Genomic DNA, 114,103 nt, shown 5'->3' with positions numbered 1-114,103 from the left:
CAGGTGCAACAAAACTAGGCCTGTCTGGTTGATTGAGATGTCAAGAAAGCAGAGCAACGCCTTATCATGGACAGACCTCTTCCTATTTTAGCAACCATTGAGTCTATATGTTTTGACCATGACAGCTTGCTATCTAGGGTTACACCCAGCAGTTCAGTCTCCTCAACTTGCTCAACAGCCATATTATTAAATAATACATTTAGATGAGTTTAGGTTTGAGCAAGTGATTTGTCCCAAAAATGATGCTTTTAGTTTGAGATATTTAGCACCAGACTATTGCTAGTTACACATTTTAAAACTAATGGAGCTCTATGTTAAGGGTGTCAGTTATTTATTTTACTGACGTAGCTGGCGTGTATACTCGAGTTGTCAGCGTACATAGACACACAGGCTTTATTCAAGGTCAGTGGAAGGTTATTACTAAAAACAGAAAACAATGGCCCTAGCCGGCTGCCGTCCGGTACACCACACTCAAATGAATTTGGATTAGAGAGGCTTCCATTAAAGAAAACTCAGAGGATGTAAAGCCATAACACCTACGCTTTTTCAGCAGTAGGTTATGATCAATGATATCAAAAGCCGCACTGTAGTATAACAAAACAGCTCCCACAATCTTCTTATCAATTTCTTTCAGCAAATCATTAGTCATTTGTGTCAGTGCCAAGCATGTTGAGTGCCCTTCCCTATAAGCATGCTGAAAGTCTGTTAATTCCTTTTCTGTAAAATAGCATTGTATTTGGTCAAACACCATTCTTTCAAAAGTTTGCTAAGCACCGGTAACAGGCTGATTGGTCGGCTGTTTGAACCATTGAAAGGGTGCTTTGCTATTCTTGGGAAGCGGAATGATCTTTGCCCGCCTCCAGGCCTGAGGGCACACACCGTCTTCTAGACTTCAATTGAAAATGTGGAAAATAGGCTTCGCAAATATTCTGCTACCAACTTCAGTAATTTACCATCCAGGTTGTCGGCACAAGGTGGTTTGTCCTTATTGATAGCAATAATGTTTTCACCTCTTCCACACTAACTTTGCGGAACTTAAAACTACAGTGCTGGTCTTTCATTATTTGGTCCGTTATAAATGAATATGAAGGCTCAGCATTTGTTTGCATGTCATGCCTAAGTTTGCTAATCTTGTCAACAAATAAGTTATTAAAAGTGGTTGGCAAAGGGTTTTGTTATGAACAAGCCATCTGCCTCAATGAAGGATGGAGCTAGCTTTAGTTAGCTTTTTTGCCTAGAATTTCATTTAAGGTACTCTAGAGCTTTTTACTATCATTCTTTATATCATTAATCTTTGTTCCATAGTATAGTTTCTTCTTATTTTTGTTTAGTTACGTGATTTCTCAATTTACTGTATGGTTGCCAGTCTGCTGTGTTGTCAGACTTATTTGCTATTCCCTCTGCCTCATCCCTCTCAGTCACAGTTTTTCAATTCATAATCTATCCATGGGGATTTGGCAGTTCTAACAGTCAGTTTCTTGATGGGTGCATGCCCATCAGTAACTGGAAGAAGCAATTTCAGAAGCAATGGTTCCGAGAAGGCATTCCATATCATATGTACAGTGGGCTATTAGGCTACTTAGCTTGGCTGAAGTAGGTACTCTGGTCTGAGTACAACCCATCACTGTCTGGAAGGAGAAACCTGACTCCAACTCCAAAGGGCTTCCAGTAGCCTACAGCCTGAGAGGTATGGTTACACCAGCCAGGTCGCAAACCTCCTTACAAAGTGGACAGTTTGGTTTCAATGAGGATAGTACACAAACTAATACATGACATCACCATTGCCCCATTTTCCCAAAGTAGGACAAAACAAGTACATGAGCCATAATCTTTTGCATAATGAATGACTCATTCACAGGAAAGCAGCAGAGGCCCACCCACGGACAGATTGAGACAGCGGGAGCTTGAGCGCTCCTCAGCAGTGGCCCAGTGAACAGCCATAGTGATAGGCCTACCTACACCGCCTGGCTCCGGACTTCATCTCCCATAAGCCTTTGTGGCAGCCTGTTGGGCACAAACTCCTGTCCGGAGGTGGGTAACCCTTCCACCCTCCATGACCACCACCCTACCTCAGCCAGCCAGGCAGCTCAAGTGACTGGGCCGTTGGGTTGTTGGTCGTCCCTGGCAGTGGACACACAGGAATGTTAAGAGTCTGCAAAGGCTGTTTAATCCCAGGCATTTCCCACCAAAGCACAGAGAGAGCTAACTCTCCCTGGACCATTGTTCAGGCTGGAGAAAGGAGTGGATAGGGTGTTTGCGCTGGAGCTTTGAAACTGTTCCAAACACATTTGGGTCCCTGGGCTCTCTCTGCACTGAGGCCTGTGGAGAAGATGGGTTCTTGATTGATTTGATGTGGGTGGTGGCGGCATAGTGTAGTGCACACACACTTTACTAGATTTAGGCACACTGCAGTGGAGAAGTGATCAGTGAATCTGTTGGAGGTGTGTCTGCATCAAACTGAATTAAGCATTATCCCTGCAGCATGATCACAGAGCAGTCAAGGACAGGAGAGAATGAATGAGAACTATAAAAATAACTGGAAAAAAATAGGAATAATAAAGTAGGAGTGGTAACACATTGCTCAATGCAGTTGTGACCCATTTTTTGGGACGATTATGTGAAGCGCTTTTCTTGGCTCAGTGCATGCACTCTACTAACCCCCCAAAAAGACGATATTTTTTACAAAATCTTGTATCGGCGTCATTCTTCAATTGGCCCCTCAGATTCACACGACCGCCTCGTCACAAAGACCCAATGTTCCATAGGCAGAAAATAGCTTGGTGACGAACGATGGCGTCGTACGGCCTATCATTGTCCAACACATAGAAACATCAGGAGCTATTTATAACGTCTCTTCTCCACTGAGCTGAAGGTAATGCCTGTCTAAAGGAATATCTCTCTGCCTGTTGCCATGGAGCCCAGTGCCGATGACATCACGGGGTGAGGACGAAGATGAAAGTGAGTCACGGGGAACAAGATCAGGTGACGTGTTGTGGGGTTGGGGGCAGGGCTGGGGGGCGAAAAAGAGAGAAGCAGGGAGCGTAACCACAGGCTGTATAGTAACACAGATACAGTAGTAGATTGATATCACACACACACACACACACGTTTGTTTAACGATCCTTGTGGGGACCAAACAATTGATTCCCATTCAAAATCCTATTTGTGGGGTGGGGGGGAGAAATTTGTTCAGTTTTAAAGCTAATTCCCTGCAATTCTACACATTATGCATGCCATGACTAATGCCATGTTAATGATATCTGAGTGAGAGTGACTAACAAAATCAATGGGGGCCCCTGGAGGTCAGGGCCCCTGGGCCATGATTACTACAAAAATAGATAGCTGGCTAAACCAACTTCCCAATAAACCATTTTTTTCTGACATGGCTAATTGACAGACTGTCATGCTAACTTTGCCACCACTGCAAAAAAAATATAATCATTTGGGAAACACTGCGTGCGTCTCTCACACACACACCACAATGTTACGTAAAGAGAGAACATCCACACACATTATCAACAGGTCTGACTGGTAATAACAGGAGAACTGATAAGACCAGGGTTGATCAACTGTGGACAGTTTCCAGGCTTTGACTTTGGAAAGTGACATTGAAGCTGTGACATGAGAAGGAGAAATTGATCAGTGGTGTATCATATAGTATCTCAAATGGTTTTGAATTGCTAATAACCACATTGATGCTGTGCATTGACTATAGTCTCCAATCAGCTGTGCTCTATATGGGCATGCAGAAGTGTGTGTTGGTGCTCCCCGGGGTTGTAATACAAACACTGTGTAGACTGGGCGGCAGGTAGCTTAGTGGTTAAGAGCGTTGTGCCAGTAACCGAAAGGTCGCTGGTTCTAATCCCCGAGCCGACTAGGTGAAAAATCTGTCGATGTGCCCTTGAGCAAGGCACTTAACCCTAATTGCTCCTGTAAGTCGTTCTGGATAAGAGCGTCTGCTAAATGACTAAAATGTAAAATGTAGACTGAAAGCAAACATTGCAGATTGTGTGTGTGTGTACAGCACTCCATGGTGACTTGGAGGTGGCAGCCAGACAGAGAAAGTTTGGCTAGTTTAACTATGTGGCCGGTCCAACACAGCCACCACCGGGACCACACCACACTGACAAGCCTGTCTTCTCTCTCCTGCGGCCAGCTGCTTCATACAGAGATACCAGACACAGTAAACAAAGAGTGAATGCTGTACAGTTACAGGCAGCACAGGAATAATGTGTCCATTGTTCTCTGTCACACCACCACCTCGCTCTGTTCTTCAGCGTTACCCATTCATTAACAGTGTCACTATTGTTTTACAGTGTTTCACACTGCAGCAGCCAGCCGACCCTGAGTTTTTCGTCACTGCTCATCTTTTTGGGGTGCTAAAAATATACCTCCCCCCAACCGTGGTGCCCATGGGAGCCAAATCCCTGAGCCCTGCTTCACAGAAATAAATGTTCCTCCCTCCTGTCATATTGTAATGACAGTTAAACTATGCAAATGTGGCTTTCACACACAGACACGCTGGCACAGGGATGTGCACGCATCTGTAGATGCAAATCACCATGCATATCATGTGCACACATTATGCAAAGTATGGTGCCCGACCCAGCCCTTAGAGTCCTTAAAGAATGGAGATCCCCGGGTGGAAGACAATCTGTCCAGGGATGGATAGATGGAGGAAGTAGTGAACGCTCCACAGCCGTTAAGGGGTATCTGTGCCAGTCCAATGCCTCCTCCGCTCCCCTGAGGTGGCCCAGATCTGACTTGGGATAGGGGAACTCACAAGAGCGTGTCACAGAAGTGGACACTAGTAGTCTCTGCCTATGGAAAGTGCTAACTCATTTACATTGAAAACAGTGTTTCTGGGATAACATCTATGACCAATACAAATATGTATCAGCTAATCTTAACAAGCTCACACGAAATGGAAACTGAATAGGTGTGTCTCACACACGTCAATTCAACGTCTATTCCACGTTGGTTCAATGTAATTTCATTGAAATGACGTTGGAAACAACGTTGATTCAACCAGTGTTTGCCCAGTGGGAGGTTACTGAGGAGATTCACCATAGAGAACCTCATCTCTCATGACAGGCTGTTCTGGGTTGTAAGGTTGTAAAATAACCTATAAACTACATGAAAGGTTATAAATAACCTGTAAACCACATGAAAGCGTTTTGTTTCCCGTGAAAACCCAAACCAACAATAGCCCTGCAGGGTAATCTGGCTAATGAGATTAGAGAAACAAGATAATGGGGTAGTGATTTTTAATGTCATTATGACCAAACATGTCACCATGTCCACTGACCAGACACTCTGCCTCTCCTCAAGTCACCCACAACCCAATGACAACAGGCTGTCAATCATTCAACACCCAACAACAACAACAGTAGCACCACACTCCAAACAGCTGTATATTCAAACAGACAGGGAAATGCCACTGGAGGAGAATAATCTAGAGACAAAGAGAATTGTCTCCAGTTTGCCAGTTTCATTGATCACACACACACAATGATGTGATGTGTTTTGTATGTGTTTGTGCCAAACACTCAAGAAACACTTTAATTTCTAAAATGTTACGCTATGTTAAAGTAAAAAAGTTAAGGAACACAGACACTGGGAATTAGCATGGTGGGAATCCAAAGTAAATCCCTACGTTATACTGTTTCACAGTGAAGTGTGTCACACTGTGTGAAGTAAAACAAAAGCGAAACCGAAGGATTCATTTTGGGGTTTTCCCCAGCTAACTGGGCATGGCAGCCAGTCAGCATGTGACATCAGTGTGACATCGCCATGGCATAAATAAACAGGATGGTAAGACATAAAAATGAAGATGACATAAGGATGACTACATGACATAAGGATAACTACATGACATAAGGATGAATACATGACACAAGGATGAATACATGACACAAGGATGAATACATGACATAAGGATGAATACATGAGGATGAATAGAGGAAATGCTCAAACTCACCTGCTGTAAGTTAACTCCCTCCCCCTTTTCACCAACTGTAACTCAGGAGAGGAGTGAAGAAGCCACAGCTTCACTGAATGGTTTGTAAAGGGTTTTTATTAGCAAAATATGGGAATGAGTCTACAAAGGCTCCCCATCTGTTGGAGAACACACACAGACAGCTGTGGCAGTTTCTTGAAGGTTACAGACCATAACCATGTGTTTGCTCCCCATCCATTTTGACTTCGCTTTACAATTGTGATTCTGCAGTGATCGCAGAGACCAAGTCCCCGAATCCTCCTTAAATAAATCTTAAAATATACAGTAAAATATGACTCCAGTTTAGCTATTCTTTCATTCTGCAGCATAGTGTAAGCTCCTTGACCTAGCTAGTGTTCTCATTGGATACACATTGGATATGGTGTACTGTTAAAAACCGCATCCCTTTCCAGGTACAGGTACACATTAGTATGGGACAGCCTGTGGGCGGAGCTGTGTTGGTCACCATCGCCCCTTTGGACCATGGGGAATCCCGCCACTAAATTGGCCGGGAATGTGCACATAAGAAAAAAAGGAAACATTTCACCTTTTATGTTGGAACGATTTCAGCAGGCAAAAAAAAAAAGAAATTTGTCAAGAGACCGCAGAGAAAAAGGCATGCAAAGGCACAAGTACCAACAAACTGAGCTCAAATCAAATCCTTTTCCCCAAAACAATTGGGGAGGGAGAAAAGGAATATTTCCACCAAAAGGCAAGTTTCCTTTTCCAGAGAGGGCTTAAAAAAGAACAAACAAAATAAAACAAGCTTCTTCCAAAGAAGAATGTGTGAAAATTGTTTTACAAATGATACAAACATCCTACAGAAATGTTTAAACACTAATTCAAAATGTTCCAAGACAAAAACATAAATACATTCGTTAAAAGTGGCACATAGTACAGCAATGGTCCATAATTGATTCTCCCCATTCTTGTGATCTTCTCCCCGAAAATGCACATTATGCTGGCTTTTCGCTGCCTAGAGAGAGAGAGAGGGAGAGGGAGAGGGAGAGAGGGAGAGGGAGGAGAGAGAGAGAGAGAGAGAGAGAGAGAGACATACAGAAAGAGACACCATTAGATCTTATTGTCTGCTTGGCGGTACAAAGGCCGTTCCATGAAAATATCCTGAAAATATTGTTTGACCATGACATTATCATCTCCCAAACATCTTAACGGAGCAGAAAATCGAATTAGGCTCCCGAATAAAGAGGGCCTTGATTTCAGCTGATTAGATTACACAATTTGATTATGAAAGGATTAAACTGCATCTCCAAGGCAGCCTTGGAAGCAGCGCAACTTGGAACAATTCAAACACGTCAACTGATTTTAAAACGTTTGAAGTTGGATGCCAATAGTCAGGAGGTAGAGATACACGTGACAAACGACAACAAGAGCTTTTGTGGATAACTCTCAACATCTGGGAAAGCTAGCATACTAGTCTAGCACACTGGTAATGTGGACAATACGGCTGCCTGTGTTGCACAAGGAGAAGCGATGAGAAGGGAGAGAGAGGGAAAGATCGACAGAGGAAGGGAACGAAAAAAAAAGGTGGGCTCACCAGAAAACTTCCATCGATCAAATCTAGGTCTTAGAAGAGTCCACAGTCCTTCAGGTTGTTCTTGATGATGACGTCGGTGACGGCGTCGAAGACAAACTGCACGTTCTTGGTGTCGGTGGCGCAGGTGAAGTGGGTGTAGATCTCCTTGGTGTCCTTCCTCTTGTTCAGGTCCTCAAACTGACACTGGATGTAGGCTGCAGCCTCCTCGTACGTGTTGGAGCCTGGCCGCAAGACAAGAAAAACACCACATTTCTCATGATTTTCCTCATAAGGGGGGAATCTCAACATCTACTTCAGTCATTCTCACAAAGTCATGAATATATGTCAATAGGAGGCTAAGTGAGAATTCAACTGAAGTGCAAGTTAGAATTTGTCTCATAGTTAAGACCATACATATACAACAAACATATCTGCCATCCATACAAAATAAAACAGTGAACCAACCATGAGACAAACATCAATTTGTTATTCTCCCCAGTTTAGACAACAGAATTCCACAGGAAGTGACCTCATGGGAATTGTGTTGAAATGGGATATCCCCCCTGTGGTATTATGGAGGAATAGGTGACAGAGAAACACTGTATCCTGCCTCTTGGCTTTCCGCTATTTGTTTTGTTCTCATTGGTCTCTTTAAAAGGTAAAAGTGACTAATGTCTGTTGAACGTTTCCTGTCACAACACCGATGCTGTGAAACATACCATCTCCATATGTTCAGTAACTACAGTATATTTCCAGAGCTATAGGTTTATTTGAGATCCTCTTTCCACTCATGTAGACATTCAATTATATTTGTTCAGGTGTGCAAATGACAAAGAAATCACAGAAAATATACAAACAACTCCATTCATACATCACACAGTTCTTCCCAATCATTCTATAGACAGTCTACCATGGCTGGCTGGCTGTTACTGTACCTGCGTATTCTGGGTAACAGATAGTGAGAGGACTCTTCTTGATCTTCTCCTCAAACAGGTCCTTCTTGTTGAGGAAGAGGATGATCGAGGTGTCTGTGAACCACTTGTTGTTACAGATGGAGTCAAACAGCTTCATGCTCTCATGCATCCGGTTCTGGGGAGAGAAGACTGCAACATTGAACAATGGTTTTTCTGGGGCTTCGAGCTACAGGCCTTCATCTGCACTGATCTGGAAAAACGGCACAGGTGAAAGCAAACACCTGCTAGGACGTCCACCATTTTTGCTTTATCCTATGTTTTCAGATCAATGCAGATAAAGGAAAGGAGTTGAGGAGAGAAAGCCTCTTTAGACTATCGAGATATACCCAGAAACAGTTTCACAGACCCAGAGGTAATCTTAGTCCAGGACTAAAATGCATGTTCAATGTAAATATTCTATTGAGAACACATTTTTTTGTTCAGGACTGGTTTCATACAAATATACATGTACTCTTATTTAATGTCCATGGTTGGACAGGAACTCACCATCTCCTCATCCTCAGCCAGCACCAGGTCATAGTCGCTGAGCGCCACACAGAAGATGATGGCAGTGACGCCCTCGAAGCAGTGGATCCACTTCTTCCTCTCTGACCTCTGACCTCCAACATCAAACATCCTGAGGAATAAGTGGCGGATAATGCACCAGACAATGTAAACGGAGCATGTTTCCAGGCACGTAGCACACAACACAAACAACTTTACTGGACATTGGCCACTAGGGAAAATGTACATCTGTGGCCTGAGGCTTTGGGTTTAAGTGTTAGTTGGTTAAACAGGCCACCAGGTGGAAATGAGAGAGAATACATGAACTTTTCTTTTTGTGGAGGCTTTTCTGTGTTGTGGAGAGATGGTATACAATAGAAATGCTCAACACAGAATAAAAATATTTAGAAGGGAGGGTATGAACTTTGTTACTTTCAACGTTTTTGTATTTTAAAATAACATATTCTTTTTTATATCCTTACAAATGTGGACTTTGAGCTGTATATCCCATTAAGTCAAGCCAAGGTCACCTGCTTTGTGAGCCAGTTTCCACCCATAGGCACACAGAGGGCTGTGGGGCTCCAATGTACTCAGATATGGTTTGCTTTGGAACGGCTCCACATAGTTCTCTCTGCTGAGTTGCACTGAGTGGCTTGGCTGAACAAACTGATGAGAACGAGCATTTTTAAAGGGCTTGATACCCGATTGGACGTGGCGTGGGGGACAGCTGTGAGAAAACAGCCAAATGTGCAGTGTTGGGGAAACTACTCTGAAAATATAGTTTACCAAGCTTCCAATTACTTCACACTGGAAGAAGTTAAGCTACACTAATGCTACCCTTAAGGAAAATATAGTTTACTTAAAGTTACTTTGAAAAAGTAGTTCACTACATCCAAACTACAAATCTGAAATGTAATAGACTACAAATTGCAAGAACATATCACTTTGGGGTCATATGCTACCAGAATGTGTAATTTAGTCCCCAACACTGCAAATATGGGTATTGACCAGTGAGCCAACCGTTTTCCTTTCCTCTCTGGCATCAGCCAATTGAAGAATAGAACAGATATGATTCACTGCTGATGTCGTATGGTCAGCTCTGTCATCCAGTCACAATGAAACCACTGGACTAAGGACATTTCTATGGGTTTGAGAGATTCAATACGCACAGTAGGGAAGTAGATTGAGTCATCCTATTTAATGTATGGTATTTGACTACACTTAAAAAGGGATTTGGAGGAAGTGCTCACTTAAAGTGGAGGTCCTTGAAGGTGAAGTGTGTCTCCACAATGCCTGTGGTTTTGACTCTGGTCCTCAGGACATCCTGCTGGGTCGGGATATAGGTAGCTTGGGATATCCTGTCCAAATCGTTTAAGTAACTGGAGAATGGGGAGAGAGAGAGTTCAGATGGGAGTCAATGCATCCAATACACATATTTCAATGGAACAATAGGACAATAGCTATTCAAATAATAAACAGATCTTGTTTGGCCATGAACCATGTCTGCTTCTACTTCTTGAACTGAGAACAACAAGTGACATTATTTCCACTCTCTCCCAACTATCAGTGCTCCTGTTGTTGCCTCAGAATGCCCAGACAGTCCAGGTGGTGTAGATAAAAAGGAGACAGGCCATAAATGAGCGTGGTGAAAAGCCATCATCCGCTCCACCTGGGCTATATCCATTACTCTATCCCAGCCTGCCCAGTCTCTTCCAGCTAAGTAAGGTCCCACTAAGCCAGTCTGTCCACAAATTGTCCACATAGGGCTCAGTTCTGGACTTGTTTGGAGTCTCAGGACCCAGACAGACAGAGACACCCGGGACATGGGTCCGGAGTGGGGGGGACGCACACACACACTGCCTGCCCCCCCCCCCTGTATTTATCTTCCAAAAGATTACGGCACCAGAAATTACACACGACTCAGCAGCACTGGTGTTTCAACCCAAACAAACAGCAGAAATCGGGGTCAGCAGCCTAGCTGTTGAGGCCCGTCGGGAAGCTACGTGACCATGTGACGCTGGTCTGTGTGTGTGTGTGAGGTAGCCTTGGCCAAAAGGATTCTGGGTTTTTATTTGGAAATGGACAGCAGTTGTGGCACCAGAGGCCAGAGAGCCAATCAGTGACGTCTGTTCTGTTGCAAAACAAGGTGGAGGGGTTTCTCATGACACACCGCAGGGGTTGCCCCTCTGGTGACTTCACTGGCTAATGGAAAGGCTCTTGCACAATGCATACGAAAAAAGAACAACCACTTCAGGAAAAACAACTGAACCGAGGGGGTTTAGAGCTCAAACACTGCCCACTGACTGAACGGGATTTGGATATGCTTTCTAGCGCTACTGTCAGTGTTTTTTTTCTACCAGGGTTTGGTAAACACAACAACCCTGGGCAATCTGCTGTTAGACAGCTACATGCACTAAATGGTTAAGGTCAAAGACTCGGCAGACACTGCAGCCTGTGTGTTACAGTCTTGCTACAGGGGTGACACTCCCACACAAAACAAATATTGACAGTCTCACTCAAGGTTCAAACACCAAGTATTGTAAAAGTCAGTGGACTGGACTGTAGGGAGTAGAGACATGTCTGCCAGAGAGTGGGTGGGTGCCTCTGTAATAAATGGACTACTCAAGGCCTTTGGTTATTTCGGATATAGGAATGATAATTTATTTACTTCAGGCAGAAGAGAATTAGGGAGGAAGAGGAACCGCAGGAGCTGGTTGTATGTGTTTCAGACCAAGTTGAGCAGACTGTGTGAGCAGGACAAGGTGGTGTGTGTGTGTGTGTGACTCACTATGCTGCCGAGTCGTTGAGCTGGTACTCTCGTGAGCGGCTGAAGCAGGCCTGTACCCCTCCGTCCTTCCACAGGCGTTTGATGACCCCGGCCAGTTCTGCCGTCATGAAGCCTTCCTCTGTCGACCCTGCCAGCACAAACAGCTGTCTCGCATCATCCTGGGAGAGAGCAGTCTGTCAGTACAACCATCCCTATCAACACTCTGATCACAATCATCACTGCCAGCACTACCATCACTACTATCATTGAAATCATCACCATTACCATCAAATCATCAATATCAGTTATACTGTCAAAATCATCCCTACCATCATTAGCATTAATAATACTGCCATTTCATCAATAGTATTGAACATGATCGGGTGAGTTAGGTGATAATAGTTTTAGTCAGATGGCTTTGATAAATGCAATCCATCATCATCATCAACTCTAGCCCACTCACGGCTCTGGCTGCATCTCCAAAGTCGATCTTGAGTCGTCCCATGGCTCTGATGATGGCGATGATGGACTGGATGGTGTTGCTGTAGACCACAGCCCTGTACTGTTTACACTCCTCCTCCGAGTAGCCTGCCTCGTGGATGATCCTGACACACAGGAAGAAGGACAACTACACAGTCAGTCACCATGAGGAACATGGAGCAACACAACACAGTCAGTCACCATGAGTAACATGGAGCAACACAACACAGTCAGTCACCATGAGGAACATGGATCAACACCACAGACAGTCACCATGAGGACATGGAGCAACACAACACAGTCAGTCACCATGAGGAACATGGAGCAACACAACAGTCAGTCACCATGAGGAACATGGAGCAACACAACACAGTCAGTCACCATGAGGACATGGAGCAACACCACAGACAGTCACCATGAGGAACATGGAGCAACACCACAGACAGTCACCATGAGGACATGGAGCAACACAACACAGTCAGTCACCATGAGGAACATGGAGCAACACAACACAGACAGTCACCATGAGGAACATGGAGCAACACCACAGACAGTCACCATGAGGAACATGGAGCAACACAACAACACTTTCTGTTTTTTAGAACATAATATATAGACAGAAAAATACCAGACCAATAACCCCCAACCCCATGGCAACCCTTCCCTCATAAAATGACAGGGGGAAAAATGAACATTGATAACAACAACACTACCCAGGTAACAATGTTTACACCATCTGAATTGAATGGGGCACTAGGACAATAACAATGACTAATTTCTGAGAACTGTCCCCACAGAAGGGCAAAAACAATGCTTTGCTTTGATTGTGTGGCATTTGGAAGAATGGAAGGAACAGACACTCACTTCATCTGCTTGACTATTGTGCTCTTCCCCGACTCACCAGCACCTGAAAGAGAGAAACACATTTATCAAACCAGTCAAAGCCTATATTTAGCTAATTGCAATTATGTGATAAGAGCGATGTGTTCCGAATCTGCATTGGAATTTCAAGCCAACACTGACCATAATGTATATTTCCTGGTATGGGATTACACTGACAAACATACTGAGAAAGAAAAGGCAATTGTAAAGATCTACTCATTACAGGCCATTATCCAACCCCTTTTGAAATGGACCATAGTGGAGAACACTGATCATTTCCCTTCCTGTGTTTCTGTATTGACGTCTTTGAGCCACAGCATCGCTCTGCAGCCATTCGGTCGATACAGACCCTCCCCACGACTCCCTTTATCGGCACATTTCAACGGCAGCACTTACACAGCATTATGGAACCATCTACTGCAGCGGAACCAACGACCCCATCCCAGGCAGCATCGCAAGACTCACTGAATGAAGAGCACCATAGCAAAGCACCGTAGACATTCAGAGAGTGCAGAGTGATGTGTGTGAGTGTGTTGGGATGGGAGTAGAGTGAAGGGACAGAGGTGAATACATTGTGGCCCTCAGTATTATAGCAAAGGCCAAATCACAGGCAGTACAGTCCTCATCATCTTCATTAACAGCAATGAAGCATGCAGCTGCAGTAGTCCCCAGCAACCACTAACACACTATCAACACAACGCTGCTATCAACCAGTCAATATCTGGTCATTGGGTCTTTGTACATTAATGAGTTAGTTTGTCAGCTCTGATATACCACCAGAAAAACAACGATCACCAGTTCTAACCAGGGTTTGCCATAAAGGGCCTCTGAGCACATATTGTGTTACTTCAAGGTGGTACAAGCCCTCTATATTGAATTACACATTACTGACCGATAGGCTGTGTAAAACTCTCACACGAGGACAAGAGCCGGGAGGGTGGACACTACGCTAGCAGCCAATGAGTGTGAGGCGGAGAGGTGATTGACATGGCAATACTCCTATGAGAGAGGCAGGGAACACAGAACAAGCATTGCTTGGGCCTAGCTGCTGCTAGGGGCTCCGTGCTTCCATCACACACACACACACGTCACACTTCCATGGCAACCGGGCCCATTACCAAAGACATCTCAGCGCTCGCCACATGGTCACCTGAGGAGGGTTGGTGGCAATTGTGTAGTGATGGCTCATCTCCATAGCCAGGGCATGTATTATTGATATGCAAATGTCCCCATAATGCACGCAATGTCCCCACAACGCACGCAATGTCCCCACAAGGCACGCAATGTCCCCACAACGCACGCAATGTCCCCACAACGCACGCAATGTCCCCATAATGCACAACATTTCCTCATAATGCACGCAATTTCCCCATAATGCATAAGTAGAGGATGTGTCATGGTGATTGACTAAGACAGGCCCCTCCTCCTTGAAGTAAAACCCACCGGTGGACGTTTCCACTCAGGGACAGTCTGAGTTGTCCCTGTAAACAAACTCATGTTCTTTTCACTTGTTTCGTGGGCTTGCTAAGACCCTTCCCATAGAGGTTGCTCAGCTCGGACACCATAAACACAGTCAAAAAAAGGGAAACTGTAGCCATGTCACAGTCTATACTTTAGTCATTAGTATTACTTTGTAATTCTATAGAAGTTCAGTCGTTTTTGTTAATGTACAAGTGGAATGAGAAAGTCCCAATTTATGTTGTGTAATTACAAACGTCATTGCTATGCAATAAAATACAATTTCCAAAATATTATATAACATTTTAATACAATGTTGTTGTTACTAGTGTGATTAAAGTCTGCACTTAAACCCATCTGAGTTGGCAGGAGGAAGCTAGTCCAATCTTCCCATCTCACAAGACCCAGCTAGCATTGCATTACAGCAAGACAATGAGCACATGCACGCCACACACTACGTTAGGGCTTCTCGCTGTGGCAAGTGAAACTTAGGGGCCTGGAACTTTCCCTAAAGCAGAAGAGAACCTGAAACCAACATGTAGAAGCGAATTCCTGTGGACAAGCCTTTCTCCAGAGCCTTAGAGCATGCTGATACAGTGTGTGTGTGTGTTTTAACAGTGTGCAAGCCAGGCAGGTACCTCCTACTGTTCAACCTAATTGGAATGGCTTTCACCGGAGGACAAATTGTTTTAATTACATGTCACCGCTGTGGCCACGGCCCCAGAGAGGAGAGGACTAACACGTCTCATTGCTCTGGAGCCAAACAGTCACACGCGCCACTATGAACCCCAGAGGGACTGCGAGACAGCAGACACACGTGCACTGTAACACACACACAAAAACACATGTGAGTGCACACACAAACCCATACACAGACACTGCATTGGCAGCAGGTAAAGTCACCTCCCTCCTTCTGCTAAGGGCCTCAGTGCCAAGGCAGCGACATTACACAGCACTCCACTCCCTACCACACACTGGCTGCCTGCCTCTCAATCTAGAAGAAATATACCCTCCTTACAGACAGACCGTTGTGTGTTCACTGAGCCCTCCATCTAGATATGTTTTACTGTCTGACTGACACACTTGATTTCTCAATATGGAACACAAAACCCTGCATAGGGTCAACAAAATGTATGCTAGCAAGTCATAGTAAGATATTATTGGATGATATCGCCAAGGTACTGTTCCCTTACTACATTTCTTTAAGTCAGTCCAGACTGGAGAGTGTTTGCCTAACTGACCTTACTCTGTCCTTCAACTCTAGTGATGTGTGGTCCTCTGTAGCTCAACTGGTAGAGCACGGCGCTTGTAACGCCAAGGTAGTGGGTTCGATCCCCGGGACCACCCATACACAAAAATGTATGCACGCATGACTGTAAGTCGCTTTGGATAAAAGCGTCTGCTAAATGGCATATTATTATTATTATTATTATTATTATTATTATTATTATTATTATTATTATTATTATTATTATTATTATGTCATAGGGGTGTGGCCCCACCCCAGTAACTTTATAAAGTCTAACCTCTGCTCTGATAGAATGGCCCTGATTTGACACACATGGGCCAATAGAGAAAGCAAAACCAGAAAAGTGGACCTCATGGCCTGGGCTAGACAGAGTCACATTACCCACCCACAATTTGATACACCCATCAAAGAGCCAGACCAAAACCACAGTGAGGCAGCTGCTTTCTGGTTTCGGGCGGTTGGGAAACGACTGTATTTTAAGAAAAATGGTAGAGGCCTGCAAACATAATGGACGTTTATAGAACAGTACTTCTAAAGCCCACCAACCATCCAACCCATCTCTCCCAGAACTTCCCCCAAGGTGGTTTTCCACAGAGAGTAAAATAGGACATGGATGGAATGCATGTCGACAATGAGGGAACGCTTTACAAAGTGCTGTGGTAGGATTGGCTACAATCAAGTCTTCATTCCAAATTACAGCTCTGTTACATTTTAATCTTAATGATGATTTAGTTGGAGCTTTTATATAATACCAGGGTGGGGAGAATAGCTTTTGGAGTTCCTCCCTCTCTCAGAGCCCAGTCTCTCCGCCTGTCATGGAGTTGAGGAGGGCTTTCAGATCTAATGAGCCAAGGGGTTATCCGTCTGGGTCACCAGAAGAACCAGGGCCTGTCCTGCCTGGGGTTCAGTTAGGCTGGCCAGGGCCTGTCCTGCCTGGGATTCAGTTAGGCTGGCCAGGGCATACAGTCCTCTGGCCAGGCTGGGCTGTCCTGGTAAGCAGGGAGAGAGGGACAGGGGGACAGGGCTGAGAGGGACAGGGGGACAGGGCTGAGAGGGCTTACGGCCGGGCCTGGCTCACTCTCCATGAACCACATTAGTGACGCCACAGAGCATGAGCTGGCACCATCCCTCTCTTTTCCTCTCGTTCCCACTGGGAGCTGTTGAGCCTGTGAGTGACTCACAAGGGAACCCAGGAAGTTACAGTAGCATTACCCATCAGGAAGTCATGTAGTTAAATCAGCTGGATTCATCTGCCCACATCCAGATCAATGGATAATAGTGTTCCCTCAAAATCTCCATGCAGGCCGATGCTTTCCTGGAAGATACCAGTAACAGTAGTAGGTGTAATGGGACGGTGCTGGAGAAGTGGAAGCTATTGAATTCCTCATAATTCAGTAGCACTTTAGTTTACAGTAGACCTACATAGATCACCAGATGTGAGAAATGACATGGTAAAATAGCAACTAGTGATAACCTAGGTATTGCTTGTTTGTTGATTTGAGAGTTATTACTATAAATTTGGTACCAGGTATTTACCATTTGTGTTGAACTATTTGAACTAAGTACAAGAAAGACCCTTACACAATGTCCTATCAAACATCTGGGAAATACAAGTGGAAGCATTAGTACCATAAAATAAAGTACTACCCATAATACTTAACATAGACCACCTACAGAATCCTCGACACCAATGTGGTTGGCTCTAGTAGACCTACTATAGACAAGACAAGATGTTGCTTGTACAGACTTGACAGCATACACCCAGAAATATTCAAAGCACTCCTCATGCAAATTAATGAAACAACAATTGTTTTATGTTTATGTGTGTGCGTGCTACAGTATGCCACCACCCATCAAGCTCACAGCACAGGCATGGACAGGGTCATCCCGTCAACTCCACCCAATGTAAAACATGGATGTTTGACGGTTGGTGTCCTTGAAGTGATTAATAGTCAATATTCACCACCATTTCTGAGGTGCTGTCTGTACTGATGTATACATCATCAGCGTCACTGATATGGTTGTGACCTCTTGACCAGGCTGTAATTCAACAAAGTATGTTTTAGTGGGGCGGCTAGGAGGCAGATTTGAGAGGAATTGAGACTTTTGTGATAGAAGTATAGTCATTGAAAAGACTAATAGGTAAACAAACAGCAACCAATCATCTTACTCCTCTCCATGAGTACACCACCTCAATTTATAATGAGTGTTGTTAGGGTTTAGACCTGATCTAGAACATTCCTTCCTCCTGCCCCTAGCTCCCCAATTAGCATGGCTCTCTGTCATCTGACGAGGCTAGGTGTGTTACCTGCTTACCAACCTGAATGGCTGACACAGGAAGCAGGTCAGGGTGCCAATGCGTAAACAAGTTTAAATGTCACGCGCACAAGTACAGTGAAATGCCTTTCTTGCAAGCTCTAACATGCGGCCCACAATGCTTGCGTTGCAAAATAAATGTTACTCAATCATTTCATCTAAACTGCTCACGCGCGTCAACAAGCCTCTGCCTAGCCAGGCACTAAAATAGAAGTTGGTTCTATTATGACGCGCTGCAAGTCCCACCTCTCCCATCTTGTCATTGGTTTTTAGGAGCATATACCCACGTGGGTGATTGAAAGATGAACTGCGGCCCACACTCCAGTCCAGTTAGTAGTGGTAATGCACCTTAAAGTTGGTTGCCAACCGACATAAAGTCCACAGACGACGACGACTACTACTACTATAGGAGTAAGGTGACTAGGCATCAGGATATATGATAAACAGAGTAGCAGCAGTGTACATTTTGATTGTATGCGAGTGTGTGTGCGCGTGTGTGTAGAGTCCATATAAATGTGTGTGTGTGTTGGAGTGTTAGTTTGCAGAGTCCTGTGAGTGTGCATAGACAGGGGTCAACTCAGATAGTCCGCGTATCCATTTTGTTAGCTATTTAGCAGTCTTATGGCTTGGGGATAGAAGCTGTTCAGGAGTCTGTTGGTGTCAGACTTGATGAGAACAGTCTATGGCTTGGGTGGCTGGAGTCTCTAATGATTTTCCCGGGCCTTCCTTCCACACCGCCTTTTATGGAGGTCCTGGATGGCAGGGAGCTCGGCCCCTGTGATGTACTGGGCTGTCTGCACCACTCTCTATAGCGCCATGTGATCGAGGGCGGTGCTATTGCTATACCAAGCAGTGAGGGTTTGAGGGCCCATGTCTGCCAGCTGGTCTGCGCATTCTCTGAGAACGTGCCCTGGAATACCGTCCGGACCCGCGGCCTTGCGACTGTGACCTGATTAAGACCTTACTCACGTCGGCCTCTGACAGCAAGATCAACAACCGAAGCAGCAGTATGTAACATAGCACCTATTGGTATATATATGGGTATATACAGTACCAGTCAAAAGTTTGGACACCTACTCATTCAAGGGTTTTTCTTTATTTTTACTATTTTCTACATTGTAGAATAATAGTGAAGACATCAAAACTATGAACACATATGGAATCATGTAGTAACCAAAAAAAGTGTTAAACAAATCAACATTTATTTTATATTTGAGATTCTTCAAATAGCCACCCTTTGCCTTGATGACAGCTTTGCACACTCTTGGCATTCTATCAACCAGCTTAACCTGGAATGCTTTTCCAACACTCTTGAAGGAGTTCCCACATATGCTGAGCACTTGTTGGCTGCTTTTCCTTCACTCTGCTGTCCGACTCATCCCAAACTATCTCAATTGGGTTGAGATCGGGGGATTGTGGAGGCCACGTCATCACTCTCCTTCTTGGTAAAATTGCCCTTACACAGCCTGGAGGTGTGTTGGGTCATTGTGTAGCCCGTGTAGCTCAGTTGGTAGAGCATGGCGCTTGCAATGCCAGGGTTGTGGGTTCGATTCCCACGGGGGGGGGGGGGCAGTATGAAAATGTATGCACTCACTAACTGTAAGTCGCTCTGGATAAGAGCGTCTGCTAAATGACTAAAATGTTTTTTTTAATGGTCCTGTTGAAAAACAAATGATAGTCCCACTAAACCCAAACCAGATGGCGTAATCGCTGCAGAATGCAAATAAATAAATCACAGACAGTGTCACCATCAAAAGCACCCCCACACCATAACACCTTCTCCTCCATGCTTTACGATGGGAACTACACATGCGGAGATCATCCGTTCACCCACACCGCGTCTCACAAAGACATGGCGGTTGGAACCAAAAATCTCCAATTTGGACTCCAGGCCAAAGGACAGACTTCAACCGGTCTAATGTCCATTGCTCGTGTTTCTTGGCCCAAGCAGGTCTCTTCCCCTTCTCCCTTGGTAGTGGTTTCTTTACAGCAATTAGACTATGAAGGCCTGATTCACACAGTCCCCTCTGAACAGTTGATGTTGAGAAGTGTCAGTGACTTGAACTCTGTGAAGCATTTATTTGGGCTGCAATTTCTGAGGCTGGTAACTCAAATTAACTTATCCTCTGCAGCAGAGGTAACTCTGGGTCTTCCATTCCTGTGCTGGTCCTCATGAGAGCCAGTTTCATCATAGCGCTTGATGGTTTTTGCGACTGCACTTGAAGAAACGTCCAAAGTTCTTTACATTTTCCGTATTGACTGACCTTCATGTCTTAAAGTAATGATGGACTGTTGTTTTCTTTGCTTATTTGAGCTGTTCTTGCCATAATATGGACTTGGTCTTTTACCAAATAGGGCTATCTTCTGTATACCCCCCTACCTTGTCACAACACAACTGATTGGCACAAACACATTAAGGAGGAAAGAAATTACACAAATTAACTTTTAAGAAGGCACACCTGTTAATTGAAATGCATACCAGGTGACTACCTCATGAAACTGGTTGAGAGAATGCCAAGAGTGTGCAAAGCTGTCATCAAGGCAAATTTGTTTAACACTTTTGGTTACTACATGATTCCATATGTGTTATTTAATAGTTTGACGTCTTCACTATTATACTACAATGTAAAAAATAATAAAAATAAAGGAAACCCTTGAATGAGTAGGTGTGTCCAAACTTTTGACTGGTAGTGTATATATATATATGATATTGGGAGAGACCTTTGTTTTATTTTTTTATTAATACACTGAACATAAATAGATAACGCAACATGCAGCAATTTCTAAGATTTTACTGAGTTACAGTTCATAAGGAAATCATGTCAATTGAAATAAATTCATTGGGCCCTAATCTATGGATTTCACATGACTGGGAATAAAGATATGCATCTGTTGGTCACAGACACCTTTTTTTTTTTTAAAGGTAGGGGCGTGGATCAGATAACCAGTCAGTACCACCATTTGCCTCATGAAGCGCGTGACATCTCCTTTGCATAGAATTGATCAGGCTGTTGATTGTGGCCTGTGGAATGTTGTCCCACTCCTCTTCAATGGCTGTGCGAAGTTGCTGGATATTGGCGGGAACTGGAACATGCGGTCGTTCGTTCACGTCAATCCAGAGTATCCCAAACATGCTCAATGGGTGACACGTCTGGTGAGTATGCAGGCCATGGAAGAACTGGGACATTTTCAGCTTCCAGGAATTGTGTACAGATCCTTGCGACATGGGGCCATGCTTTATTTACATTTTAGTCATTTAGCAGACGCTCTTATCCAGAGCGACTTACAGGAGCAATTAGGGTTAAGTGCCTTGCTCAAGGGCACTGACAGATTTTTCACCTAGTCGGCTCAAGGATTAGAACCAACGACCTTTCGGTTACTGGCACAACGCTCTTAAGCACTAAGCTACCTGCCGCCCATTATCATGCTGAAACATGAGTTGATGGCGGTGGATGAATGGCACAACAATGGGCCTCAGGACCTCATCACAGTTTCTCTGCGCATTCAAATTGTCATTGATAAAAGGCAACTGTGTTCGTTGTCCGTAAGCTTATGCCTGCCCATACTATAACCCCACCGCCACCATGGGGCACTCTGTTCACAAGTTGACATCAGCAAACCGCTCGCCCACACAACGCCATACACGTTGTCTGTCATCTGCCCGGAACAGTTGAAACCAGGATTAATCCATGAAGAGCACACTTTTCCAGCATGAAGTTGGTTACGACGCCAAACTGCAGTCAGGTCAAGTGGTGAGGATGACGAGTACGCAGATGAGCTTCCCTGAGATGGTTTCCGACAGTTTGTGCAGAAATTCTTTGGTTGTACAAACCCACAGTTTCATCAGTTGTCCGGGTGGCTGGACTCAGACGATCCTGCAGGTGAAGAACGTGGTCTGCGATTGTGAGGCTGGTTAGACGTACTGCCAAATTCTCTAAAACGACGTTGGAAGCAGCTTATGGTAGAGAAATGAACATTAAATTATCTGGCAACAACTCTGGTGAACATTCCTGCAGTCGGCATGCCACTTGCACGCTCCCTCAAAACTTGAGACATCTGTGGCATTGTGTTGTGTGACAAAACTACATATTTTAGAGAGGCCTTTTATTGTCCCCAGAACAAGGTGCATCTGTGTAATGATCCTGCTGTTTATTCAGCTTCCTGATTACATTTACATTTTGCAGACGCTCTTATCCAGAGCGACTTACAGGAGCATTTAGGGTTAAGGCCTTGCTTAAGGGCACATCGACAGATTTTTCACCTAGTCGGCCCGGGGATTAGAACCAGCGACCTTTCGGTTACTGGCACAACGCTCTTACCCACTAAGCTACCTGCCACCCTGATATCCCACACCTGTCAGATGGATGGATTATCTTGGCAAAGGAGAAATGCTCACTAACAGGGATGTAAACAAATGTGTGCACAACATTTTAGAGAAAAGCTGGAAAATTTCACTTTACATGTTGCGTTTATATTTTTGTTCAGTATATGATATTGGGAGAGACCATTTTCAGAAGAGGTTTCACGTCACAGGTCAGGTATTGACCGAACACAAACCTTATAATTTCACTCAAAGGAATAGTTGATGACATAAGTTGCAGCCTGTAGCAAGACCACAGTACATGATCCGACTTGTTTCTAATCTGTTTCATCAGTCATAGCAAGACAGAGAAATGCAGCCCAGGCTCTCAACAACAAGGAAGAGGCCTACTTGTTCAACCAGATAATGTGTGATCAAGATTTTAATTATTTGGTAAAGTAGTTGTCCCACTGGCTATCATAAGGTCAATGCACCAATTTGTAAGTCGCTCTGGATAAGAGCGTCTGCTAAATGACGTAAATGTAAATATTCTTCAATATGATCAATTAAAAAGTGATCCACTACTTACAGTCATGCAACTTGTAGCCGACATGTTGATATCATATAACCGTAAATATCAACAACTAGAGGAAAATAGCAGGTCCATCATCCTCTTCACACAACAATAAAAAATGCATGAAAACAAAATGAAACACATGGACAATGTCCTCACCAAAAGCTTTCACAGCCATCCACTGCCAGGCCTACAGTTTTACAGGTATTTCAGGTCAGCCGTTTTTGCTCATGGCATCAGTGAAGAATACCCACATTTATAGAGAAGACACGTCCTGTCCTGGTGACCCATATTCAACATGGAAATGTTCTATGAGGTGCATGTCAACTCTAGAGATCTCTCCCCCTACGGAGTGGATGGTAGAGCAGTATTTCAAAACAATCACTAGTTTCTGTCCAGGGAATGGCCTCGTTTCTTTGTCAATGGAATGTCCACGGTTTTAATGGATTTTAGGTAAAACACATTGAGCAGTAGGCTAAGCGCAGAGATAAATCCATCCACTATTGCACGAACCAAAGAGTAGCGGTAAGAAAGAGCCTCAAGTTTAATTTAGACCTATGTTTATCTAAGCAATGGCGGAATCATAAATCGCCTACATCCATGCCTGAAGTAGCAAAAAAGGTGATGAAGTCTCAAACGAAAATGTTTTGAACATAGTAGTATAGTTATTGCAATTATTTATCCCTTAAATGTAATTTAAATGCAATACAGTTTCTGGCCCAATTACCAATTTGGAAAAATCATATGCACTTGTTGAATAGTTAATCTGAATCAGCTGGACATAGCATTCAAATACAATGCTGCAGACAGGCGACAAGGTGTCAAATGCTGGGAGGATTAAGCCAATGAATATGGCCTATAGAAACCATTTGTGTTGCTGGACAAGAGTAACAAAGGTGGCTACTTTGTACACACCGAAGGCTGGAACTGATGAGCCAGCGTGGACAACGACCTTTGTTCTGCCTATAGGCTAAATCGGAAATTATTCTTAAACTTTTGTTTATTAGGCAGTCCAATGTGCTTTGTGATTTCAAGGTAGTCTATGCAAAAGTTGACAATGTTTTAAACGTGATGACGACAGCTTGTGTGCTATGCGGAATTGTATGAAATCGTGCTAGAATTATCAATTCAAATTGTTGCCATCATATGTATGCAGACCAATTTTTTATCACTGTAAATAGTGCGTTTGACATTTTGCTACAATGTCGCAATCGCAGCTAATATTACAGTTAGTGAAGTTCACGGATAACCATTGCTTCGTCCCACACTGTGTCACGTTGCGGGACGAAGCAAGGACAACCACTCTCCTTACCGAGGAGCAGTAACTTGACCTCTCTTGCGGCTTTCTCCCCGTCGTCCCGCAAATTCCTGTCGATCATTTTACTACGCTCCACCGCCGCCTTATCGTCCGTGCTCAGGGTACACCCCATCCTCAAACAAATCTTTCGAACCCAAGTGATGCAAAAATATCAAATATATACAGTACCAACATGCAAGGGTTAAAAAGCGAGCCGCTGCTCCCCAAGACGCACACACGCCCTTGTGTGAAAGCTATCGGGTCGCTTGGATTGACACTTTTTTTTTTAAGATAAAAAAAGGACCAGGAGTGTGCTTCTTCAATCCACTATAGTCCTATGCTTTCAGTCAGTGTAAACTATTTCTCGCGTCGTGGCATAACTCGTTTTAAATGAAAACAGTTCCACGGCGAATTGATCTCTCTCTCTCAGCGCATCCGTCTCCACACGCTGCCACAGTGAGCTCTGCTCATTCAACTACAATTGCCACCAGCTGGCTACACGAATACTTCCTGTTTCAGTTTTTTTCTGTCAAAATTTCAGACTGACCTTTGAGTCAATATATTGTGGTCTTTGGAAATGCCTAATACTGTAAGTGACATTTCATATCACATGAGAAAACAATGTACTGTCCTGTTTTCTTGTCTGTGTAGAAAATATTTTAGGGACCATCCTACTTCTGACACCGTTATAGGGAAACCAAGGCAAACACGCTATCCACCCCCAAGAGAGACCTCTAGAGATATATCATACGGTTCATACAGATTCTTAGGCTACTAGGATGTTATAATATATTTTCATCATCAAGCCATAAGGGTTGTTATAGGATACGTGATTTCTTATTCCACTGCCTTATTCTTTGATTCTAGTATCCTACTCCTACAGTTAACATAGAAGTTACAGTACAAATAGAATGAATTAAAACGTTTTTTAATCCCAGAATTCAACAATATCTAAAGGGTATGCAACACCTGATTTGTAGTTTTATTTCTGCCACCTGGTGGTTTTATAGAGGAAAGACCAATCTCCATAGAAAAACCCCATCTCCACGTTCTGATAGAGATACCTTATGAATAGTTTGCATCATAGGAGGCTGCTGAGGGGAGGATTACTCATAACAATGGCTGGAATGGAGTGAATGGAATGGTATCAAAGACACGTGTGTTTGATACCATTCCATTTATTCCTTTACAGCCATCCTCCCCAATTAAGGTGCCACCGGCCGCCTGTGGTCTGCACTAAATTAGTGGCCCAATGAAACAACTCAGAAGGAAGAGTGTGTGTGAGGTTCTCCATAGTAAAATTATAGCCTTGCATGAAAGTGGAATGGCATGAACTTGAATAACCAGGTAAGGAATCTACTTATTTTCAAAATAGCTAAGGTTTGAATATTTATCAATGTTTTACACCTTTAACCAAGGAGAAGCTGTATAGGTTCTCTGTAAAAATTCCAGCAAATAGTATCAATCCACACCGAGTTCAATTTGATCATATAATAGTGATTACTGTTGATTTGCAGCACCTGGTTCCTGCTGTAACCTTGGCCTTAAGATGCTTTTGGGAAACTGGGCCCAGGTTGGTGCAGCCAGGGAACATTTCCTGCATGCCTTTTACATAACATTTCACTTTCAAATGGCGATGTTTAGGAGTACATGCAAAATAATGGTGGTGACCCCTGCTTTTCTAATGGTTTCCTATAAACAGATTTCCCTTTGTGACCACAGCCACAGGTCAGGTGCTGAGGAGAGTAGAAGAGGTAGCTACAGAATTGTAACGTGGTATGTGATGGCTCCATACAGCGTTACAGCTTGGCTAATGGAAAGCGCCAGCACCCATTTTTCAACTAATCTGTTCTTGGCAATATTTTCTTCGTTTTCGAATCGGAAGAAAAGTGAATCTTATAAATGTCCGTGTCCAGTTGCAGACCTGTGGTCTGTCTGTCTTACAGAAGAGCCAGGAAGATGTGGTGAAGGAGATGGTGAGCCTGGTCAGAGAGATCGGGCCAGTGGCTGCTTTCAGGAAGGTGCTGATTGTCAGAGGTCTCCCCAAGACCTGCTGTGGGAAGGTATCCGTGCCAACCTGGTCAACGGGAAGCCATAATGTAACTCCCTTCACCAGCCATTCACCTAAACTAAACTTAGGTTGAATTCAACAAGCCCTTTGAATCACATTGAAAAACGTGAGCCATTCAGGCACACTTTGAGGGATGGTTGCATAGAAATGAATAATGGTTGTTTCTGGACAACAAAGGTGGAATTATTCACTGAGATTCCTGTACAGCTGCCAATTTAGTTTTCTGGTGAGCCGGGTGTTGGATAAATTGAATTCATACTGCTAAATTGGATAAAAGTTTGAGGATCATATAAAATATCAAATTCTCTCACAATGTAATCCAATTTAAGCTGATTTTAAGATATAAAAAAGGCTACTGTGGAAGCCTCTTGTCTCCACAGATCACTCCTACCATTGAGGACCCAGATGTGGGCAAGGACATTGAGAGGATGGTGAAACAGGAGCAGAGACCTGATGGACAGGGATTCTCTCTAGGCTGCTCCTGTAACCTCTAACCTCTCGCCTGGGCAGCAGTCTAATTACCTATACTGTCCCTCTCCTGAGTTGTGGTGCTGTGAATGAACATTATGACCTACTTCCTACATTATGGGGCCATCTTCACAAACCAAAACTCGACCCCAAGCAGTAAACTAACCAACGGAATATGCTGAAGTCCTCAGCAAGATTCAAAATAAAACATGTTGGGATATCAATCAAAAAAATGAAACTTGGCCATGAACGGGATCTTTTTCACTTACTGATACACTGGAGCCTTCAGTGGCCTCTCACTTACACTGCCTAGGAGCATGCTGGTGGCCATCTGGTGGAGAATCCAGGTGAAGAGAACATAGGGATGAATACTCATTTGAAACTCTGAACCCCTGAGTTCCTCGATAGCTCAACAGGTTAGTGCTGGAGTTGCAAGCCACCAGCCAACTCCAACATGGGTTTGAATTCCAGCTTTTCCCAAGATCTTTGTATTTAAGTGTTTTAGACTTGTCTGGTTAAATATCACGGATGAGCACTTGTCAGATCTCAGGAGTGGCTCATGAGGTATATGCTGGGGTTTTCACACCCAGCACTTGAAGATCACATTCCTTGCAATGTGGGTTCAAGCCCCACTCAGTCTGTCTCCCCTTCACAGGTCGATGTGTTGTCCATTCCGGTGGAATGGGAGGAGATGTTGCTGGATTCAGGATCTGGTATGTGGGCTGGGGTTGCCCAGGATGGTGTACTGGCAGGGACACCCCATAGGGGAGGGGTAGATGGGGGCACTGGCTCCCCTGAGAAAAGGAGAACATAAACAGGAGTATTGGGGAAGCCAGAAGAACAGGACAAGGGCTAATGCAGGTGTCTCCTACATGTGAGGCATGGTTTCAAATCCTGCAATTATTATATTCAAGCCTCTGATCATTTGCATGGTTAGATATGATGGCATGGCGCAATGGGTTAATGCATACTAATTCAATTCCTAAACCATCTTCTCATTAACAGACACTACGCCACTGAGGTACAGCTTACAGCAAAAAATAAAAGCTTTTACAGCTCTTCCAACCTATGTGAAATGAAAAGCATACAAGACTGAACTGAGAACCTTGCATCTTTTAATAGTTTACCAGACACTCTCATACAGAGCAACTTACAGTAGTGAGTACATACATTTTTGTACTGAGCCCCCGTGGAAATCAAACCCACAACCCTGGCGTTGCAAGCGCCATGCTCGACCAACTGAGCCACACGGGAGTGGCATTAGTCTGAAATGGTAATGTTAGTCATGACCCCAGTCTTGCAATGTCATTAAATATAACTGCATTCACTAGATTTAATTTAATACATCTTGTAATGTAATTCCTAATATATTGTAACTATTCCAATAGGTTTCACATGAAGAGAGGCATGCTCATGTGCCTGTTTGCGAAGCAAGGAACAAACATTGAAATGGGTTTAGAACTTTTATTGTGAAGATGAGAATAAAAATTGGAGGGGAGGAAGCCAAGCAGACTGTAGGGTAATAACACATAGCTGTGGTCGGCTGCTGTGGTGATGGCGTCGTCCTGAAGTATCTCAATGTGTGAAAGACCAGTCATTTCAACCAATATTTTACTGACAGTATTTATTTTTTATTGACAATTAACATTTGCTTGAACACCCTCATTCAGACAGCAGTTTATTATGTGGAATGCATATGCTGCTTTGGCATATTGAAAAAGGAATCACACATAAGCTTTATTCATGTTTGGCCCAGCTTTGTGAACCTGTTGTAGTGATTCTTCAGGTGGAGTTTGATGCCCTCCTGTGGATTAAATACATTTAAATAAAAATGTGTCATTTAGCGGACGCTCTTATCCACAGCAATTAGGGTTAAGTGCCTTGCTCAAGGGCAAATCAACAGATTTTTCACTTAGTCAACTCTGGGATTCAAACAAGAAGCCTTTCGGTTTCTGGCCCAACGCTCTTAACCACTAGACAACCTGCTGCCCGTAAAGGGGAACAACAGGATGTGGCAGGTCAGGAGGGCAGATGAGGCTGGTGGAAGGCACTATAGGAGGATGGATTCATTGTAATGGCTGGAATGGAATATATGGAACGGTATCAAACATATGGAAACCCCACATTTGAATCCGTTCCATTAATTCCAATCCAACCATTACAATGAGCCTGCCCTCCTATAGGTCCTCCCACCAGCCTCCTCTGGGTCAGGGTGGTTCATAAAGTAATGATATAATTTATCATTATCATTAGATATGGATGTTGGACTGAAGGTCACCTGGAGGGAAGAGGAGGAACCTATGAACTTTAAGATAACAACATCTGAATAACAGACGTCAGTACGGTATTGCAATAATGAATACACCTGTTCAACAAAATATGTATGTCTATATTCGTAACACCAGGGGGCATATTTGTGACACAGAATCACCCACATACTGTATGACCTGACATATGACCAGACTGAGGGAGAAGATAACTCCAATATCACTCAAATGTATGGCTGTCATAAGCATGGTTTGCCATAATCATAGAATCAAGATAATGTATGTTCTTCTTCGTTATCAGCATGGGATTGATAAAGCTCTGCAAATTCCCTTGAAAACATATAGTTGTGGATATATTATCTGAAAAGTACCCAATTTGTCTCCTCTGACACACCTCCAACAGTGACCATCTCATCTCTTCCACTAAGCAGGGGGAGAGTTTAAAGCAATCTTCACCCCATCAGGAAATAATATTAGAATAGAATAGAATATCCAGTTAACACAACACGATATAAAGACACCTGCTCTGTATTTAAAGGTACATAAATCACAGTGCCTCTCAGAGCTTCTCCTTCCTTCTAGACTCCTCAGTTAAGCAGAGCTCTAATCAGCTGTCATATAGTACAGTGATACCTGTGGGCCAGGAGCCATCATCACCAACCTTCAACCCCCAGTTGTCACATTATTATATACCTCCTATCAGTGGGCTGCCTGGTTTATGACCAGCTATGTCTGTCTGTACTTGTCCTTCAGTCTCAGTCTCTCTGTCTCTCCACTGGCACGGCTGCTGCTGGGACCTACATACACCAACAGACAGAAACACACACCACCATGAGTTGCTGTAACAAGCTGTGTGGGCTAAAGGCTGGAATTGCGGCTGGAATTGCGGTGGCCATATTAGGTATAATCCTTATCCCTGTGGGGAACAATATCATCCGTGAGACTGTTACAACGGTGAGTGTCAGCTTGCTAGAGGTGTAAACATTGTGGAGGTTAATCAAAGCATGAGAGGTGGTCAAGAGAAAAATTGAAATAGGCTATGCATAGAGGATTTCTGAAAGGTCCATTTAGGAAAAAGTGGTTTGATGCTAGCAAGAATGGGACATGAGAGTAGATTAGAAATAGTAAGTGAAGGAAGCTTCTCCATTTGTTCAATCTCTTGCGTTACTAGGTCCCAGGTCATATTTTCCAAATGCATCTAAAAAGTTGACAGCCACTTTGGACATAATTTAAATAAATGAGTGAAAAGATTGCTGCTTTACTTAAAACCAGGGCACTGTATAGAAAGTGTTTCTGTCTGTCTGTCTGAATGCAGGAGTCGGTCATCGAGCCTGGGACCACAGCCTGGGACAACTGGGTGTCTGCAGAAGTACCTGTGTACAGACAGTTCTGGCTCTTTGACGTGCAGAACCCACTGGACGTGGTGGAGAATGGGTCAAAGCCAAAATTGGTGGAGAAAGGGCCCTACACATACAAGTAGGTCTCTGCTCACTCAAATGTCTCTAAAAGATCAACAAAATGATGTATATACGATGTGCATAATCTCTGTTAGGTGATTTCAACCCTGTATAGAGAAACAAAACCTATGGTGTTGTTAATCTCCGCTTTGTATTCTAAATATAATTGGTTGACTTTGAATTATAAATTGCTCTTTAATATCTACAATTAATATAGATGAAGAGAAAACACCTCTATTTTAATACATCTAATCTAGAGTCTAATCTAATCTGATACAATGTACAAGAGAGTCACTGGGTGAGAAAGCAGGAGACGAAAGGATGTGTGACACTCCTCCGTGTGTCTCTCTCTACCAATCAGGACGCGGTACCTGCCCAAAGAGAACATCACGGCCAACCCAGAGAACCACACCATCTCCTTCCTGCTCCCTGCGGGGGCCATCTTTGAGCCGTCCATGTCTGTGGGGTCTGAGGAGGACAGTGTCACCTCTCTCAACCTGGCTGTGGCTGTAAGTGGGTGACTCCTCAATACCATGTGATGGCTCTCCACCTGTCTGAGTGGATGTTGTGTATTCCACCTCTGTCAGGGTTACTTTGTCTGGAGGAGAGAAGAAGGAGAATAAGGGGAGCTGGGGTTGAAGGGAGCCGACTGTCTGGATTGTATGAGCACAGTTATGGGGCCCAAGCGTTTACTGTTTCTACAAACCACTACTTATTTTGTTGTGAGTCTGGCTGTGGTGGTCTCGCAACACTCCAGTGTTGTTATTGTGAATGTTTGGTTGAAGTGCACATGTATATACAGTGAGGGAAAAAAGTATTTGATCCCCTGCTGATTTTGTACGTTTGTCCACTGACAAAGAAATGATCAGTCTATAATTTTAAAGGTAGGTTTATTTGAACAGTGAGAGACCGAATAACAACAAAAATATCCAGAAAAACGCATGTCAAAAATGTTATAAATTGATTTGCATTTTAATGAGGGAAATAAGTATTTGATCCCCTCTCAATCAGAAAGATTTCTGTCTCCCAGGTGTCTTTTATACAGGTAACGAGCTGAGATTAGGAGCACACTCTTAAAGGGAGTGCTCCTAATCTCAGCTTGTTACCTGTATAAAAGACACCTGTCCACAGAAGCAATCAATCAATCAGATTCCAAACTCTCCATCATGGCCAAGACCAAAGAGCTCTCCAAGAATGCCAGGGACAAGATTGTAGACCTACACAAGGCTGGAATGGGCTACAAGACCATTGCCAAGCAGCTTGGTGAGAAGGTGACAACAGTTGGTGCGATTATTCGCAAATGGAAGAAACATAAAATAACTGTCAATCTCCCTCGGCCTGGGGCTCCATGCAAGATCTCACCTCGTGGAGTTGCAATGATCATGAAAACGGTGAGGAATCAGCCCAGAACTACACGGGAGGATCTTGTCAATGATCTCAAGGCAGCTTGGACCATAGTCACCAAGAAAACAATTGGTAACACACTACGCTGTGAAGGACTGAAATCCTGCAGCGCCCGCAAGGTCCCCCTGCTCAAGAAAGCACATATACATGCCCGTCTGAAGTTTGCTAATGAACATCTGAATGATTCAGAGGAGAACTGGGTGAAAGTGTTGTGGTCAGATGAGACCAAAATCGAGCTCTTTGGCATCAACTCAACTCGCCGTGTTTGGAGGAGGAGGAATGCTGCCTATGACCCCAAGAACACCATCCCCACCGTCAAACATGGAGGTGGTAACATTATGCTTTGGGGGTGTTTTTCTGCTAAGGGGACAGGACAACTTCACCGCATCAAAGAGATGATGGACAGGGCCATGTACCGTCAAATCTTGGGTGAGAACCAAAGAGGAGTGGGACAAAATCCCTCCTGAGATGTGTGCAAACCTGGTGGCCAACTACAAGAAACGTCTGACCTCTGTGATTGCCAACAAGGGTTTTGTCACCAAGTACTAAGTCATGTTTTGCAGAGGGGTCAAATACTTATTTCCCTCATTAAAATGGAAATCAATTTATAACATTTCTGACATGCGTTTTTTTGGATTTTTTTGTTGTTATTCTGTCTCTCACTTTTCAAATAAACCTACCATTAAATTTATAGACTGATTATTTATTTGTCAATGGGCAAACGTACAAAATCAGCAGGGGATCAAATACTTTTTTCCCTCACTGTACCAGATTGGGACTTTTGTATCCTATATGTTCAATGCTCTATAATGCTAGAGGCAATAATACAGCAATTTGTAGGACACAGCCCTCTCTCATATGTCACCATATCAGTCATAAAACGTTGTTGTTGTAATCCTCTATCTGTATGAGCTGGGGAAGCAGTAATATGCACGTGTACTGACATTGTGTAATGTACTCGTTTTGAACAATGAAAATACAACTTCATTTTTCTTCTCCTTCCTTTCAGGGTGGGTACAAGTTGTTTCCTCCATTGTTACTGGAAGCTGCAATAAAGTTAAACAATGTCTCACTGTTCCAGCGACGCACAGTGAGGGAAATACTCTGGGGTTACAAAGACCCCATTCTGAAAGGGACACTGGGCCTCTTTTTTCCTGTAAGCTCACCTGCATATCATTTTCATACACCTTCCCTATATAGAATAATACAAATCCTTTATTTATTTGAATATGTACATTATTCCAAAATACTAATCTACATTATTTATGTGACATTCACTGAAAATGTGAGAATAACTTAATCAAATGTATTGTTGTAAAACCCTTTTGAGTTGTAGCTACCTAACTGTTCCATGATGTGGTGTGCTGTTTCCTCAGTACAATGGTACCTATGATGGGCCATACAGGGTCTTCACAGGCAAGGATGACATCTCTAAAGTGTCTATCATTGACAGTTGGCAGGGGGAAAAGTGAGTCTTTCTTGAACCTCAACACACTAAAGTTGATGGAGAGTTGTGAGGGTGGAATCGAAAATTGAGCAATGAGTACTTACTAACCTCCCCCCCATATCATAACAGGGGCCCATGATGTAATTATCTTACCGTTATTCCGTAACCGGATGTAAATCCACTTAATCTACTGTAATTTCAATAACCCAAATAAAAAATAAATAAACTCCAGGTGTCATGTCATAGCTGACACCCCATTCTTTCTGCAGACATCTTTGATATATAACATATTTTTTGGAAAAAGTGGCCACATTTTACCGTAATTCTGTTACCAAAATGTGCATCTGCACAGTTCTTCTAGTAAATGTGTTTTTGTGACATTTTCTGTATACATTGTTCAAAGTAGTCCTTGTGCATAGAGTTGCATGGTTTGTTAAACTTTTAAATCAATGTTTTTTGTTTGGCCTACATTTTAAAGTGTAAAATCTGAGTCTGTTACTGTGGAATTGCCAATATTGTCAATTCAGTCTAATGACATTATGTCATGCAGCATCATCTGTAGAACTCTCCCGGCAAACCATGTAAAGCCACAGGTCTTTGGTGATTGTAGGCAGGTGTGGACTGGCCATTTGGTATTTTGGGCAAATGCCAGATGGGCTGGTCAATTTTTAGCCTAGTGGGCCTGTCTAACTAGTTTTTCTTGCCCAAAATAATTATCTGACTAATAATGGGGGCCTCAAAGAAAAACATTTTGTTGGTATGGGGGCCTCAAGGAAAATAAATGGGCCGTTGTGTTTGAAATGCCAGGGCCAATTTATTGTCCCAGTCCGCCCCTGATTGTAGGTAGTTGTGTGTCTGGGTCATATTACCCAATAAATGATGGCTTTACTGATGAGCCCATTTCTCTCTAATAGGAAGGTGTCTTTCTGGAAGGACACATACTGCGACATGATCAACGGCACAGGTACAGTCACCCAAATAGCCAGGCAGCAGACAACTTGCATTGCATCACTGTCTTGTTGAATTACATTTTACTCTATCATCACGTAACCAAAACATTTAAAACCAATTAAGAATACTTGAGAATCATTACTAAGTCATCTCATACTCTCATGGTTAATATATGAAATTCTAAATGATGTTCTTTACCGTTCTGACTATCTTATATATTTCACCAGATGGCTCGTCATTCTCTCCCTTCCTGGATAAGAAGAAGCCTCTGTACTTCTTCTCCTCTGACATCACCAGGTGGAGTGATCTTCATTTACATATTGGGGTGGATAGTAATGTTCAGATCTAATGTAGACTGGTGTTACGAAGACAAGTGGAAATTATAACTGATTATGTTTTGCAGTGGCCCTAATCTGTAAGGCAAATTCTATCAGCTTTAATCCTATTCATTGCCATCATACAGCCAATAAGCATTTACTACTTGTTTATCATCCCCCTTGAAGTCTGGAAGGGACTCTTCACTATGTCCTTTGGCCTAATATTCAAATACACTTTAGTCAGATCTGGGGCCATTTGCATCGAGCATCTCAGAGTAGTTCTAATAATGACCACAAGAGGTCAGGCCCCGGCAAAAACAAAGAGCCTTGTCTCCTAACAGCACTGTTCTTCAATGTCTTCAGGTCTGTGTCGGCTGAGTATGAGAGGAGCCTGAACCTGAAGGGGATCGAGGTGTACCGGTTCAAACTACCCCCGCTCACCTTAGCCTCCCCTGCAGTCAACCCAGACAACCAGTGCTTCTGCACGGACTCTGTGGTCACTAAGAACTGCACATTGGCCGGAGTCCTGGACATCAGCGCCGCTCGCGGTAAGGGATACAGGCAACAATCACTAACTGGTTCCTGCACTGCTGGGCATCAGCGAATAAATATCATAATAGGATCTAATTATCTATTAGCACTGTATGAATGGCACAGAAGTCTAATACATTTATATTTTAGTCATTTTAGCAGACGCTCTTATCCAGAGAGACTTACATGAGCAATTAGGGTTAATAGCACATAGCATTTACTGCAGTTCCATTGGACTACAAGCAGGTCCCAGAGTTTTTCCTGGTCAGGGAAACTGTTGGTTCTACACATACTGTATGCATGTACTGTATACAGTACCAGGTCCATCTTTGATATTCTCAACTAGGACAACCAGTCTACATCTCCCTGCCCCACTTCCTGCATGGTAGTCCATACCTGGTTGAAGATGTGGAGGGCCTTAGTCCTAGTGAGGAGCATCACGTCACGTTCCTGGATGTGGAACCGGTGAGAGCTCTGCATCCATTCACCTTTAACCTCTGACCTCTAGGATATGTTAAATGACCTTCCCAACTATGCAGTCATCTGTGAATATGCTAACGCTCCCCCCAAAAATAGCAAGTCTTAGAACGCATGGTATTCATGTGCTGGCCTCTTAATAAGCTACACCCTTTTGCATTTGCATCTATTTTGATTTTGACAGGGGACCTACATACACCCACAGACAGAAACACACACCACCATGGGTTGCTGTAACATGCTGTGTGGGCTAAATGCTGGAATTGCGGCTGGAATTGTCTGTTGCTGGCGTGTACAGTACAGTAGGCCTAATTTCTGTGGGAATAAATGTGAGTCTGATTTGATTTGGTGTTCGTTTGTTTCTGTCAGACCACAGGGTTCAGTCTGAGGTTCGCTAAGAGACTGCAGGTGAACATGATGTATGGCCCCTCCAAGATCATCACGTAGGTTTAATGTCTTGGTCTATTATTTTCCGTACTTTACTATTGTATATACAGACACTCATCCAATAACATCTCTCTCTCATTACATATTCTCCAGTGTGTTAAAGAAAGTGAAGGATTACACCATATTCCCTATAGTTTGGCTAAACGAGGTAAGTCATTTGAGTTGTACTTACTGCTGCCAGGTCTTACTTCTAAAGCTTTAACTTGCCTTTGTTATTGCATATTCCCAAAGTATTTCCTAAGTATATAACCTCTCGTTTCTGTACATGCTATACCTCAATGACTGTCTGTTTCTGCAGACGGCATCCCTGGATGACGAGACAGCAGACAGGTTTAAGAAGGAGCTGTTATCTCGTATTGACATGCTTGAGACGGTGCAGTTCACACTGATAGGCTTAGGGTTATCTGCCTTTGTACTCTGCATAGTGGCCCATTGTTTGGTAAGCAGAAACGACAACAAGCTTGTGTGAGAGGGACAATGCAGCTGTACAACAGAGGAACAGCGCGGGTACACGGATATCAGTGTACTGTAACTTTTAATATCTCTTAATTTCAATGTTATTTACAATGTAAATATATATTGTAGGCATTGTGTGAGTTAGAATGTACATTATTTTGTAAAAATTATTATAAACTGTTCTTTCATGTAATTGTAATTTGATTTGCACACACCTCGCTGCTAGATTTTGGTCAGGGATCTTGAAAGCTAGAATATACAGTGGTTGAAATTGCTGTAACATTCATGTAGCTAACATTCATGACTCCAATAAAAATAAATAAATGCTGATTCAAATGTATTCAGCTTAATCTTGGCTCACACTGAAGTTGAGCTATGAATATCAATGGTGGCAGGAACGGGGAGGAAGTCAAGTTATTTTTTTAATGATACCCTGCTTCTCAAGGGGTCTTAACTAGGGTTATGAACATGGCATGAGTCTAGCAAAACCGGTCCACATCCCCATGGGAAGTAACCAGCATAGGTTCTCTCATTGCTGGAATAAACCGCTCTATTGTACATTTGAAGCCAAATTATTCTGTTTCCCTTTCACCTCATGTGGCCTTTAAATCAAAATGATAGTGAAAACACCCCCATACGGATGATTATTCTGTGGTTTCTGCATGGCACTTGGGTTTGTTTAGTGAGAAAGCACTGTTTTTGCCCAGCAGGAACCCTCTCTTAGTTTTATGGGGTTTTAAATAACCATCTGCCAGTTCCCGGGGCTCTTTGATACCTCTGTTAGTCTGGAGAGTACAGTAACAGAGGAAAGTGTTTCATTGAGATTGAAGGAGACATCTTTACTTGCCTTCATACTCCTCAGCTCTCTCGCCTTCTCTGCACCAGTGCACTCTGTAAGGCGACCATTTTCTTTCTAAGCCATATGTTCTAAGATGTGTGGCTGTTTGAAAATGAATATTAAATGCTGAATACGAATCTACAAACGGAAACTAACCAATATTCAATGCTAGTTTCAACAGCAGCTACTGATATCTTCATTGAAATATTCTGAAGGAAAGTAGGCCAGGCCTAAGTATAATTTATCAAGTATTTAAACTTGTGGGTACATAATAAATCACATTGTAAATATATTCAGCCATCACTTGGAGTCATTACACTGTTTCCCAGAATCCTTACCCGTTTCCGTTTCCCAGATCCACTCCGTTTGCATGGGCAGCTTCTTCCTACCTAGAATTCCTCAGAAGTGACCCCTGACCTCATTCTCAGTATTAATGCCACGTTCATGTGCTAGTCGGAACTAGGAAACTGACATTTCCGACTTGCTAACTGGTTGTAGTTATTATACACGTGCGCGGTCAACCAGTTAGCAAGACGGAAATGTACGTTTCCTAGTTCCGACTAGCACATGAACACAGCAAATATCTAGCCAATAGTACAGTAATGTGATTGTTTTAATTCATAATGCAATTTCATCAGTGGAGGCTGCTGAGGGGAGGATTGCTCATAATAATGGCTGGAATGAAGTGAATGGAATGGCATCAAACACATGGAAACCATGTGTTTGATGCATTTGATACCATTCCACATATTCCGCTCCAGCCATTACCACAAGCCCGTCCTCCCCAATTAAGGTGCCACCAACCTCCTGTGAATTTCATACATTAAATAAATATGTAATTCCTAAGCATGACTGTAGACGGTGAAAGTGTATCACATCTGAAGTGAAATATGATGACTCCCCTGTCAGATTAATCTAGGACTACTTACAACCAGAATGTATGAAATTCAAAGTAGTTTTTAAATGCATTTATTCAGGCTGTCATTACATCAATAAATAGACATACACAAGTTTCATGATAACATGGAAATGACATTGAACATAGACATTCACTAAGACGACACTTCAACTTATTTGTTAAAAGGTTGAATTGATCTCAAAACTTAAAATGAGTCATCAGTCGAGAGATTTATGTTAAGGAAAAGCCAGACCTTCAAAAAATATTTTGTCAAAACGAAAATATATCTCTACGATTTGCAGATACGGTCAATAATATTTGATGAAATATGTAATTATATACACAAGGGTCACATTCAAAAGCACAGAGCCACAAAAACACAATGACATAAGTTACAATGATGAAAACATAGAATGAAAATCTCTGTACCAACCATGACTATATCTACACAGACTATACTTCTGAGACAAACAGGAAAGAGATATTCACACTATATAAACAGAGAATGCCAATCTGACCATCTCACAAACTGTGAATTTAATGCATTATTCAAAATGATTAAAATGATATTCAAGTTAAATGGTCATCATGATTCTTTTTGATCATGCATGTCTGCCTTGCTGTACGTGAAATTAAAACTCAGTAAGGAGATGATATATATATATATATATCTCTTTATCAAATCATGGATCAAGAAAATGCAAACCCAAAAGTCAGGTGTGTATACATGTCTGTACCTGAATACAAAAGCTAGGATGTCTGTGACTGCTATACTCCAGTGGTATAAAACCAATCCAGCGATGTATTGCAAATAGCCACAAAGTTTAGAAGGATTTTATATACATTAACATGCTTATGTGCTGAAAACACAACACAGTATCATACACTATGAAAGAGATACTTGTACTGTATGGCACACTTCTTGTCAATGTCCCGTACCATTTAAGGACATCATAATGTTCCAAGTAAGGTGAATAAATACAGGAAAGAAGACGGATGCTGTGACCTAACATTTTACATTACCTTTGTCCTATTAAACGTGATGTTTATAAAATGACTGAGTAAGGATTGTGAACATGCAGGGTGGTCTTGCCTGTGTTCCTGTAATAAATTGAGCAGAATCTCTCCCAACAAAGTATCTTTGCTCACACAGCGCTACATGTTCTAGTGTAATGGTACTGTCCATATGGGTGGCAGCTGAGCTGGAGGTGTACTTTGGCCTAGCCACTATGTTTTAATTTCCAAGGCTAGAATATTTTTATTGGGACCACTTAGTATGGACAATATGCCCTTTGTATAGACAGTGCTGCTATTTTATCTGGTGTTAGAAGGGATAGAGTTTCTCCATAGAGACAGAGCTACAATGTGTACATAGAAATGGTTCATACGATGAGAGATTTGTTTTGATCTTGATGATAGCCCTGTCGTTTTGTCAAATGTAAAACTGTAATATATGTTAGTTGTAAACAGTGTTCATATAGATGAATATTATCTGAATATGACTCAATGTATAGTTGCAGAGCAGAGTGTAAACAGCTAGGGTGCTCCCTATAAAACATCCTTCTCGGATATGCAAATTAATATGCCAATGATTTCCCTACTCAATCACAATCTTTACCATCTGTAACTCCAGGTTTGTTCTCCTTGGACCAGACATCCATCCATATTAAGCCATTACATGCTGCCTGATACATTTCCCCATTTTGTAAATGTCTATACTGCAATATACTACAATACTGCTATTAGACCATTGTAAATGTCTATACTGCAATACACTACAATACTGCTATCAGACCATTGCCTACTGTATAGCGTGACTACAATATATATGTGAGGCAAGTATTATCATACAACTTTGGGAGCAGCAGTGAATGCAGTAAGTCATCCTGTGTATGTAACCTACAACACCTGAACCTGATGTCTAAATCCACACATCTTCATGTGTCCTGATCCAGGGTCAGTGCTTACACCGCTGTCTAAATGGCGAGTGTGACAGGATGTGAGGTGTGTATGTATATCACAGTCATCTGGTCAGCGTACCTCATGCATATAAGAATACAGACAGCCCCAGGCAGGGTGAGTCCCACTCCCACTTCCTCCTTGTAAACCTGCAGTAGCCTAGGTGGAGCTGGGGAAGCGTGCAGTTCAGGTCCATTGCCTTTGGGCAGGGCAGGAGCTTGGGGGTTGTGTGTGTGTGTGTGTGTGGCCAGGTGTGTGTGTTCATGTATACCCCCCTCTCCACAGCCCTGTTAACCCCTTGTCTCCCCCAGTCAGAAATCATCAGGCAGTTCCAGGTGGTTCCTGCGGTTGCGGCTCTTCCTGCGGTCTAGCAGGGGCTTGAGCTTGGCCATGTCTCCCCGGAGAGGAGGCCCTCCCCTCGGCCCCTGCTGCTGGTCCCCCTGCAGGCTCTGAAGCTGCTTCCTCTCCTTACAGTACTGCTGTATGGCCAGGCTCTCTGCAGGGCTGAAGGCTGAGAGCAGGGCCTTGGGGTGCAGGGTGCTGGCCCAGGCCCAAGGAGACTGCTGCTTGTCCATCAGCACCGACACCATGGCCTCACTCAGGACACGCAGGCGGATCTTGGCCACGGTGCGCTTGAAGGTGTTCTCCGTGGCCAGGCAGTAGTACAGGCCCTGGTCGGACAGCTGGACGGAGCGGATGAGCAGGCCGTGGTCAGTGGTGACCAAACGGTCACCCAGCTTCACCTGGAAGGGGGAAAGAGAGGTGTCAGCAGCATGGTCTTAAATTACCTATATCATAACACATTATACCACACCATGATCTATAGTCAAGTAAATCGAGCCAAAACAAATCGACTTAAAGTGGTCTCCTTTTCACCTAATTTAACACTGGATTTACTGGATGTGAACTTACATGTGCCTTCATAACAAAGTTGTATGCCATCTGTAAATAAATACATCTATTCTATTCTATAGACGTAGCTGGTGGATTCGCTCTGGCTATCTACTCTGATTTCAGAGCACTCTCGTCTGAGTGTGCCAGAGCGCAGAATAACTGACACATTTATGAATGCTCAACACCCGTTGAATATGGCCGGTGTCAGTAAATGTTGGCAAAAAAAGCATAATTAAATTGTTGTCAGCAGCACAGTTGCAGTCACCAACACTCCGGATAACATAAAGACAGCCTAACTAGCTCTGCTAGGGTGAGTAAAATGGTCAGAGTGAGCTGTTCTCTCATTTGTGTCTGGAAGTAGCTAGCAAGCTAGCCAACGTTAGCCAGTTAGCTTGGGTGCTTGACTGCTGTTGTTAGGTCAGAATGCTCGGATCAACCCTACTTTTCGGCCAGAGTGTCCAGTGTGCGCTCCAAGAGCGAAACGCTCTGAATTTACAAAACGGCCAATCTGACAACGCTCTGAGTTTGCGAACACCCAGAGCACACTCTGGCACTCCAGATTAAATTTACGAACACACCCGTAGTATAAACCAGCCTTTAGTCTTGAAATCTTGGTTGTTTAGTACATAGCCTCACATGTGAATCCTTAAAGAGATGGATGGGGCTAAAGCTTAAAAGGGAGTGAACGATGCTGAATGGGTGTAGACAAAGAAGAGCTCTCCAGTAGATACCAAAACATTCAAGGGCCATTTTCTCAAAAGTGAGGTTACAAGTTTATCAACTTTCAAAGCAGAATTACTTTCCCATTGTTCCTCAACTGTAGTGTTTTATCCAATGTAAAAAACACAATTTCAAATTTTGCTACATAAGACCGAATCGAGCCGGTCGGTCAATTATTTTTTTACCCTTTAATGTGTCCTTTACTGTATGTATACTGGGGATATCGCTTTTTAATAGTAAAAGGTCAAAAATAGCTGGAGGACGTCTTTAAACAGTTCACCTGGAATACTCATTCTCATAGAATCTCTGATATAAATATTATGCATGAGCTACAAACAACAGTCAAATCTGTAAAATATGTGAATCTTTATCAAAGAGCAGGTGCTCTCTTTGCGCAGCCCCATATCATTTCTTATGGCCTGATTGGGAACAGTAACAGTTTTAGATGGTGTCAGTTATTTGTGAAATGTTTCCCCTGTTGAGAATGGACTCATTAATTAGGTCCCATATCATATCTGATCTACAGTATATCACTACTCATTATCTTGTTACACCGCCAATAAAACACTTTGCAATGTCATCCCCGAGGCGTGACATGTTAGTGGTCTGATGCTATTTCAAACACGTCATCACAGTCAAATGATTGTTTTGAATGCCTTGATATACAGTACCAGTCAAAAGTTGACACACATTTACATTTTAGTCATTTAGCAGATGCTCTTATCCAGAGCGACTTACAGGAGCAATTAGGGTTAAGTGCCTTGCTCAAGGGCACCTACTCATTCCAGGGTTTTTCTTAATTTTTACTATTTTCTACATTCTAGAATAATAGTGAAGACATTCTCTTAATCAGCTTCACCTGGAATGCTTTTCCAACAGTCTTGAAGGAGTTCCCACATATGCTGAGCTCTTGTTGGCTGCTTTTCCTTCACTCTGCGGTCCGACTCATCCCAAACCATCTCAATTGGGTTGAGGATGGGGGATTGTGGAGGCCAGGTCATCTGATGCAGCACTCCATCACTCTCCTTCTTAGTAAAATAGCCCTTACACAGCCTGGATCATTGTCCTGTTGAAAAATAAATGATGGTCCCACTAAGCCCAAACCAGATGGGATGGCGTATTGCTGCAAAATGCTGTGGTAGCCATGCTGGTTAAGTTTGCCTTGAATTCTAAATAAATCACAGACAGTGTCACCAGCAAAGCACCCCCACACCATAACACCTCCTCCTTCATGCTTTATGGTGGGAACTACACATGCGGAGATCATCCGTTCACCCACACCGCATCTCACAAAGAAACAGCGGACACATTTCTACTGGTCTAATGTCTATTGCTCGTGTTTCTTGGCCCAAGGAAGTCTCTTTAGTAGTGGTTTCTTTGCAGCAATTCGACCATGAAGGCCTGATTCACACAGTCTCCTCTGAACAGTTGATGTTGAGAAGTGTCTGTTACTTCAACTCTGTGAAGCATTTATTTGGGCTGCAATTTCTGAGGCTGGTAACTCTAATGAACTTATCCTCTGCAGCAGAGGTAACTCTGGGTCTTCCATTCCTGTGGCGGTCCTCATGAGAGCCAGTTTCATCATAGCGCTTGATGGTTTTGGCAACTGTACTTGTAGAAACTTCTTGAAAGTTCTTGAAATGTTCTGGATTGACTGACCTTCATGTCTTAAAGTAATGATGGACTGTCGTTTCTCTTTGCTTATTTGAGATGTTCTTGCCATAATATGGACTTGGTCTTTTACCAAATAGGGCTATCTTCTGTATACCCCCCCTACCATGTCACAACACAACTGATTGGCTCAAACACATTAAGAAGGAAAGAAATTCCACAAATTAACTTAAGGCACACCTGTTAATTCAAATCAAATCAAATTTTAGCAGATGTTATTGCGGGTGTAGCGAAATACTTGTGCTTCTAGCTCCGACAGTGCAATTGAAATACATTCCAGGTGACTACCTCATGAAGCTGGTTGAGAGAATGCCAAGAGTGTGCCAAGCTTTCATCAAGGCAAAGGGTGGCTATTTGAAGAATCTGAAATATTAAATATATTTTGATTTGTTTAACATTTTTCTGTTTACTACATGATTCCATGTGTGTTATTTCATACATCTACAATGTAAAAAATTATAAAAAATAAAACCGTTGAATGAGTAGGTGTGTCCAAACTTTTGACTGGTAGTGTAGATCCAGATCAAGGCATTCGACACAATAATTTGATTGTGATGACGTATTTGATATCGTAATAGACCACCAACAGCCTTTGGACTCAGTCTGTCCCGTGTGTTACTGACACAGGAAAAATAATGCCTCGGAATTGAACCAATTGAGCCAGCTCTGATGTTCAACACATAGAATGAATCATTCAATTTATATGGTTCAACCCAGCTTCTCAATTAACTTTGACTCTGGAAGTTGTCTGACCTCTTTCCTCCTGTCATTGTCTCTGTGGATGAGCCAGCGGACGGAGGCCTGGGGGGACTTAGGAAGACACTCTAGGAAGGTGGTGTTGTTCTTCACCCCATATTGGGTCATCTCCACCGCGTTCCTGTATGCTGAAACAAGGGCGGTTCACACACACATCAATTCACTGACAGACATAAACCACACAGCTGGATGATGTACGTCCCAAGACTTTCAACAGTCAGGGTCAAAAGTTGACCTGAGGGTTAGGGACACCTGCAGTACAACCAAACCCTCCCAGTCACTAGGAGGAGAATCCTAACTTAACTTTTCACTTAGTCTCCCATTGACTTCAATGTATGTCTAAGTGAACATTTCACTCAAGTTAAGATTATCCCCCAACCATGCTTGTTTGTCAGATTGTATTTCGACTGAGATGCACTTCATATCTGTATAGTAGAACAAGCTTGGTCTTTAACTGTCAGCATTGTCATCTGATGTTTATGTTCCAGCCAATGAGCTCATCCCCATGCCTGATGGATGACAGGGTATACACTAATTAGCACCAATGACCATATGGTTTAGTCCCATGACACATGTTCATTTACACAGACTTATACTGGAATGTAGCACTCTGGGGACCGTAGCTCCTCCCCTTGTTAGACCGCTTGCCGACAGCTGACTGTGTGAATCATCTCTGTACAGTCTGTTCACACACACACACACACACACACACACACACACACACACACACAGGGACTATACAGTAAAACACTATGCACCGGCTGCTGAACCATGAGAGGGCCTGAACTCAAATGACCCATAAACCAACAGAATCTATGTTAGACCCTTTTAGAGTAAAATGAGTACAGCTGGTATAGACTAGCAAATGAGTCAGCACACCAATGCCCTCTGTTGGCCAATTCAACAGAGCTGTGGGCTTCTCAGACATTTGGTGCACGTTGGCTGGATGTTGTCATACCTTTCAGGTTGAATCCTCTGCACTGAGTCAGTGGGTTGCCATGGATGATGTCCTGTCTTCTGCTCCTTCTGTATAGAAACCATAACCATCCATAAATATTTCCAATGCCACAATAGAGTACCCTATATAGTGGGTTAACCGTTGAATCCTGCCAAATATATTGTATATCTAGTTTCATTGCCTACATAAACTAGTTGGAGAATACATACATTTCACAAAGCCCAGTAGCTTTGAAACCCTGTTATTCCAACCCTCCAGCCCATTATGAAAATCTCTAAAATCCCATAATATCAACAGTTAGGAAGGACCACTTTGAGCCAGACACAGCGGTGTGAGGAACATTTGACAGTATTATTCCACTGTATGGTTCAGTCGTCTCCCATCCAACATCTACAGGGAGAGAGAGCTTCAACAGCAGGCACATTTCCAGCAGATTTTCTGAGGAGTAAGGGGGCAGAGCCTCTGTTCCCTAACCAAGCTAAACTTGAACTGCGGTTGACTGTAATGGCAGCTGAGCAGCCGGCGAGAAGGGAAACCAGAGGAAGGGACAGTTCAAAGTAGAAAGTTATCACTCACTGTGCTACGGCTGTGTTATGGCTATGGTTGGATCAATTCAAGAATACATGGTGTATACACAGTCATTTGGGATGTCCTTTGGGTGGTGGACCATTATTTATGCACACAGGAAACTGTTGAGCGTGAAAACCCCAGCTGTGTTGCAGCTCTTGACACAAAGCGGTGCGCCTGGCACATACTACCATACACCGTTCAAAGGCACTTACATCTTTTGTCTTGTCCATTCACCCACCGAATGGCACACATACACAATCCATATCTCAATTGTCTCAAGGCATAAAAATCCTTCTTTAACCCATTTCCTCCCTCTCATCTACACTGATTGAAGTGGATTTAACAAGTGACATCAATAAGGGATCATAGCTTTTACCTGGATTCACCTTGTCAGTCTGTCATGGAAAGAGCATGTTTTCTATACTCAGTGTATAATATCATTACAACCTGCAGATACATTGTATAACCAGCCTAATACATTGCCTTATACCAGTGGAATAACCTAGCTATGTAATTACAGTAACAGGCTAGGACGTGCATTCAGTATGCATATCTTTAGCTCAAAACCTTTGGTATTTTGGGGAAAACCAAACAACTAAGAGCTGTATATTTACTTGTACTTATTCCCCACTAATTCCCCATGAAAAACACCTAAACTATGTGAAGTGTTAAGGACCCCTTAACAACCTGGGTCCTCAGCACCAATGTTTTATGGTTAAAAGAAGACTGCACTGCACCATAGAATGGAATAACACTGTAAAATGTTAATATTGCCACTCGGTTTGCTTTAAAGTGCTCCTTTCTCACAGCTAGTATTGTACTGTTGACCCAAACCAGGGACTGTAGTACCGTACCTCTTGCCGGTGGGGTAGAAGCGGGAGCAGCTCAGGCCGTCCCAAGCACAGTAGGGGTCTCTGGCCAGGCAGCAGTCGGCGCAGGCTGAGCCATAGGCATGGCAACGGTGCAGAGACACTTGGGACATGCCATGCTCGGAGCTTACGTACAGCTGTTGCTGCAAGGCAAAACAGTTCAAATGTCAACCACACTGTTTGTTTTAATAAGTGGACGAGTGACTTAAGTTAAGCTCACGGACAATTATGGCTTATTAGTTGGCTTTCCAGCTGAGTCACAATTTTAATGCAGAAAATAAACTGTTGCACTAGGCAATAGCAATGAGCTAAATGAAGCATTTTGAAACAATATTGATATGCATTAAGCACTGCTAGCATATATTTACTTTTTTGGAAGATATTCTCAAGTTTGTCACTGGAGCTTGGTTCTGGAAAAGAGAGAAACATGCCAAAATGTCAACAATCTTATGTAACAAATGCTGTGACCCTATGTCATAAATGTAATGGACTATATAGTGTTCTTATCTTATCATATTACATAAGACTGTAGGTGTGTTTGAGCTAGTCTTGTTGCACACCGTAAATCTTAGGCAATTCCTTTTTGGTCCTTTACATTCTGTGGAGGGATCTTTTTATCAACACTCTCACATCTCACACTCAGGTCATCTAACATCCTATTGAATACCACACAACCTTCCACTGTGCAGCACTAGTAGGAACACTATGCGAGATCTCTATGACACATCAAACCACACTAGTGGGAGACTGGGAGACCGATGTAGTCCAGGTGCAGAGCGAGATTAAAGCTTGGTTGGGCCTTGATCACACGGAGGACTTGCTTTGTTTATCAGGCTAAGATAAAACAGCGCGTGTGAGGGTTGGTATGGGTGACTGGCATCGCCCTCTAATGTCCATATGCTTCCCATTAGTCTTGTGTGGTGGTCTAGTGCCCGGGTCATCACTCTCCTGAATGCCCCTTCCTTAGGAGTACAGTCTGCAACCCTTTGTGAAGAAGCCAAGAGCCCCTAGTCTGTCTGCCTTTGATGTCTGTCTGTGTTTGAGAGAGAGAGAGAGAGAGAATTCAAACCTTAAACACTTCCAGCTCCTCTAGTATCAGATCCTGGTCCAGGGAGCGGTTTGTGGGGAGAGCGATGACCTTTTGCACTGTCCCTTTGTCTGAGGGGACACGGGTCACACACACACACACACACACACACACACACACAGATTTTGATTTGATTTACTAGGATCCCCATTAGCCGACGCCAATGTTGACAGCTAGTCTTACTGGGGTTTGACACATAACGAAAAAGACATTACAGACAAAATACTTTACAATTTACATAAATTTTAAAACATTAACATGTAATTTAGTATGTGTGTGCATCTATCAGTTCCATATACATGTCAGAGAATGGAGACAGTCATTAGACAACCAGTTCACAGGCACTGACCCCTACACACACTAAACACACCAACCTCACCACAGACCCAAATTAGAGTGGCTAGTGAAATTAGAATGAAAAAGTAAATGAACACAGCTCTGGCTCTTTATTCTCCTCGCACATATTTGGGTTTGAATGAAACACGACTGCTGTGACCGGCATCCACAGTAAAGTCAGTTGTGGGTGTGTGAGCTTTAGAACCCACAGAGAGGAGAACAGACAGAGGCCATGGAAAGGGGAGGAACTCTGTTTGTCCAGGAGTTAGCTAGCGAGCAGAGGGAGGAGAGAGGAGAGTTACAGCAAGATCTCCTGGAAATCCCTGATAAAAAAAACTCTCCACATCCAAACAAAGACCCTGCCTCTCCGCCCTGCAGTCTGATATAGCTGGCATGTCTTCAGGAATCCTGGAGGACTGGGAGGCTGATAAACAAACAGCTGTGAGTGAGAGAAAGGAGAGAGGCTCCCTGGGATGCAGGACGTACAGCCAGCTCCACACTCCCCTCTGTGTTGTTCAGACCTGCACTATTCCTCTTCTACCTCTACCCAGTGGGCTGCATCTCCCTCCTGGACGTCTATTTGTCTCTGTTGCAGCTCGTTACAGCGTAGTCTATTGTTCTATTCACTGAAGAGTGAGACAGACAACTTATCTTGTATCCCAGCACGACCAGAGTTCATATCCCCTATATAATCATTTGCTTATGAAACGCCGGCGTTATGGCACGAGAGAGCAGAGATGGATCATTACAATATAGAATATAATGGAATTAAGTGGTTTATGTATAATGAGGGCATTGTGGTAACGCCACCCCCTGGTGACAGAGAGAACAGGCTGTTTAGGCTGTCATGTTGGGGGCTGGAGGTCTATTAGCAACTGTAGCGCACATGGATGCTCTATCATTGACGATGTCACGCTGTATACTTAGCATCCCACTCATGTAACCCACCGCATTAGTCAGAGCTCTTTAAAGCGTATCTCTGATGATTGTTGAACACAAGTGGCGAGACGAGGAATATGAGAATGTTAGTCTGAAGGAGAGATCCTGAACAGGCATCCTGAACAGCTAGTTAGGTGCTGATGTAGGCAACGTATAGGCTTGACCCTGTGCTGCTCCCAGCCTGTGGTGTGTGTATGTTGTGTGGTGGGACTGGGTGCTAGTTGTCTCTAATGGAACAATAAAGATGTATTGTTGAGTACAAACCTGTGCCCAGGAAGAGGACCTGGTAGTGCCCGTCTGCGGCGGTCACCTGGTCCACAGCGATGGAGGTGTACTTGTAGTCAGCATGCGTTCTGACCACCAGGGGCCTCCTGCCCACGGGGTAGATAGGATTGAACATGACCGGGTGGTTCCTGACAAACGACACCACGTCGTCAGGGAACTCCTTGGTGCTCTGAATGTAAGGGGTGAAGGCTCCGCCTGGACACTGGAGGGAGCGAGGGAGGCAAAGGGGGACGGAGAGAAGGAGAGAGAGAGATTTGTTATAAAGGTGAATAAATCCCTACCACTCAGCTCTGTGACAAAGGTACATAAAGGAAAAGCCTACCCCTGACCCTGAACTCTGCTGACACTGTCCTCATCCTCATTGCATAATGTTTCTCTAACCTCGTTTCCTCCACTGATAGACACTGATAGTCGTGGTCAAAAGTTTTGAGAATGACACAAATATTAATTTTCACAAAGTCTACTGCCTCAGTTTTTATGATGGCAATTTGCATATACTCCAGAATGTTATGAAGAGTGATCAGATGAATTGCAATTAATTGCAAAGTCCCTCTTTGCCATGAAAATGAACTTAATCGCCCAAAAACATTTCCACTGCATTTCAGCCCTGCCACAAAAGGACCAGCTGACATCATGTCAGTGATTCTCTCGTTAACACAGGTGAGAGTGTTGACGAGGACAAGGCTGGAGATCACTCTGTCATGCTGATTGAGTTAGAATAACAGACTGGAAGCTTTAAAAGGAGGGTGGTGCTTGAAATCATTGTTCTTCCTCTGTTAACCATGGTTACCTGCAAGGAAACACGTGCCATCATCATTGCTTTGCACAAAAAGGGCTTCATAGGCAAGGATATTGCTGCTAGTAAGATTACACCTAAATCAACCATTTATCGGATCATCAAGAACTTCAAGGAGAGAGGTTCAATTGTTGTGAAAAAGGCTTCAGGGCGCCCAAGAAAGTCCAGCAAGCGCCAGGACCGTCTCCTAAAGTTAATTCAGCTGCGGGATCGGGGCACCACCAGTGCAGAGCTTGCTCAGGAATGGCAGCAGGCAGGTGTGAGTGCATCTGCACACACAGTGAGGCGAAGACTTTTGGAGGATGGCCTGGTGTCAAGAAGGGCAGCGAGGAAGCCACTTCTCTCCAGGAAAAACATCAGGGACAGACTGATATTCTGCAAAAGGTACAGGGATTGGACTGCTGAGGACTGGGGTAAAGTCATTTTCTCTGATGAATCCCCTTTCCGATTGTTTGGGGCATCCGGAAAAAAAGCTTGTCCGGAGAAGACAAGGTGATCGCTACCATCAGTCCTGTGTCATGCCAACAGTAAAGCATCCTGAGACCATTCATGTGTGGGGTTGCTTCTCAGCCAAGGGAGTGGGCTCACTCACAATTTTGCCTAAGAACACAGCCATGAATAAAGAATGGTACCAACACATCCTCCGAGAGCAACTTCTCCCAACCATCTAAGAACAGTTTGGTGACGACCAATGCCTTTTCCAGCATGATGGAGCACCTTGCCATAAGGCAAAAGTGATAACTAAGTGGCTCGGGGAACAAAACATCGACATTTTGGGTCCATGGCCAGGAAACTCCCCAGACCTTAATCCCATTGAGAACTTGTGGTCAATCCTCAAGAGGCGGGTGGACAAACAAAAACCCACAAATTCTGACAAACTCCAAGCATTGATTATGCAAGAATGGGCTGCCATCAGTCAGGATGTGGCCCAGAAGTTAATTGACAGCATGCCAGGGTGGATTGCAGAGGTCTTGAAAAAGAAGGGTCAACACAAATATTGACTCTTTGCATAAACGTAATGTAATTGTCAATAAAAGCCTTTGACACTTATGGAATGCTTGTAATTATACTTCAGTATACCATAGTAACATCTGACAAAAATATCTAAAAACACTGAAGCAGCAAACTTTGTGAAGACCAATACTTGTGTCATTATCAAAACTTTTGACCACGACTGTAGATACAGGAGAACAACAAGGAACTGTACATTGCATTGGAGCAATTGTCTTATTTTGATTTCAATACGGATATTAGACCCTAAACTCACTGTTCCAGGCCGGGGGTAGGGGATCCGTCCCTGGTACGCCACCCACTGAAAGTTTGGCCCATCCCTGTGTGCGAACGGGCCGTTGAAGACTGTCAAGATGTCCGCCATGTTGTAGACACACACGGCCGAGCCCTTGAACACCGAGCTGTGGGAAACGACACAAACACATTCCGGCGGTCAGTGTGATGTGGAGAACTGACATCCAGGAAGCCCCCAGATCCACCCAGTTAAAAAATCACAGTCCTTTAAACCTTGCTGTTCATAGGATATCCAAGCCATCCAATCCGGGTGAAGCTTACTGCCACCTTAGTCTGCCCTACCCCAACTTGCCCCTCTTCCCCCATTCTTGCTCCATTCCCAGAAGGATATGAGGATATGATGTGGTTTGGACCGGACCTAAAAACCACATGACCATCAGTAATACAGAGAGAGCCTTTGTTCAGTGAGGGAAACAGAGGAGAAGGCCTGAAGGAGCGAGAGGTAGAAACACATTGTGCTGATAGGAATGACAACGTTGCACGGAGACTACAGACTGTTTGTGTTGGCTGTAGAGAGAATATGAATCCCAAAAGTCACCCTACTGCCTATTTAGTGCACTACTTTAGACCAGAGCCCTATGGGCCGGCTCAAACGATGTGCACTATAAAGGTAATGCGATGCCATTTGAGACGCAGCCAGAAAGTCAAGCTAATCTACTCTTGATCTGCTCCTTGGGTTACAAGTGTTTCCTTGGGTTACAAGCGTTTCCTTGGGTTACAAGTGTTTCCTTGGGTTACAAGTGTTTCCTTGGGTTACAAGTGTTTCCTTGGGTTACAAGTGGATCATGGGGATTTATGGAAGGGTCACTGTCCATGGTTACAATAGCCAGAAGGTTGAGTAACCCTGATCTAGATGCTGCCCAATTAGCCTTGATGATTGAAGAAACCAGGGTTGTATTCATTAGTGCACACCGTAGCAAAACGTTTTGTAATGTAAAAAAGAAAAAGTGTTTCTTATTGATAGTTCCCTTCCTGTTTCTGCGTGTTTGCTTCCGTTTAGTTCCTAGTGGATGCAAACCAGTGAGTACACGGTAACAGGCACGTGTAGCCATCCTGCAAAAGCCCTTGAGAATAAATAAAGTTGACTGAAGTTAATTGAACACAGTGTCTGGGTTACCACATACAGTAATAGTAGACCATAGCAACCAACAGGGTACTACATGGTGATACGCATGCATAATGAACTTGCTGTCAACATTGTGGAAGGAAACAGAGCTCACTAACTGTATTGCTAGGACATCAGGAAATGTAATGCGAACGGTATGGTAAAGTTCTGTCAATGAGCCAAATACTGTAGTACCAGAGGAGGCTGGTGGGAGGAGCTGTAGGAGGACGGGGTCATTGTAATGGCTGGAATGGAATAAATGGAACAGTATCAAACGCATCAAACATATGGAAACCACATGTATGACTCCGTTCCATTTATTCCATTTCAGCCATTACAATGAGCCCATCCTCCTATAGCTTCTCCCACCAGCCTCCTCTGGTGCTATATGTAGATCACTAGAGTATGCTACAATAAGGTGATACTGGAGGTCTCTATCCAGGAGCTACTGTCATGTCTGCATCATTCCTAGTGATATCCGGTGCTGCCCGCCAGTCAGCATAGTCACTAATGCTTGAGCAATATTACCGTTGGCCTCACCTTGTGGACGTGAAGACGCCGAACACCAGGAGGCTCTTGGGGTGATCGGTTTCCAGCAAAAACACACTCTCTGGAAGGGAAAACACAACGTTGTGTTATGGAGTCAACGTTAATCATGCACCTTATCGTTTAATATTCCCGGAATAGATGAGTCTGAAGTGGAGATTCATTTAATGAATGTCCATGTTGATAGACCTCCATAGACTCACAGAAGACTAAAATAATACTAAGGGATGAATTGGGTCACTATTTATTTGGATATTTCGGATTATCATACTATCAACAAACTATCTGTTACTAAGCAACTGCTTGTTAGGGTTAGGTTTAGAATAAGGGTTAGGGTTCAGGTTAGGGCTATGGTTAGTAGATAGTTAGTTGAAATGTTACTAATAGTCTGTGGAGCATCCACAGATGGACAATCCAAATAAAGTGCTACCATGAGTTCTTTCAATACTGAGGAGCAGGTCAAGAAGTGTGTGTAAAGACCCTGTTTATAATCAAAAACAATCCAAAACACCTGAGAATCTGAGATACATTGGTATTTGTACAGACTGGCCAGGGAGATGTTTAGTTCTAGGTAAACAGGAGAAGTGGTTTGGGTTGGAATAGAATGTTCCAGGCCTTGGTAAATACAGTAAGTAGGTGTTGGCGTATTCCTCACCGAGCTCGTCAAAGTGTGTCTCGGTGCCGTCCTCCTCCAGAACGGAACACACCATCCGGGCCTTCAGGAACGTGGTCCACTTATTCACCAGGCTACGCTGGCCACCTATGTCATTCTGTAGACATCGAAAGAGATGCATGTTAATGTCTCATGCATGCACACATATGCAATGCACGCACACACATACGTACATGCACGCACACACACACACTTCCTGGACACACACACTTCCTGGACACACACTTACAGGACACACTCTAGCCACCATGGTGTGGATGTTCTTGGTATTCCCACTGTTGTCCGTCAGTCTCTCCCGGAAGAAGAAATACAGTTTAGCATCGTTGGGATCCGATCCATCTGGGATTAACTGGGCATCTATGAAGATGGGTTCTATGGAAAATAAATTAACAGGCTAAAATGTTATAGCATAACATATTCTGTCCAATGTCTCAACATCTTCCTTACATGCAGCACCAGTATCAAAGTAGTTGAAGTACATTTGATGTACTAAATGGGGGTCTCCAACTAACACAGATGTGTTCGTGCAGGGCTGGAACATAAGCCTGCCTAACCTGTAGCTCTTCAGGGTCACAGTTGGAGACCTCTGGTGTAGAGTATATGTACTTCATATGTTTCTGCTGTATGTGCTCACCACTCAGCCACTTGGAGTTGTGCTGGTCTGTCCTCACTGCGTTCCTCCTGGTGAGGCTCCTGAAGATGGCAGCGTCCGTCCCCATGAAGTCTATGTACATGCCTGAGAACAGCTCCTGGTCTGGAGCACAACAGAGACGCATTACAGGGCTGTGTTCATTAAGGCACAACATGGAAGAAAACGAAGTGAAACAGGGGAGGTACTACCTGAACTTGTCCACAAAGAAAAGCTTGTTTACATTTTCCATTGCGAAAAGTTTTGCTTTGGTGTGCCCTAATGAACACAACCCTGGCTCACAGCTGAACCATCTCACTCCCATCTGACCAAACAGAACCCCCCCCCCCCACACACACACACACACACACAAGCCCCTGACCCTAAAGACTTGGCAAGACAAGATCAATCCCTGACTATTAACAGCCAATGGAACAAAGATGTGCCTGTGTCCATTTCCATTGACAGCAATGGAAATTCTGGGTTCATATTCAATAGTGAATTCAATGGTGATGGATTGATCTACCAGAGACAGTACATCACTGTGGAGAGGGAATGGTGACATTAAACAGTAATGGAGCCAACAGTGGATATACAGCCATAGTATTTGATCTCCCTGTACTCTGCTAATGACCCTGGCTGTGAGCCCGCTCTCTCCCTCTCTCTTTGTTTCCTCTCTCCATACCCTCTGTGCATTTCATCATTCCATTACTCTGTCACTTCATCATTCCATCAGCCCAGCATGCAGCAGCCTGTACTCTGGCGGTATGGCTCAGGTCCAAGTGTGAGTGTGTGTATGTATATGTATGTGGTTAACTGCTCTGAGTGGAGCAGTGGTGTCAACATCCCCCAGACAGCACTGGCTTATATGAGGGGTTCAGTATGGAGATAGAGCCTTTTATCTAGCCCAGACACAGACCTGATTGTCCCCTAGTGTGACTCAGAGTCCCCCTCTCTGGTACCACTAACCCTCCTCTCTGCCACCACTACCCCTCCTCTCTGCCAACCCTCTCCTTGTGACCAGATTTCCCGGGCTGGGCTTGAGGGGCTGATGATGGGTAAGGCTGCTGACGCCACGGCGCTCGGGTGTCAGAAAGGCATGTTGTGCGTGCGACGCGGTGACTCGGGCTGTTTCGTCAGCAACTTGACACCAGGCAACCAATCAGAGACCAAAAGATGACACAGAGTGACGAGGGTGTGCAGTCCGACCCACGGCAGGGTCACCGATAAGTGGGGTTGGGAGTTTGGTTAACCATAGGGTGGAGAAGTATAGCGGGTTGTGTTTTTGTATGATGCGTGCTGCAGGGACATACATAGAGCCAACAGAGGGAGAGAGAACTTACTAAGCATGACGGAGACGGTGTTGACTCTAGGATTGAAGGAGCACCTTCCCTTCCCAGATTCCGCTCTGGAGTCAATGTGGAACACCTGCTCCTGCAGGAAAAGAAAATGTAAATAATAGATTTTATATGGGAGTTTGGCGGAATTCTACCCTCCGTTCTTTTTAGCAACGAATATGAGATTATGAGCATTCCAAATGTTCTTAAGGTTTTTTCCCTCTGGTTTAAAGAGTTACAAAGCCTGCGCTGGACTTTACCTTTACTGATCTGTATGCGACATTAAAATAACCTTCCATTAGGGAGGAATGTCCTCCGATGGGCAGAGATGCTGTGATTCCATCTCAGACCTGGCCCTCTGCCACCCCTCACAGTGAAATGGATAATCCGGCATTACAATCTCTGCGGTCAGCGGAAAATCCCCCCGTCCCATCCCCCGGTTTGGTTCGACCCACACTTCGACAGCTCTGACTGGGGGAATGAAGTGGAAGGAGGCGCTGTCAGCCCAGGGACGTTCTCCAGAAAAGCGCGGCTGCTCTCCAAGTGGTGCGTGAAGATTTGGACTCTGCCTCATTCCCTTTGGCTCTGGCGGCGAACCGTGGCCTTTCATCACAGGGTCTGAACGGCAACACACTCACACAAGGGTGACCTGTCTGTGACACTGACATCCTCCTCACTAGGCTCCCATGCAACGTGACACACGCTTAGGGGCCAAAGAGCCCAGGGAGTTGCGTGTCAAAGTCCCACAATAGCAGCTTGTTACGGTTAGCAGACCCAGTCTGAGACACGATACTGACACATCCAAGCATTGGCTGAGGGGAAAAACAGAGCAATGCTGCTTTAATGACAAAGACACCATACTGCAGAAAGAGCTCTGTGCCGATTAGCGTTTGGCAGGCGCTGCAGACTGCTGCAACTGCCAGTGAGTTCAGTGAGCGCTTTTCTCCTGGAGGGGTTTCCCGCTCTCGTTTCCAGGGCCGGGTGACCAGAGACCGGGGCAGACAGCTCCTCCTCTTCTACTCCATCCCTCTCTTCTCTGTCTCAGAGAGACTGACACACAAGGCTAACCTCAACTGTCATGGCTGCTTTCCTGAGGATGTCTTGGATCGAGACAGACTTCCTCTTGCCCCAGATGAAACATTACAAATCCTGTAGTTTGGTTTCAGAAGCAGACGCCCAGCCGTAGACTTACCAAGCTTTAGTTTCAGCAATAACCACATATCACCACAGGAATGTCCATTTGTATGAGAATATGGTGGTAGAGACTGTACTGTAGGTGAAGTCTAGCATCGTGGTCATGATCTGACTATAGGTCAAGGAGCATACTAACCTCTGGTCTCCTGCCCCTGTTGATGAAGGCACAGACAGGACTGAAGGCACCACTCCCACAGATGAACAGATGCGTTCTGTTGAACGGCTGGACCACCCGGATGAAGTTCCCACATCCATGCTGCAGAGGGGTGGTGAGGAAATTGGTTAGTACATGTATGGAATCACCAAAGTATCCATACATCAGTCAAATCAATCTATCATGCAATATTGCATGTTCAACAGCAAAATCCTTCCAGACTGCAATTGTTGAGAATGGTCAAGTTAAGTGGCCAAGTTTTGATTGATCAGGGCCTATGATTCATAAAGAACAATTACACAGTTCCAAATGGTTAGCTACCAATGTTATTCCAACTTTCCTCACTTGCTACTTATATACTGTCATGAAGCACAATCAGAATAGCTATTTCCAGTTTGCTCCCTGGCACTGGTAGAGTGGAAAAAAGCGTGTCAACAGTGAAATTGATATTTTGTCAAAGCCCCGTCTCCAGGGCTGAGTATACACAGCCCTGTGATCTGATTACAGATCCAATCGAGATCTTTCCCTCTTCAGCATGAGGTGGGAGTGGCCGGAGCACTGGGCTTTGTGCGTAATAAAAATTCAGACTGCGGAGCGAGCCAGTGGAGGAGAGGAGTGAGGAGCACCCGGGGAGCCATTAGGAACTTGGCCATCCCCACGGAAACGGGGCAGCTGCGGCCGCTCACACTCCGCACACCAACTCCACCGAGAAAAACAACGATACGTCCAACAGTACACACCCTTCATTCCCTCTCTCACTTTTTCACTTTCTCTTTCATTCCCTCTTTCTCTCCTCCTAGCATATAAACACCCCTCAGACGACACCCTCCAACTCTACACCCCCCACTGTCTGCTCATATCAGAGCAACTGTAGTAGGGGATTTAAAACCAGGAGGATGGCCTTTAGGAGAGGATCACACAGTGAGGGAACTTTTAAACATGGATTTAATCAATCTCAAGCTTTTATACATACAATAAAGGAATATTCCTCCCCAAATGCCACACATTGTTAAGCACTGGAGGAGTGCTTAACAATGTGTGGTCGTAGTCTGGAGGCCCGGTGACCCCCAGATTCTATCCTAAAGGAGGAATTGAATATATACACATCAGGAGGGTAACCATAACAAACTGACAAGGGCTGCGATTCAGGAACACAAATAAAATGTCCAGGAGAAACGGCATTATAAAAACAGAGTTTAAACAGAGAGAGAGAAAGAAAGAAAGAAAGAAAGAGTGAGTGAGGGGTAGAGCGAGACAGTAAGAGTAGAGCGAGAGAGAGGGGAGAGGCTGAAACTGCAAGAGAGAGACCAGGCAGGGCTGTGGAAGAGAGGGAGACCAGGCAGGGCTGTGGAAGAGAGGGATGACAGAGTCGAGGAGCAGGAGAGGAGGGAGGTAAGCCGACCACCAGGGACAGAGACGGCTCAGCCAAATATTTGTGCGAGGCTGTCCACAGACCTGGAGCCATTACTCTAGGCAGCACTAATCACCCTCCACTGACTGGAAACAGCTTCTTCTCTACTCCTACAGCACCAGACTATGATCCTACACTATAGTACTGTACAAGACCACAGCTCTCTGCCATGGTTGCTGTTGTTACTAACTACAGCTACTAGCTCCATAACAGTACACCACATGCATGCCTTTGAAGTCACAGTCCATATAAAAACAGGCCAACACAGTCCAATAAAAACAATGGAACAAAAACAGTCTAAACAGATGAATTACAGAACTTTTGTCCTGACATGCAAAACAGCCTAATTAGTTACAGAAAACTGAATCACCAGCTGCTGTTGTTTTATTTTTTTATTTTTTATTTATTTAACCTTTATTTAACTAGGCAAGTCAGTTAAGAACAAATTCTTATTTACAATGACGGCCTACCCCGGCCAAACCCGGACGACGCTGGGCCAATTGTGCACCCCCCTATGGGACACTCAATCACGGCCGGATTGTGATACAGCCTGGAATCGAACCAGGGTCTGTAGTGACACCTCTAGCACTGAGATGCAGTGCCTTAGACCGCTGCGCCACTCAGGAGTTTTGAGGTTGTCAATGTTCTATACGCTAATACAAAAGACAAGCAGTAAGGGATTAGGCCAGGTTATGAGATCTGTTGTCAGTCACAGTGGTTAGCGTACTGCTTTGATGCTTGTATATTTTCTCTGGGGTGGATTTGAGCACTCCTACACCTCATTCTCCTATCGACTAACATAAGGAATGCCAGGAGGAGTCAATGGCTCTCCTCAACTCCACATCTGCAGCCCCACGTGTTTGGAACCCAAGATGCTAACATGCTAACACATGCTCATGGAAAAGGACCAGAGACATCAGAACAGTGTGTTCATTCATTTAATTAGCAGTTAGCATCACACATGACTTTCAGTGGATTTAGTTAGCGGTTAGTGCTACATATTGAGTGTTAGTGTTCTTACCGTGGGGTCCTTGCCAGCCATTTGGCATTCCTCAATCTTGCTAACAGATGCAGGCCAAAACACCTGGTGAGAAACACAGAAAACAGCTTCATTAGGGACCATTGCACATCCTGGTCTTCTTGGAAAGCTGGGAAAAAACTACCCAGAAACCAGGGACAGCTTGTGGGAGCAGAAGGAAGGAAGAGATGAGAACATATTGAACAGAAATAAACAGACTCTGAAGCAAACTGACAAACTTCACACACTGTAGTGACTTCCTAATATGGGTGCCCTACTCTGTAGTGAACTTCCCAATAATGATGATAACTTGTCTCCAGTAAATGCTATATTTCCAAACCTGTGAGGTGCTTGAAGGGTCTAATGCTGGGAACGTATCAGGCAATTACTTTGCAAATGGATGTGCTACAGCACTCTCTGGGGTGAACTAAATGCATTCCTATCTGTTCTCCTCTTCACGCCTGTCAGTTATAGACAGGGTAGCTCCCTCACTGCACACAGAGATACAATTAGCAGGGAACTTCTGCTACTGCATCACAGAACTGCATCAAACACCACTGATATATGTCATACATTTTGCTCCATGAAATGGGTGTGATCTAGCATAGAAAATGTACTTTATTATAATTTAATTACCACCATTACTGTTCTTGAATAATTAGCATAATGTATTCAGCCATGATCTGTCACATGCAAGGAAAGCTAAATGAGATCGTCATTTTGTCTCCTTTAGTGAGAGCCTGATAAATAGGATGGAAAGTAATGGAAGTCATGTTGGCATCGGACAGGGAGTTATGAGTCATCATACGATCATATCATCATACTATCATATTGTAAGGCAGATGAAGTCAGTTTCCCGGTATATTCATGCTCTACTTACAATACTATCACAACAAACAATGATCAACTAAACATTTCACTGATGCTGTAAGGAAAAATCCTCTTAGCAGTTTAATGGACTGCTAAGAGGACCTCACCTTGAGTGTCCCATGGGTGATGTTGTTGATGTCCATGGACAGGACATGGTCCTTACAGCCTACATACATCCTGTCCTGGTCCTCATCCATCAACAGGATCCTGTAGTCCATGGCCTTATCTGAAAGACTGTAGAACTCCACCGTCTGGGACGCCTGCAGGTCTGGGGGATACACAAACAGAGGGAAAATGTTACGGTGGGAAATAATGGGGAATCTGTAACATTTACAGTAGGACTATACCAAGTCAGCTAACACTGACTAAACAACAAGTGCATAAAGGTGATTGCATCCATTTTGCAACGCATGCAGTAGATACCACACAAAACAACTTTCAACTTTCCACTCAAGTCCAGCCACTTTATGAACACTGGACAGTCATGGTGAGCAAAAGAGATCTGTGGAAAAACCATTTACTTGGTTGTCTCTCTGACCGACCAGCTACTGTAAAAGCCCTTATTGTCCTAAAGCTAGAAGGATGAAGTAAACATCCCCTGTCTCTAAGCATCCAGAGAGGGAGAGCTCTCCACCCAAACCATCAAAGGCCTTCACTGTCTATGCCAAACTCATGCATATTCATCACTTTTTCAATCACTATTGAGAGGGGGCAGGAGTGGAGGAGTTGAGAGCAAGTTCATCCAGGCTATATATCCCCTTCTTCCTCTGTCTTCTCTCGCTAATCTACAAACAGGTTGGCTATGCTCTCCTTCAGGCCTCCAGGCTAAAGTCACTTCTATTATTCTATTCAATAGTATCGCACATTGCTTTTGAGGTCGGGGCCCTTTTATCCTGAATGAAAGCTGTTTTTCAGTGCCTCCCCTCCCCCTCTCTTTCTGGTCATGGATGTGTGTTTAGTGCTGTTGCAGTATGGAATAAAAATAGAGTTGTTTACATGAATAAGTACCATTTCCCACGCCTCTTCACTCTATTGATCTTGACATACCTCTATAAGCATCCTCATATCATACGCCCCAATCATATGTAGATAAATCAAGTTAGGCGATATTGTTAAAAAAGCAGAAAGCAGTCGGTTGGTGAATCATGTATAATTTTAGGCATGAGCATCATCTCACAGCGCCTAATGAAGAACACACACACAAAATATGCTTTGTTTCCACCAGACTCAAATCTAATACGAAGGCCCTTGTCAAACTCTAATAAGCCAACGTGCATTTAATAAAGGGAACCTCTCGACAAAGAAGGAGAACATCACATCTCCAAAGCTTTAGAGCCTAGGAGATAGCGTTGTCACGCCCTGGCTCTGGGGAGGCTTGTATGTTGAGCCAGGGTGTGAGTGTTCTTTGTTTTTCTAGTTCATGTATGTCTATGTTGGCCAGAGTGGTTCTCAATCAGAGGCAACGAGTGTCAGCTGTTGCTGGTTGTCTCTGATTGGGAACCATATTTAGACAGGCTGTGTTCCCACAGTGTTTGTGGGATCTTGTTCCAGTGTGGTTTGTGTTAGACCGAGGACGTCACGTTATCGTTTGTTGTTTTGTTAGTGTAATCATTAAATAAAAACTATGTTCGCCTTCAACGCTGCGCCTTGGTCTTCTGTTCCCGACGATCGTGACAAGCGTCGCATTGGGCTCAGGGTGATATTAGGTTAGCTCAAGCCTTCGGCTCATCAGGACTAAAGATGTTCAACGGCAGCTCAGCCAGAGAACAGGGAAGCCAGGCGTGTCACCAGGGGTGAAGGAGTAACTATAAGAACTAATTAAAACCATGCTTTACTCCAAACCACAGGCAAAACCACTCTCTTACCTACATCCCTCCAGAATAAGCAGGCAGGGGAGAGATTTAAAGACCTTCTTGGAAAGGGTTTTATTTTATATTTTTCTTATGCTTGAGGGAAAGGAGAGTTCAGTTTACAAGCCTGCGGGCTCCTGCTTCTGTTTTTCCTGGAGCAAAAGGTGCTGACTCTCACTTACTAATTATGCCTGTTTACAGAAGGGTTTATTGTAGCTCTGCTTAATGTGGATCTGGAATCCCCCCTAAAGTCAATGCTCTTGGTACAGTCTGATTCTATCCATATTGTCCCTCTGGAACATTCCACAAGGGGAACAAATTGTTCAGAGGGGTGTGGGTTGAGGCGGCCCGGGTGAAATAACTGTTATTATTATCATTAACTCTATTGTTTTCTCAGTGGAGGAATTGGAGACTCATGTTTCCTCCCGTGGGTGGAAGCCCTAACTAAGTCCACTGTTTTGGGGGGAAACAGCGCGGCAGGCGTGTGTCATATGACCCCGCCACCCAGCTGATCCACGGTGAGGCGAGCCTCTGGTGCATACCATGGGATCCAGTGTCTGTCTGCTCATCATGACCCCAGCAGGAAACACATGAGTCATGCCTGGGTAAGCATTACAGCCTTCTATCACAATGTCACAATAGCAGTTAGTGTCGTGAACCTGCACTCTCTGAGGGAAACATCAAGACTCACTTCAAGTGTTTTCTCTACCATTTGCTGCCTGAGATACATTGGATTTGCACAATTTAACATGTGTCTAATTTATAATGAGGTAGGCTTACAAAGAGAGATGGTGGCAGGCAAGTCTGTGGATGTTTATTCTACTAGCCATTAACCTTTGACCTGATGGGATCGGAGGTCATCCTTGTGGGACGAGTTAAGCTTTTGACACCATAACATTAATACGTAGCTGTGGAATTGTTTTCTTGAGAAAAATGAAGAATGCTATTTAATCAAAGCAATCCTTAAGCAATATAATGGCTGTCATACTTTAGTAATAATGAGTCCCAGAAGTATCGCTTAAAGCATTTGAGGACAGTGGGTGATACATGTACAGTACTGTCTGTTGCCATAGAAATCATTTGGTTGACAAACCCATGCTCTTTATTCAAAACCAACATATGAAATGGGAGCTCCCATATTCTCTCATCACAATGAATTATAAATCCATGAGGTTGTACTAATATTCACTAGCCACATGTGATTTATTAGTCATGGGTTTAGCCTGCGTTCCACTGTGATGCCATCACCAGCAGAGATCCTGAGTATATCATAAGTGTTTGTGGATATCATTGGCTAAAGCGTCCTTGTCGGTCCAGTCTGCTATGGGTGGTGCCGTTGATGTACACTCAGATGTGGCTTGAGGATAAACTGGCTATGACTGTTAAACAAAATGAGTAAGAATGTTGGTCAGTGTTATTGGCTCAGTTGAAGTATTCAGGGGATCGTAAAATGGGAGGACACCACCCTTAACAGTTAGACGTTGGGGAGGTCTGGTATGTAGGTTGAGCTGCTGTGGTGATGACTGTGATGATGAAATGGCGTATCCCTAGTTGTTTAGGCATCATGGACAGGATACAAAAACATGTCTGCCCTCATTACAGAACACAGGAGGAGAACGCAGAACAGTGGTGAGGACAGAGTAGAGGATAGTGGGTAGTCTATTATTTATGTGGGCAGGTGGGCCGCACCTTCCCCCATGTGCCTCCTGGTAGGACTCCCGAGTTCACTTTAACTGTGAGCGTTTACCCATGGGGGCTCCGCTGTGCAGGTATAGCATTCTGACCAGGAGCGGTCATCCATGTAGTGGACAGCAGGTTGGCAGAGCAGCCGACCGCTGCAGGTGACTGCACCGTAATACCTCTAGTCCCCTTTGAAGAGTGCTTCATTTGTGAGAGCTTGGTCAAGCGGAACCGGCACAAAAACCTTTTGTAGGGGCCAAGAGACCACAACGGTCATTCAATATTTAAGAGTGGTGGTGGGTTGCGGTCTTCGCATGGTCGTACACTGCCGCAGAGCAACCGCAGATGTTATCTAGTCTGAGTGTTGTCTACATATTTCGCATGCAAGACTAAAACCCATATATAAATCCATACTAGAGGTCACCCAAGACAGCAGGTCAGAGATCCTCGGTGGTGATAATGTAACTAATGAATACACATTCACCTTGACATTACAGCAGGATCTCAGATGATCTATATTTCATTATCTTATTAACACACCTTCGATTTACATTTGCATTGATCCCCTGTCCAGTTAACCCTGCACGGAGGGCAAATCCAAGGCTGTTTTAGACAGCAGACTTTTAATCTAGTCTAAAATGTACCCACCAGGAACATCTCGTGATATGACTCGATTACAAGCTTTGATCATAATTCCCTATAAATGAGTCTTCTGTAAACTAAGGGAGGAGTTGATCGTTCAAGAACACACGTCTTTGTATGCTAGGAGAGAAAGGCAACAACCCTCCTGCATACCACATAGTACTGTACAAAAGGAACAAAACAGTTGTGATGTCAGTCTGTAGAATCTAAGTGAACGATTTGGGCAGCAGCAGGGACTTGTGATTCCGCCCATGATGGTTTTTACTGTAATTAAAATCTTGGAAGAGACTGCAGTGTTCATTTCACAATTTTTTAAATGTAGATGGAATAGGCCTTGTCTTGTTTCATGATGCTGTGATTACATTGAGGGGGAGGGAGACGGGAATGGTGCCACCACAGAGAATAAGAAGTTTCCCTCCGGCGAAGTGAAAACCCATAACACGGAATGACAGACTAACTCTCCCATTTGTTTGGCTGATCAAAGTAGCGGGCCTCCACCATGGTCCCCACCAGTAAACAAGCCAGTGGTGTTTTGGGTTTGGCTCGCCATACAAGAAGCGGTTTATCACATTGCAGGATCGTAAAAAGAGAGATTCAGCGCCGCTGGAAAGTACGCTCTCTGGCTTTTACAAGAGCGATGACTATGTGGGTCCCCTCCAAGATTTGGTTTAAGGACGTGGAGCTAGCAGTCTGTGCTGGTTGGTCCACTGAGACACCCTGACAGGCTCATTCTACTCTCCCTTTCTCTCTGTGGGGGGCACCAGCTGGGGACTGACACCTTCAGGCTGTACTGAGCCATGACACCTGTAGTCCAGCTGTGTCCAGGCACGGTCAGGTGCACAGAGAGGTAGGAGAGGTATCAAAGGATCAGGATTACGGCATTGTGACAACTGACAACTTCCTAATGTGGATGCTGTACATGGTACAGGTTGCTTCGAGCCAAGGCTTTATCTGGGGCCGTTTAGAGAACCAAGTCTACTCAACCAAGATTTAATCCACTCTACTCATAGGAGTACTGAAAAGCTAGACTAGGTTAAATGGTTAACTAGGCTTGTGGAGTGTGAGTTCTTGCTGGATGTTGGCTACCTCAGCCAAAGGCCCAGAGGTCTTCAGACGCCATTAACACCACAGAGCTGGGCAGGCGGCCAATCACAAACCTCCCTTTGTGTCTCAGATTCAATGCAGTCCTTTTCAATGGGCCGCACCCTCAAAGGCCATCATGAATTAATTAACCACATGCAAATGAGGCATCGTCTATTTTTGGCAAATAGGACCTGTGTTCAACTGTTGTCAGGGGCAGGAGTTGGCGAACCCCAATCACTCGCCTTGATAAATATTGAAGCATGGGCTTAGTACACCCCCGCCCACTGATTCATGTACCGACTGAAGATGGAGTGGGTTTCTTTATAAAGGTCTGACTTTAGACGTCTTGCCAAATGTCGGTGCTCTTTGTGAGGACAATGCCACAGCTCCTTGGGTTCAGTTGTGCATGGCTACACTCCTCTAATACAATGTTGGTACATTCACACATACTGCGCCACTCACAACCTTTATCCTGGCAACTAAAAACTTTGATCTGGCTCTGGGGACACAAAATGGCGCTGACTCGCACTAGGACATTACTTCCATCTCCATGGGGATATAGGCCTAGACTATAGTACCTCTACTGTATACAGTGATTTGGCAGGTGGTATATAGGCAGGTAAAGCAGAGGGGATGGGTTGGGTATCGTGCCAGCGCATGGTCTCCTCCTCATCCCCCCCCCGTAGAGAGGGACCACCCAGAGTGGTCAGTGCAGGGCGACAGAGTCGTCTGGCTGTCTGTCTAACTGACATTTTCCACATTCTCGGCCAGGCAAGAGGAGCAGGAGCACACACTCTCACCGCTCAAGCGTCAACACACTCCTCTCCATAGACATACAGTGACTTCTTGTCAGGAAGAGGGACAACCACTCGGCTGACTAACTCTCATCCCATCCAATGTCATCATCCCACAGTTGTCTATAAGTTACTGCATTATCTACCAGTCTCCAGACATAATGTCATGGGAATCTCACGGTCATATGTAGGATGCCTATTCGCCTATTAGCTTTTGGTATGACTTCTCTATCATTGATTTTTTATGCAGAGGCCACTCCATCTTCACTGTGTAGGACACAAGGGTAGGACACAAGGGAATGACAGGAGGGTATATAGTAATCTTTCTCCTTGGCAGTGAGAGTGTGGTTCTCTGAGACTCTGCAGGGTGAGGTTACTCAGCACCAGCACCAGCGTCAGAGCAGTCTTCGTTACACGGATGACCTGCGCTGCAGCGGAGTTTGGTAATATTCCCTCCAGGAGTCTGAAACCGGAGACGCCAACCAACCTGTCCATCACACTATCTAGCATTAGCCTTAATTAGCACCTGGCCTCTTCTTCACCTGCCACAGCATCCCACCAACCCCCCCCAGGGCCTCTCACGACCTTTCAACTAACCAGTCCTCCAGTTACCCCTTCACCCCGCCCGCAGATACTAAATCAATGTATTTTTACTGTCAGTTCAGCTACAGACTACAGGCCCCATGAGACCAGAGGGAGTGTCAATATTGGACTATAAATTGTGCCTTCATGTATTATACTTATGCTAAAATGTTTATTCTATTCTACGGCCATTTACTTTGCAGTCGTATTCTTAACATCTACAGTTGAAGTCTGAAGTTTACATACACCTTAGCCAAATACATTTAAACTCAGATTTTCACATTTCCTGACATTTAATCCTAGTAAAAATTCCCTGTTAGGATCACCACTTTATTTTAAGAATGTGAAATGTCCAAATAATTTTAGAGAGAATGATTTATTTCAGCTTTTATTTATTTAATCACATTCCCAGTGGGTCAGAAGTTTACATACACTCAATTAGTATTTGGTAGCATTGCCTTTAAATTGTTTAACTTGGGTCAAACGTTTCGGGTAGCCTTCCACAAGCGTCCCACAATAAGTTGGGTGAATTTTGGCCCTTTACTCCTGACAGAGCTGGTGTAACTGAGTCAGGTTTGTATGCCTCCTTGCTCGCACACGCTTTTTCAGTGCTGCCCACAAATGTTCTATAGGATTGAGGTCAGGGCTTTGTGATGGCCACTCCAATACCTTGACTTTGTTGTACTTAAGCCATTTTGCCACAACTTTGGAAGGATGCTTGGGGTCATTGTCCATTTGGAAGACCCATTTGTGACCAAGCTTTAACTTCCTGACTGATGTCTTGAGATGTTGCTTCAATATATCCACATAAATGTTCCTTCCTCATAATGCCATCTATTTTGTGAAGTGCACCAGTCCCTCCTGCAGCAAAGCACCCCCAGAGCATGATGCTGCCACCCTCGTGCTTCACGGTTGGGATGGTGTTCTTCGGCTTGCAAACGTTCCCCCTTTTCCTCCAAACATAACAATGGTCATTATGGCCAAACAGTTGTATTTTTGTTTCATCAGACCAAAGGACATTTTTCCAAAAGGTACGATCTTTGTCCCCATGTGCAGTTGCAAACCGTAGTCTGGCTTTTTTATGGCGGTTTTGGAGCAGTGGCTTCTTCTTGCTGAGCGGCCTTTCAGGTTATGTCGATATAGGACTCGTTTTACTGTTGATATAGATACAGTGGGGAGAACAAGTATTTGATACACTGCCGATTTTGCAGGTTTTCCTACTTACAAAGCATGTAGAGGTCTGTAATTTTTATCAGGTACACTTCAACTGTGAGAGACGGAATCTAAAACAAAAATCCAGAAAATCACATTGTATGATTTTTAAGTAATTCATTTGCATTTTATTGCATGACATAAGTATTTGATACATCAGAAAAGCAGAACTTAATATTGGTACAGAAACCTTTGTTTGCAATTACAGAGATCATACGTTTCCTGTAGGTCTTGACCAGGTTTGCACACACTGCAGCAGGGATTTTGGCCCACTCCTCCATACAGACCATCTCCAGATCCTTCAGGTTTCCGGGCTGTCGCTGGACAATACGGACTTTCAGCTCCCCTCCAAAGATTTTCGATTGGGTTCAGGTCTGGAGACTGGCTAGGCAACTCCAGGACCTTGAGATGCTTCTTACGGAGCCACTTCTTGGATTGCCCTGGCTGTGTGTTTCGGTCGTTGTCATGCTGGAAGATCCAGCCACGACCCATCTTCAATGCTCTTACTGAGGTAAGGAGGTTGTTGGCCAAGATCTCGCGTACATGGCCCCATCCATCCTCCCCACAATACGGGTGCAGTCGTCCTGTCCCCTTTGCAGAAAAGCATCCCCAAAGAATGATGTTTCCACCTCTATGCTTCACGGTTGGGATGGTGTTCTTGGGGTTGTACTCATCCTTCTTCTTCCTCCAAACATGGCGAGTGGAGTTTAGACCAAAAAGCTATATTTTTGTCTCATCAGACCACATGACCTTCTCCCATTCCTCCTCTGGATCATCCTGGTGGTCATTGGCAAACTTCAGACGGGCCTGGACATGCGCTGGCTTGAGCAGGGGGGACCTTGCGTGCGCTGCAGGATTTTAATCCATGACGGCGTAGTGTGTTACTAATGGTTTTCTTTGAGACTGTGGTCCCGGCTCTCTTCAGGTCATTGACCAGGTCCTGCCGTGTAGTTCTGGGCTGATCCCTCACCTTCCTCATGATCATTGATGCCCCACGAGGTGAGATCTTGCATGGAGCCCCAGACCGAGGGTGATTGACCGTCATCTTGAACTTCTTCAATTTTTCTAATAATTGCGCAACAGTTGTTGCCTTCTCACCAAGCTGCTTGCCTATTGTCCTGTAGCCCATCCCAGCCTTGTGCACGTCTACAATTTTATCCCTGATGTCCTGCTACACAGCTCTCTGGTTTTGGCCATTGTGGAGAGGTTGGAGTCTGTTTGATTGAGTGTGTGGACAGGTGTCTTTTTACAGGTAATGAGTTCAAACCGTGCAGTTAATACAGGTAATGAGTGGAGAACAGGAGGGCTTCTTAAAGAAAAACTAACAGGTCTGTGAGAGCCGGAATTCTTACTGGTTGGTAGGTGATCAAATACTTATGTCATGCAATACAATGCAAATGAATTACTTAAAAATCATACAATGTGATTTTCTGGATTTTGTTTTAGATTCCGTCTCTCACAGTTGAAGTGTACCTATGATAAAAATTACAGACCTCTACATGCTTTGTAAGTAGGAAAACTGCAAAATCGGCAGTGTATCAAATACTTATTCTCCCCACTGTACTTTTGTACCTGTTTCCTCCAGCATCTTCACAAGGCTGTGTGGTCCCATGGTGTTCATATTTGCATACTATTGTTTGTACAGATGAACGTGGTAACTTCAGGCATTTGGAAATTGCTCCCAAGGATGAACCAGACTTGTGGAGGTCTACAATTTTTTTTCTGAGGTCTTGGCTGATTTCTTTGGATTTTCCCATGATGTCAAGCAAAGAGGCACTGAGTTTGAAGGTAAGCCTTGAAATATATCCACAGGTACTCCTCAAATTGACTTAAATGATGTCAATTAGCCTATCAGAAGCTTCTAAAGCCATGACATCATTTTCTGGAATTTTCCAAGCTGTTTAAAGGCACAGTCAACTTAGTGTATGTAAACTTCTGACCCACTGGAATTGTGATACAGTGAATTATAAGTGAAATAATCTGTCTGTAAACAATTGTTGGAAAAATTACTTGTGTCATGCACAAAGTAGATGTCCTAACCGACTTGCCAAAACTATAGTTTGTTAACAACACATTTGTGGAGTGGTTGAAAAACGAGTTTTAATGACTCCAACCTAAGTGTATGTAAACTTCCGACTTCAACTGTATATCTTATTCTTGTTGCAATGTTGAGAATGCAAGTAAGCATTTAGTTAGACATGGTAAAAAGTTTTGAGAATGACACAAATATTAATTTTCACAAAGTCTGCTGCCTCAGTTTTTATGATGGCAATTTGCATATACTCCAGAATTTTATGAAGAGTGATCAGATTAATTGCAATTAATTGCAAGTCCCTCTTTGCCATGAAAATGAACTTAATCTCCCAAAAAACATTTCCACTGCATTTCAGCCCTGCCACAAAAGGAACAGCTGACATTATTTCAGTGATTCTCTCGTTAACACAGGTGAGTGGAGGGTGGTGCTTGAAATCATTGTTCTTCCTCTGTTAACCATGGTTACCTGCAAGGAAACACGTGCCGTCATCATTGCTTTGCACAAAAAGGGCTTCACAGGCAAGGATATTGCTGCTAGTAAGATTGCACCTAAATCAAACATTTATTGGATCATCAAGAACTTCAAGGAGAGAGGTTCAATTGTTGTGAAGAAGGCTTCAGGGCGCCCAAGAAAGTCCAGCAAGTGCCAGGACCATCTCCTAAAGTTGATTCAGCTGCGGGATCGGGGCACCACCAGTGCAGAGCTTGCTCAGGAATGGCAGCAGGTAGGTGTGAGTGCATCTGCACACACAGTGAGGTGAAGACTTTTGGAGGATGGCCTGGTGCCAAGAAGGGCAGCGAGGAAGCCACTTCTCTCCAGGAAAAACATCAGGGACAGACTGATATTCTGCAAAAGGTACAGGGATTGGACTGCTGAGGACTGGGGTAAAGTCATTTTCTCTGATGAATCCCCTTTCCGATTGTTTGGGGCATACAGAAAAAAAGCTTGTCCGGAGAAGACAAGGTGAGCGCTACCATCAGTCCTGTGTCATGCCAACAGTAAAGCATCCTGAGACCATTCATGTGTGGGGTTGCTTCTCAGCCAAGGGAGTGGGCTCACTCACAATTTTGCCTAAGAACACAGCCATGAATAAAGAATGGTACCAACACATCCTCCGAGAGCAACTTCTCCCAACCATCCAAGAACAGTTTGGTGACGAACAATGCCTTTTCCAGCACATGATGGAGCACCTTGCCATAAGGCAAAAGTGATAACTAAGTACGCTCGGGAACAAAACATCGAAATGTTGGGTCCATGGCCAGAAACTCCCCAGACCTTAATCCCATTAGAACTTGTGGTCAATCCTCAAGAGGCGGGTGGACAAACAAAAACCCACAAATTCTGACAAACACCAAGCATTGATTATGCAAGAATGGGCTGCCATCAGTCAGGATGTGGCCCAGAAGTAATTGACAGCATGCCAGGGGCGGATTGCAGAGGTTTTGGAAAAGAAGGGTCAACACTGCAAATATTGACTCTTTGCATAAACTTAATGTAATTGTCAATAAAAGCCTTTGACACTTATGGAATGCTTGTAATTATACTTCAGTATACCATAGTAACATCTGACAAAAATATCTAAAAACACTGAAGCAGCAAACGTTTTGAAGACCAATACTAGTGTCATTCTCAAAACTTTTGACCACGACTTTATACCATGTTTATCCCGTACATACGACTAATAAAACTTGAAACTGTCAGGTCTAGGGCAGGTTTATTGGACAGTATTGGGCCATGGGAATCTCTGATGTATTAGTGATGGAGTTGAAAGAGAAGCAGAGTAAAGTTTAGGCGAATGGGGCGGAGGTGACGTTGAGATCGTCGTTTAGTTGGATTAAAAAGTCAATATTTCCTGGCTGACATCATGCAAGTCAAACGGTAATCTCAGTGCTGTTGAATGATGGTGAGGGTACAGAGAGTAGTAGCTGGTTACAGACCTGCAGTTTATTTTAACCTTCACTCAAAACCTATATGTTATGACCAGGATGTCAGAAATGATCTTGAACTCAAAAGGCTAAAATAACTCACATTTTGTCATTGATCCTGACAATAAAATGCAAATATTTTCAATGGTATAATAAAAAGTTATTCCAAAGAGTCACTCTGAGCCTTGTTCTATTGTTATTGAATACAGTGCATCCGGAAAGTATTCAGACACCTTGACTTTTTCCACATTTTGATAAGTTACAGCCTTATTCTAAAATGTATTAAATTGTTTTTTCCCCCTCATCAATCTACACACAATACCCCATAATGACAAAGCAAAAACTGGTTTTTAGAAATGTTTACAACTGTACAGTACCAGTCAAAAGTATGGACACACCTACTCATTCAAGGGTTTTTCTTTATTTGTACTATTTTCTACATTGTAGGATAATAGTGAAGACATCAAAATTATGAATCAACACATGGAATCATGTAGTAACCAAAAAAGGTGTTAAACAAATCAAAATATATTTGAGATTCTTCAAAGTAGCCCTTTGCCTTGATGACAGCTGTGCACACTCTTGGCATTCTCTCAACCAACTTCACCTGGAATGCTTTTCAAACAGTCTTGAAGGAGTTCCTACATATGCTGAGCACTTGTTGGCAGCTTTTCCTTCACTCTGTCGTCCGACTCATCCCAAACCATCTCAATTGGGTTGAGGTCAGGTGATTGTGGAGGCCAGGAGGTGTGTTGGGTCATTTTCCTGTTGAAAAACAAATGAGCCCAAACCAGATGGGATGGCGTATCGCTGCAGAATGCTGTGGTAGCCATGCTGGTTAAGTGTGCCTTAAATTCTATATAAATCACTGACAGTGTGACCAGCAAAGCACCCGCACACCATCACAACCGTAAAAGCCTTGGTTTCTTGCATGTTAACATCAGAAGCCTCCTTCCCAAGTTTGAGTTATTCACTGCGTTAGCACACTCTGCCAACCCTGATGTTCCCGAACTACAACATTTTCCTTCTAGATAGAACTGCCAAAGGGGGCGGAGTTGCAATCTACTGTAGAGCTCTATCATACTATCCAGGTCTGTGCCCAAACAGTTTGAGCTTCTACTTCTAAAAATCCACCTTTCCAGAAATAAATCTCTCACTGTTGCCGCTTGCAACAGACCCCCCTCAGCCCCCAGTTGTGCCCTGGACATCATATGTGAATTGCTTTCCCCCCATCTATCTTCAGAGTTCGTACTACTTGGTGACCTAAACTGGGATATGCTTAACACCCTGGCCAACCTACAATCTAAACTAGATGCCCTCAATCTCACAAATTATCAAGGAACCTACCAGGTACAACCCTAAATCCGTAAACATGGGCACCCTCATAGATATCATCATGACTAATTTACCCTCTAAATACACCTCCGCTGTCTTCAACCAGGATCTCGCGATCACTGCCTCATTGCCTGCCTCCGTGATGGGTCCGCGGTCAAGCGACCACCCCTCATCACTGTCAAACGCTCCCTAAAACACTTCAGCGAGCAGACCTTTCTAACTGACCTGGCCCGGGTATCCTGGATGGATATTGACCTCATTCCGTCAGTAGATGATGCCTGGATGTTCTTCAAAAGTGCTTTCCTCTCCATCTTAAATAATGCCCCATTCATAAAATTCAGAACTAAGAACAGATATAGCCCCTGGTTCACCCCAGACTTGACTGCCCTTGACCAGCACAAAAACATCCTGTGGCGTACTGCATTAGCATCGAACAGCCCCTGCGATATGCAACTTTTCAGGGAAGTCAGGAACCAATATACACAATCAGTTAGGAAAGCAAAGGCTAGCTTTTTCAAACAGACGTTTGCATCCTGTAGCACTAACTCCAAAAAGTTTTGTGACACTGTAAAGTCCATGGAGAATAAGAGCACCTCCTCCCAGCTACCCACTGCACTGAGGCTAGGAAACACTGTCACCACCGATAAATCTACAATAATCGAGAATTTCAATAAGCATTTTGCTACGGCTGGCCTTGCTTTCCACCTGGCTACCCCTACCCCGCCACCAGCTCTCTGCAACTTGCCCATGCCCCCCCGCTTCTCCTTCACCCAAATTCAGATAGCTGATGTCCTGAAAGAGCTGCTAAATCTGGACCCCTACAAATCAGCTGGGCTAAACAATCTGGACCCTTTGCTTTTTCTAAAATTAGCCGCCGAAATTGTCGCAACCCATATTACTAGCCTGTTCAACCTCTCTTTCGTATAATCATCTGAGATCCCCAGAGATTGGAAAGCTGCCGCGGTCAACCCCCTCTTCAAAGGGGGTGACACTCTAGATCCAAACTGTTACAGACCTATATCCATCCTGCCCTGCCTTTCGAAAGTATTTGAAAGCCAAGTTAACAAAACAGATCACCGACCATTTCGAATCCCACCGTACCTTCTCCGCTATGCAATCTGGTTTCCGAGCTGGTCATGGGTGCACCTCAGCCACGCTCAAGGTCCTAAACGATATAATAACCGCGAGCGATAAAAGACAGTACTGTGCAGCCGTCTTCATTGACCTGGCCAAGGCTTTTGACTCTGTCAACCACCGCATTCTTATTGGCAGACTAAATAGCCTTGGTTTCTCAAATGACTGCCTCGCCTGGCTCACCAACTACTTCTCAGATACAGTTCAATGTGTCAAATCGGAGGGCCTGTTGTCTGGAACAGGTTCAATTCTCGGGCCAACTCTATTCTCTGTGTATATCAATGATGTCGCTCTTGCTGCTGGTGACTCTCAGATCCACCTCTATGCAGACGACACCATTTTGTATACATCTGGCCCTTCACTGGACACTGTGTTAACAAACCTCCAAACGAGCTTCAATGCCATACAACACTCCTTCCGTGGCCTCCAACTGCTCTTAAACGCTAGTTAAACTAAATGCATGCTCTTCAATCGAACGCTGCTTGCACCCGCCCGCCGACTAGAATCACTACTCTCGGCGGGTCTGACTTAGAATATGTGGACAACTACAAATACCTAGGTGTCTGGTTAGACCATAAACTCTCCTTCCAGACTCACATTAAGCATCTCCAATCCAAAGTTAAATCTAGAATCGGCTTCCTATTTCACAACAAAGCTTCCTTCAGTCATGCAGCTAAACATGCCCTCGTAAAACTGACTATCCTACCGATCCTTGACTTCGGCGATGTCATTTACAAAATAGCTTCTAACACTCTACTCAGCAAATTGGATGTAGTCTATCATAGTGCCATCCGTTTTGTCACCAAAGCCCCATATACTACCCACCATTGTGACCTGTACGCTCTCGTTGGCTAGCCCTCACAACATATTAGTCGCCAAACCCACTGGTTCCAGGTCATCTATAAATCACTTATAGGCAAATCCCCGCCTTATCTTAGATCATTGGTCACCATAGCAACACCCACCCGTAGTATGCGTTCCAGCAGGTATATCTCACTGGTCATCCCCAAAGCCAACACCTCCTTTGGCCGCCATTCCTTCCAGTTCTCTGCAGCAAATGACTGGAACGAACTGCAAAAATCTCGGAAGCTGGAGACACTTATCTCCCTCACTGACTTTAAACATCAGTTGTCCGAGCAGCTTACCGATCACTGCACCTGTAACACAGCCCATCTGTAATTAACCCACCCAACTACCTCATCCCCATATTGTTATTTACATTGTTATTTATTTTGCTAATTTGCACCCCAGTATCTCTATTTGCACATCATATTCTGCACATCTATCACACCAGTGTTAATACTAAATTGTAATTATTTTGCACTATGGCCTATTTATTGCCTTACCTCCACAACTTACTACATTTGCACACACTGTATATAGATTTTCTATTGTGTTTTTGACTGTACGTTTTGTTTACCCCATATGTAACTCTGTGTTGTTGTTGTTTTTATCGCACTGCTTTGCTTTATCTTGGCCAGGTCGCAGTTGTAAATGAGAACATGTTCTCAACTGGCTTTCCTGGTTAAATAAAGATGAAATAAAAATAAATAAAAACACCTCCTCCTCCATGCTTCATGGTGGGAACCACACATGTGGAGATCATCCGTTCACCTACTCTGCATCTCACAAAGACACGGCGGTTGGAACCAAAAATCTCAAATTTGGACTCATCAGACCAAAGGACAGATTCCACCGGTCTAATGACCATTGCTCGTGTTTCTTGGCCCAAGCAAATCTCTTCTTCTTATTGGTGTCCTTTTGTAGTGGTTTCTTTGCAGCAATTCGACCTTGAAGGCCTGATTCACGCAGTCTCCTCTGAACAGTTGATGTTGAGATGTGTCTGTTACTTGAACTCTGTGAAGCATTTATTTGAGCTGCAATCTGAGGTGCAGTTAACTCTAATGAACTTATCCTCTGCAGCAGAGGTAACTCTGGGTCTTCCTTTGAGAGCCAGTTGCATCAAAGTGCTTGATGGTTTTTGCGACTGCACAAGAAGAAACTTTCAAAGTTCTTGAGATTTTCCGGATTGACTGACCTTCATGTCTTAAAGTAATGATGGACTGTTGTTTCTCTTTGCTTATTTGAGCTGTTCTTGCCATAATATGGACTTGGTCTTTTACCAAATAGGACTATCTTCTCTATACCCCCTACCTTGTCACAATACAACTGATTGGCTCAAACGCATTAAGGAGGAAAGAAATTCCACAAATTAACTTTTAACAAGGCACACCTGTTAATTGTCATGCATTCCAGGTGACTACCTCATGAAGCTGGTTGAGAGAATTCCAAGAGTGTGCAATGCTGTCATCAAGGCAAAGGGTGGATATTTGAAGAATCTCAAATATAGAATATATTTGGATTTGTTTAACACTTTTTTGTTTACTACAAGATTCCATATGTGTTATTTCATAGTTTTGATGTCTTCACTAATATTCTACAATATTTTTTTTTTATAAAATAAAGAAAAACCCTTGAATGAGTAGGTGTCCAAACTTTTGACTGGTAGTGTGTGTGTATATATATATATATATATATATATTAGTGTGTATATACACACACATATACACAGTGAGGGAAAAAAGTATTTGATCCCCTGCTGATTTTGTACGTTTGCCCACTGACAAAGAAATGATCAGTCTATAAGTTTAATGGTAGGTTTATTTGAACAGTGAGAGACAGAATAACAACAAAAAAATCCAGAAAAACGCATGTCAAAAATGTATAAATTGATTTGCATTTTAATGAGGGAAATATGTATTCAACCCCCTCTCAATCTGAAAGATGTCTGGCTCCCAGGTGTCTTTTATACAGGTAACGAGCTGAGATTAGGAGCACACTCTTAAAGGGAGTGCTCTTAATCTCAGCTTGTTACCTGTATAAAAGACACCTGTCCACAAGCAATCAATCAATCAATCAGATTCCAAACTCTCCACCATGGCCAAGACCAAAGAGCTCTCCAAGTATGTCAGGGACAAGATTGTAGACCTACACAAGGCTGGAATGGGCTACAAGACCATCGCCAAACAGCTTGGTGAGAAGGTGACAACAGTTGGTGCGATTATTCGCAAATGAAAGAAACACAAAAGAACTGTCAATCTCCTTCGGCCTGGGGCTCCATGCAAGATCTCTCACCTCGTGGAGTTGCAATGATCATGAAAACGGTGAGGAATCAGCCCGGAACTACACGGGAGGATCTTGTCAATGATCTCAAGGCAGCTGGGACCATAGTCACCAAGAAAACAATTGGTAACACATTACGCCGTGAAGGGCTGAAATCCTGCAGCGCCCGCAAGGTCCCCCTGCTCAATAAAGCACATATACAGGCCCGTCTGAAGTTTGCCAATGAACATCTGAATGATTCAGAGGAGAACTGGGTGAAAGCGTTGACCAAAATGGAGCTCTTTGGCATCAACTCAACTCGCGTGTTTGGAGGAGGAGGAATGCTGCCTATGACCCCAAGAACACCATCCCCACCGTCAAACATGGAGGTGGAAACATTATGCTTTGGGGGTGTTTTTCTGCTAAGGGGACAGGACAACTTCACCGCATCAAAGGGACGAAGGACGGGGCCATGTACCGTCAAATCTTGGGTGAGAACCTCCTTCCCTCAGCCAGGGCATTGAAAATGGGTCGTGGATGGGTATTCCAGCATGACAATGACCTAAAACACATGGCCAAGGCAACAAAGGAGTGGCTCAAGAAGAAGCACATTAAGGTCCTGGAGTGGCCTAGCCAGTCTCCAGACCTTAATCCCATAGAAAATCTGTGGAGGGAGCTGAAAGTTCGAGTTGCCAAACATCAGCCTCGAAACCTTAATGACTTGGAGAAGATCTGCAAAGAGGAGTGGGACAAAATCCCTCCTGAGATGTGTGCAAACCTGGTGGCCAACAACAAGAAACGTCTGACCTTTGTGATTGCCAACAAGGGTTTTGCCACCAAGTACTAAGTCATGTTTTGCAGAGGGGTCAAATTATAACATTTCTGACATGCGTTTTTCTAGATTATTTTGTTGTTATTCTGTCTCACTGTTCAAATAAACCTACCATTAAAATTATAGACTGATCATGTCTTTGTCAGTGGGCAAACATACAAAATCAGCTGGGGATCAAATACTATTTTCCCCTCACTGTATATATTAATGAAATATTACATTTACATAAGTATTCAGACCCTTTACTCAGTACTTTGTTGAAGCACCTTTGGCAGGGATTACAGCCTCGAGTCTTCTTGGGTATGACGCTACAAACTTGGCACACCTGTATTTGGAGAGTTTCTCCCATTCTTCTCTGCAGATCCTCTCAAGCTCTGTCAGGTTGGATGGGGAGCGTCGCTGCACAGCTATTTCCAATTCTCTCCAGAGATGTTCGATCGGGTTTAAGTCAGGACATTCAAAGAAAGACTTGTTCCGAAGCCACTCCTGCGTAGTCTTTGCTGTGTGCTTAGGGTTGTTGGGCCAGTTGAGGGCTCTGGATCAGGTTTTCATCAAGGATCTCTCTGTACTTTGCTCTGTTCATCTTTCCCTTGATCCTGACTAGTCTCCCAGTCCCTGCCCCCCGCCCCCCCAAAAAAATAAAAAATCGACACAGCATGATGCTGCCACCAGCATGATGCTGCCACCAGCATGCTTCACCGTAGGGATGGTGCCAGGATTCCTCTAGATGTGACGTTTGGCATTCAGGCCAAAGAGTTCAATCTTGGTTTCATCAGACCAGAGAGTCTTGTTTCTAATGGTCTGAGAGTCTTTTGGTGCCTTTTGGCAAACTCCAAGCAGGCTGTCATGTACCTTTTACTGAGGAGTGGCGTCCGTCTGGTCACTCTACCTTAAATGCCTGATTGGTGGAGTGCTGCATAGATGGTTGTCCTTCTGGAAGGTTCTCCCATCTCCACAGAGGAACTCTGGAGCTCTGTCAAAGTGACCATCGGGTTCTTGGTCACCTCCCTGACCAAGGCCCTTCTCCCCCGATTGCTCAGTTTCTAAACTTCTTCCATTTAAGAATGATGGAGGCCACTGTGTTCTTGGGGATTTTAGAATAAGGCTGTAACGTAACAAAATGTGGAAAAAGAAAAGGGGTCTGAATACCTTCTGAATGCACTGTATGTAATAGTCTAACTTTTTCCCTTTTGTTATGTAGAGAACCTTGGCCTTTTCTATGGAAACTCACTTAAGCTCAAAGCCATTATGAGAATAGTTCTGTGTGCAAAATAAAATATTTAATGATACAGCTGTAAAAAAGACAGAAAAACTACGTTGAGAATACATTTCACCGAATCAATAGCCTAAATTCCCAAAGACCAACCGTCACCATTTCCATTTGAAGTTGTGTATCTTGCAGAAAGACACTGTCTCTTTCATATTGATGGCCATTGATTACCTTTCAACATAGTGCACGGGATGAACACTAAAACATTCATCTGGGGCGGCAAGGTCAAAGACAGGAATGTCAAAACACAGATACAGGAAGAGAAATGAGGAGAAACGAGAGAAAAGGTATGACTGACAGAAGGCTTGTCAAACACATTCTGCAAACACAGCAGCTGTAGGCTTTGCTTTAGCCTAACCTTTACTGGATAAGGTCCAGGTTCTAACTCAATCAATTAGCTTGGCTAGCAATAGGACACATGCCTGGAGACACAACAACCACACACACAAAAAAAATTAACACAGTCATCCTGGTTATTTGTATGTCTAAATATCTCTCCGTCGACAGTCTTGACAGGTCTCTGGTTTGTTTGCCTTGAACTCCCTGGAGCATACCATCACGGATTTGTGATTTCACTTCAAAAGGCAAATTATATTGAAAATTACAAGTTTAGATGCACTCTGGTAAAAATAATGTAGAATGTAAAGCAGATATGGGATGCTCTGTCAAATTATAAGCATTTTACTTCCATACCCCTGAGCACTAATGCAGACACACTGGTCCACTTTTGCCCCGTGTCAGCCCTGCCCATAACCTTTGACAACCTTTAACTTCCTATTGACCCTGCTGACGACCCTGCAGGCAGCGGTCTGTTTGACCTATCCAGGCCCCATAATGGCGGAGGGGTCAGGGATAGAAGACAGAAGGGCAAACCCATAGAGAATACATTACCATGAGATCTGGGGCAAGTTAGGCGATTTATGGTCAGGTTTAGAGAATTAGATTCAGCAAGGATAAAACCTTGAACATCAAATCACTGGCTTTGACCATCCCATTAGATGTAAAGTTTGAGACATTATCTTACAGGAGGTGAATGTTATATTGGCAAAGCTCTGTTGTTTATCTTCCAAATGATCCCTTCACGTAGGAATGCAGAAAATATTTTACCTTGGCTGTGTTTCAGTTTCACTGAATGCAACTCTTGATTTTCCTCAGTAAAACGCTGAGGAGTGTCTTTAGGGTTGAATCTGAAAGGGGTCATACTTTTCCAGGAGACCTGAAGTATTCCAAACATTCACTTAACAGCTCACAGGCTCAATTTGTTTTATAAAGAGGGACGGAAAAAAAAGAGTCAGGGGATTCAGCGGAAAGTTATGCCACCAGAAAGTCATCAAATGTGAAGAATTTGCATGCGCACACACCCACACACCATCCCGCAATTAAATAAACATACTTCACAGTTGGACGACCACCTGATATTCATCCTTTATGAATAATGAGGGGCAAGAGGAGATTCTAATGACGCATGATAAAAGTAAGAACTAATCCGTGGAAGCTGGGGAATCAGAGCATCCGTTCTAAGGTGAAAGGCTGTGAGACAGATGGCTGTGTGTGTGACACGTCTGGTTCCGCTCAGGGTTTGGCTGAGAACAGGAGCAGCTCCCAGAGAGAGGGAACACTCATTACAGGAACACTACCTTAATCAATCTCCCACACGTCTCAAACTGCAGCTACGCGACCAAGGCTCTCTACCAAGGACTAGACTGGAGGAGTCAAATAGACACCTGCTATAAACACACACACACTTGATTTTTTACAAAATACTTTAATATCTTTTCTTAAACACAGTGACACCCTGACCACCAGCAATGTTTTACCAGGACAGAGAAGGACATTAATGACATCTTAAACAAAGACCACCAACCACCCTGAGCCACACGTACCCTGTCAGCGGTGACAGTGACCATGACCCACTGCGTTAGTGTATAATCCTCTTCACAATCACCCAGAGAGAAACAAAGCCCAAATCATCCTACCAGACCATATACAGACAGCCTTAGATGTGTGGTAAGTACCATACAGCCATAGCTCTGGGCAGGCACCTCGTTAAAATGGCCCCCTAACAATTAGATCAGGGCTAAAACATTGTCGTATTGGCTTGTAAACTCACTGGCAGGTGCTGAACGCAGCCTAGCAAAGGTTGTGAAATGTTGTGAATTGTTTCACCTGGGTCAAACAACAGAGAGTATCAGCATGGCATGCTATCATGTGAGACAGGCCTCACAAGGCCCTCAGTCTTTCTGACGAAGAAACTGATGATCCAAGGTTTCTTCTATGCTCAGTCATTTGGCTAAATAAACTGAGATGAATTCCAGATACTGTATGTTTGAAAGTCTTTTTTTGCTATTACATTTTCTCTGCGTTTGTCTGAATCCTGCCATAGGATTAGACCTAGTCCAGTCTAATCTACACCTCACCTGCTCAGAGAAAGCTATAGGATGCCTGACTGTTAGTGGTTTATTATTCAGTCCTTAGTCCTGGGCTTTGTACCATTCCCACATTTGAATGATTCATGGGGAAATATGGCCCTAATCTTCTTTTATCCGTGGTTGACAAAACACTGACTTCGGAGCGCTCCGCAATTCATTATTTTAACTTTCACTGAGACAACAGATGGAGTTTGTGGTTTGGAATATGTTAAATGAAAGGGGACACTAGAATAAATATTGGGGAAAATAAAAGTGATTCAAAACAAAAGTTTAAAAACAAATCTCTTATCATGCTGGTAAATCCACAATGATTTCTGCTAAGAATGGAACCCCCCCCCGTTTATTTTCCAGCTTTACTGAAACGTATGTCCATATTTGACTGTTTATTATATAGGGCTGCATTCTGGGGCCTGTGTTTCTCACGGTTTATTATTGTGTTTTGGTTGCCGTCCCGTTGCATTTGCCTCTCCAAGACAAGATTAAGCAGTGTGAGGGAGCAGGAATGTCAGTGACAGCAACTTCTCCTGGAGACGAGAGCTGACTCACTCAGCCATGTGAACCTGCCTTACCCTCAGCTAGAGTTTCAGGAGAAAGGGAAAGAAAGATGGGTAGATAGAGGGAGGGAGAGAGTGAGATACTGTGTACTGACCCAAGCCTCCTCCCAGAGTTTATTTTCTCTTGTTTTGGTTTAGTGAGTTTAGGCTGTAATAATAAAGAGTCTTTACCCTAGGGAACTACAGTATATCTCTCCTCCAGTACAGAACCTTTGACACACACCCTTACACTTGCTGCTGACTGGACCCCCCCACCTGTTACCCTCTCTGGGCCCTGCACCTCTCCTCTCCCCCACCCTGGCACTGGAGAGACACCATGCACCCCAAATACTTCCCTCAGTGAGGACATCCACACTGGAGTTTATTGGAGAGAAGAGCCCTCTCCCTGGGTCAGAGGAGTCTCCAGCTCCCTACATCTGGATCTCTCCCAGACAGAAGCTCCACTGAAGGCAGGGAGAAATATGGAGCCTGTCCGCCCCGACGGCAAATTATTTCCATCTCCACCATCAAAGATCAGTTCAGCTCAACTCCCCCTTTGCTTAACATCCCGGACAGAATAGCTCTAAAATCACAGGATGGAAGCTAACCCACACCTGCAATCTTGGCTCCCAATCAAATCTCCATTCCTTTCTTTACCTTGAAATGTCCTTCCAGTCACTGCCAAATCCCCTCCGCTTCTGTTTTCCCACTAATTCAATCCAATGAGTCCCATGGGAACTAAGCACAGCGAAGCACCCACATAGATCATCCTAAGTGACAGACACACACCTGACTTTTCAAATTTGAAGACCGAGCTATTACCGGTCCACCACAAAACCAGAGCTACCCAACCAAGAACCACTTTATAAACTATTTTTACTGATAATAGCTCCCCTCGACGTTTCACTCAGATACAGTAGAACAGAACTAAAGCAGGAAATGGGGACAAATCAAATCCACACATGGAAAAGGGATTAACCAATCCCATGATCAGCAATAGGGATAGATTCATTCCCAGCATGTTGACCTTGAATCCTGGAGGTCAGCCATTTTAACAGGGCAGGATTGAATAGGCCTTCCGTGGTTGTATGTAAAAGCCACAGAGGTATTTGAGTGGTTTGGTCTGTTTGCAGTGAGTGAGCAGGCTTTTTCCAAGCCACCCGCCACGCTCCACACATCCCCTAGACAAGAGTCTATACAGTCTGGGTCTGTCTGTTAGCAGCTCTGCTGAGTGGGGTGTTTCACTGCCTGTCTCTGTCTGACAGCTGGGCTACAGCACTCGGAGGTATACGAGACAAATCACTGAGAAACACAGAGAGAAGAAGAGAGGGAGAGGAGAGAGAGAGAGGGAGAGGAGAGAGAAAGAGTCAGGGAAGAAGAGAGAAAGAAGGAGATAGTAGGAGAAAAGGGACAGAGAGAGGCGAGAGACAGTGAGAGGAAAAGAAAGTTGCTGGGAGTCAAGGAAAAAGATGACCCCAGTATATCACAGCCTTTCCAAAGACAATGATTCACAGTCACAACACCTCTTCACACTGTCTGAGCACTCAGACGCCGCACGGACACATGTGCAACACAGACATAGCACAGCCACACAGTCTCTCCTGCATTGGGCAAAATAGTCGGCCTGGAGGTACTGAAAGGTGATCAAACATACCCAGCAGTCCCTGTACAACATCAACACCAGTGTACAGTTACACCACTTATGAGGAGGGGTGGGTGGTTCCTGAAAGCATGAGAAACAAGAAACAACCCCTCCAGCCTCCTCCCCCGCAAACTCTTTCCTAGTTCAGAGAGTTAATAATTCACCCAATCATCATGTGTCAAGGAAATTAAATAAAACAGAATCAAACCCAGAGGCTGTAACAACACTCACAGGCAAAGGGAACACTGCCTCCATCCGCTGTGTGTGTTTAAAGTTTAACCAGGAACAGGCTGAGCCAGGGCAGTCAGTCATGACACAGTACAGTACAATCTCACAGAGGTACGGCTCTGGCCCGCCTCACTGACATGGAACAGAACTGAACAATGGAGCCACGATCTCAGGGTCTCACAGGCCCAAACCAAGGACATGACAATGTTAAGGCCCACAGGGTCTAAGCACCATGGGTACTATAAAGGTTAGAGACGCCCTCACACGATCTGACGCAGAACGCTGGTTAAACGTCAATCAAAACGCAAACGTCTAAGGGAACGTTCAATAATCTCATCTCAGACAGTGCAGAGAAGGTCATTATAGAGTATATTCTTGTTAGTTCAAAATGACAAAGAGGATTGTACATCCTCTGGTTGGGCATCAATCGGTTATTGGCCATTTGTGAGACATTAACACCATAAACTAATAGCTTAATTGTGTTCTGTAAGCTCATCACAGCTGTGGTGAAACACAGCAGACCAGGATGAGACAAAGCCAGAGGTAACGCTTCACAGGTGTTCTGTAGAAGGTTAGATGGAGGGCATGTCTGTCCGATGCTTAGGGATTCACTGTTGGAGTAAACCGGACATGACCATTTCTTTACCTTCGAAGGGGAGGAAGACTCTTGGCAGTGGCTGGAGGAAGCTGGAGACACAGGTGAGGAGGAGAGAGAGAGTCAGGAGGGTGTGTCTGACTCCTACCCAGGGTGGGGTCTTCACGACCCCCTCCGGCCACCCCATGACAGCAAGGCCTCAGGAACCACACCTAGTCCAAATGACCTGAGGGAGGAGGAGAGAGGTACATCACTGGTCAGACTACAGTACCACAGTCATGGCAATGATGCTCAAATCCAGTCCATGAGGGCTACACCATGGCAGGATTTTTTTCTTCTTCCAAGTAGTTAATAGATCCCAGTAATTGATTGATTCACTCATCTGGTTTCCCAGGTCTGAATCAATCCCTGATTAGAAAGGTAGGATGAAAACTAGCAGTGCTGCAGTCCTCCATTTACACTACTACTACTACTACTACTACTACTACTACTACTACTACTACTAATAATAGTAATAATAATAATGCTTAAAATAAATAATAAGGATCCGTTTTAAAGGAAAGAGATCAGAGCGTTACATGACTGTTAAATCCATCTGTTACCATATCCTCACTGTTAAATATGGATGAGATCCTTCTACACAAGAGCTGGGGGAGAATCTCATCTCTGCCTTGACCCTGCTTCCATTATTGTACAAGAGGAGCTCAATTATTGATAAAGACAGGTATTACCAGGGGACTTTCTCCTGTAGAGAGATTATCTTACTGCTAACGAAAGACTGAGCTTCTCACTGCCTCTGGAAAACTGAGCAGGGTCTTCTGCCCATGGCCACGAAACACAATGTATTGTGCGCAAAGTATCCATATTGGTTTAATAGAAAATAAAATAAAAATGGGGGAAACAATAAAATGCACCCACACAAAGGCAGATCTATATTCTGATGGCTTATATAGAAGAGGGTGGGATATGGGATATCTATGAAACTTTCAATTTGGGATGCAGCTGACTGAAAGGTTGAGGCACAGGGATCAGATGGACCATGGACAATATATCACCGAGCTGAAATGTAACCATAACTGCATGAGGGTCTAGGGTCGTCGTTAGAGGGGCTGTGCATGCGTGTGAAGCGTTAGAACGCATATGGAAAAGTGCAGAAGGGCTAAGATCTCTTTGGCAGCATGGCTTCCTAAACTGGCCCTGGCCCTAGCCCACCCCTCCCTAACTGGGGTGCGTTCCCGGAGAGAGAAGCCCTTGCGCTGGACTGGAGATGTCAGCCTCACAGCTGCTTAAGCCATCGCTGGAGACCGGAGCCTCTACTGCTGCGGAGTGCCAGGCGTCATTACTGTGAGATAAGACACAGGCCTGCCATGAAACACCACCTCGCCAAGATTAGACATATACAACTGGGACTACTCTCTCCTGCTTTAAATCTACCACTATCATACTGTATAACCTTGTCAGGTGATGTCATGGCGATACCTACAAATATGACTGGCACCTAGCTAGTAAAACTGACCTGACTAACCTCCTAAGGCATGTCTGGCAGCATGGTAGTGTTCCATATACACAACCAAGCTCCACATTGATATACGTAACAACCTTATAAGGAGCAATGCTCCACGTTCTAGTGTGCAAAGCCATATGGAGAGCCATAAACATTCACATTAATTTGTCTGTCGAGACTGTACTCAGTCCAGAAATACTACTGCTTGTCGAAGCCTTGGCAGGAATCCTGGCGATGACAATTAAATCAGTCTCCACAAAGCAGGTGGACTTGAATAAATACAGCAATACATTACCGATGGGGTATAACGATAATTGGGTTTATTGTGTGTTGCTTGGCCCTTTGCCTAATGAATTTTCCATCTCACCACTTCAGAGGGAGTCCCTCTTTTAAAAAACTAATATCGATGAATGTATGACATTTTAAGGCAGATTTGTTTTTCCTAGATGCCGAACAGGAGATCTGATCGTCTGGCTCTGCCGTAATGTCTTTATTGAATGAGAGCAATTCCCCTGTCTGTCTTTTGTAATGGACTATTAACATTTTACACAATTGAGTGTGTTTACAGTGCCTTCGGAAAGTATTCAGACCCCTTGACTTTTTCCTCATTTTGTTACATTACAGCCTTATTCTAAAATTGATTAAATAAAACATTTTCCTCATCAATCTACACACAATACCCCATAATGACAAAGTGAACACAGGTTTTTAGATTTTTTAGCAAACATATAAACATATAAAAAATAAAACACAGAAATACCTTATATACATAAGTATTCAGACCCTTTGCTATGAGACTTGAAATTGAACTCAGGTGCATCCTGTTTCCATTGATCATCATTGAGATGTTTCTAAAACTTGTATATAGAGTCCACCTGTGGTAAATTCAATTTATTGGACATGATTTGGAAAGGCACACACCTGTCCTCTGTGGAGATGGGAGAACCTTCCAGAAGGACAACCATCTCTGCAGCACTCCACCAATCAGGCCTTTATCTAGAGTCCTTTATGGTAGAGTGGCCAGACAGCCCACTTGAAGTTTGCCAAAAGGCACCTAAAGACTCTCAGACCATGAGAAACAAGATTCTCTGGTCTGATGAAACCAAGATTGAACTATTTGGCCAGAATGGCAAGCGTCACGTCTGGAGGAAACCTGCTACCATCCCTACGGTGAAGCATGGTGGTGGCAGCATTATGCTGTGGGGATGTTTTTCAGCGGCAGGGACTGGGAGACTAGTCAGGATCAAGGGAAAGATGAACGGAACAAAGTACAGAGAGATCCTTGATGAAAACCTGCTCCAGAGCAACAACCCTAAGCACACAGCCAAGACAACGCAGGAGTGGCTTCGGGACAAGTCTTTGAATGTCCTTGAGTGGCCCAGCCAGAGCCCGGACTTGAACCCAATCGAACATCTCTGGAGAGACCTGAAAATAGCTGCAGAGAAGAATGGAAGAAACTCCCCAAATACAAGTGTGCCAAGCTTGTAGCGTCATACCCAAGAAGACTCGAGGTTTTGCTCGCCTGAGGTAGAGTACCTTATGATAAGCTGTAGACCACACTATTTACCAAGAGAGTTTTCATCTATATTTTTCATAGCTGTCTATTTACCACCACATACCAATGCTGGCATTAAGATTACACTCAATGAGCTGTATAAGGCCATAACTAAACAGGAAAACACTCATCCAGAGAAAGCGCTCCTAGTGGCCAGGGACTAATGCAGGGAAACTTAAATCCGTTCTACCTAATTTCTACCAGCATGTTAAAAAACTCTAGACCACCTTTACTCCACACACAGAGACGCATAGAAAGCTCTCCCTCGCCCTCCATTTGGCAAATCTGACCATAACTCTATCCTCTTGATTCCTGCTTATAAGCAAAAACTAAAGCAGGAAGCACCAATGACTCGGTTAATAAAAAAAGTGGTCAGATAACGCAGATGCTAAGCTACAGGACTGTTTTGCTAGCACAGACTGGAACATGTTCCCTGATTCTTCAGATAGCATTGAGGAGTACACCACACCAGTCACTGGCTTCATCAATAATAATTACAGGCAACAGCCGCACTGAGCTAAAGGGTAGAGCTGCCGCTTTCAAGGAGCGGGACTCTAACCCGGACGCTTATAAGAAATCCTGCTATGCCCTCCGACGAACCATCAAACAGGCAAAGAGTCAATACAGGACTAAGATTGAATCGTACTACACCGGCTCTGACGCTCGTCAGATGTGGCAGGGCTTGAAAACTATTACAGACTACAAAGGGAAGCACAGCCGCGAGCTGCCTAGTGACACAAGCCTACCAGACGAGCTAAACCACTTCTATGCTCGCTTTGAGGCAAGCAACACTGAAGCATGCATGAGAGGACCAGCTGTTCCGGATGACTATGTGATCACGCTCGCCGTAGCCGATGTGAGTAAGACTTTTAAGCAGGTCAACATTCACAAGGCCGCAGGGCCAGACGGATTACCAGGACGTGTACTCTGAGCATGTGCTGACCAACTGGCAAGTGTCTTCACCGACATTTTCAACATGTCCCTGACTGAGTCTGTAATACCAAACAATACCATGTTTCAAGCAGACCACCATAGTCCCTGTGCCCAAGGACACAAAAAATAACCTGCCTAAATGACTACCGACCCGTAGCACTGATGTCTGTAGCCATGAAGTGCGTTGAAAGGCTGGTCATGGCTCACATCAACACCATTATCCCAGAAACCCTAGACCCACTCCAATTTGCATACCGCCCCAACAGATCCACAGATGATGCAATCTCTATTGCAATCCACACTGCCCTTTCCCACCTGGACAAGAGGAACACCTACGTGAGAATGCTATTCATTGACTACAGCTCAGCGTTCAACACCATAGTGCCCTCAAAGCTCATCACTAAGCTAAGGATCCTGGGACTAAACACCTCCCTCTACAACTGGATCCTGGGCTTCCTGATGGGCCGCCCCCAGGTGGTAAGGGTAGGTAACAACACATCTGCCACGCTGATCCTCAACACGGGGGCCCGTCAGGGGTGCGTGCTCAGTCCCCTCCTGTACTCCCTGTTCACCCATGACTGCATGGCCAGGCACGACTCCAACACCACCATTAAGTTTGCCGACGACACAACAGTGGTAGGCCTGATCACCGACAACGATGAGACAGCCTATAGGGAGGAGGTCAGAGACCTGGCCATGTGGTGCCAGGATAACAACCTCTCCCTCAACGTGACCAAGACAAAGGAGATGATTGTGGACTACAGGAAAAAAAAGAGGACTGAGCACGCCCCCATTCTCATCGACAGGGCTGTAGTGGAATAGGTTGAGAGCTTCAAGTTCCATGGTGTCGACATCCCCAACAAACTATCATGGTCCAAACACACCAAGACAGTCATGAAGAGGGCATGACAAAGCCTATTCCCCCTCAGGAGACTGAAAAGATTTGGCATGGGTCCTCAGATCCTCAAAAAGGTCTATAGCTGCACCATCGAGAGCATCCTGACTGGTTGCATCACCGCCTGGTATGGCAACTGCTCGGCCTCCGACCGAAAGGCACTACAGAGGGTAGTGCGTACGGCCCAGTACATCACTGGGGCCAAGCTTCCTGCCATCCAGGACCTCTATACCAGGCGGTGTCAGAGGAAGGCCCTCAAAATTGTCAAAGACTCCAGCCACCCTAGTCATAGACTGTTCTCTCTGCTACCGCATGGCAAGCGGTACCGGAGCGCCAAGTCTAGGTCCAAAAGGCTTCTCAACAATTTCTATCCCCAAGCCATAAGACTCCTGAGCAGCTAATCATGGCTACCCGGACTATTTGCACCCCCAACCCATCTTTTTATGCTGCTGCTACTCTGTTAATTATTTATGCATAGTCACTTTAACTCTACCCACATGTACAGTGGGGAGAACAAGTATTTGATACACTGCCGATTTTGCAGGTTTTCCTACTTACAAAGCATGTAGATGTCTGTAATTTTTATCATAGATACACTTCAACTGTGAGAGACGGAATCTAAAACAAAAATCCAGAAAATCACATTGTATGATTTTTAAGTAATTAATTTGCATTTTATTGCATGACATAAGTATTTGATACATCAGAAAAGCAGAACTTAAAATTTGGTACAGAAACCTTTGTTTGCAATTACAGAGATCAAACGTTTCCTGTAGGTCTTGACCAGGTTTGCACATACTGCAGCAGGGATTTTGGCCCACTCCTCCATACAGACCTTCTCCAGATCCTTCAGGTTTCGGGGCTGTCGCTGGGCAATACGGACTTTCAGCTCCCTCCAAAGATTTTCTATTGGGTTCAGGTCTGGAGACTGGCTAGGCCACTCCAGGACCTTGAGATGCTTCTTACGGAGCCACTCCTTAGTTGCCCTGGCTGTGTGTTTCGGGTCGTTGTCATGCTGGAAGACCCAGCCACGACCCATCTTAATGTTCTTACTGAGGGAAGGAGGTTGTTGGCCAAGATCTCGCGATACATGGCCTCATCCATCCTCCCTCAATACGGTGCAGTCGTCCTGTCCCCTTTGCAGAAAAGCATCCCCAAAGAATGATGTTTCCACCTCCATGCTTCACGGTTGGGATGGTGTTCTTGGGGTTGTACTCATCCTTCTTCTTCCTCCAAACACGGCGAGTGGAGTTTAGACCAAAAAGCTCTATTTTTGTCTCATCAGACCACATGACCTTCTCCCATTCCTCCTCTGGATCATCCAGATGGTCATTGGCAAACTTCAGACGGGCCTGGACATGCGCTGACTTGAGCAGGGGGACCTTGCGTGCTCTGCAGGATTTTAATCCATGACGGCGTAGTGTGTTACTAATGGTTTTCTTTGAGACTGTGGTCCCAGCTCTCTTCAGGTCATTGACCAGGTCCTGCCGTGTAGTTCTGGGCTGATCCCTCACCTTCCTCATGATCATTGATGCCCCACGAAGTGAGCTCTTGCATGGAGCCCCAGACCAAGGGTGATTGACCATCATCTTGAACTTCTTCCATTTTCTAATAATTGCGCCAACAGTTGTTGCCTTCTCACCAAGCTGCTTGCCTATTGTCCTGTAGCCCATCCCAGCCTTGTGCAGGTCTACAATTTTATCCCTGATGTCCTTACACAGCTCTCTGGTCTTGGCCATTGTGGAGAGGTTGGAGTCTGTTTGATTGAGTTTGTGGACAGGTGTCTGTTATACAGGTAACGAGTTCAAACAGGTGCAGTTAATACAGGTAATGAGTGGAGAACAGGAGGGCTTCTTAAAGAAAAACTAACAGGTCTGTGAGAGCCGGAATTCTTACTGGTTGGTAGGTGATCAAATACTTATGTCATGCAATAAAATGCAAATGAATTACTTAAAAGTCATACAATGTGATTTTCTGGATTTTTGTTTTAGATTCCGTCTCTCACAGTTGAAGTGTACCTATGATAAAAATTACAGACCTCTACATGCTTTGTAAGTAGGAAAACTTGCAAAATCGGCAGTGTATCAAATACTTGTTCTCCCCACTGTACATATTACTTCAGCTACCTCAACTAGCCGGTGCCCCCGCACATTGACTCTGCACCGGTACCCCCCTGTATATAGCCTCCCTAATGTTATTTTATTTTACTTCTGGTCTTTTTTTCTCAACACTTTTTTGTTGTCGTTGTTTTATTTTACTTTTTTATTAAGAAATAAATGCATTGTTGGTTAAGAGCTGTAAGTAAGCATTTCACGGTAATGTCTACACCTGTTGTATTCGGCGCATGTGGCAAATTCAATTTGATTTGATTTGATTTGACTCCATGCTGTAATCGCTGCCAAAGGTGCTTCAACAAAATACTGAGTACAAGGTCTAAATAATTATGTGATATTTCAGTGATTTATTTTTAATACATTTACAAAATTTCTAAAAAACTGTTTTTGCTTTGTCATTATGGGGTATTGTGTGTAGATTGAGTTGGAAAAAAACAATTTAATCAATTTTAGAATAAGGCTGTAACGTAACAAAATGTGGAAAAAGTGAAGGGGTCTGAATACTTTCTGAATGCACTGTACATCAAACTTAATGAGGAAAAAGCAGTCCCATCTGGATTACGACTTGATAAATGGATTGTTTTGGTCTAGATTCACTCTTCTTCCTGGTTCTATTTGTACAAAGATTCCTACTTTAGATAGAGATAATCACACTGTACTTACAACACATAAATTACACTGTCTCTCTGTAGTCAGACAGACAGAGATGCTATTTAGACCTAGAGGATAGAAATAAAAATGGATGGTAAACAACAGATAATAATATACTGAGATTAAAGAGTTGAACTCTGTGTGAATTGTCTGTATCGGCGTGTTCCCTCTGTCTAAAGGATCTAACAGAGAGGGGCTCCGAGTGTTCACACCACACCCTGTCACTCACCAGTCAACGGCTCGGTTACACGGACACGTTGCCAAGCACACGCTTGACTAGGGAAAGCTAAGAAAAACTGAGTGATTGTATTACAAAAACAGAGGATTCAGGGCTCAACAGTAACCTGTTGAATATAATTGTATAATACTTTTTAACTATCCGTTTGGTTTATAGTCAATCATCTCAAACTCACAACCTCCTCATATAGTTAATGTCAGACAACCTGACATGAATCTCAGTCTCTCAATCCCAGAGCAGAGCCACACTTGTGTACACCCTGATATATTGGTAATAGTACGTCCTATAACAGTTATACTTATTTCTACTCAATGTAAATTTTAATAACATAAATACAGTATGGTTTGCAAACATCAGTGATGGAGAATAATAAAAAACACATTCAATGATCAGCATTACTTTTCAGACACCTCACAACATGTCATTGCAGACATATCATGTGACAAAACTCAACACAGAAAACCCCTTATCCATCATTATAGAGAGGAGAAAATGAACCATCAAACAGATATCCAAATTAACAAGACACAAATGTAGTTACATTTGGATATAGTCTTTTGGAGCTTTTCGTCATACTTGTCTAAATGTGTTCCCTTTCAGCCGCCCTTATTCCCCTTCAGTCTCAGTCTACCAGTGGGACCCTGCACCTGTTAGCCAGAGTCCATGCAGCTCTCTCCCACTACCGCCCCGTTGAGTGATCTCTCTGTCACAGAGATTGACTGTCCACACACCCCTGACCCAGCCTAGGACAACCCAGCCTAGCACCCACCTTATAAGGCTTCCTCTGCTGCTCTGTCTCTGTCCCGATCCCAAGCCCTGGTTCCCTGTTTGTTCCTGTGTTGACCCAGTCCTTATCCTCGTCAGGTACTTAAGTACCACTGAGACGGTTCCCTGGTGACTCTCCCAGAGAGAAGGCAGAGAAGACAGCGCTGCTGCTATTCCATCCAACCGCCTGCAGGACAGGCTTGACGAGTGAAAGGGAGAGATGAGAGAGAAGGGGAGAGAGGAGGAGAGAGAGAGAAAGGGCTGGTTTCCTATTACATACTCTACTGAAGTCCCCCCTCCTCCTCAACCACTCTATGCTTCTCTTTCTCTTTCCCCCTCCGTCAGCTAACAAGACAGCGGACTGATCATCCCTCCCAGTACTAACATTGGTCCGGTGGTGGATTCCCATCTCATTCAGACACAGGCAGACAGAGGACTCCTACCTCACACAGACACATAGACATACAGTGGACTCCTACCTCACACAGACAGACAACCAGGGAGAAAGCAGGAGAATATGAGAGAGAGACTGAGCCAGTACCAATCAGTTATGTCCAACAGGGCATCTATGGACACTCACTGCCCACTCCAAACACATTCAGTCATATTGCCCTTCAGCAGCAGATTAAAATCAACACAGACACTTCCTCCTTCACTATCTACACTACACACCAACCCAATACTAAATATTATTCCTGTTGAACATTTCCAAATAATAAAATCACAACTAACATGGACTGGAGACAGTTTTAAAAAACACACATTCAATATTTCATAGTAGTGTCATAAAATGATATAGTCCAGACATTGAGTTAGTCGGGGGACATGTTTTCTTAATGCTGAGATATTAAAATTGGTTGTGTGATGTTATTTGAATTCTGATGATAATTTGATATCCTATGGAAGTTACTATGGCATTCATACAAATATTCCTAAACTATTCATTTCCTCAACTTGCGTTCTTTTTATAGCTTGGCTCTCCATTATATACATATAGTTGAAGTCGGATCTTTACATACACCTTAGCCAAATACATTTAAACTCTGTTTTTCACAATTCCTGACATTTAATTCTAGTAAGAATTCCCTGTCTTAGGTCAGTTAGGATCACCACTTTATTTTAAGAATGTGAAATGTCAGAATAATATTAGAGAGAATGATTTATTTCAGTTTTTAGTTCTTTCATCACATTCCCAGTGGGTCAGAAGTTTACATACACTCAATTAGTATTTGGTAGCATTGCCTTTAAATTGTTTAACTTGGGTCAAACGTTTCGGGTAGCCTTCCACAAGCTTCCCACAATAAGTTGGGTGAATTTTGGCCCATTCCTCCTGACAGAGCTGGTGTAACTGAGTCAGGTTTGTAGGCCTTGCTCGCACACGCTTTTTCAGTTCTGCCCACACATTTTCTATAGGATTGAGGTCAGGGCTTTGTGATGGCCACTCCAATACCTTGACTTTGTTGTCCTTAAGCCATTTTGTCACAACTTTGGAAGTATGCTTGGGGTCATTGTCCATTTGGAAGACCCATTTGCGACAAAGCTTTAACTTTCTGACTGATGTCTTGAGATGTTGCCTCAATATAGCCACACAATTTTCCTTCCTTATGATGCCATCTATTTTGTGAAGTGCACCAGACCCTACTGCAGCAAAGCACCCCCACAGCATGATGCTGCCACCCCCGTGCTTCACGGTTGGGATGGTGTTCTTCGGCTTGCAAGCCACCCCCTTTTTCCTCCAAACCTAACGATGGTCATTATGGCCAAACAGTTGTATTTTTGTTTCATCAGACCAGAGAACATTTCTCCAAAAGGTACGATCTTTGTCACCATGTGTAGTTGCAAACCGTAGTCTGGCTTTTTTATGGCGGTTTTGGAGCAGTGCCTTCTTCCTTGCTGAGCGGCCTTTCAGGTTTGTCGATATAGGATTTGTTTTACTGTGGATATAGATACTTTTGTACCTGTTTCCTCCAGCATCTTCACAAGGTCCTTTGCTGTTGTTCTGGGATTGATTTGCACTTTTCGCACCAAAGTACGTTCATCTCTAGGAGACAGAACACGTCTCCTTCCTTAGCGGTTTGACGTCTGCGTCGTCCCATGGTGTTTATACTTGCGTACTATTGTTTTTACAGATGAACGTGGTACCTTCAGGCGTTTGGAAATTGCTCCCAAGGATGAACCAGACTTGTGGAGGTCTACAATTTTCTTTCTGAGGTCTTGGCTGATTTCTTTTGATTTTCCCATGATGTCAAGCAGAGGCACTGAGTTTGAAGGTAGGCCTTGAAATACATCCACACGTACACCTCCAATTGACTCAAATGATGTCAATTAGCCTATCAGAAGCTTCTAAAGCCATGACATCATTTCTGGAATTTTCCAAGCTGTTTAAAAGGCATGAGTCAATGTAGTGTATGTAAACTTCTGACCCACTGGAATTGTGATACAGTGAATTATAAGTGAAATAAACTGTCTGTAAACAATTGTTGGAAAAATTACTTGTGTCATGCACAAAGTAGATGTCCTAACCGACTTGCCAAAGCTATAGTTTGTTAACAACACATTTGTGGAGTGGTTGAAAAACCTAAGTGTATGTAAACTTCCGACTTCAACTATATATACACTGCTCAAAAAAATAAAGGGAACACTTAAACAACACAATGTAACTCCAATCAATCACACTTCTGTGAATTCAAACTGTCCACTTAGGAAGCAACACTGATAGACAATACATTTCACATGCTGTTGTGCAAATGGAATAGACAAGAGGTGGAAATTATAGGCAATTAGCAAGACACCCCCAATAAAGGAGTGGTTCTGCAGGTGGTGACCACAGACCACTTCTGAGTTCCTATGCTTACTGGCTGATGTTTTGGTCACTTTTGAATGCTGGCGGTGCTTTCACTCTAGTGGTAGCATGAGACGGAGTCTACAACCCACACAAGTGGCTCAGGTAGTGCAGCTCATCCAGGATGGCACATCAATGCGAGCTGTGGCAAGAAGGTTTGCTGTGTCTGTCAGCGTAGTGTCCAGACCATGGAGGTGCTACCAGGAGACAGGCCAGTACATCAGGAGATGTGGAGGAGGCCGTAGGAGGGCAACAACCCAGCAGCAGGACCACTACCTCTGCCTTTGTGCAAGGAGGAGCAGGAGGAGCACTGCCAGAGCACTGCAAAATGACCTCCAGCAGGCCACAAATGTGCATGTGTCTGCTCAAACGGTCAGAAACAGACTCCATGAGGGTGGTATGAGGGCCCGATGTCCACAGGTGGGGGTTGTGCTTACAGCCCAACACCGTGCAGGACGTTTGGCATTTGCCAGAGAACACCAAGATTGGCAAATTCGCCACTGGCGCCCTGTGCTCTTCACAGATGAAAGCAGGTTCACACTGAGCACATATGACAGACGTAACAGAGTCTGGAGACGCCGTGGAGAACATTCTGCTGCCTGCAACATCCTCCAGCATGACCGGTTTGGTGGTGGGTCAGTCATGGTGTGGGGTGGCATTTCTTTGGGGGGCCGCACAGCCCTCCATGTGCTCGCCAGAGGTAGCCTGACTGCCATTAGGTACCGAGATGAGATCCTCAGACCCCTTGTGAGACCATATGCTGGTGCGGTTGGCCCTGGGTTCCTCCTAATGCAAGACAATGCTAGACCTCATGTGGCTGGAGTGTGTCAGCAGTTCCTGCAAGAGGAAGGCATTGATGCTATGGACTGGCCCGCCCGTTCCCCAGACCTGAATCCAATTGAGCACATCTGGGACATCATGTCTCGCTCCATCCACCAACACCACGTTGCACCACAGACTGTCCAGGAGTTGGCGGATGCTTTAGTCCAGGTCTGGGAGGAGATCCCTCAGGAGACCATCCGCCACCTCATCAGGAGCATGCCCAGGCGTTGTGGGGAGGTCATACAGGCACGTGGAGGCCACACACACTACTGAGCCTCATTTTGACTTGTTTTAAGGACATTACATCAAAGTTGGATCAGCCTGTAGTGTGGTTTTCCACTTTAATTTTGAGGGTGACTCCAAATCCAGACCTCCATGGGTTGATAAATTTGATTTCCATTGATCATTTTTGTGTGATTTTGTTGTCAGCACATTCAACTATGTAAAGAAAAAAGTATTTAATAAGATTATTTCATTCATTCAGATCTAGGATGTGTTGTTCAAGTGTTCCCTTTATTTTTTTGAGCAGTGTATATATCTCACACACACACAGCCTTCGGAAAGTTTTCAGAACCAATTATTTTTTCCACATTGTTACGTTACAACCTTATTCTAAAATTGATTAAATTGTGTTATTTTCTCATCAATTGACACACAATAGCCCAAAATGACAAAGCAAAAATAGGTTTTTTGAAATTTTGCATATGTATTACAAATAAAAAATTGAAATATCACATTTACATAAGTATTCAGACCCTTTACTCAGTACTTTGTTGAAGCAACTTTGGCAGCGATTACAGCATGGAGTCTTCTTGGGTATGACGCTACAAGCTTGGCACACCTGTATTTGGGGAGTTTCTCCCATTCTTCTCTGTAGATCCTCTCAAGCCCTATCAGGCTGGATGAGGAGAGTTGCTGCACAGTTATTTTCAGGTCTCTCCAGAGATGTTCGATCGGGTTCAAGTCCGGGCTCTGGCTGGGCCACTCAAGGACATTTAGAGACTTGTCCCAAAGCCACTCCTGCGTAGTCTTGGCTGTGTGCTTAGGGTCGTTGTCCTGTTGGAAGGTGAACCTTCGCCCCAGTCTGAGGTCCTGAGCACTCTGGAGCAGGTTTTCATCAAGGATCTCTCTATACCTTCCTCCGTTCATCTTTCCCTCGATCCTGACTAGTCTCCCAGTCCTTGCAGCTGAAAAACATCCCCACATTATGATGCTACCACCACAATGCTTCACCGTAGGGATAGTGCCAGGTTTCCTCCAGACGTGACGCTTGGCATTCAGGCCAAAGAGTTCAATATTGGTTTCATCGACCAGAGAATATTGTTTCTCATGGTCAGAGTCCTTTAGGTGCCTTTTGGCTAACTCCAAGCGGGCTGTCATGTGCCTTTTACTGAGGAGTGGCTTCCGTCTGGCCACTCTACCATAAAAGCCTGATTGGTAGAGGTTTGCAGAGATGGTTGTCCTTCTGGAAGGTTCTCCCATCTCCATAGAGGAACTCTAGAGCTCAGTCAGTGACCATCGGGTTCTTGGTCACCTCCCTGACCAAGGCCCTTCTCCCCAGATTGTTCAGTTTGGCCGGGTGGCCAGCTCTAGGAAGAGTCTTGGGGGTTCCAAACTTCTTCCATTTGAGAATGATGAGGCCACTGTGTTCTTGGGGACCTTCAATGCTGCAGAAATTTTTTGGTACCCTTCTCCAGATCTGTACCTCAACACAATCCTGTCTCGGAGCTCTACCGACAATTCCTTCAACTCCACGGCTTGGTTTTTGCTGTGACATACTGTCAACTGTGGGACCATATACAGACAGGTGTGTGCCTTTCCAAATCATGTCCATCAATTGAATTTACCACAAGTGGACTCCAATCAAGTTGTAGAAACATCAAGGATGATCAATGGAAACAGGATGCACCGGAGTTCAATTTCGAGTCTCATAGCAAAGGGTCTGAATACTTATTTAAATAAGGTATCTTTTTTTTAATTTTTATAAATGTGCACAAAAAAATTTAAACCTGTTTTTGCTTTGTCGGTATGGGGTATTGTTTGTAGATCGATGAGGATTTTTATTTATTTAATCCATTTTAGAATAAGGCTGTAACATAACAAAATGTGGAGTAAAGGGGTCTGAAAACTTTCAGAATGCACTAATATATATATATATATATACACACACACACACACACACATACATTTTATTATTCCATTGCCTTTACTAAGGTATAGCCTAAAGCCTAAATCAAAAGTCACAGGGCAGGTTATTGAATCCCTAAGATATCTACTATAGTAGGGTAGCTTCTGGGAGCGTATGGTTCATGTTCTGAGTGGTATGCCCTCTCTTAGACCAGAAGCATGCAACCATACCATACAGAGACCATATCCCTTTCAGAGTCACCTAAAAACACACCCACCAAACACATTTCATGTTTAAAGGGGTCATTGGAGTCCTGGGTCATATTCAAACCTTTTGCAACATAATATGAAAATGAGCATTTCTCATTAGACAAGTCCAGGTAGTCTCTCCTTGTTTCAGAACATTTTATTCCATTTGGTGCCTAATGAACACAGCCCTGTTGTGCTGAGTCAGCATTAGGGGTTACAATGAAGGGGGTCCTGAAAAGAGGGAGAATATAACTACTTGTCTTTTCCACCAGTGAGTTGAGTAGGAACCTCAGGATGAGATATGTAATGATATCTCCTCGTTTGTACCTCTACTGCCCAGCGAATGGTGCCAAAACAAAACCATTGTTCAAAGGCCTGACACACACTTAAATAAATGAATGAGATATGTGTTACCACACATAGTAGCCAAATGAAATTGTGTGTTATAATTGTGTGTAAATTGCACCCAGGTCGTGTTTCCATGAATGGGCACATTTGTGTTGCTCTTGTAATGACTTGAATTCCTGTCAGTTTATGGGTAAAGGCAAGCATGCAGGATTTACACTTTTACATTTTAACAGCTTTGAGGTTGAGTTTTCATAGATTTTGAGAGCTGGGTGAAAACCGCCCCATTGAAAATGTATATTTGTCAATGTGTTATGGTTTCAGTACATTTCCAATGTACAATCAACTTGAAAAGTGCATTCCAAATGTGTTTTCTGAAACAGACCCTGAGAAAATTGGTTAAAAATACATTGCAACACAATATTAAGACAAACGCATTTTCAACACATTTATAAAAGTGTGTGTGCACGTGAGCGAGTGTGTATTTACTTCTACTGTATGTGTGGGCGTGCTCCTACATGTCTATTTAAGGGAGGAAGAGCTGGTAGCAGAGACACAGGAAATAATTACCCCTCTCTCTGACAGATGGACTGATTTATGCCTCTCCAATTAAACTGTCAGGATATGGGGCAGCGGAGCGGGAGAGACCATTTCATAGGGCCGTAAAGCCTCTTCTCTTCTCCCAGAGAGAATAGAGGTGGAAGGGGCTCCTCTTTAACCAGCCCCTCTACAGAGGAGAGGAGGGAGGAGCAGTAAATTACTCTAATGGCTGGGATGAAGCTGAGAGCACGTCAGCCCCAGACAGAAGGGATGGGCTACAAGTATCTTCATGACATTACATACAGAAATGAGAGACATTATTATAGAGGACGAGAGGAGGGAAATGCCCTGAACCTTTCTGAATAACAGCTCTCTCTGACACTGTAAATGATGTAGGTAGCTACAGCTCTCAGACTGTGAGAAAAGGATGCATTCTCTGTGCTGTCATGTAAAACGTGTGGGCTTTGGCTAGGTCTGCGCCGTGTATAAATTCTACAGGCCAGAGATGATAAAACGTTGGTATGCTTCATTTGTAGTTTTCCAAAAACGTCTATTGTTGAGAGGATAAATAAATCTTTCAATTTATAGAATTCATCACGCAATCTGGACTGTCCACCTGTACTTCTGACTGCATCTTTGTTTCACAAGCCCGTGCACACACACACACGTTTTTTGTTTGTCACACTGAAGTTAAATACATTGAGCGATGGCTAGGGTTAGGGGTGGTTCCACCCTAAGCCAAAATATTCCGTCACACACATCTGTTTTCATGGTATGTGATTCTATACCAGGGCGTTCATAGTGTAATACAACAAAAACTGTCATCAGAGAGTATATGGACAATCTATCAGGCTGAGCATGGAATATTCCTCTTTTCAAGTTAGGTTCAAGGTCTTATTCTTAACACAAATCAAGATTTCTCCACACTCATCTTTCTATGGACATTTGCCTTCAGCTTCGCATCATTTAACAGATGTTTCTAGCAAAAGTGACTAACATAGCTGTATTCAGTGGCCTGTGCGGGAATTGAACCCACAACCCTGGTGTTGCCAACATCATGCTCTAACCCACTGAGCCAATGAAACCTCCAATTGGTTCCTACTGTGTGAGTACTGCCTGGTGAAACAGTACAGTTGGAAAGTCATTATCACAGCTACAGGCTCCAACTAATTAGCTACAATAAACAACTCATTGGAGATTATAAAAGATGGCGGAGAGCTGACCTTGTCCTGCTCCCCCAGTGTGTATCCAACACATGGGTATTGAATCTCCACCAGCTTGAGTACAAGCACTCCATGTCTGCATCTGAAATGGTACCCTATTCCTTTTATAGTACACTACTTTTGCCCAGGGCCCATAGTGCTCTGGTCAAAAGTAGTGCACTATACACTGAGTGTACAAAACATTAAGAACGCCTGCTCTTTCCATGACAGACTGACCAGGTGAATCCAGGTGAAAGCTATGATCCCTTATTGATGTCACCTGTTAAATCCACTTCAAATCAGTGTAGATGAAGGGGAAGAGACAGGTTAAAGAAGGATTTTTAAGCCTTGAGACATGGATTGTGTATGTGTGCCATTCAGAGGGTGAATGGACAAGTCAAAAGATTTAAGTGCCGTTGAACGGGGTATGGTAGTAGGTGCGAGGCGCACCAGTTTGAGTGTCAAGAACAGCAACGCTGCTGGGTTTTTCACACTCAACAGTTTCTCGTGTGTATCAAGAATGGTCCACCACCCAAAGGACATCCAGCCAACTTGACACAACTGTGGAAAGCATTGGAGTCAACATGGGCCAGCATCCCTGTGTAATGTTTGACACCTTGTAGAGTCCATGCCCCGACTAATTGAGGCTGTTCTGAGGGCAAAAAGTGGGTGAAACTCATTATTAGGAAGGTGTTCCTAATGTTTTGTACACTCAGTGTATAGAGAATGTACCTCTGATAAATACTTCCCAAATAGCACACGACATCCCAATCAACGGACTGAAGCTTATTGCAAACCCTCTCCTCAGTTACCATGGGAATGACAGGCGCGTTAACGAGGCAGGAGCGTGAGTAGTGGACGCATGAACGAGCTAATGATGGATTGATTCGCGTGTTGTGCGTGTTATGAGAGGTGGAATAAGGACATATTGTTTTCTCTGTTGGTGCAGCTGCTCTGGTTTTGCATCTCTCCCTCCAGCTGTGCACATAGTTGTGGCTGCCGCTGCCACTTAGCCATGAAAGACTGCAAAAACAACAGCAGAAAACATGAATAGTGGGATCAGTAATAACCTGCCAGAGGGGGGAATCTGATCTGAAAAGCACTGGACGGCCCCTCTGTGTGTTAGATTAATAGAGAGGTCGTAGCCACCCTGGACGGACGGAGAGAGAGGAGGAATTCAGCCAGAGTCACGGTCGGTGTTGAAACAGCTTGAGGTAGATCTCCTCAGACACTCGTCTTTGAAAGCGCTCCCCTCGGACCATGTTTAAGAATTCCATTACTGTAGTACAGTTGCAGTTCTGGTGGAATCAGCACAGCAGAGACTGCTTCTTCAGTCTAATGTGGAATGACTTGGCATTTGAGAGGGAAACAGAGGGAGACTTTCTATAAACGAGAGCATTTCCATATCTAAAGGACATCATGTGATCTCACAGCGGAGGCAAGACGGAAGGTCCAGAAATAACAGCATATAGAGAAAGGAGAGGAGGAACTCAATTAACTCAGTGACTCATAATACCCAGACAAACTCATAAGAGCGAGTCTGTGTCAAAATGAATGATTACTTCTAAACTAACTTCTGGCTGACTTCTGTTTGACCCCAGACTACATGAATCCCACAAACTAAATTCAACCCAGAACACTTTATAATCTCCCTTCATACCTGATCCTATTATGAATCGCATACCTTCGAGGTCGCCCAATGATGACTGTAAGGCAGCCAGGGCGCGAGGATAGAGAGACATCATCTAATAATAACGCTGCTTCTCACTGTTAGTTCTGCCAACGCAGTCTCATACATACCAACTCCCAGAAAGTCCCACAGGAAGGGCCAGAGTTAGAATATGGGATCAATCAACGGTTATAATATATCCACCTTCCTACTACTCTCCTTTCTTCCCTGAGGTGCACTGTACCAGTCAACTTTAAAATCAACTGGTCCGTCTGTGTCTGTGACCTATACTGGCTCTGTATGAGGCCTTCCTCTTGTTTATGACATGTATAAAGCAGACCTGGGTTCAAACACTATTTGAAATCATTTGTAAATACTTCTGCTAGGCTTGAATTATCTTTCCTGGCCAATAAAGTAGTCGCAAAAGTGCAAACCCTAACCATCTGGCACTCCAGGCAGGCTAGAGCAAACACTAATTTCAAATAGTATCTGAACCCAGGTCTGGTATACAGCACAGTGAACTGTTTGGCGAACCCCTGCTCACCCCTCACCACCTGCCACTGAACAATATTGTCTGTCACAGTGCCAGACACCTCAGCAAGGGGTACAGTATAATATATCATATGTGCCCTCGCAGGTATTATCTTCTCAATTACATCTGTCTAGCTCAGGCATTAACTTCAATAGGAAAAACATATTGGAGTTGGGTTATAAGATTTATATCACTTCCTGTAGTTTTGTCTAGCCATTGTCTGTGATAAAGGGTACAGTTACTAGCAGAGATAATTCTGACCTTCCTATCCAGGGATCTATGGCATATCATTTCGATTTATGGATTTTGAGAATGACAAATGGGTCTAGTACAGATGCATGTTACCTTCTGTCATGATGAGAACGTGAAGTTATCAGGTAGAGGTCAAATTTGAAGGACCAGTGTCCCATGTACACTGTAATAATTGCCTCCTCCAATGATTCATAATAGCGAGTGGACTAGTCTATTTCTTTCTGTCCATGTTTCAGCTGCTCAAAGGGCTCCATTCACATTCAGAAGCCACAGACATCTGTGTAGCATTACTCAGCGGATGTTACCAGCTCCTAAATGAGTTATTCAAATGATGAGCATGTGAGTGAGAGAGTGAGAGAGTGACACAGAGAGAGACACATGGTGCTGAGGGACAGAAAGACTGACCGACCGATGGGTAGATATCACAGTACGTTTCACCTCATGACCAGAGCTATAGTATAGTGCTTCTCATTCTCTTCCATTATCATAGCTTCCTCTACGCTTGTCAAGTACATGGTTATGGGTCATTACTCTCCCATAAAGTCCCATTCAATTTCATTACAATGACTTCTGCCTTCTACCAGATTTTTCTTTTTTCTTTTTTTCTTTATTTAACCAGGTAAGCCAGTTGAGAACAAGTTCTCATTTACAACTGCGACCTGGCCAAGATAAAGCAAAGCAGTGCGATAAAAACAACAACACAGTTACATATGGGGTAAACAAAACGTACAGTCAAAAATACAACAGAAAATATATACAGTGTGTGCGAATGTAGTAAGTTATGGAGGTAAGGCAATAAATAGGCCATAGTGCAAAATAGTTACAATTTCGTATTAATACTGGAATGATAGATGTGCAAAAGATGATGTGCAAATAGAGATACTGGGGTGCAAATTAGCAAAATAAATAACAATATGGGGATGAGGTAGTTGGGTGGGCTAATTTCAGAATGGCTGTGTACAGGTGCAGTGATCGGTCAGCTGCTCTGACAACTGACGCTTAAAGTTAGTGAGGGAGATAAGAGTCTCCAGCTTCAGAGATTTTTGCAGTTTGTTCCAGTCATTGGCAGCAGAGAACTGGAAGGAATGGCGGCCAAAGGAGGTGTTGGCTTTGGGGATGACCAGTGAGATATACCTGCTGGAGCGCAGACTACAGGTGGGTGTTGCTATCACATCCCTGATATTGTATTGATTTATTTATCCTTATCTCCCATAAGCCAACAGGCACTACTGATAGAGTTATAGCACTGATGGAGAATTCTACTGCCTTTGTGGTGGAACATTGAAACAATATCAAAACAAGTGGCCAAAGGAGGTAAATTACCACAGTATGAACAGATCAGAACAGCACCGCCAGCTAGGCTCCTGCTCCTGGAATAGGAACACTTGAAAACACTCTCCTTCAATCCCAAGTGTATCAGTTCCCAGGATCTAACATGGAGCACAAAACACAGCTCCTGTCTGGAACTCATGTGACCCTGCTGACAGAAAACAAGTGAACACACGGGACGCAGTTTGGCCTTCCTTTAGACAGGTGGAGGACTTGTTAACTCTTCCTCCTCAGAGAGGACATAGATGGATACTAGTTTAAAAACACACAACCGAAGCCTTGGAAAGAATGCAGCCCTATTCGTGCCGACCCGCCCAGTTAGTTGGAAGCTGAAAATCTGGTATGAAAAGCAGCTTTCCATCTTGTAAAGGGGATTGTTGCTTTAACCTCCGACTAAACTCTCCTATCAGCAATGGGCTAGTGATTTGGTTAGTGGGTCAAAAGCTTTTGATAATACCACCTCTGATTACTTTGACACTGAACACCCCTAAAGACAGACTGATGAGTTACTAGGGAACCAATCAGAGCCTAGAGAACCTTTAGAAAACAACAACATTCCACACAGACCGATCCATCATAATCTACATGGCTGCAGCTGACAGTTTAACATGGGGGTGAAGGCAGAATGTTCCTTTAGGGCGTTTTTAGTTCTGCATCTAGACTCCTGTAATTTGACTGTCATCTTGGATCATCACCGGGATATTCAGCTGTTCATTGGGATCCTCTGCCGGAATTTTAATCAGCTCGTGTCAATGTAGAAGAATTCTCAATGGGACATTCCTTCTTCAATCAGGTCACGGCGGGGGCGAATTGCTCAATAGTCGTTCAGCTCAAAGCAGCGGACGCCAATAAGTATTCTATGGCCATTCTTCCCCAAGCAGATCATGTCAAGGTCAACTGGGAATGGTCATGCTTCTCCGATTGAGCCTCCGTCACAATCCAAGTGTCAATCAGAGTAATGACCTTTCTAACCGCCGAGGAAATAGAGAATGCCTGATTCACTGCTTCTGCCACCACCGTTCATCTCTACCCATTCAACACAGAATAGCTGTCAATGGTCTGTCTGGCAGCCCAAAGTCTAAGCCCAGTTTGTGTATGTGGAAGTCCAAGCCTCTCGCTACGTAAATGGTAACAATAAGGTATAATGTACACAAAGTCTCAGAGCAAGGGAAAGTCAGTGCCATCCATCTTGGAACATGTAAACTCCAACATATTCCCCAAAGACTCTCATTCACAATAGCTTTCAACATGGATGGATACCTGAATGGCCTACAGATGAACAACCTCAACATTGTTTGAAATGTTTATCTAGATAGCAAATTAATCAAAATATACAAATACATGTTGAGTTTAGCCTGACTTTCAACTCAACCAAAGCTGAGTTTCATAAAAAGTTCAAAGTTCAAGAAAAAACGCCTCAATTGACGAGGGTCAGGCTATCCCAGAGCTTACAACTCCAACTGCCATCCATTTCCATACACCAACAGACTGCTCTGGATGCACAGAAGCCTTGGCCCAGTGGCCCCACATGATGCCTGCCTCTGAACAGATGTGCTGGGAGCTGCCGCCCCCTGATCCAACGATGCGTGACGATTGACTGGATTTCTCCAGAGGTCAGGGGTCAAACCATATCCCTTACCCGGTCTGGGCATTAAACACAGATGCTTGACGTTAGTTTCCATGCCTATGCTACCTTGGGAGACCCACGGTGGAGCCTGTGACCGTGGCCCTCCCCACGGATCGGCTACCCCAACAACCACTCACCATGAACCCGAACTAACTAGCCCCATGTACCCAGCCCTATTTCATCCATGATCCATCCCTATGGAGCTATGTAGACCTACAACCCCACATCCACTCAAGGTTACCTCAGACCGCCTCCCCAGATACCCACTAAAGCCACTCACCTGTGGATGTAGAAAGTCTGAACACAGAGTGTAGGGGAAGGTCAACATGTTCCCTAAGCCTAGGTCAGGGATTCAATTTTCAATCTGCCGTGGCCTTCAGTCTTTCCCAACCCAGATGTGCTTCTCTCTTCCTGGGAGATAAACACAGATTCAGCAAAGGCCCGACCGATGTTTCCACAGCTAGATAATCTGCACAATATTATCAGGGATTGTTACGATCCGTTATCTGCAGCATTATTGGATAATCATTGGTTGTATGGAGCTGGTTTAGCATTTGAACATAAACAAGACCCAATTCTGAACAAAAGTGTGTTGCCAAATGCTCCACCATTTCCAGAAATCTGATGTTTTAGATCAGATTTTCCACTTCAGAGCAACGTTTTGTTTACTAGCAGATACCATTCCTGGAACCCCAGTCACCAGGAAAAATGCTTTTAACCTCTAACATCCAGCAAAACATGACAAAATGTAACCCACTCCCTAATCAAAACAAATGGAATTGCAATGTGACCATGCTTTCCCTTCACCAAGGATAGAGTGCCTTATCTAGAAATCACATGATCAATAAAGCTATACATTTTCATTTTACCTGGTGACTTCATTCTCCATGAGTAACTGCAGGCAGGGGGCCCTGTGTATTGTTGTCCCTCCCTCCACATGCTGTATAAATTAGGTAGAAACTAAGACAAATGTATCTGATTAGAGTGGACTGGCAGGCTAGCACAGAGAAGAGAAGAGAAGAGAAGGGAGGGGAGGGGAGGGGAGGGGAGGGGAGGGAGGGAGGGGAGGGGGAGGGAGGGAGGGGATATTGGCCACAGTGTCTCACAGCACTTACAAATTGGCCTTGTGCAAACATCCTGCTGTTTTATATGCTTCCTGGGGTCATGGGTCAACAGACGTGCATGACCAATCACAGCCCTAAATCAGGATCTGAACGCATTCTGTCATCAACACAGTGGAATTCAATTAGGTTTAATTCATTTTAAAGACCTGCTCTCAGCCTCATTGTTACTTTTGTTGATGAGTTGGTTTTTTAACAGGCGAAGGCTATGCTAGGATTGCATGCCTCCCCATGTCAAAAGGAACTACGGCAAGTGCATTAATGGAAAGAAGTGACACTTGATTTCCGCTTACCAGCTGCATTCCAGAAGCTCTTTTGGTCTATGCCAGCAGACCATTATTTATGTTGGGTCCACAATTCAATCAGGAGGTCCCCTAAGACCAGACCAATCAGAAGCAGAGAGCCTCAGACATGTTAATCAATAACTGTATTATTGGTGTGTGGACACAGAGGCTTGTGAAAGTATTCACCCCCATTGGCATATTTCCTATTTTATGCCTAATAACCTGGAATTAAATTGGATTTTTGGGGGGTTTGTATCCTTTGATTTACACAACATGCCTACCACTTTGAAGATGCAAAATAAAACAAAAAAACTGAAAACTTGAGCGTGCGTAACTATTCACCCCCCCCCAAAGTCAATACTTTGTAGAGCCAACTTTTGCAGCAATTACAGCTTCAAGTCTCTTGGGGTATGTCTCTATAAGCTTGGCACATCTAGCTACTGGGATTTTTGCCCATTCTTCAAGGCAAAACTGCTCCAGCTCCTTCAAGTTGGATGGGTTCCACTGGTGTACAGCAATCTTTAAGTCATACCACAGATTCTCAATTGGACAACTAAGGAGTGGCTCTGGGCTTTGACTAGGCCATTCCAAGACATTTAAATATTTCCCCTTAAACCACTCAAGTGTTGCTTTAGCAGTATGCTTAGGGTCATTGTCCTGCTCGAAGGTGAACCTCCGTCCCAGTCTCAAATCTCTGGAAGACTGAAACAGGTTTCCCTCATGAATTCCCCTGTATTTAGCACCATCCATCATTCCTTCAATTCTGACCAGTTTCCCAGTCCCTGCCGATGAAAAACATCCCCACAGCATGATGCTGCCACCACCATGCTTCACTGTGGGGATGGTGTTCTCGGGGTAATGAGAGGTGTTGGGTTTGCGCCAGACATAGCATTTTCCTTGATTGCCAAAAAGCTCAATTTTAGTCTCATCTGACCAGAGTACCTTCTTCCATATGTTTGGGGAGTCTCCCACATGCCTTTTGGCGAACACCAAACGTGTTTGCTTATTTTTTTCTTTAAGCAATGGCTTTTTTCTGGCCACTCTTCCGTAAAGCCCAGCTCTGTGGAGTGTACGGCTTAAAGTGGTCCTATGGACAGATACTCCAATCTCCGCTGTGGAGCTTTGCAGTTCCTTCAGGGTTATCTTTGGTCTCTTTGTTGCCTCTCTGATTAATGCCCTCCTTGCCTGGTCCGTGAGTTTTGGTGGGTGGCCCTCTCATGGCAGGTTTGTTGTGGTGCCATATTCTTTCCATTTTTAATAATGGACTTAATGGTGCTCTGTGGGATGTTCAAAGTTTCTGATATTTTTTTATAACCCAACCCTGATCTGCACTTCTCCACAACTTTGTCCCTGACCTGTTTGGAGAGCTCCTTGGTCTTCATGGTGCTGCTTGCTTGGTGGTGCCCCTTGCTTAGTGGTGTTGCAGACTCTGGGGCCTTTCAGAACAGGTGTATATATACTGAGATCATGTGACACTTAGATTGCACACAGGTGGACTTTATTTAACTAATTATGTGACTTCTGAATTTGTTGCACCAGATCTTATTTAGGGGCTTCATAGCAAAGGGTGTGAATACATATGCACGCACCACTTTTCTGTTATTTATTTTTTAGAATTTTTTGAAACAAATTATTTTTTTCATTTCACTTCACCGATTTGGACTATTTGTGTGTATGTCCATTACATGAAATCCAAATAAAAATCAATTTAAATTACAGGTTGTAATGCAACAAAATAGGAAAAATGCCAAGGGGGATGAATACTTTTGCAAGGCACTGTAGGTTTCTCTGCAGAAGTAGTACCTCTGATTAGTGTCTGCATTTTGAACAGGAAGTGAGTACATTTACATTTACGTCATTTAGCAGACGCTCTTATCCAGAGCGACTTACAGTTAGTGAATACATTTTTTTTTTTATCCTGGCCCCCCATGGGAATCGAACCCGCAACCCTGGCGTTGCAAACGCCATGCTCTATCAACTGCTCTACATCCCTGCCGGCCATTCCCTCCCCTACCCTGGACGACGCTGGGCCAATTGTGCGACGCCCATGAGTCTCCCGGTCGCGGCCGGCTGCGACAGAGCCTGGATTCGAACCAGGATCTCTAGTGGCACAGTTAGCAATGCGATGCAGTGCCTTAGACCACTGCGCCACTCAGGAGTACTCTTGTCTATCCATTGTTTAGTCTTTCAAATAAGGTTTAACATATTCCATTCACTTTTTTTTTTTTTTTTTGCATTTGCCTTTACCTCCACTCATTTTTCAGATAAGTGAAAGAAAAATGGCCTTATAGCTATTCTTATTCTGGCATTTTAAAAATAGCTTAGTAACAAAAAACCCTCCACTTAAAGCCACTGAACAAGCAGATACAGCTAAATGAAGAGATAAAAGACCATTTAAACCTACCCATTCCTTTCATTCCAGGCTTTCTGGAATATCATCCGCAAAGTATGACAATAACAAGTAGTAGGAGTACATAGGTATTTACTGCATATAACAAGGTCCTACAATTTCTGGTATTAAATAAGAAAAAATCATCAATCAAATACACATTCATTTACTGATATGTGGATATACTGTAATTCGCTAGAAAACTTGTAACTTTTCACAATTTCCAAAAGCGTTCTTACCAGTACATCTTGATGATCTTAGACTTTTCGTATAGCCCACTGATTGCAATATCTTCCTGACCTTATCCTGGAATCACTTACATATTGCTTGTTTGGTTCTTCATGTTGGAAGGTCAGATATGAGCTCATTCTCTGAGGGAGGGTTGCTGCAGTGTTAATGCCAGCTCTGTATCATAAGAAACATGCTCTTACACCAAACCATCAGGCAGTCAACAGGCTGGATTACAAACACATGTGGACAACATGAGGCAAGGCTGGGAGTAAGGTGACGATAAGACATAAATATTGGGTAAACAGAAAACAAACAAGAACACCCTCACAGACCATTCACCCACCACAAGCTACGGGTGTGAGGGTGAAACGTTGGCACAAAATAAACAAGTGTTTTAGGTATACTGCTTGAAGCTACTTTTACCACCATGTCCAACAATTGAATTGCACCCAGGTCTCTGACCTGACAGTACCAATCAGTTATATTACTCTAACAGTGTGACTGCACTATTGAGTCCCTCATGTTTTAAAGGGGATGACTTCAGGCCAGATCAATATGGTCCAATCCACAGGGGGATAGGCTGATGGGGTGGGGGGATGCCCACCCGTGTTCTAATCCCAGAGGAACAGCCACTCACCCACCCTCCTGAGCCAGCAATACCGTAAATGTGTGTGTGTACAAAATTGTGTGTGTGTGTGTGTACATGGCTGTATTAATACCAGCTATTTAATTGGCCCAGCCTCATAGCGCTCTAGATTAATAGTACTTTGCTAATTACGTGAATGGATGACCTGGGGACCCAGGCGGAACACACTTAGTTAATTCTACTTAGGCTCTGATTGATTTTGTCAACATTAACCTGTGGTTCATATTCCTCCAGCACGCTATGGGCCCTCTTCCTCATTACAGCCCCAGAGAGGACCAAGGTTAATCTGCCATGTGTCCGGCGCTGGGCCTGCGGTCACTTCTTCCATTGCTGCATCTGCAAAAGTATGAGAGGTTCCCTGCATGGCGTGTGTTGAGTCATGGACATCAGAACCTGTTATTACTGTTACAGTGAGTTTTGATTCTCCGTATTTAAAGATGAATGGGCTCCATATCAGGGAGTATCGACCGCGTTAATGGACTCATGGACTTATTTATGGAGCTGTCACTGGGTCAGGACGCTTCAAGCCATATACTGAACCAGTTTAATTAGTAGTCTACATATGAACACATTTACTGTTCTGCATAATCAGCATACAGAAGTGTCCTTGAGAGTCTCCACAAAGCTGTAAAGCAATGACTTGAATGTGATAAAGAGAAAGCCTCTTATCTGATCATGATGTGTTTAGGGTTCCATGCTGATTCCATGTCTGAACTCCATGTCTGGACTATGAGACTGAACACGCTGCAGGAGCACCAGAGCCAACATTCAGGACAAAGAGCAGATGTTCGCTAGATAACCTCTCTCTGGGCAATTTTGGCACCCTAACCAGACAAGGATTTCCTGGGTAACCTACAAGTCGGCTGTATCGGGAAGGAATCACAAAAGCCGGGCTGAAGTTAAGCTTTGTGAATATGGATATACAGTATGTCTCCCACATATACAGTGGGGAGAACAAGTATTTGATACACTGCCGATTTTGCAGGTTTTCCTACTTACAAAGCATGTAGAGGTCTGTAATTTTTATCATAGGTACACTTCAACTGTGAGAGACGGAATCTAAAACAAAAATCCACATTGTATGATTTTTAAGTAATTAATTTGCATTTTATTGCATGACATAAGTATTTGATACATCAGAAAAGCATAACTTCCAATATTTGGTACAGAAACCTTTGTTTGCAATGACAGAGGTCATACGTTTGCTGTAGGTCTTGACAAGGTTTGCACACACTGTAGCAGGGATTTTGGCCCACTCCTCCATACAGATCTTCTCTAGATCCTTCAGGTTTCCGGGGCTGTCGCTGGGCAACACGGACTTTCAGCTCCCTCCAAAGATTTTCTATTGGGTTCAGGTCTGGAGACTGGCTAGGCCACTCCAGGACCTTGAGATGCTTCTTACGGAGCCACTCCTTAGTTGCCCTGGCTGTGTGTTCCGGGTCGTTGTCATGCTGGAAGACCCAGCCACGACCCATCTTCAATGCTCTTACTGAGGGAAGGAGGTTGTTGGCCAAGATCTCGCGATACATGGCCCCATCCATCCTCCCCTCAATACGGTGCAGTCGTCCTGTCCCCTTTGCAGAAAAGCATACCCAAAGAATTATGTTTCCACCTCCATGCTTCACGGTTGGGATGGTGTTCTTGGGGTTGTACTCATCCTTCTTCTTCCTCCAAACACAGCAAGTGGAGTTTAGACCAAAAAGCTCTATTTTTGTCTCATCAGACCATATGACCTTCTCCCATTCCTCCTCTGGATCATCCAGATGGTCATTGGCAAACTTCAGACGTGCCTGGACATGCGCTGGCTTGAGCAGGGGGACCTTGCGTGCGCTGCAGGATTTTAATCCATGACGGCGTAGTGTGTTACTAATGGTTTTCTTTGAGACTGTGGTCCCAGCTCTCTTCAGGTCATTGAC

The 114,103-nt window shown here is 44.0% G+C and overlaps 3 protein-coding genes across 4 annotated transcripts; 1 reads left to right on the top strand and 2 right to left on the bottom strand.

The window, feature by feature from the left end:
• Positions 1–6,103: 6,103 nt before the first annotated feature.
• On the bottom strand, positions 6,104–24,793 carry LOC121543601 (guanine nucleotide-binding protein G(i) subunit alpha-1). 2 transcript variants are annotated; one of them, XM_041853610.2, is made up of 9 exons: positions 24,328–24,793; positions 13,101–13,143; positions 12,220–12,361; positions 11,778–11,935; positions 10,240–10,368; positions 8,993–9,122; positions 8,468–8,621; positions 7,554–7,774; positions 6,104–6,974 (listed from the first exon to the last, which is right to left on the bottom strand). In XM_041853610.2, exons 1-8 carry the CDS (start codon positions 24,443–24,445, stop codon positions 7,584–7,586), a joined length of 1,065 nt encoding a protein of 354 aa, XP_041709544.1. In that variant the 5' UTR covers positions 24,446–24,793; the 3' UTR covers positions 6,104–6,974; positions 7,554–7,583. The 2 variants fall into 2 exon arrangements, with proteins under 2 accessions (XP_041709544.1, XP_041709545.1); XM_041853611.2 differs by lacking the exon at positions 24,328–24,793 and adding an exon at positions 23,175–23,325.
• A 5,072-nt stretch (positions 24,794–29,865) lies between these two features.
• LOC121542504 (platelet glycoprotein 4-like) lies at positions 29,866–36,960 on the top strand. The gene is made up of 12 exons (XM_041851897.2): positions 29,866–30,072; positions 30,434–30,594; positions 30,937–31,084; positions 32,989–33,135; positions 33,356–33,447; positions 34,341–34,390; positions 34,605–34,674; positions 35,058–35,242; positions 35,572–35,690; positions 36,072–36,145; positions 36,243–36,297; positions 36,448–36,960. The coding sequence occupies exons 1-12, from the start codon at positions 29,950–29,952 to the stop codon at positions 36,616–36,618; spliced, it is 1,395 nt and encodes a 464-aa protein (XP_041707831.1). The 5' UTR covers positions 29,866–29,949; the 3' UTR covers positions 36,619–36,960.
• Positions 36,961–38,396: 1,436 nt separating this feature from the next.
• Positions 38,397–94,232, bottom strand: LOC121543602 (semaphorin-3C-like). The gene is made up of 18 exons (XM_041853613.2): positions 93,985–94,232; positions 85,377–85,551; positions 60,530–60,690; positions 59,556–59,618; positions 57,106–57,225; positions 55,782–55,872; positions 54,445–54,564; positions 54,040–54,182; positions 53,793–53,907; positions 53,132–53,201; positions 51,449–51,593; positions 49,365–49,587; positions 47,808–47,896; positions 47,107–47,148; positions 46,724–46,881; positions 45,300–45,367; positions 44,339–44,469; positions 38,397–41,043 (listed from the first exon to the last, which is right to left on the bottom strand). Exons 2-18 carry the CDS (start codon positions 85,510–85,512, stop codon positions 40,612–40,614), a joined length of 2,307 nt encoding a protein of 768 aa, XP_041709547.1. The 5' UTR covers positions 85,513–85,551; positions 93,985–94,232; the 3' UTR covers positions 38,397–40,611.
• Between the last annotated feature and the right edge of the window lie 19,871 nt (positions 94,233–114,103).

This window comes from Coregonus clupeaformis, chromosome 28 (assembly GCF_020615455.1).
Source record: "Coregonus clupeaformis isolate EN_2021a chromosome 28, ASM2061545v1, whole genome shotgun sequence".
In the NCBI taxonomy this organism is placed as follows: domain Eukaryota; kingdom Metazoa; phylum Chordata; class Actinopteri; order Salmoniformes; family Salmonidae; genus Coregonus; species Coregonus clupeaformis.
This window is presented reverse-complemented; position numbering and strand designations above follow the sequence as displayed.

What these genes read in the sequence shown, in the direction of transcription:
- LOC121543601 (XM_041853610.2), bottom strand. Translation starts at nt 24,445, where the DNA reads ATGGGGTGTACCCTGAGCACGGACGATAAGGCGGCGGTGGAGCGTAGT. An exon ending in ACAATAGTCAAGCAGATGAA is followed by an intron (nt 12,362 to 13,100) that starts GTGAGTGTCTGT and finishes CCTGTGTGTCAG; the next exon opens with GATCATCCACGAGGCAGGCT. An exon ending in TTCAAGGACCTCCACTTTAA is followed by an intron (nt 9,123 to 10,239) that starts GTGAGCACTTCC and finishes CTTATTCCTCAG; the next exon opens with GATGTTTGATGTTGGAGGTC.
- LOC121543602 (XM_041853613.2), bottom strand. Translation starts at nt 85,512, where the DNA reads ATGGGGTGGCCGGAGGGGGTCGTGAAGACCCCACCCTGGGTAGGAGTC. An exon ending in TGGCTGGCAAGGACCCCACG is followed by an intron (nt 57,226 to 59,555) that starts GTAAGAACACTA and finishes ACCCCTCTGCAG; the next exon opens with CATGGATGTGGGAACTTCAT. An exon ending in CACCGTCTCCGTCATGCTTA is followed by an intron (nt 54,565 to 55,781) that starts GTAAGTTCTCTC and finishes GTTGTGCTCCAG; the next exon opens with ACCAGGAGCTGTTCTCAGGC.
- LOC121542504 (XM_041851897.2), top strand. Translation starts at nt 29,950, where the DNA reads ATGAGTTGCTGTAACAAGCTGTGTGGGCTAAAGGCTGGAATTGCGGCT. An exon ending in AAAGGGCCCTACACATACAA is followed by an intron (nt 30,595 to 30,936) that starts GTAGGTCTCTGC and finishes TCTACCAATCAG; the next exon opens with GACGCGGTACCTGCCCAAAG. An exon ending in CTCTCAACCTGGCTGTGGCT is followed by an intron (nt 31,085 to 32,988) that starts GTAAGTGGGTGA and finishes CCTTCCTTTCAG; the next exon opens with GGTGGGTACAAGTTGTTTCC.